This window comes from Microcaecilia unicolor, chromosome 9 (assembly GCF_901765095.1).
Source record: "Microcaecilia unicolor chromosome 9, aMicUni1.1, whole genome shotgun sequence".
Lineage (NCBI taxonomy): Eukaryota > Metazoa > Chordata > Amphibia > Gymnophiona > Siphonopidae > Microcaecilia > Microcaecilia unicolor.
The window spans coordinates 131,840,356-131,978,149 of record NC_044039.1 but is presented as its reverse complement, the minus strand read 5'-3'; the positions used below and the strand labels follow the sequence as shown (position 1 = coordinate 131,978,149).

General features: G+C 43.5%; 1 protein-coding gene across 1 annotated transcript; it reads right to left on the bottom strand.

Annotated features, from left to right (window-relative positions):
- Positions 1-16,608: 16,608 nt before the first annotated feature.
- Positions 16,609-92,543, bottom strand: LOC115477078 (deubiquitinase DESI2-like). Its single transcript, XM_030213694.1, has 5 exons — positions 92,451-92,543; positions 79,033-79,105; positions 65,782-65,875; positions 62,434-62,575; positions 16,609-16,985 (listed from the first exon to the last, which is right to left on the bottom strand). The coding sequence occupies exons 1-5, from the start codon at positions 92,541-92,543 to the stop codon at positions 16,743-16,745; spliced, it is 645 nt and encodes a 214-aa protein (XP_030069554.1). The 3' UTR covers positions 16,609-16,742.
- Positions 92,544-137,794: the final 45,251 nt, after the last annotated feature.

The following is a 137,794-nucleotide window of genomic DNA, read 5'->3' as shown; positions in this document are numbered from 1 at the left end:
GGGGAATGGGGTAGGGCGGAAGATCAGGCCCCCTTACCCCTCATACAGGAACTCAGAGCTGGCAGTGTCAGACACCCCGTTGTTTGCTCTCCCCACCCACCGCCTTCAACCCCGGCTTGCTGTGGAGCTGGCCAGAGCGTGGGCAGGGCCGGATTCACCCGGCGAAGGCAGTATGAACTGGGGTAACCCCAACACTGACTACATGATGCGCAGCAACTGTCAGAAACTTCTCCGCAAGGACATGGTATTCTTCTGTCCCTGGGAACTGGAGGGAATGGGGTGCAAGACAAGGATGTACTGGGGTTTCAGCTCCTCCTCCACAGGGGAGGGGGGGGGTTTACATACAGGCAAAGCAGGCTAACCATTCTCAGGGAAAAGGTGAAAGTTAAATCATACCCCCAACTCAGCTAAATACCATTTGACTTGTATTTGCCAAATAGCAGTGCATGTCTCTGCCTACCTGTGTTCTGCACTGGATAGCAGTTGACAGTTGTTTCTTGCTACAATAAAACTACAATAATGCTACAATAAAATCCATCCACTTGCTACAAGATATTTCTTGCTACACTAAAAGCTACTGCTTTCATAGACTTATAGCAGTTCGTGGCAGTTCAGTTCTGGGCATGTGCACAGCATCCACGCTTACCAACTTAATGTTCCACACACGAGCTGGTTGCTGAAAGTCCAGGCAGCTCATTTGCATGTGATTCCCTTTGAGAATCACTCGCTATTTTCAACTCAGTAACTTTTACCGAGGATCTTAAAGCAGTGGGGTTTTTGCGGGGACTTTTGGACATCTGGCCTTGTGCTAGACTTGTGAGTTCTTGTACCCAGTAGAGCGCTGCTGAACCCGGTACTCGGACCAGGTTCTGCTTGGTTGCTGGACAACCCCGGGTTTCACCTGCACTGACCGCCGTTCCCCAGAGGTTGAGCCCCTAGGTGCGGCCTGCAGGACTTACGGGACGGAGCTGGAAGCAGGGTGAGGAATGTATCGGCCAGGCAGACAGCAGGTCAAGAGAGTAATCCAGCTACAAGTGGAAGTCAGTAGGCAGGCGGCAGGCAAGAGAGTAATCCAGGTACAGGCAAGTCAGTAGCGCGGGACCACCCATTGACTTAGCGGTAAGGTCTCATGCGCTTCCCAGACAGTAGGCATGCAGCGCGCGCCCATTCCATTTACAGCTGGGTAAGCGCCATGCGGTAGAAAATAGAAAATATTTTCTACCGCGTGTTTTCAACACGCGCCAGATTCAGGCCAGGCGGTAATGCTGATTGGACTGTGTAGGACCTTATGTGACTTTGTAAAAGGGCCCTAAAACTCCTCCTAAGTGCTGGACTTATGCCACAATGAGAATCTTCCTTATCTAAATTTTAGAATTATTTGGAGCAGGTTTTGTCATGCTCCTCACCTCGGTGAGGGGCACTCCCACAACGCGGCATGCCGGCCATCTTGGTGAGACCGGCACGCCGAGCTCTGTTGAGATCTTCCGATGCAGAGCGTCGGCCATCTTGGCTGGACCGGCACTCCAGGAATTGCCCCTACCTGCTCCCGCTGCACGCAGGGTTCACGTCCGGGAAGCAAGTTTGCGGCGTGGCTAGCCCTCCTGGAACGCTGAGTTCTTCGCCCCTCCTCCTGCCCCATAGGATTGGAGCCTGGCAGCTAGGCTCCTCCTGCTCCGGCCGGCCAGCCAACGGGAGGCTCCCCTTGCCAGCTGATTCGGTTTCCCCTGATGGTGGGGGCTACTTTAGGAGCAGCTTCACTCCACTTCTTCACTTCGACTTCTACTTTGGTAGATTGTGCTTTGTGCGTGCTAGTGTTTTGCGGTTGACTCTCGTTCCTGACTACTGCCTGAACCCAGATTACTCTCTGCCTGCTGCCTGTCTCTGACTACTGCCTGGACCCGGATTACTCTCTGCCTGCTGCCAGTCTCTGACCACTGCCAGAACCCGGATTACTCTCTGCCTGCTGCTTGCGGCCTCCTCTGACCCCTGCCTGCATCCGGAAGTCCTGTCGGCCGCCCGCACCTGGGGGCTCAACCCTCGGGGAACAGCGGTCACCTCAGGTGAAGCCTCGGGGTTGTTTGGATGCCCAGCAGAGCGCAGGCACGAGTCCTCGTCTCTGTGCTCTGCCTGGCACAAGTAATCACAAACGCAACAGGTTTATAGGAATTGAAGCAGCTAAATGTGGGGCTGGTGCTGGGCACAGACAATCAAGCTGTATTTTATTGTGCTTTTTACTTTTGTTGTGTGTTTGGTCTTTTGTAAGTTTATCAAGATATTTTTCTCTTTTTCTGACTATTTGTAAACCAGTTTGCTGGATTTCTAAAGGTGATACAGAAAATCTTTTAATACACATAATCTGTAAGAGTACACTTGGAACCCCTTTTTCAGTGGGGTGAGGGTAAGATGTGTTTTTTTTAATTTTCATAAAATTAGACTCTTGTCTACTATGCAGTTGTTGAAGAAGTATCTCAGGGGCCTTTTTACTAAAGGGCACTAACCCCCAAATTCTATATATCGCACTTTAATTTCCGTGCGGAAATCGAAGCGTATTCTACAACAATGCACATAACTTAAATGGTTAACTAGATAATCAACGCTGTTAATTGGATAATAAGCAATTATCAGCACTAATTGTCATTAACTCGCTAACTCATTTTCGAAAATGATCACCGGCCATCTTCCGACACAAATCAGGAGATGGCCGGCGATCTCCTGAACCTGGCGAAATCGGTATAATCGAAAGCCGATTTTGTCCAGGTTCAACTGCTTTCCGTCACAGAGTCGGCGAAACATCAAGGGGGCGTGTCAGTAGGGTAGTGAAGGCAGGATGGGGCGTGCCCATGAGATGGCCGGCTTTGCCTGATAATGGAAAAAAAGCCAGGCTTGACAAGCATTTCGCCGGCTTTACTTGGTCCCTATTTTTTCACGACCAAACTTCAAAAAGGGGCCCCAACTGACCAAATGGCCACTGGAGGGAATCAGGGATCACTTCCCCTTACTCTGACAGTGGTCACCAACTCCCTCCCACCCAAAAAAAACCTTTTTTGCCAACCTCTATGCCAGCCTCAAATGTCATACCCAGCACCCTGACAGCAGTATGCAAGTCCCTGGAGCAGTTTTTAGTGGGTGCAGTGCACTTCAGACAGGTGGGCCCAGGCCCATCCCCCCCCCCCACCTGTTACACTTGTGGTGGTAAAAGGGAGCCCTCCAAAACCTACCCAAACCCCACTGTACCCACATGTAGGTGCCCTCCTTCACTCCTTAGGGCTATGGTAATGGTGTAGAGTTGTGGGGAATGGGTTTGGGGGGGGGTGATTGGGGGGGGCTAAACAACCAAGGGAAGGGAACTACGCACCTGGGAACTATTTTTATTTTTAATTTTTAGAAGTGCCCCCTAGGGTGCCCGGTTGGTGTCCTGGCATGTGAGAGGGGCCAGTGCACTACAAATGCTGGCTCCTCCCACGACCAAATGCCTTGGATTTTGCCAGTTTTCAGATTGCCGGCATTATTTTCCATTTTGGCCGAAAACCGATGCTGGCCATCTCAAACCCGGCGAACTCTGACATTTGGCCGGGCCCAACCGTATTAGCGAAGAAAAAGATGGCCGGCCATCTTTTTCGAAAATACGGTTGGCTCCGCCTGCTTACGGTGCCGGCCCCGAAGATGGCCGGCGCTGTTCGATTATGCCTCTCCACGTGTATTCTGTAACGTGATGTGTGTAAATTCCAAGTTGCATATTTGAAAAGGGGACGTGGTTATGGGCATGGAATGGGCGGGTTGTGGGTGTTTCAAAAATCTATGTGCATTATTATAGAATAAACCCTTTCTGTGCCTAATTTAGGTGTCGGGATTCAGGCCAAGTAAAACATGACCTAAATGGACGTGACCAAATTTGGTTAAGTGGAAAGGCACTAGGTGTATTCTATATACCGCGAGGAAATTTAAGTCGATTCTATAAAATTGAGTCGTAATTTAGAGAATTGTTTTACACGTGGATTTTTCAGGCACCATATATAGACTGTAGCCCTAAATCCTTAAGGTGGCGTTGGTGCGCAAGAACAGGCTACTATAAAACACACTAAGGGGCTCAATTTTGAAACAGAAAAAAGTCCAAAAAGCGGCAGATGGACAATTTTATTTTTGAAACCAATTTGTAAGATGTATTTCTATGCAGTTAATCTGCAGTGCGCCTAAATCACAAGGGGCTGTGTCTGAGAGGGATTTGGGCATTCCCAAAACTTGGATTTTTTTTTTTGCCATAATGGAACAAAGCAAAAACGTCCAGGGCTAAAAGACATTTTGGTCTAGACCTATTTCAATCATGAGTAAGTCACAAAAAGGTGCCCTAAGTGACCACTGGAGGGGTTAAGGCATAACTCCCCCTTACCCACTTCCACCCCCTAAAGATGTGAAGGAAACAGTACATACTAGCCTCTATGGCAGCCTCAGATGTTATGGCTGGTCCTATTACAGCAGCAGGCTGATCTCTGGAGTAGCCTAGTGGTCCATGCAGTGGACTGTGGAGAGGGGCCTATAACAGTTAGTTACACTTGTGGTGAAAAGCGTGATCCCTCCAAATCCCACTAAAAGCCTACTGTACCCACATTTAGGTAACACCTGCAGCCATAAGTGCTATTGTAATGGTGTACAGTTGGATTTCAGTATGTTTTTGGTGGGTTTTGGAGGGGTCACCATATAATATAAGGGGGTAATGATGAGATGTGTACCTGGGACCTTTTATGTGAATTCCACTGCAGTGCCCTCTAGGATGCCCCACTGCTCTGCTGGAATATCTGTGTGGCCAGTCTACTAAGAATCTTGCCCCCCCCCCCCCCCCCATATATCCCAATAGCTTGTTTTTATGCGTTTTTCCCTTGGATTTTTTTCCCTGAAAATGGTGCGGAAAGATAGGCGCACTCAGCATAAAAACATCTAGCAAATGGCCATTTTCGAAACAAAAAGATGGACATTTTTCTGGTGTGAAAATCGTTATGTTCACCAATTGATTTTTGGAAGAGTTCTGCAAAAGGTCCCAAATTGGATTTAGACGACATATTCAGTGGCATAGCAAGGGCGGGGCGGTGGGGGCGGTCCGCCCCGGGTGTCATCGGGTGCGGGGGTGCTCCACTCCCGCTGCTCCGCCTTTAAATTTTTTTTACAAGCGCCGGAGAGTGGCAGGCAGCGCGCCTCGCATCTGCCCTGCTAGTAAAGAAGATCTCGCTGACGTCGTCGCCCTTCCCACACTGAGTCCCGACCGCCCTCGCGGTAATAGGAAGTTGCCTCAGAGGGGGGCGGGACTCAATGTGGGAAGGGCGACGACGTCAACGAGATCTTCTTTATTAGCAGGGCAGACGCGAGGCGCGCTGCCTGCCACTCTCCGGCGCTTGGAAAAAAAATTTTAAAGGCAGGACAGGGTAGGAGCAGCAGGAGAACGATCTCAGCTGTCGGGGTCGGGGTCGGGGGGGACTCAGAGGGGAGAAGGGGATTGGGGAGGGGAGGGGGCGCTCAGAGGGGTGCTTAAAGGGGATTAGGGAGGGTGGGAGAGCATCAAGGAGGGGAGAAGGAGATTGGGGAGGAGTGGGGGCGCTCAGAGGGGTGCTTAAAGGGGATTAGGGAGGGTGGGGGAGCTCAGAGAGGGGAGAAGGGGATTGGGGAAGGGTGGTGGAGCTCAGAGGGGTGCTTAAAGGGGATTAGGGAGGATTAGGGAGCTCAGAGAAGGGGATTGGGGAAGGGTGGGGAGCTCAGAGGGGTGCTTAAAGGGGCTTAGGGAGGGTGGGAGAGTATTAAGGAGGGGAGAAGGAGATTGGGGAGGAGTGGGGGCGCTCAGAGGGGTGCTTAAAGGGGATTAGGGAGGGTGGGGGAGCTCAGAGAGGGGAGAAGGGGATTGGGGAAGGGTGGTGGAGCTCAGAGGGGTGCTTAAAGGGGATTAGGGAGGATTGGGGAGCTCAGAGAAGGGGATTGGGGAAGGGTGGGGAGCTCAGAGGGGTGCTTAAAGGGGCTTAGGGAGGGTGGGAGAGTATTAAGGAGGGGAGAAGGGGATTGGGGAGGGGTGGGGCACTCAGAGAGGTGCTTAAAGGGGATTAGGGAGGGTGGGGGAGCTCAGATGGGTGCTCAGAGAGGGGAGAAGGGGATTGGGGAGGGTGGGGGTGCTCAGAGGGGGGCGGAGAGTGCTCAGATGGGAGAAAGGGTCTGAAGCTGGAACTGGGGTCTGATTAGGGGGCAGGAGGGAAAATGGGTCCATGCCTGGAGCAGGTGGGAGAATGGGTCTGGGGCTGAAAGGGGGGGATGCAAGGCATGTGGTGGATGAAGGGAACTGGAACTGGGGGCTGAAAAGAGGGGGCCGAGAGAGAGGGGACAGATCCTGGATGGAAGGGGGGCACGTGAGGGAGGGCAGACCCTGGACGGATGGGAGAGGGAGGCCTGGACGGATGGGAGAGGGAGGGCAGAAGGATTGAAGGGGCAGAGAGAAAGAGGGCAGATGGTGGGTGGAAGGGGAGAGAGAAAGAGGGCAGTTTGGGGCAAATGGTGGATGGAAGGGGCAGAGATAGAGGGCAGATGTTCATGGAAGAGGGAGAGAGAGATGGCAGACTGGGGCAGATGATGCATGGAAGGGGCAGAAGTGGATGGAAGGGAGAGAGAGGGCAGACAGTGGATGGAAGGGGCAGAGAGAGAGGGCAGACACTGGATGGCAGAGAGAGAGCGAAGACAAATGCTGGATAGAAAGAAGACAGTGAAAAGATGAGGAAAGCAGAAACCAAAGACAACGAACTGTAAATATATATTTTTATTTTTTTGCTTTAGGATAAAGTAGTATTGTAGCTGTGTTAATAAATGTTTATAATAGAACATGTAAATAAGGTAATCTTTTTATTGGACTAATTTTAATACATTTTACTTTCGGAGAACAAAACCCCCTTCCTCAGGTCAGGATAGGACACTGTAACAGTACTATACTGAATTGACCTGAGGAAGGAGGTTTTGGTCTCTGAAAGCTAAATGTATTAGTCCAATAAAATGATATTATTTGTTTTATTTCTATTTGTTAATTTGTAACGTGCTGATTGGTATTTGTTAGTTTTTTCAAATTTACATCTGCTGTCTTTATATTTTGCATAGTACTAGAGGACATTTTCTGTTTCTGTGGTGTTGCATTGTATGCAGAGTCTGGCATCGGGGGTTCAGTTTAATTTTTGTCTAAATAGAAAGTTTATGATTACTTATTCTATAGTGGATTAGGGTGTATCTATTTGTGAAAAAGACATGGCTTTCGGTTGACATTGACTGTGCAGGATCTACGATCTGTACTAATCTGTCTGTTTTCGTTTTACAATAGGTGAATTGATGTTCTAGTGCTCACTGTAGTGTTTAAGATGCTTTCCTTTTCCTTGTGTGACTCGTACAAATTACTGCTTATGGTATGGTAGAATTGCTCTATAGGTCCTGAGTGTTTTGTATTCTCGGTATGCCTAGTACTGGATTTCGGGGGGGGGGGGGGGTGTTAAAAAATGGCCGGCCCCGGGTGTCAACTACCCTAGCTACGCCACTGGACATATTGAAAATGCCCTTCGAAATCATTTTGCAGTATTTTGCCTGTTACTGCGTGCTATTTATTTTTAAAAAATATTTTCTGGAGGGCACAGGTCATGGGCCAAGGGTGGGTGTTCCTGTGTTACCTAGCTAGCGTGTTTCAAATAGAGAGCCCTGATTACTAAGATGCGTTAGTGCTTTTAGCGCGCCTACACTTAGCGCATGCGCTAACCATGTAGGCGCCTAAAGGGATATTGTAGGCATGTACATGGTTAACGCACATTAAAAATGTTAAAGCACCTATGACGCTGCTCAGTAAACAGGGCCCAGAGAATGCTAACTGGATAATGTAGAATTTATTTTTATTTTTTTATTTTTTCAAGTGGTTGATATACTGTGGATCGCATAACAATGCAGCAAAGCAGTTTAGAAAATATAAAAGAGGACCAAATAAAGAAGGAAAACATAGGAGTCAGTAAGTGTGCCCACGTTAACTGTTTTTGCCCCCGGTAAAATAAAACTTTAAATTGGGAGCCCTCTAGGGACAGAGAAAGTACCTGCATATAATGTGTACAGCGCTGCATATGTCTAGTAGTGCTACGGAAATGATTAGTAGTAGTAGTGTGTTTTTTTCTAGCAAAAAAGGTACCGGTATTCAAATGCTAGGCCACCCTTCAGGAGTGGGGTGATCACTGAGGGATCCACCCCATAATAGCCAGGCCCCCTGCAACCAGTCATAGAATCTACGACAAGACAGAATTGGTGTGTAGAACCTGAGCTCTATCATTAAAACTTAGGGTCCATGGGTCAATTTTAGCAGACAGTGGAAAAGGTGTCGTACTCAGTATCCCCAAGTACCCCCTCAAACAAAGCCCTGAGTAGTAGTAACTGTATGCAGGTACTGCGTGCTAACATTAGTGCATGACTTGCATTAAAATACTTTTCAAAATCCACCACCTCCACCACCACCATAAGTGCTGCATTATATCCGGGCTTTGCGTGTGGGAAAGTTCCATGATAAAGCAGATTAAACTCAGATTTCACCGCACTTTAGTAAAAAGGCCCCTTAATATAATTCTTCAGATCTCAGTTGGCCTACCCCCATGGCCTACCCCAGGCCTACCCCCAGGACCCAAATTAACTTTCTACTTCCTGCGACACAGCAAAATATGGACTGTACTAGACTTGTATCACCACCCCTCTTTATTTCTTTGTTGCTTTATACTTATGTTTCTTATATGCTTACTATGTATTTGTATTACTGAACCGGAGCCTACTTCTACAGTATTGTGTAAGCCACAATGAGCCTGCAACTAAGTGGGAAAATGTGGGATATAAATGTGTTAAATAAATAAATAAATATTGGTATTTCTGAACTGTATTTTTTTTTTGCCAGCTATTATGCTGCAACTACAGCGGATTGTGGGGAGCTTTGATGAAGTTATGAACCCTGCTAGTCTTGACTTGACACAGATGACTTCAGATGTGATATCTACAAGAGATACTCATTTAGGGATACTTTTACTAAAGCTTAGTTTGCGCTAATGGAATTAGTGCATGCTAAATGCTAAAATGCCTATAGGTAGAAAATAGGCTTCTCTGTATTTAGTGCATGCCAAGCAATAGTGTCCATTAGTGTCCTTTTCAGTCATCAGATAAAGGGGCCATTTTACTAAGACGCTTAAGCGTCTACGCATGCCCAATGCAAACCAAAATGGAGTTACCACACAGCTACCGTGTGGTTCTTGTGGTAACTTCATTTTTGCTGCGCATCCAATATACGCGGCCGAAAAATAATTTTATTTTCTGCCGTGCATATCGGATGCATACCAAGTGGCATTTGGTGTGCCAAAGTCCTTACTGCCCGGTTACCACATGAGACTTTACCTCTAGGTCAATGGCTGGCGGTAAGGTCTCAGACCCAAAATGGATTTGCGGCAATTTTCATTTTGCTGCACGTCCATTTGCAGCAAAAATTTAAGAGGCATTTCTTATAGGTGCACTGAAAAATGGATTGGCGCTTGCCTACACTACCGCAAGCCATTTTTCAGCACGCCTTTATAAAAGGACCCCAAAGTTAGGATTTTGAAAACATACTTTCATAAGAGAGAGGAGGTTTGTGAGTATAAAGTGTTTTTATTCCCAGATGTTTCCAGGCCTACTCAGGCTCTTTTTATCCAGGCAATCCAAGATGTTAGCATTAGATCTTTTTTTTTTTTTTGATTTCCTTGTAAATGTTTGATTACTTTTAAGGGAATAAAGTATGGTTGATCCAGTGCATGTAGATCATTTTCTTTATAGAAAATCTGTGGAGGGATGATGTTTCTTTGGTTGGAGCAAGTCTTCTAGGATAATTTATTTATTTTATTTTATTTATTTGTTACATTTGTATCCCACATTTTCCCACATATTTGCAGGCTTAATGTGGCTTACATAATACCATAAAGGCATTTGCCTAGTCCAGTAGGGGACAAGTACAAAAGATGTTATAGTGGGATAGGAAAGATAAGATGCAGTCAAGTTGGGTTAGGGTAGAAGGGTTTGAAAATGTCCAGTACGATCTTTGATAGTGAGGTGTTGCAGGGTTGAGGCATTTAATGGTTTGTGGTAATTAATTAGCATCTTTCTGTGCTTGAGGGTATGTGAGAATGTTTCTTTTGTGTTTCTTTTTCCTATAATACTGTCATCTCCATGATGTGGACTTAGGTAAATTTAAAGGGAGTAAACTTTGGGGTTCTTTTATTAAGGTGTGCTGAAAAGTGGCCTGCACTAGTGTAGATGCGTGTTTTGGACAGTGCAGATAGATTTTTCAGCGCACCTGTAAAAAATGCCTTTTTGTGGGGGGGGGGGCTGAAAATGGACGTGCGGCAAAATGAAATTTGGCGCGTGTCCATTTTGGTTCTGAGACCTTACTGCCACCCATTCACTTAGCAGTAAGGTCTCTCGCGTTAACTGGGCGGTAATGGTCAACGCGTGTTCAAATGCCAGTTACCTCCCGCACGCTGGAAAATAACAATTATTTTCCGGCGCGTGTAAAAAATGAAATTACCGCCCGGGCCACACGGTAGCCGGGTGGTAATTCCAAATTGACGTGCGTTGGGTGCTTGTAGGCACCTATGCATTTTAGTAAACGGGCCCTTTGTTCTTTTTTTTTATACTTTGGCATATTGTAAATTTAAATAAAATAGAATACAAAATAAATCTGTGAAAATGGGTTTGGTGTATTAGGAGGAAGCAGATATCCTCAATGCTCTGATGTACAATCAATCACACCTCGAATTTGCCAGTATGTTCATAAGATTACATACAAAACATGTGACCTCTCTGATTCTGTCATTTGTTCGTAAACCACCAAGCGGAATACTGATTGTATCAAATAAATAAGACAAAAGATATCATATATTGAAACACTTTGTATGGCTCAAATTTTATTCATTGGACTCCCAAAACACTTATGCACACATTCCATTCTCTATTTTGCTTTGTCTTTTTCAAATAATAGCACCTTGTGCTGGGGATAGCAACAAGCAGTCATTTTCTTTCCTACCTTTAATGTAATCTTTTTAGATGTTCTTTGCAGGAAGTGCTGGAGAATGCTTTATATGTCCTTTGCCAGGAAAAGTACACATTTAGGAGGAGATTCTATATATGGCGCCTAAAAAAATTGACGCTGAAATCAATGCCGACTAAGGGTATTCTAAAATTGGTGCCTAGATTTAGGCACTGATTATAGAATATGCTTAGTTCATATTTCAGCGCCCAAATCTACACACACCAATGAAAATTTTTGTGTAAATCCCTGTGTGTAGATTTAGGCACACTAGGCCATATTCTATAACTAGGCACCTACATTTTGGAACGCCCATGAAACGCCCATTTCCCCACCCATAGCCACACCCTTTTTTGCCTGCGCATGCTAGAAGTTCAGCACACATCATTCCACAATACGCTTAGGGGTCCCATTACTAAGCTGCTTAAGCATCTATGCTCGCCCAATGCGTGCCAAAATGGAGTTACCACCCGACTCTTACGGTAATTTCATTTTTGGCATGTGTCCGAAAATTTTTTGGACGCGTGTAACAGACGCGTGCCAAGTGGCATTTGAGGCACGTGGGTCATTACTGCCCAGATTCTTTACCGCTAGGTCAATGGCTGGCGGTAAGGTCTCAGACCCAAAATAGACGTGTGGCAATTTTGATTTTTTTCCAAAAAAATTGGATTGGTGCGCCCAAAACGCGCGCCTACACTACTGCAAGCCATTTTTCAGCGTGCCTTTGTAAAAGGACCCCTTAGTGAGTTGTGCACCTAAATTCTAATCAGTGCTCATTATTGCCTGTTAAGTGCTGTTAGTTGTTAAGTTACAAGCATTGTTATAGAATCAATTTCGATGCAGATCTCTAGGTGCACTATATAGAATCCAGGAGATAGGGCCAGATTCTATATATGGTGCCTTGAAAATCCGTGCAGAAAACATTTCCACTTAAGCGTATTCTATAAGTGGTGCCTATATTTAGGTGCAGCAAGTAGAATATGCTTAGTTGATATCCTAGTGTCTGTTACAGCATGCATTTAGGGAATTGAGCACATAAATTCTAATTATCACCAATTAGTGCTCATTATTGCTTGTTAAGCGCTGTTAACGCTGATTGGCTTGTTAAGCCAATTAAGTTATGCGCGTTGTTACAGAATACGCTCGGATTTTGGCACGGAACACTAGGCACTCTATATAGAATCCGAGGGATAGGGCCAGATTCTGCATATGGCACCTGAAAAATCCGCATGGAAAAATAATTATACCTAAGCGTATTCTCTAAAGTACGCCTAAATTTTATAGAATAGACTTAAATTTCCACACGGTATATAGAATACACCGAGCGGTTTGCCATGCAACCAAATTTGGTGGCATCCATTTAGGCCATATTTTACTTGGTGTACATCCTAACATAGACATAGAAACATGACGGCAGATAAAGGCCATATGACCCATCCAGTTTGCCCAGCCTCTGTAACCCTTAATTCTTCCTGTTCCTAAGCAATCCTACATGCTTATCCCATGCCTTTTTAAATTCTGGAACAGTCCTCAACTCCACAACCTCCACCGGGAGGCCATTCCACGCCTCCACCACCCTTTTTGTGAAGTAATACTTCCTTAGGTTATTCCTAAGCCTATTCCCTCTTAACTTCGTCATATGGCCCCTCATTCCAGAGCATTCCTTCATTTGAAAAAGGCTCTCTTCCTGTACATAAATGCCCTTGAGATATTTAAACGTTTCTGTCATGTCTCCTCTCTCCCTCCTCTCTTCCAACGTATAAATGTTGAGGTTCATAAGCCTGTGCCTATAACTTTTGCATTCAAGACCACTTACTAATTTCGTAGCCGCCCTCTGGACCGACTCCATCCTGTTTATATCTTTCCGTAGGTGCGGTCTCCAGAACTGCACGCAGTACTCCAAATGAGGCCTCACCAGAGACTTATACAACGGCACTATCACCTCCTTTTTACTAGTACTACCACTACTATTTAGCATTTCTATAGCGCTACAAGGCTTACGCAGTGCTGCACAAACATAGAAGAAAGACAGTCCCTGCTCAAAGAGCTTACAATCTAATAGACAAAAAATAAAGTAATCAAATCAATTAATGTGTACAGGAAGGAGGAGAGGAGAGTAGGTGGAGGCGAGTGGTTACAAGTGGTTACGAGTCAAAAGCAATGTTAAAGAGGTGGGCTTTCAGTCTAGATTTAAAGGTGGCCAAGGATGGGGCAAGATGTAGGGGCTCAGGAAGTTTATTCCAGGCGTAGGGTGCAGTGAGACAGAAGGCGCAAAGTCTGGAGTTGGCAGTAGTGGAGAAGGGGACAGATAAGAAGGATTTATCCATGGAGCGGAGTGCACGGGAAGGGGTGTAAGGAAGGACGAGTGTGGAGAGATACTGGGGAGCAGCAGAGTGAGTACATTTATAGGTTAGTAGAAGAAGTTTGAACAGGATGCAAAAACGGATAGGGAGCCAGTGAAGCAACTTGAGGAGAGGGGTAGTATGAGTAAAGCGACCCTGGCGGAAGACGAGACGGGCAGCAGAGTTTTGAACCGATTGGAGAGGGGAGAGGTGACTAAGTGGGAGGCCAGCAAGAAGCAGATTGCAGTAGTCTAAACGAGAGGTGACAAGCGTGTGGACGAGGGTTTTGGTAGAGTGCTCGGAAAGAAAGGGGCGGATTTTACGGATGTTGTAAAGAAAGAAACGACAGGTCTTGGCGATCTGCTGGATATGAGCAGAGAAGGAGAGAGAAGAGTCAAAGATGACCCCAAGGTTTCGAGCTGAGGAGACAGGGAGAATGAGAGAGCCATCAACAGAAATAGAAAACGGGGGGAGTGGGGAGGTGGGTTTGGGGGGGGAAAATGAGAAGCTCGGTTTTGGTCATGTTTAATTTCAGGTGGCGTTGAGACATCCAGACAGCAATGTCAGACAAGCACGCTGAAACTTTGGTTTGGATGCAAGGTGAGATATCAGGGGTAGAAAGGTAGATTTGGGAGTCATCAGCATAGAGATGGTAGGAAAAGCCATGGGATGAGATTAATGAACCAAGGGAAGAAGTGTAAAGAGGAGGGGACCAAGAACAGAACCCTGAGGTACGCTGACAGACAGAGGGATAGAAGTAGAAGAGGATCCACCAGAGTGAACACTAAAGGTGCGGAGGGAGAGGTAGGAAGAGAACCAGGAAAGGACAGAGCCCTGGAATCCAAGTGAGGACAGGATATTGAGGAGTATGCTGTGATCGACAGTGTCAAAAGCAGCGGAAAGATCAAGAAGGATGAGGATGGAATAGAGACCTCTGGATTTAGCCAGTAATAGGTCATTGGAGACTTTAGTAAGCGCAGTTTCCTGCTGGTCATGCCTCTCTTTATGCACCCAAGCCTAAATTAGGTGCAGATTGGGGGTATTCTATAATAATTCACATAGATTTTAGAAATGCCCACACCTTGCCCATGGCCATGTCCTATTTCAATGCAACTTAGAATTTAGGCGCATCACATTATGGAATATACTTAGGGCCCTGTTTACTAAGCTGTACTGTAGGTGCGCTAGCGTTTTTAGCACGCACTACCATTAGAAGCACCCATATATTCCTATGGGATCTCTAGCGTTAGCGCATGCTAAAAATGCTAGCGTACCTTAGTAAACACCTTAGGGCCCTTAGAGGCATATTTTCAAAGCACTTTGGGAGGCTAAGTTCCATAGGTTTCTATGGAACTTTGGGAGGCTAAGTGCTTTGAAAATATGCCTCTTAGTGAGTTGTGTGCGTAAATCTCAATTAATGCCAATTAGTGCTGACAATTGCTTGGTAACATCCAATTAACATCGCTAATTAGCTAGTTAACCAAGTTATACACATTGTTATAGAATATGCTTTGATTTCTGTGCAGATTTTCAGGCACCATATATAGAATCTGAGGGGCACAAAGTAATGCTTGTATCAGCAGCATCTGTTGCAGCAGGAAGTTATCCATTTCCACATCCTATTTATCTTCTACCATTGAACTTACACAAACAAACTGAACTGAAAGGGGAAGTTTGATGTAAATTGAAAAAGCACACAGATAGACATGAGCAAGGACTTATGCATATACATTCTCCATTTCTCAAATACACATTTAATCCGTGTAACATACATACATACATTCTCTAACACACAGCAGTATATGCCCAACCATGCACAGATCCTCTGTTTTTCAAATATATACAGTGCCTATTTTTAATGCATTGTGAACTATTTTTAGGCAGCAGAAGGTGAAAAATGTACAAAGGTGTGAAAACAAGGCACTCTATACACACAACATCTCTGTCACAAACCTACACAAAAATGGGAAAATTCAAGTTCTCACTTTCACATAGTTTCAAACGTTTTCTCATCTCACACACAGCTGCTCAAAAATAACCACAACTCTTGCATCTGTCAAATACACACATACAAAACAGTATCACTTTCACAAAACACGGTCACCCCATGTTTCACAGACACATTTTGGAAATTAGCACTCAGTGTAAAGAACACCTTTTAGAAGTTGTGTGTACTCTATGGCGTAAACCTCTCCAATCCTGTTAAATTTATCCATCACTGATAGGAAGTGTCGAGAATGGAATGGCAGGCCCCAAGTTTTTCTCTCCTTCCAATCTCTTTTCTGCAGCCACCCGGATGCTCTTTCTAGCTTGCACCATCTTAAGGGATGTATTTTTTCCATCCTTTAACCTTGTCCCTAACGCTTTAAGTTGTTTTGTAATTTTATAGTTTTGTTTTAGTGTTCTGGTTTTTTTTTTTTTTTGAGCTGCCATGAATACTGAAAGTTGCATTCTGTCCATTCATTTCGCTGGATATAGACCCTCATCCCCCCTCCCCCACCCAGCTGCCCCTCAAAATGTGTACCATAAAATAATTTAAAAAAACCCAAAACAAAACAAATTAGGGTTATACGTAGGCTAAGATCTTCTCCAGTAATGAATCCCAATATTTACTATACCCTGATGTCCATCAAGTAACACCATCCAGTCCATTTAGAAAGTCAGTTATCACAAAGACCCCACAGAAGAACAAAATTTACTGGGAGGCATATTGCTGGTCTCAGGTTGGTAGCTGCAGAAAGTCATTTGCATTCCCCAACTCTTCCTCCTTTGTTCCAGGATACACAGTTAGTAAAGTTGGGCAGGGGAGACAGAGGTAGGAAAAAAAATCCTTAAAAAAATACAGTTCCATAAAAGCACGGAACCTTCCAATCTGCACCATGTCTCTTATCTATTTTACAATTGCTGATGACCTTTCCAAGAAAGTTAGTGGATCCTTCTGAGTGGAGTGTTTGAGAGAGAAGAATCCAGTTTAATTCCCTAAGCTCCTCCGCTGAAGGTTAGTATTTTACAAGGAGCTCGTGTTGTGGCAGCTTTTCAAGGATACACCCCTTTCACACAGGAATGGTTGGTTCCTTAGTGCAAAAGCAATAGGAATTCAAGAAAGAGGCAATGGAAAATTGAAAATGCAAGAAGAAAGAGAGGAAAATGTGAGTGAAAAGAGTACCTATAACTGATGAACACCCAGGTGGTGAGTAAGCGTACAGAAATGGAAGCAAAATAAAACCCTGTAAGTGAAAACTAAAGTTAAAATTAACCCAAAACAGAAGCCAGTGAAAGGAAATAAAAACTTGTGTAGTTGTGGACAGATCATTAGTTACAGTTTAGACTCTGGTATGTCTACAGGTTCGTGAACTTCCGGAAGCAGAGGCCGCAGCAGAGGTGGATGGTGATTCCTCATCTGTTGTATCTTCTTGTTCCTCTTTGTGAAGACCAAAGCTAATATGAGTTTGTAGTGCAGCTGGAGTCAGCCACTCCTTGGGTAGGCAGCTCTGGAGAAATGGGATGCAGGAGCTGAAGTAGGCTAGACGATTCACCCAGCGGGGTATCTCCTTTCCGCACAAGATCTATGGGTTGGAAAAGAGCAATTGCAATCAGAGGGACAGGTAGATCTATCCTACAAAAGCTTTGCTTTATGTCTCGGCATTCCTCTGATAGACAATGGGGCCAGATTTTAAGGATTAAGCAAAAAAAAAAAGAAAAAAGTGCTAATATTTGCAGGGGCAATAAATATTGCATAGGTGTCAGATTTAAGGTTTGCAAGTTTCACTAATGCATAATAAAGCTACTGAACAAATACTGCCACAGATCATACATATCACAATAATTCCCTAATGCATAAATTTGATGTTAAACAAATCGTCTCCCCACCTCCAAACACCTGTGGCGGTTTTTACTAAAGATTAGGTCGAGTTATTTGCAGCAGGTCCCATTTTATTCCTATGGGCCCTGCTGCAGATAACTTGAGCTAATCTTTAGTAAAAGACCCCCCTATGTGCAAATGGCACAGCAGAACATTTTCCAGTATTTTAAGACTGTTTTGGAGAATGAACCATTATTACATTGTACCGGAAAATACATTTAAAAGACAATACAAAATGAATTCTATTTTACAGTTAAGGACCAAATCATTAGGATTTCTCTTTTGTTGTCCTGATTTTTATTTCTCTTCTGCAGAGGTAGTAGCCCTTTAAAGCTTCTGCAAGTGTCTTCCACTTAGTCACTCTGATTTTTATGAATATTGTACTTCTGCACACCTATTATTCAAAAATAATATTAAACACTACAATACATTTTGTTTCTGGTAAGAGAAAAAAGTAGGTGATCAAAATAAGAGGGCAAACAGTTGAGAAGCAGATGAGTTTATATTTTGAAAACACTGGGCTTTCCTAATACTGTAAGAGGATTTGTAATAATCAAATGCTGGGGTGGGGGAGGGGAGTGTCTGAGGCCACTAGACTACCGGGGCATTTTGGTTATATGCTGGGGGTGTGAGGGTCGAATCTGGTTGGTTTGGTTCTGGGGAGGAGGGTCACTAGACTATCAGGATAAAGAGGAAAATGCAGACCTGGTAACTTTTTTTTTTTTAATGGCTCCCAATTACCTCTTATGCACTGACAGGAAGGGAGATATTTTGCAGTGAGCTGCACCAGTATTTTGCATGCTATTTGATTACTGCATGTTGACAGTAATTTTTTGTAGAAAGCTCTTATTAGAAGCTGCAAAGTCAGTGGCTCTAATGCACAGCTTTTTGCAACAGCCCCTCAGAGAGGAATGTTTTCTTAACACTGAGTACCCATTAAAGCTCTACTACTCATCGGTTTGACCTAATGGGTGCAAAATCCTGCAACCACTTTGGCATTCCTACCTAGCCACCAAGCTACAGCTGTAATAAATGTTTGTGAATACAGTTGATGAATGTTCATTGTCAGTGCATTTTCTCTAGCAAAAAAGGTGCTGGTACTCAAATGCCAGGCCACCCTTCAGGTGTGGGGTGATCACTGAGGGACCCACCCCACAATAACCAGGCCCCCTGCAACCAGTCACAGAATCTTTGACAAGGCAAAATTTGTGTGTAGATCCTGAGCTCTTTCATTAAAACTTGGGGACCATGGGTCAATTTTAGCAGACAATTGAAAAGGTGCAAGTTCTAACGCTCAGGGCGGGACTACTGCCAGCAGCCGCATTGGACCGACGGCAGTCCAAGAAGAGCGAGCGGTAAGGGTACATATGTTTGTGAGCAACATTGCTGAAGGCTTAGAAGGAAGAATTTGCCTTTATGCAGATGTCAACTCATTCTGTAGTGTCCACTTTGTTGGAAGTCGTTGTGTCAATGTAAGAAGTGATCTACAAAAATTAGAATGGTCTAATGTTTGGCAGTTAAAATTGAATGCAAAGAAGTACAGAGTGATGCACTTGGGGTGTAGAAATCCAAAAAAGCTATATGTAGTAGGGGGTGGGAGGCTGATAAGCACAAACTGGAAGAAGGACCTTGGAGTGACAGTGTCTGAGGATCTTAAGCCAGCAAAACAATGTGATAAGGCGGTCACCATAGCTAAAAGAATGCTAGGCTGCATAGAGAAAGGTATAACCAGCAGAATAAAGGAGGTGTTAATGTCCCTGTACAAGTTGTTGGTGAGGCTCTACTTCAACTATTGTGTTCTGTTTTGGAGGCTATGAGGGGCATAATCGAAAGGGGCGCCCAAGTTTTCCTGAGGATGTCCTCGCAGGACGTCCCAGCGAAGGGGCGGGGAAACCTGTATTATCGAAACAAGACGGGCGGCCATCTTTCATTTCAATAATACAGTCAGGGACGCCCAAATCTTGACATTTAGGTCAACCCTAGAGATGGTCGTCCTTAGACTTGGTCGTTTCTGATTTTCGGCGATAATGGAAACTAAGGACGCCCATGTCAGAAACGACCAAATGCAAGCCCTTTGGTCATGGGAGGAGCCAGCTTTCATAGTGCACTGGTCCCCCTGGCATGCCAGGACACCAACTGGGCACCCTAGGGGGCACTGCAGTGGACTTCAGAAAAAGCTCCCAGGTACAATACTTCCTTACCTTGTGTGATGAGCCCCCCAAAAATCCACAACTGTACACCAGTACCATAGCCCTTTCGGGTGAAGGGGGGCACCTAGATGTGGGTACAGTGGGTTTCTGGTGGGTTTTGGAGGGCTCACATTTACCACCACAAGTGTAACAGGTAGGGGGGGATGGGCCTGGGTCCGCCTGCCTGAAATGCACTGCACCCACTAAAACTGCTCCAGGGACCTGCATACTGCTGTGATGGACCTGAGTATGACATTAGAGGCTGGCACAAAATATTTTTAAAGTTCTTTTTTGAGGGTGGGAGGGGGTTAGTGACCCCAAGGGAGTAAGGGGAGGTGATCCCCAATTCCCTTCGGTGGTCATCTGGTCAGTTCGGGCACCTTTTTGTGCCTTGGTCGTAAGAAAAACTGGACCAGGTAAAGTCATCCAAATGCTCGTCAGGGACGCCCTTTTTTTCCATTATGGGTCAAGGATGCCCATGTGTTAGGCACGCCCAAGTCCCGCCTTCGCTATGCCTCTGACACGCCCCCGGGAACTTTGGTCATCCCCGCGACGGAAAGCAGTTGGGGATGCCCAAAATTGGCTTTTGATTATGCCGATTTGGGTGACCCTGTGAGAAGGACGCCCCTCTTCCGATTTGTGTTGAAAGATGGGCATCCTTCTCTTTCGAAAATAAGCCTGTTAGTCTCACTAAGGATATAAAAAATCTTGAGGCAGCTTACAGGAAAGCGACAAAAATGTTATGGGGTTTGCACCAAAAGACATATGAGAAGAGACTTACTACTGCCACTACTTATCATTTCTATAGAGCTACTAGACATACACTGCACTGTACACTAAATATGTAAGAGAGTGTCCCTGCTTGACAGAGCTTACAATCTAATCAAGACAGACAAACAGGACAAACAAGGGATTAAGGACTTACTTATGGTGGGAATGATAGAAAACATACATGGGCACTTGAAATCCTGAATTTATATACCTTAGAAGAAAGGAGGGGTGTTTAAATACTTGAATGGTATTAATATACAAACAGAGACGGGGAAATGGTAGAACTAGAGAACGTGAATTGAGGTTACAGGGTGGTAAAGTTAGTAATAGCATCAGGAAATACTGTTTCATAGAGAAGGTGGTAGATGCAGGAGTACCCTCCTAGTAGAGGTACTGGAAACAAAAAAAAACAGTGACAGAATTCAAAAATGCGTGAGATAAACATAGAGAATATCTAAATAGAATGAGGATGGAATCAAAACAAAACTACTTCATGACTGTTGATGTCTTACAATGGGCAGGAGTGAAGCATAAGTGGCAAATACAGTAGTTGGGATACAGATTTCTATGGTCTGGCCCCAAAATTGACCAAAGACAGATCAGGATGCATTGGAGTGGGCTTCGATGGAAACTGCAGTAGTTGGGAAGAGAGGCCAGTGCCAGGCAGACTTCTATGGTCTGTGTCCCAAAAATGACAAAGACAGATCAGGATCAAGTATGTATATATTACATTCATATCATTTACTATGAGTGCGGGTGCTGTATATCCCAATGCATGGGGTGGGGGGTGGGGGAAGTCATCTTAAAGCTGAAATTAGTAAGTAAGATGTTGTTAGTTTAGCAATATTGTTGGTGTAATCATGTATTGATAATTAATGTGACTGTTTTCCAGCCATAATAATAATAAAATCATGCTTTGGACTATTGGCATGCTGTTGGGATATTGTATTCTAAGATTGCGTATATATGGTTGGTATAATGGTGAATTGTTGACTGCCCTGTTTATGATACCAGTATTTAATAATGAAGGAGTGTAACCTTCCTGGAGTGGCAAGTGTGTCCCTTGCTGCCTTACTGGGCAGACTGGATGGACTATGCAGGTCTTTATCTACTGTCATTTACTATGTTACAATGCTACTATGTAACTATCTTAGATTATTGGCTTTAAATACCAGTACTCTGGTCTTCATGATACCCCTAATGAATATGCATAAGTCTTAGATTTAAAAAAAACACAGTATTCATTGGCACCATATCCTGTTAAAGTTTGAATATCTACCCTGCCAAAAGTCTCTCCTGCATAATCTTTAGGGCTTTTCTATCAAACTACCTGGGATAAGAGGGTGGGCACACTTAGCTCTGGTTACAGAACTTCTTGTTGGGGGGAGGTGCTTGTGAGCACAGTATAAGATGACGGCTTAAGTGAGGCGCTCCTTGAGCTATACTATAAATGTTTAATTTTCCCCACTTTTGACAACTTGTTAGCAGATTGAAGCAGATAATCTCATTTCTATGCGCTGGTAAATTGGACGTTGCTAGCGCAGTAAATCAGGGTGTTATACGACTCAAACGAGATCTATCATCCCCACACATAATGGTGGCCATCAATAAAGTTATGCGTGAATTTTTACAAATGAAGGACTTGCTGAAGGAGAACTGAAATGTACTTTCAGAGCTAAAATGAGAGCTTCGTGAACTAAAGGGTCAGCTCATGGAAGTGTCAGAGCACACAGACCGGAAACAAAAAGAGTGGAGGCTAATGCAGAACAACTTAGGCAGTCACTGCGCTAGAATGTAACCTGGGGGATTTAAATAATAGGAACAGAAGAAATAATCTGAAAGTGTTGGATATTTCAAAAAGCCTGGAAGGTATAAATATGGTAAAGTACATGGTAGATCTACTTCTAAAGGTACTGGGCTTATAGTTTGAGTTCCTGTTTGAATTAGATCTCTAGTACCAATCATTCCTGGTCCAGTACACCCCCAGTCCATTATCCTCTAGGTGTTGTGCTACCCACAGTTTGCAGCTGTTTTACAGGCTGCAAAGCTTAAGGCTCCACTAAAACAAGATGGACAAAGCATCACAATTTTTCCTAATTTGTGTAGAAGTTTGGTGCACTGCAGAAAACAGCTCTTAGCTATACACGAGTGGCTGAAGCAGGAGAATGCCCACGTTGGGCTCTTTTTCTTTGCCCATATGTGAATGACATTGAATAATGTCACTTGAAACTTTGAAGGCCATGTGCTGTTTCATGGTTTCATTGTTGAGATCACTGGAGTGGAACATTGGCCATTAGCTTGGTTGTAACAAGGATACTCCTAGTGCTTTGATCAAACCTTACTGGTCTTTCACAGTTTTTCTTTTTGGGGCTTCTGTATGAGTATGATACAATGAGCACCCTGCAGGGTCTATGAGACTGCCTTTGTAGGAAGACAGTGATGTGTTGGTGCAATTTTCAAGAGTTTGAACTGCTGATCATGTCTGAGGGCAAAACTACTGTTGGGTACCTGTTCCCATAAACGATAATGACAAAGATTTGATATAACAGATGCCCGCTGCAGTTGAATCATACCCTAGATATGACCTTGGAAGCAGATTTCTACTCAAACAATTGGCATATTTTCTCATCACCAAGTGCACTCTCTACAACTCCGTATCATCAAATTGGCTTGCTGCATCTCATATATCTATCACCACTGGGTTTACTGCCTTGGTCATATGGAGGATACAGGATGGGGTTCTCCCTCACCTGCAGTTCCAGGGTAGTCTCTTAAACAACCCTAGGTAACGCGATACCACTAAGGAATAGTCACCTTTGAGTGAACTCTGGCTTCACTCCTTTGTCCAGAAACTGGTTTCCTGTATTTTGGACTTCTGGGAGAAATGCATTACTTTCTGCTGTAATATGAATATCAGTGATGCCCTTTGTGCAAATGTTCCATGGTTAAGTATTTAGAGAGATGTATGTTTACTGCAATGAATTGGTCGGTACCTTAGAGTAGTATATATTAATAGGCAGCAAGTATGAATGAGGGATAGGTGGGTGTGAGTAGGTGGGGAAATAGGAACTCTACTAAATAGTATGATTGATGTCTGGGTGCTATGTTTTCTTATCCTCCCTAGGTATTCATGCTCAGCCTCCCACACAAGCATGAGTTTAATTACAGGCTTCTGTTGCGGTATATATGCTTGTTATAGATGTTAAATTTTCTCAGAGCTTGTGATAGAGTGTGTGTCCACTTTGTGCATACACTGAGGATCTTGATTTATTGTTCCTCTATGTACATTAGAAGCATGAGGTTGCTGGAGACTAAAGAACTGAAATCGAACAACAATTATTTATAGTTGACTCACAAATCAAGGTAATTTTCTTTAACGTATAAAGTTTCACCAGTCCTATAAAGAGAAAGAAGGTACTAACCTATGTAAATAAACTGAGTCCAGAAGTTATATTTTTTTCAAGAAACACATCAGTTGTACAGTGAATCTCTAAAGTTGAGAAGTTGAACGTTTGAGGTGAAAGATATCTCCCCAGCCTTGAATAGGAAAAGTAAGGTTGTTATTTTAGTTCATGAAACCTTCCCCACAGCTAGCATAACCTTGGCCTCAGACACAGAAGAACGGTGGTTTAAGAAGGATATGTCTTCCTCATTTATAAATCTGTCATTGATTATTATTTATGCATCTGCAGTTGACTATCTGCAGTTCTCTCAATCGTTGCCTAATGGTGGTGGAATAGGTAATGTCCGTGTAGTAGTTTGGGGGGATTTCACCCAAGTACTTGATTGTGCTATCAACAGAAACTCTAGATGTAAAGTCAAGCTCACTAAATCTGGGGCAATACTAACTATAATCAGTGCTATTAGAGTTGGTATTAGTAGACCTTTGATGGTCTCAGCATCCAACAAAAAGACTACACGTTTTTGTCCACACTCATCATTCATACTCCTGCTTCAATTAATTTCTAGTTTCTTGAAACCTGTCATTCAGTATCCTACATAATGAGATGCAAGGTATTATCATTTTGATGATCAGCTATCTCTCTTTCTCTCAGCAGTCCTCTGCAATCCAGATCCCCCAAAAAGTCATTCAGTACTTTCCAAGCCATGCTATAAGGTTCCTATTTAGAGGATTGATAATAATCTTCCAGGTGAGGCAACAACAAAAAAAGACAAAGCAAAGCTTTGGGAAGTGGAGGTAGAAATATACAAATGAACCTTTTCCACAGAAGGGGAAGTGGTAGAACTAGAGGACACATATTGAGGTTGCAGGGGTATCAACTTACTACTATTAATCATTTCTATAGTGCTACTAGATGTTATGCAGTGCTGTACATATCACATACAGGCAATTTCTCTATCTTTAGAGAGCTCAAAATCTAAGTTTTAGTACCTGGGGTAATGGAGGAATAAGTGACTTGCCCAAGGTCAGAAGGAGCTACAATGGGAATTGAACCTAGGTTGCCAGGATCTAAGCCCACTGCACTAACCATTAGGCCACTCCTCTACTCAGGAATAATGTCAGAAAATACTTTTTCACAGAGAGGGTGGGAGATACCTGGAATACCCTCCCACAGGAGGTGCTGGAGACAAAAACAGTAAAGGAATTAAAAAATGCATGGTATAAAAACAAAGGAATCCTGTATGGAAAGAGAATGGAATCATAACAAACTTAGTGGTGCTTAGATGTTAACTCCATTAATTGGGTAATAAGGCCAGAGCTGGGCAGATTATTACAGTCTGTGCCCCAGTCATGGCTGGACAGATCTGGATGGGCTGGAATGGGGTTTTGGTGGCAACTGCAGTAGTTGGGGAATAAGGCTAGTGAAAGGGCACATTTCTATAGGTCTGTGTTCCGATAATGACCGGACAGATCTGGATGGGATGGAGTGGGACTTCGAAGGCAACTCCAGTAGTTGGGGAAAAAGGCTAGTGCTGGGCAGACTTCTACAGTCTGTGCCCTGAATATGGCAAAGACAGATCAAGATCAAGTATGCATATTGTAATATCACATCATACCGTATGATATGAGTTTATCTTGTTGGACAGATAGGATGGACTGTACAGGGCTTTATCTGCTGTCATCTACTATGTTACTAGGTAAAACAGAGAAAATCAATCTGTTCAAGAAACTAGCTTATGAGGTATTCTTAAAGCTGCAACAATATAAACTTGCTTACAATGCTTTGCTGAGTAAGGAGACCAGTAATTCAACCTTTCTTCCAAAAGTAAATGGATGAATTGCAGACCACTTTAATCCTAAAGGAATGGGAAACCTTTTGGGACAAAACTATCAGGAGTTAATTATCCACTGCAATACTGTAATCATTGTTCCCAGTCATCAGCAGTGGATGAATCCAGAGACTTATGGGTTATGTCCATCTACCAGCAGGTGGAGATAGAGAACACTGAACGGAAGTGGGCCACATATAGGACGGTATGCTCCTTGGTTAATCAATATGTTCTCTATCTCCAGCAGGCAAATGATGGGCTCTTGCAAGTTCCTGGTCTCATCTTCAGCTATTGCTCCTGTTCCGGTTCTTCTGGTTCAGTTGAGCTTGGGGGCTTTTAGGCTGCTTGGTACCTGATCTAGGGGTACACCTAGTGGTGCCAGGTCCCTCCCCTCCACACACACTCCCTCACTTCTCCTTCCTCACAGGGCTAAACCTCCCCCCTCCCCCCCAAAAAAAAACAATCATGAGGAAAGTGCTCAGCATTACTGGAGGGAAAAACCAAGCAGAAATACAACTGCTACAGCAGCTCTTTTAGGAGGAGGGGGGGGGCTGCTTCTGCATTTCTTTCAGCATTAACTGCATAGCCTGGGCAGAGAAACTGGCAAGAGGGATGGGTTCTTTCTTTTACGTGTACCTCTTTAAATTATAATTGCCTGTCGGGTTTTACTTTATGGTTGCATTATTTTCAGTATTCCCATGGTGACGGAGGCTGTTAAGTGCTGCTCCTACTGTGGAAAGTGGAGAGCAGTGTAGGGACAGTGCACAAGTTGCTTTTGGACCCAAGACGCAACAGATTCTGCATGGGAAGCAGCGGGACCATCGAATTCCTGTGCGGAAGAGTCTGAACAGCTCTCTCCCTCCCCCTCTGCCTCTGTGCTGGCAACTGTGGCCACCGTGGACTCCCACAATGCTGCTGATCTGGGTGAGTGCACTTTAGCACATGGGCAGGCTCCTGTTCCTTCATTGTGATCCAGTCCCTCTTTTTTCTGGGGCTCCAGCTTCTTCACAGGAGCCGTTCTCCACAGAGTTTGTCTTACTTATGCAGCATCATCAAAAAGTAAAGGAAGTCAATCCCAAAAAATCCAAAATCCTATATCAGATGCCTAGAGAAAAAAAACTTTTGTAAATAAGAGACTTTTTACAAATAAAAGTTGGAAAAGGGGAAAAAGAGAGTTCAGTATAGGCTGACCATTCAGCTGAGCTAGATTTCAGTAAGACTAGTCGCAAAGACGGCTCACTTATAAAGCTCTCTACATCATGAGTACCCTTTATCAATGCCCCCCTTTTTTTAAATTTTAATTGCGTTTTGTTTATTTATAATTTAAATTTTTCTATTATATTTATTTGATAAAAAAAATAACAAAAAGCTATTCAATAGGTATCCGTATATTAAGGCGGACTCACTGAAGTCAGAAAAAACAGCACCTATAACTTCAAGGGATGATAACAACAATGCATAAGTTCACATGTGTATCCTGAGCACTGGAATATGGATCAGACAGAAGCACATTTATCTTACATGGAACTGATGAGACGCTATTTCATTGAATGCTCCCAACATCCAACAAGAATCCTTGTTTCAAAATCTTCCTCAGGGACACCTGTTTCTCAAGAGGAATTGGAGAAGTTTAAGTTGCCTAAGGTGGATGCCCTGGTAGCCATAGTGACTAAAAAGACTACCCTTCCAGTGAAAAGGGGCATAGCTCTGAGGGATGTCCAAGATTGGAAGCTGGAATCTTCTTTAAATCTGTCATTTGAAGTTTTGTCTCTCTCTCTGTCTCTCTCCAGGCAGCAATTTTCAGCTGTTATGTGTCTAGAGCCTGCCGTAGCTGGGTGCAGCAAGTGGCAGTTGCCTACTTTGTATCTGAGCCTCAGGCTCCTTTTGAGTTTCCTGCTATGGAGATGGGGTTGGCCTATCTGGCTGACTCTTTGTACGATCTTATTAGAGCTTCAGTCAAGCAAATGGCCTTGGTAGTTGCCACTAGACACTTGTAGGCAGCAGATGCTGCTTCTAAGCAGCTTCTTACGAAACTTCCTTTTGGGGGGAAGCTTCTTTTTGGGGAGGATTTGGAAAAATTCGTCAAGAATTTGGGGGATTCTAAGTTTCAATGTTTGCCTGAGAACAAGCCTTGAAGCTTCTTTTAGTCAAATCAGGCACACTCTTTCTTAAGGACTCAAAGTGGAACAAGCCGGTCGCTCGGGTTCCTTCCAAAGGCCCAGATACCAGTCCAAACAGCCCTTTCATTTGGATAAGCGAACGATGGCCCAGTTTACAAGATCCTCCCCTGCCTCTTGTCCTTCACAATGCCAGGGTTCCAGTTCACTTTTTCTCAGAGATCATGTGGGGGGGGGGGGGGCATCTCACTCGCTCTTACGAGGAGTGGACCAAGATTACTTCAGACCAATGGGTCTTGGATGTTATAAGAGAAATTAGAGTTCTCTCCCATCATATATTTTTTCTTGGATCATCATGTAAAGCCTTGTGCAAGTTAGTGCACTCCGCTCCACACTTCAATCTCTGCAGGAATTAGGAGCAGTTATTCAGGGCCACTATTCCATCTACTTTGTAGTTCCAAAGAAAAGAGGTTTTTATTGTCCAGTGCTTGATCTCAAGCATGTCAACAAATTTCTTCAGGTCAAGCATTTCTGCATGGAAACCCTCCGATCGGTGATGGAGGCTGTGAGGTCCGGAGAATTTCTGACCTCTCTAGATCTCCAGGAGGCATATTTTCATATTCTTATTTGGCCTCCACAACAGCACTTTCTCCATTTTGTGATTCTAGGGAAACATTTTCAGTTCTGAGTGATACCGTTTGGATTTTCTACTGCTCACTGAACCTTCTCTAAGGTCATGGTGATGGTAGGGGCATTTCTGAGGAAGAAAGTTATCACAGTCCATCCATTCAGGAGAGTCATCAGGCTACCTCCAAAGTGATCCTTCTTCTTCATTTCTGGGGTTGGGTAACCAATTTCTCTAAGAGCCATTTGATTCCCATACGGGCTCTGGAGTATTTTGACATTTGCTTTGACACATCACAGGTGAAAGTGTTTCTGACAAATCTCAGACAGAATAAGATTCAAAGTCAGATTTGTCTGTTGTTAGAGACTCCAAATCTGAAAACATGGGATTATGTTCAAGTTCAGGGCTCCATGGCGGCAACAATCGATGTAGTGCCATGGGCCAGGGCTCACATGCGTCCTCTTCAGTAGTCCTTGCTGACCCATTGGTCTCCCCTATCTCAGTACTATCAACTCCACTTTTCCTGGACTCAGCAGGCAAGAACCAGTATGTCGTGGTGACTGCATTCAGCCAATCTCAGTTGGGGGGACTGCCTGTCCTCCTCATCATGGGCGGTGGTAGTGACCAAGGCCAGTCTTGCAGGCTGGGGAGCCCACTGTCTCAGTCACAATGCCCAGAGCCTCTAAAACAAAATGGAGTCAGATTTGGCCTATCAATCGTCTGGATCTCTGGGCAGTCCGCAAGGCACTTCTGGCATTCAGTGCTTTCTGAGGGGCAAGCCAGTATGGATTCTTTCGGACTATGTCATGACCGTAGCTTACATCAACAAGCAGGGAGGCACTCACAGTGCTCATTTGGCAATGGAGTCTCGCCTCCTGCTGTCCTGGGTAGAAACACATTTGCTCCAGATTTCCGCAGCACTCATCACAGGATGTGTCAGGGGCCAATATTCAGACTGTGGAAGTTAGACGGGCTGCTTCCCACGGTTGTCACTAAGCCCAGATAATTTTAATTTGGTCCTATGCTCTCTTCAAAGGGTGCCATTTGAGCTACTTCGGAAAGCTAAATTCAAAGACCTTACCTTGAGATCAGTTTTTCTGGTGACTATACCATCTTCTCAGTGGATTTCTGAACTACAAGCGCTGTTTTATTGGGATCCTTTCTTTGTTTTACTGAGGCAGGTGTCACCATGTGGACCATTCCTTTTTTCCTTCCTAAAGTGGTCTCTTCCTTTCAACTGAACCAACCTTTGTTTCTTCCATCCTTCACGAAGGAGGAATATGGGAACACTTCCTTGGTGCATGCCAGGTGCTCATTCAGTACCTGCAAACTACTAATGAATTTTGATGCTCTGATCACCTGTTTCAGCTCTGGGTGGGTCAAAATTAGGGGGGCTGCGGCATCTAAGCCAACCATTAGATGTTGGATTAAAGAATCCATTTCTTGTGCTTATATTTTTTTGGGCAAGCAGCAGCTTCTCTTAGGGCATATGCAACCAGAGCTCTTGTGTTGTCCTGGGCAGATTCTTGGGTACTCCCTTGATGAAATCTTCAGGGCTGCGATATGGCCCTCTTTGCATACATTTTCAAGCATTATCGCCTGGATATTGCAATGTGGTCAGAATCATCCTTTGGGGCCTTGGTGCTCTCTGTGGGTGTCTCTGATTCCCGCCCTGTTTGAGGACTTCTTTACCACATCCCACAAGTCTCTGGATTCATCCACTGCTGATGACAAGGAAGGAAAAATTTTGCCTTACCTGATAATTTTCTTTCTTTTATTCACAGTGGATGAATCCAGAGTTTCACCCTGGTCTGTTTTCTCTGTTTGGAGTTCTTGTTACAGTTTCCTATGTTCATAGGGTTTCCAGTTGTTATCTCATTGATGTTTGATTCTGTGAGGGAAGAGAAGTGCTGAGCTACTAATTGTTCTTTCTGCTTTGTTTTGAGACATATTGATTAACCAAGGAGCATACTGACCTATATGTGGCACACTTCAATGTTCTCTATCTCCACCTTCTGGTATATGAACATAACTCATAAGTCTCTGGATTCATCCGCTGTAACTAAAGGAAAGAAAATTATCAAGTAAGGCATAATTTTTTCTTCCTTGTCTTCAGCAGCGGATGGTGCATAGAACTGTCTGGACTCCTTCCAGCTCTGTTAGTCAGATAAGACCTCAAATAGATGTCTGTCTTGCAATACAGAAAATAGCACTCTCTCACATCAACTATTCTACTGTGCTAATCTGTCTTTATTCTGGCAAAAAGCATGGGAATGTACGTGCATCATCCTGCAAATAAATGTTGCTTTCTCGTACAAGATAGCTGTTTCGAAGTCCTTGGCATTGTCAGACCATCTATCAAATGAAGAAAGCAAATTGCTAGAGCTTCTCACTGCAATATCAAGAAAAATGATCCCTATGAATTGGAAAGATATATTGAGACTCTGTGTAAATGAGGTGGAATCAAGTATGCCTTATGTGAGTCATAGTTAAGAAAACAGGGCACTAAATTCAATAAGCAGCAGATTCTCTTTCTGCTGTGTAACATCTAATATCAGCATAATCTCAATGTAATAGTGTACACACTTTTAATGCAAAAGGGAACTAAAACTCAAAAACATACAAAAACCATCACCACTGTGATTTATATATGAACTTTATATACACTTAAGCTTCCAGACTGTAGAAATCATGCCCAAATTCTAATAAGCTTTTTTTAAGGGGTGAAAAAAAGCCTCAGAACATAGACAACTACTTTTTTTCTACCCAGGTTATCAGTTATTCAATCACAGTCTCAAAAAGCATCCCATTTCTAACATATTTATAAATGATCTGGAGATGGGAGTAACTAGCGAGGTAATTAAATCTGCTGACAACACAAAGATATTCAAAGTTGTTAAATCGCAAGAGGATTGTGAAAAATTACAAGAGGACCTTACCAGACTGGGAGACTGGGCGTCTAAATGTGTTATGATTCTGTTAGAATTCTGTTAGTCAGACAGGGGAATGCTTGGAATCGCTCCTGATTGGTCCATCAGGGGCTGAGCTGATGTCAGTCTGATCTACTTAAGCTTACATTTCCCTACAACCCCTGCTTTAGCGTTATTCCTTTTCTGCTGAAGCCTTACCTGAGCTCTGTTTGAGCTATTAGCTCTGTGCTTTCGTGAGGTTTGATTACTCCTTACCTTGCTTGCAGTTTCTGTTCCTCTGTCTGTTTGCCGGCTGCTTCTAGTGTGTGTCTAATTACCTCTCTACACTGCACCTGGGATTCTCTCTGTTTGGCTGTGGTGCTGTGTGGTGAGTGCCTACCTCGTTCTGTTCCAGTTTGTTTGTTTTGGTTCCCCTTCCTTCGGAGTTACCCTTTGTTGCTGTGTTTGTATTCTGATTTGTTTGTCCTGCCCTTGTAGCAGGCTCCTGACCCTTTGTTTCTCCCTATGGGGGTTGTTTGTTTGCTCTTTCCCTGTACTCCGATTAACCCGTTGTTTGCAGTGTTCCCTGCCTCTAGCAGCTGTGTGTTTGAGCTTGGTTTCACCCTTTGTCTGCAGAGTTTCACTGTTTCTGGCAGTTGTCTGCTTGCTGCAGTTTTCCCTTGTGACTGTCAGTCCTTTCTTTGCTGTAATTATCCTCTGTATTGCTGAGCATTTTTCCTTTCTGTGCTGGGGTTGTGTTAGGCACCGCACTCTGTTTTGCTGACTTTTCCCTCTCCTGTCTGCTGAGGGTCTCTGCTTACAGTATCTTTATTTCGCAGTCCCTCATTTCCTTTGTGTGCCGTGGGGTACTGCCTGACGTGTTTCTGTGTGTGCTTCCTTTTCTCCTTGATTGCCTAGGGCACTGCCTTGTGTTTCTTGTAGCTACGTCTGTCAGTTCCTTTTCCTATGTGTCCTTAGCCAGCACCATAGGTGTGCTGGTGCTCTAGTTCTCGTGGAGACCTCCTCGTTTTCCCTCCCTACCTATGAGTCGGTTCCAGTTAGGCCGTGAGGCCCGAAAAGCTTGAATTCTGAGTAAATGGGTTCTCGATCAGCTGTGAGGCCCGCCTGAATGCCCTATCGTCCCTTTTCTGGAGGTGCAAGTTGGTTGTGTGTGCAGGACTTGGTAGCTGGGGTACTGTATAGCGTCTGCTCGGTCCACCCAGGCCTTGGCCTAACATCTATTGTAGGCCTCGGCCTGGGCTCAAGGGCTCACAACTAGACTAACAAAATGGCAGATGCTGTTTAATGTGAGCAAGTGTAAAAGTGATGCATGTGGGAAAGAGGAACCCAAATTATAGCTACGTAGTGCCAGGTTCCACGTTAGGCGTCACCAACCAAGAAAGGGATCTAGGCGGTGTCGTTGACAATACGTTGAAACCCTCCGCTCAGTGTGCTTCGGTGACTAAGAAAGCAAATAAAATGTTAGGTATTATTTGGAAAGGAATGGAAAACAAAAATGAGGATGTTATAATGCCTTTGAATCACTCCATGGTGCGACTGCACTTTGAATATTGTGTTCAATCCTGGTCATTGCATCTCAAAAAAGATATAGTGGAATTAGAAAAGATACAGAGAAGGGCGACAAAAATGATAAAGGGGATAGGACGACTTCCTTATGAGGAAAGGCTAAGTGGCTATATGGCTCTTCAGCTTGGAGAAAAGATGGCTGAGGGGAGATACGATAGAGGTTTATAAAATAATGAGTGGAGTGGAACAGATAGACGTAAATCGCTTGATTACTGTTTCCAAAAATACTAGGACTAGGGGGCATGCAATGAAGCTACAAAGTAGTAAATTTAAAATGAATTGGAGAAAATGTTTCTTCACTCAATGTGTGATTAAACTCTGGAATTCGTTGCCACAGAATATAATAAAAGCAGTTAGCTTAGTGGAGTTTAAAAAAGGTTTGGATGGCTTCCTAAAGGAAAAGTCCATAGACCATTATTAAAATGGAATTGGTGAAAATCCACTGCTTATTTCTAAGATAAGCAGCATAAAACGTATTGTAGGTGTTAGGAGCTTGCCAGGTATCTGTGACCTGGATTGGCCACTGTTGGAAATAGGATGCTGGGTTTGATGCACCTTCAGTCTGTCCCAGCATGGCAATACTTATGTACTTAATGTACTTTTTAGCTTAAATAATCCATATTGCTAAATCACACTTTAAATTGTATCCATATATTTTACATTTCTTCTATATGAACACTTATCTTTCTAATATTGGCAGAGAAACAGGAGTGAACCCTTTGCAGAGACAAACAGATGAACCAATAACAGCAAAGGAAGGAGGAACAACCAACAATGTCCAAAAAATACCTTTAAGAAAGACCCAACTTGGCCATGTTTCGGAGAACTGCTTGAATCAGACATTGATTAGCTTTAGGCTTCTTATAATCTACTTACTGTACACCGCCTTGAGTGAATTCCTTCAAAAAGGCGGTAAATAAATCCAAATAAATAAACAAATCCTAATAAATAAATAATTGTGCCTCCAAGTCAGTGAAGATTTATATATAGGAAGATTTTTAAGATAGCTATTTTTTATTCCTTTTTTTTTTGTAATCAGAGATGAAAGTGCATGTATGTATTGGGGGGGGGGGGGGTGAGATAGTGGATTTCATTTTGGTTTATAAACATGATTTTTGGCCTTGATAGAAGAAGTGGTTCACTCTGGGCCCCTTTTACTAAGCTGCGTAAACACCTACGTGCACCCAACATGCGACAATTCCGAGTTACCGTCCAGCTACCATGTGACCCTTGTGGTAATTTCATTTTTGGCGCACGTCTGCTATGCGTGTCTGAAAGATATTTTCTAGTGCGTGTCAAGTGGCATTTGATGTGTGTAGATTATTACCACCCAGTTACCGTGTGAGACTTTTTTACTAGGTCAATGGCTGGCGGTAAGGTCTCAGACCCAAAATGGACATGCGGCAATTTTCATTTTGCCGCAAGTCCATTTTTGGCTAAAATATAAAAAAGGCATTTTTTACCGGTGTGCTAAAAAATGATTCTGTGCACACCCAAAACATATATCTACACTATCGCAGACCATTTTTCAGCACACCTTAGTAAAAGGACCCCTATATTTTTTAATGGTATGGTATGCTTCATGTCTTTTTGTTTATATATATATTTTTTTTTCTTTTTTGTGACCATACTGTGTTGGTTAGTTTGCACCATACCCAGATTACAGTTGGTCTATGTGGGTTTACTATTTTATATTAACAGATATGCTGGGTTATTCAATGACCGTGAATAATCCGATACAATCAGAAAGAAGAACAGCGAGACATAACAACTTAAGCTAAGTGAATATTTTAAAAAAATTTTGAAATTTGTTTCACTTGAACTTTTGAAGCTAGCTTAAGTAGGCTGTGTAGCACAATACAGGAGGTTTTTTTTGCCTATGATGAAACAGTCACAGCTCCCTTAACACAGCTGTGTATGGAAAGGAGCTTCTTGAGGCCTTTTCCTCCTTTAGTAAAAGTCATTTTCCTCCTATACTGGGTTTGCTTACTATATATGGAGTTTTCCTAAATATATGATTTGGTATTCTCCTTTGAGGAAACTCACCCTCCAATCGAAGATTTAATTTTTCAGCTTTCACCAGAACCCTTTTGAAGCCAGTGAGTCTTATATTCTATAAGGACCCTGTTTAATAAGCCCCGCTGTAGGCGTGCAAACTTTTAAGCATGCACTAACGCTAGATATAATGAGTGTCTCTATCATTAGCGCGCACTAATTTTTAGTGCGCTTTAAAACGTTAGCGCACCTACAGCGTGGCTTAGTAAATAAGACCCTAAGGGGCCCTTTTATTAAGGCAAGTAAGCGCCTACGCGCGTCCAACACACATCATTTTGGAACTACTGCCCAGCTACCACGAGCCCCAGGCAGTAATCCCATTTTTTATGTGTGTCCAATATACGCAGCAGAAAAATATTTTTTTACTTTCTACCACATGGTGTTATCCGGGTTGTACTACTACTACTACTACTTATCATTTCTATAGCGCTAATTGGCAGTGTACGCGTGCTGACGATTACCACCCGGTTAATGTGTGAGACCTTACCGCTAAGTCAATGGGTGGCGGTAAGGTCTCAGGCCCAAAATAGACATGTGACAATTTTTATTTTGCCGCATGTCCATTTTCGCCCAAAAAAAGGCCCTTTTTTGCAGGTGCGCTGATAAATGAAACTGTGCCCCTCCATTACATGCTTCTACACCAGCGCAAGCCATTTTTCAGCACATCATAGTAAAAGGACCCCTAAGTTTATAACACTCACATTATATTTATTATATCGTTTGGTAAGTTTTTAATCGCTGTGTGTTGTACTTACAGGTATACAGTTTTATAATAGAAGGTTTTTTGTGCTATTTCTTTTGGCGCTTCAATCACCATATGTACTTCAGTATATATTTTGTTGTTTTATATTTCTAAGAAAGCATTTATTAGTTGTTGATATTTATATGGTTGCCCTTGTGGTCTTTCTTGGCAGTTACTCAAATGTGATAGAATGGATTAGGTGCAGTTCTCCCGCTAATATGGTTCTCAGCAGAGGCACCACTTTTTTGAATAGCAAAAAAAAAAATTTTTTTTAGGATTAAGAAATAATTATTTTGTTTGTTATTTTCTATTTCTTTTTAGTATTTACCACCAAATCTTATGAAGGACAATGGACATATGGGAACCCCATATAGAGTTTGTTGCTATATTCACTTTTAATATTATCTATGAGTTGGATTTTGGTTTAGATATAAACTGTGCACTGTTTGATTACATTTTCCTCCTAATTCTGTAAAAGTTGCCAAAAATTCTGTCTGCAAATTTGGGCACGTGCCCATTTGGCGCATGCAATTTAATTAAATAACAAGCTAATTAGTGACAATAATTGGCTAACAAGCAATTATTGGCACTAATTAAATTTGATTGAACTTTACGCACACCACTCCTAAATTTTACGTGCAGTTTGAAAAAGGGGGCATGGGGTCTTCCTAAAATGAACAGGTATTGTTATAGAATAATGGGGATACACATCGAATGCAGGCTTTTACATTTGCACCACGTTTCAGTTGGTGCAAATGGCCATGCCTAAAGTTAGGCACAATTCCCGGATGTAAGTGCTGTTCTAGAAACCACACCTAACTTTAAGCATGGCTTATAGATTAGCGATTTTGGTGATGTTTTTATTGGCGTCATATATAGAATGTAGCCCTATGTGGATAGATACTTAGGCAGTTTGTCAAGGTGGTCTGGGCTCCTTAACAGCACAGATACTCTAATTTGGTTTCTATAGATTATTTTTCTTATTAGATGTTTTATTATTTATTTTTTATAGGTATGATATAACCATTGACAGTATGATAATATTTTTACTATATGTCCATGTGGCTTATCCGACAGTTTTACTTTTTATTAAATGCAATCTTTCAAATTGTGTAAGTCTTGAATGCCATGTTGTAATTATACAAGCTCGTTAGGCTTATTAAGTTAGAAGTATGTTAGCTTAGCAGAGTTTAAAAAGAGTTTAAAAAGGGGTTAGACGGTTTCCTAAAGAACAAGTCCATAACCCACTACTAAATGGACTTGGGAAAAATTCACAATTCTAGGAATAACATGTATAGAATGTTTGTACGTTTGGGAAGCTCGCCAGGTGCCCTTGGCCTGGATTGGCCGCTGTCGTGGACAGGATGCTGGCCTCGATGGACCCTTGGTCTTTTCCCAGTGTGGCATTACTTATGTACTTATGTATGTGATTTTGGATCATTGATTTTATTGGATATTATTTTTTAGTTATCTACAGGAAGATGTCATCAATTTTATGTTTATCTTTGCTTGTTATTGAAGGATCTGATGTAACTGTGTTTAATTTTGCTTTTACGTTATTGATGTTGATTTGTCTATGTATGCAATGACTTTGTATGTTTTTTAAATTTTCTATATATTTTTATCTGTGTTTGCATACCCCTGATACAGGCAGTTCCCCAAAATGTGGCCAAGTCGGGTCTTTCTTCAAAAAAACCATTGTTGGTTGTTCCTCCTTTCTTAGACTGCCTTTGCTGTTGATGGTTCTTCTAATATTGGCAACCAAAGCATATACCTCATGATTCATCAAATCGGTTACAAGCTCTGAACAGTCATTCTGTAGTTATGTTGTTTAATTTTGTTGTAATGAAAGCATTCAATAAACATATTTTATATGGGAAAAAAGAATTTATCTGAGGGTAGGATCAGAGGACAATGCAAGTCTTCTCCTTGCCATGTTAATATTCATCTTTACCAGCTTGTCATATTTTTTTCCAAAAACTTTTGATTTTTAACATCTATTCTTAGTAATGCCATTACAATTAAACCTGCCTGACAGTATCTCTTTTCATCCTCTCTGGGGAGACGTATAAGGATGAAAGAAAATAACCGTTTTAAGAAGGGATCCTGTCACTCCTCACTAGCATTTCTCACAGTTTGTCGCTATCGACTGAATCAAAGAGTACAGAACATAGAGCAAATCATCTTTAAAAGCCTGATTGTGACTTCTAAATACAGTTCCAATTGAATAGGAAATCTTCAATGAACCCAGTGGCACTAGATAATACCTGTAAATACATACCCACAAAATTAACTGACAGAGCAGAAATATATATGGTATTTTTAGAGGACCATCATAGAATAAATAGCCATAGACAATTCATCTTAATAAAAGGCTTATAAAGATCTAATCCTAGGTCCAACCATCAAATATCTCTCAAGTGAGTGTTCATGTGCAAATTCATTATCTCCTGAGTGCAAAAAAAGAAAAGAAATGTACATATCTGAAGAAAAACCAATTAAAAATCAAAGCTCCAGCTGAATAGACAGAAAAGTATGTTAATTTACATATTTAAATATTAGCATAACTCACCAGGGGGGTCTTTTACTAAAGCTTAGTTTGAGTTATCTGCAGCAGGGCCCATTTTATTCCTATGGGCCCTGCTCAGATAGCTCGAGCTAAGCTTTAGTAAAAGACCCCCTAAGATAAGTAACAGGTTTGCATAAAAATCATATTAGGAATATTTCTGTTCTTAAAAAGTGCTTCCATACTGCATTAAACAAATTAATACATTTGTTTCATGTTTAGGAAAAGATCTGTTTCATTCAATGTGGAAACTCAAGCGTTTAAAACCATTCTTCCCAAGACATGTTTTCCGTAATTTAATTCAATCAATGGTATTAAGCCACGTTGATTACTGCAATGGAATCTATGCGGGATGTAAGGAACAACTCACAAGGAAACTCCAGCCGGCACAAAACACAGCAGCCAGATTGATATTTGGCAAGACACGATTCCAAAGCGCCACACCACTCCGTGAAAAATTGCACTGGCTTCCTATCAAAGAATGCATCTCTTTCAAAATTTGCACCTTAGTCCACAGGATTATCTATGGTGAAGTCCCAGGTTACATGATCGACCTAATCAATCTCCCAATCAGAAATAGTACCAGTTCATCACGGTCTTACCTGAATCTCCACTACCCAAATTGCAAAGGACTAAAAATACAAGACAACCCATGCGTCCAACTTCTCTTACATAAGCACATGCCTGTGGAACGCATTGCCACAAGTGGTGAAAACAACTTATGATCACCTAAAATTCAGGAAATTTTTAAAGACTCACCTATTCGTAAAAAAGGCATATCCGAATGACCCAACTTAAGTGACTCAACCCTGCAACACTTCACTATCAAAGATCGTATTGGACATTGACAAACCCTTTTACCTCAACCCAACTTGATTGAATCTTATCTTCCCTATCCCAATACAACATTTTGTACTAATCCCGTACCGGAATTGGCGAATGCCTTCACGGTATTATGTAAGCCACATTGAGCCTGCAAATATGTGGGAAAATGTGGGATAGAAATGTAACAAATAAATAAATCTCTGTTATTGTCCCATATTCTGTGTGGCTCTTTTCTCATTCTTGGGCGATCTCTGGGGCTAACTCTGGGGCCCTTCTACAAAGGCGCATAATGGCTTATGTACATCCATCCTTCGCATGCCAAATTGGCATTACCGCCTGGCTACCGTATGCCCCTGGAGGTAATTCCGAATTTGATGTGTGCCAAAAACAGGCAATATGGTAATCGGCAGTTGGCGCATGCTTGATGATTACTGGTAATGCATGGGCCCTTACCGCTGTCAATGGGTGGCGTTAAGGGCTCAGGCCATAAATAGACATACACTGGTTTTCATTTTGCTGCACATCCATTTCCCAGCCCCCGCCAAAACCCCCTTTTTTCCAGACGCAGTGCAGAAATGGTCCCGTGCGCATCCAATACACACACCCACACTACCACAGACCACTTTTTGGTGTTTTTTTCTAAAAGGTCCCCCCTGTTAGCTCGTGTTATTTGCCATAGGGCTCATTGCATTTATTTGGTAATCCACATTTTTGTACTTAGATTTGTGCATAGCATGATAGGATAGCAATGAACCTCACTCCTAAGTTATTGCATAAAATAAAAATAATTGGCTCCCTTTGTGTGCTTTTCTTTTAAAAGTAAAAAATGAAAGTTCTCCTCAAACAGCAGCTGTTTGCTGATCATGCCTTCTGTAATGTCCCCCCAGAAACCCGCATACTAGAAATTACATACTTGGCACATTTTGTCTGTCCTGGTTTTATAATATTCCGAAATGGTAGTCAAGGATAAATGACGTTCATACTGAAAGTAATGTGACCATTATGCAATAGAAGGTCACAGCCACCTAGCTGAAGGTACAAAGCTATAGCTCAAACCGTTAACAAGCTGTGACTTCCTGCTAGAGATTTGTGGGCACTCATGAGAATCCATGAATAATTCTGATTACATGGAGCCAGTCATGGAAAACTCGCAGTCACTTGGGGATTTGGTACAAACTTCCAACAAATTCTGCAGCTTAATGGTGTTCTTCATTTCCAGATCCCTAGAGTTCTTCTATGGTTTATTAAAGATTTTGTGGACCGCATTATTTGCAATACAAATCAAGGCGGTTTACAAGGTAAAATCAAGAAAAAACAGGGAGAAAGGAAATAGAAAAAGGCCCAAAACTTCTAGAGTCCAATTGCAGAATCCAAGGCCTAAGGGTAATGGTGACAAGATAATCAGTTAGAAGCTTTATCAAAAAAATAGGTTTTCAAATTGGCTTTGAAGACCTTCAATAAGTGTTTGGCATACAAATAAAGGAGTAAGTTGTTTTAAAGGAGGAAGGCCTGAAAAAAGAAAGTGCTGTTTCTGGTCCATTTCCATTTAGCTTGGGAGGGGCCCAGAAGTATGAGACAACAGTCATTTACAGAGGACACGAATAGGGGAATAGAGGATAACCATGGAAGTTAAGTGTGTGGGGGAACCTTGATGTAAGGCTTGAAGAGTTAAAACAAGAATATTAAATTGTACTTGGTATTTAACAGGCAGCCACTGAAGGTGAGGAAAAAGAAGAAATACATGACCAGACTTGTTGGCATGGCATAGAAAATGAACAGCAGTGTTCTGAAGGGACTGTAGGTACACCCACAAAAGGAGCCATTTACTAATAGTGCAATAAGATGAAAATGGAGAAATTATTTATAATGGGGAAATTTTATAACTGGGTGCCTCCATTTAGACACCTCAAGGGCACACAGTAGGAGCCTATTCTATAAAGGTACCTAGGTTCCGTTATAGAATACTAATGTAACCCTGGTCCCACATGTGACAGTCAGGGGGAACCAGCTAAGTTGTTTGGGATAGGTACTCGGACCAGGATTCACAAAAAAATCAACTCTGATTGGTTAAGGCACAGGCCAGTGTCGGGTAAATCCCAGTAGGCTGGAGGGTATCTCCACTCTGCTCTCAGGATCAGTGCTGTAACCAAATGAAGCAGTCACATCCAATGAATTTCAGAACTATTTAATAGTCCAATGAACAAGCAAACAGTTTCTTCATCAAAAATAATATGTATAATTTGTACATGGAAAGGAAAAAAAAAATTAAACAGTTACATCTAGATATACTCCATTCAATATCCATCCCATCCCAGACCAGTGGACCCGCTTAATGTTGGGCGAAGTCCTGCTGGAAGCGGAGCTCCTCCATGCCCACTCCCCTCTAACCGGGGGTGTCTTTTCCTGCCAGGCACTCCTTCCTGCTCTCACAGTTCCCCATTCTGGGGAAACAGATATGAATCTCCTCTGCTCCTCAGCAGAGGTTACACTTAGCCAGCAGTGGCCAGGATCTACTTTCATTGATCTGGGATGCCACCTCAGTGCTCAGGGAGCATGGACCCTGCTCCAATAGTGTGTAGCACTTTTATTTGCCCTGCCCCCTCAGGGTAGACTTCCCCATCTCCACCCATTTTGGGCAGCTCTCCCAGCTGTCCATCACCCTAGTGACCCCCCCCCCCCCCCCAGGAAATTCTTCCACCCCTGCACTGCAGCAGAGACATCCTCTCCAGGGGTTACACTAGTGTAACCTGGTATCAATACACCTAACATTTAGGCATTCCCATTTGCACCAGCCATGAGCTTTAGTCCCACCTACAGGAATACCTATGTCATCTTTGAGCACAGACTGTGAGTAGGCCTGAAATTGTATGGTCTAGGTTTAGACAACGTTGGGTGAAAACCATATTCTAGAAGGAAAGATCATACAAGGTCAAGTAAATGGCAATTCTGTAACCTAGGCACTCACATTCACGTTATCCCACAGATTTATATATGGAGCTCAAAATTGCACATGAAAATTTGGGCTCACACCCAATTTGTACACACAATTTAATTGAGTAATGAGCCAATTGGTGCAAATAATTGGACGCTAAAAATTATTGACGTTAAATGGGCAACAACTTGGATGTACATCATGCTAAGCACTATTCTATAAAGGTGCACATGCAAATTTTTTAGCATGCAGCTGAAAAAGGGGTGTGGCCATGGGAGGGGCAAGGACAGGTCTGGGCATTCACTACTGAAGCACATAGTATTATAGAATGTGAGGGATCTGCACCTAAGTTACGTGCGAGGATTTTCACCAGGTTTCAGTTGGTGTAAATTCTCGTGCCCATTACCGAATCTAGTCCTAACTGTGTAAATGTTTAGAAGAATGGCATATACGAGCATATATGCAAGCCAATACCGGCTGAACAAACATAGCACGTATTTCCACTGGGGATATAGACGGGGTACAACATGGGTGGGAAATAGGAAGGGCTCCCACTTACACATTGTTTACAAAATACTGTAAGTTACGCAGGTACCTGCCACACTTAGGCCAGGAATGCCTCCATTAAGTTTACCTGCATCTCAGGTCAACAATTGTAATAGAAGCTTATTTTTGCTTCTAAAAATGCTATTTTAGTCATGCAAATGTCTTTTAAAATGAGATGAAACAGAACAAATAAAATGAGAAATCTGTTCCCTGCCTAACTCTCCTTCTTAACCCAGTTGAAGATGTGCGTTTGACTTGTTTTAACAATAGCAAAAATGAACATACATGAGATAGATGTGATTACACTGGAGACCCAATGACAGTAATTTTATATCAGGTCCCCTAGTTGAGAGGGCAAGAAGGCACCTATTTGTAGCCTATTGTCGCGGCCCTGATGCCACTCTGGTGTAGGTGAGCTCTCGAGTTCTCCCGAGCTCCACTAGGCCCAGAAGATAACCGAGCACCCCGACTCTTCACCCGCGGCGACCGCCGTTCACCGAGGGTTGAGCCCTCAGCTGCGGGCAGCCAGCAGGACTGCTGGAACCACGGGGTGACGGCTGGCCTGGCTGGATGTGGATACAGAGTCCTTGGTAACGTGGCTTAGACGGGCGGCTAGCTGACAACTGGAACGTGTGCTGAAGTGGCAAGTACTAGCGAGACGGCTAGTTGTTCTGAAGGGCAGACTCCGTCTAGGAAATGGCTAGCAGGACGGCTAGCTGGCATGAGAAACAAACACAGTCTTGGAAATGGCTAGCAGGACGGCTAGCTAGCATGGGAAACAAACACAGTCTTGGAAATGGCTAGCAGGACGGCTAGCTGTCACGAGAAACAAACACAGGCTTGGAATTCGCTAGCAGGACGGCTAGCAGTCACGAGGAACAAACACAGACTTGGAATTCGCTAGCAGGACGGCTAGCAGTCACGAGGAACAACCACAGGCTTGGAATTCACTAGCAGGCCGGCTAGCAGTCACGAGAAACAAACACAGGCTTGGAGTTCGCTAGCTGGATGGCTAGCAGTCACGGGGAACAAACACAGACTTGGAATTCGCTAGCTGGACGGCTAGCAGTCACGAGGAACAAACACAGGCTTGGAGTTCGCTAGCTGGACGGCTAGCAGTCACGGGGAACAAACACAGACTTGGAATTCGCTAGCTGGACGGCTAGCAGTCACAAGGAACAAACACAGGCTTGGAAAGCTTCGCAGGATGGCTTCAAACAAGAAAACGGAAGCATTGGTTCCCTTCCATGCTTCCGTTTAAATCCGCCGCTCGTCCTGGCTGGGGCACAGCTGTGGCCAATCCTTGGTGCCCCAGCCTGCAGCGGGACCTGGATTGGTCCCTCCGTCCAATGGGCGGAGTTCCTAGGGGGAAGCGCCAATCCGGCGCGTGTGGGCGGAGCCTCCTCGCTGGTCCTGCTGCAGCGAGGAGGACGCCGCCGCCGGCGCCGCCATCTTGGCCGGCGGATCCTCTTCTCCGAGGCCGGCGCTGGTTCTCCTGGGTCGCCGGCCTCGGAGCAACCCGTAGTCGCCGCGATCCCCGTGGCCGCCCCCCCCGCCGACCCGCGCCCCCCGGGCGCCCCAGCCTCCCGCTCCGGCCCGCGGAGTGCCAGGTAAGGGCCCGGAACGGGACAGTATCCTCCCCGGAAGACCCCTTCCTCCGGGGCCCGGGTTTGGACGGATATTGGGTGTGGAAGGCTTTGACCAGTTCTGGAGCATGAACATTAGCCACGGGCTCCCAGGAATTATCCTCGGGGCCAAACGATTTCCAGGATAGCAAATAATACAGTCTTCCCCGCCGCCACTTGGAGTCGAGAATCTCTCCTACCTCGTACTCCGGGTCTGGAGCCACCTGGAGATCCTTCTCCTGGGCTGGAGGCGGGTGCCACCTGGATTCCCGAAACCTCTTCAGTAGTGAGATATGGAAGGCGTTATGCACTCGTAGGGTGGCGGGTAGCCGCAATCGATATGTTACTGGCCCAATTCGTTCTTGGATTGCATAGGGTCCCGCGTATCGCTGTCCCAGTCTTCGGGAAGATCCTCGGAGTCTCAGGTGTTTCGTGCTTAACCAGACCCTTTGTCCTGGTTGGAGCACGGGGGCGGGCCGCCGGTGGCGGTCAGCAAAAAGCTTGTCCTTGGTCGTGGTCTTCTGTAATTGTTCCCTGGCCATCCTCCAGACCTTTTGTAGGTCGGCTACTACTTGATCCCCAGCCGGGGTCATGGCGGTAGTCGGGAACGGCCCTGGAAGCCGTGGATGTCGTCCATATACCAGGAAGAACGGGGACTGTCCTGAGGATGAATGGTCACTTTGGTTATAGGCGAACTCGGCCCATGGAAGTAGAGAAACCCAGTTATCTTGTCGTTGGTTGACAAAGGCCCTTAAGAAGTTTTTCAGGGTTTGGTTTAACCTCTCAACCATACCATTGGTTTGAGGATGGTACGCGGATGAAAAATGATTCTCCATCCCCAAGGCCTTGCATAAACCTCTCCAGAAGCGAGAGGTGAATTGGGGCCCTCGGTCACTGATAACCCGAGTGGGCAGTCCATGTAGTCGAAAAATGTGGTGAATGAACGCTTGAGCTAGCGAGGCTGCTGTCGGAATACCTGTGAAGGGAACAAAGTGAGCCATTTTAGAGAAGCGGTCTATCACCACCCAGACCACAGTATGTCCCTGGGAACGAGGTAAGTCCGTGATAAAGTCCATGGATATCTCTGACCAAGGACTGGTCGGTATGGGCAACGGTTGTAGGTCTCCCACGGGGGGTCCTCCTACTGGCTTGGTTCGGGCACATACTGGGCACGAGGTAACAAACTGGAGGATATCTCGTCTCATCTGTGGCCATCGATATTGTCTCGAGATGAACCGGAGTGTCTTTTGGTACCCGAAGTGCCCGGCCCACCTAGACGAGTGCCCCCAGTGCAGAACCCTCTTCCGGTCTGCGGCCGCCACGAATCTCTGGACTTGGGCAACCTCCCCTGTGGCCGCCCTGAGACACGCGGGGTCTAACATAGGATGAGTCTCCTTAGTCTCCTCTGGTACTTCAAAGGCCCGGGAGAGCGCATCTGCCGGGGTGTTCTGGGAGGCCGCCCGGAACACTAGCTGAAAATGAAACCTAGAAAAGAATAATGACCACCGGGCCTGTCGGGGATTCAGCCGCTGGGCCTCTTGGAGGTATAGGAGATTCTTATGATCCGTGATGACCGTGAACCGGTGTTCCGCTCCTTCCAGTAAGTGTCTCCACTCTTGCAGTGCGAGTTTCAAGGCCAAGAGTTCTCTATCCCCAACCGTATAATTCCGCTCGGCTGGAGAGAATTTACGTGAAAAGAAGGAGCACGGTTGACGCCGGCCCTCGGGGTTGATCTGTGAAATGACTGCCCCGGCTCCTAGAGCGGATGCGTCCACCTCTACCGTGAAGGGCTTCTCAGGGTCGGGGGTCAGCAGAATGGACGCGGACTCAAAGGCCTCTTTGACCTGCTGGAACGCCGCTTGCGCCTCTAGCGGCCAATCCCTGACCCTAGCGTCCTTATGGGTGAGCTCCGTCAACGGGGTGGTCAACCGGGAATACTGGGGAATAAATTGGCGATAATAATTTGCGAAGCCCAGGAATCGTTGTAATGCCTTCAGACCCCTCGGTTGCGGCCACTCTCGAATGGCTTGGAGTTTGTCTGGTTCCATCTGTAACCCCCCTGGAAGCAGGATATGCCCCAAAAATGGTAAAGACCGCTGATGGAAGGCGCACTTACTCAGCTTCGCAAATAGATGGGCTTGACGTAGGCGGTACAGCACCGCGCGTACATGGCCCGGATGCTCCCTGGGGTCCTTGGAGTAAATGAGGATGTCGTCCAGATATACAATCACCGTGGAATTGAGTAAGTCTTCTAGCACACTATTGATAAGCCGTTGAAACACCGCAGGGGCATTACAGAGACCGAATGGCATTACCCGATATTCAAAATGCCCCTCATGGGTATTGAAGGCCGTCTTCCATTCATCCCCTGACCGGATTCGTACTAGATTGTAGGCGCCCCGCAAATCCAACTTCGTGAAGATCTGCGCTCCTTGCAGTCTGTCCAAGAGCTCGGGAATGAGTGGTAACGGGAACCGGTCCTTCACGGTGATGGCATTTAATCCCCGATAGTCAATACAAGGTCTCAAAGTTCCATCCTTCTTGGTAACAAAAAAAAACCCCGCCCCGGCTGGGGATGTAGATGGCTGAATGAACCCCTTCCGTAGATTCTCATGGATATAATCTCGCATAGCCTTGACTTCTCCTCGGGACAGTTTGTACGGGCGGCCCCGTGGAGGTACCGTATCAGTCTTCAGGTTAATAGCACAGTCAAACGACCTATGCGGCGGTAATACCTCCGCCTCCTTGGAACTAAACACATCAGCAAAGTCTCTATAATCCATAGGCAGGGAGCCCAGTTCACTGGGTCCCTCCCCGGGCAACGTATTTAAAGCCGGACAGCTGCCAGCCCGACCCTTACAACAGGTCTCTTGACAGGAGTTGCCCCAAGCTTGAATCTTTCCTCCGGTCCAGTCGATAACCGGGTTATGGTATCGTAGCCATGGCAATCCCAGAACCACCGGGTGGATGGTCCGGGATAGTACTAAGAATTCGGCCTCCTCCCGATGGCCCTCCCCCACTTGCAGGCCCAACAAAGGCGTGATCTCAGTGACCGGCTGGGGAAGGGTAGTTCCCTGGATGGAGGTTATCCGCAGCGTTGGTTTCCGGGGGAGCGTGGGCCAGCCCAGTTGCTGCAGCAGTTCGAGCCCAATAAAGTTGCCCCCAGACCCCGAGTCCACCAGGGCTCGGGTCTGAACCGTGGCCTCCTGCCACCGTAAGGTCACTGATAAGATGAGCAAGGTTTCCTGTAGGGGAGCGGAGTGCCCCAAGAACCCTCCCCTCAGGGTGCCTTGGGGAGCGCATTTCCCGGCCGGAGGGAACACGTCCGGAGGAAATGCCCAGCCTGCCCACAATAGAAGCACAGTCCCTTAGACTGTCGTTGCTGTCTCTCGGCGGGGGTCAACCGTTGCCGACCCATTACCATGGGCTCCTCCCCGGGCTCCGTAGAGTCCCGGTTCGCCTGGCAAGACGACGGCCCTTTGCTCGTCTTGGAGGCCCCTCGTATCCACTTCTGCCGCTCCACCCGGTCTCTGGCTCGCTCCTGGAATCGAGTGTCCACCCGGATACAGAGTGAGATGAAGGCATCCAATGGTCCGGGAATCTCTCGTCCCGCTAATTCATCCTTGATTCGTTCGTGTAATCCCTCCCTAAAAATGGCCATCAGGGACTCCGGATCCCACCGCAGCTCCGCGGCTAAGGTACGAAACCGGATGGCATAGTCGGCCACTGTACCCTCTCCCTGATGAATCCGGAGCAGCTCCGAGGCCACCGAGGAGGGTCTTCCCGGAATGTCAAACACCATCCGGAACCGGCGCTGAAATTCGCTATAATCCCCCAAAATGGGATCATGTTGTTCGTCCAGAGGGACCACCCAGTCCCGTGCCTTTCCCGCACAAAGGCCCATAACGTAGCCTACCTTACTTTGATCTGAAGCAAAGGCCTCCGGTTGCATCCGGAAGGCCAGATTACACTGATGGAGGAACCCTCGACAACCCTCCGGGTTCCCATCGTATCGTGCTGGCTCAGGGAACCGAGGTCCCACACGGAACCCTCCCATACGGGGAGCTGCTGCGGCCTCTTGGACCGCAGCGGCCTGGTTCTGTACCTGAAGCGTGGAAAGTTGAGAACATACATTCTGGAGGGCCCCAGACAGGGCATTAAGCTGTTCCTGTTGCTGCTGGAGAACCTTGGCCAGGTCCCGTAGATCAGGTTGCGTCGGTGAGCTCATGGCTTCCGTTTTCTGTCGTGGCCCTGATGCCACTCTGGTGTAGGTGAGCTCTCGAGTTCTCCCGAGCTCCACTAGGCCCAGAAGATAACCGAGCACCCCGACTCTTCACCCGCGGCGACCGCCGTTCACCGAGGGTTGAGCCCTCAGCTGCGGGCGGCCAGCAGGACTGCTGGAACCACGGGGTGACGGCTGGCCTGGCTGGATGTGGATACAGAGTCCTTGGTAACGTGGCTTAGACGGGCGGCTAGCTGACAACTGGAACGTGTGCTGAAGTGGCAAGTACTAGCGAGACGGCTAGTTGTTCTGAAGGGCAGACTCCGTCTAGGAAATGGCTAGCAGGACGGCTAGCTGGCATGAGAAACAAACACAGTCTTGGAAATGGCTAGCAGGACGGCTAGCTAGCATGGGAAACAAACACAGTCTTGGAAATGGCTAGCAGGGCAGCTAGCTGGCATGGGAAACAAACACAGTCTTGGAAATGGCTAGCAGGACGGCTAGCCGTCACGAGAAACAAACACAGGCTTGGAATTCGCTAGCTGGACGGCTAGCAGTCACGGGGAACAAACACAGACTTGGAATTCGCTAGCAGGACGGCTAGCAGTCACGAGGAACAAACACAGACTTGGAATTCGCTAGCAGGACGGCTAGCAGTCACGAGGAACAAACACAGACTTGGAATTCGCTAGCAGGACGGCTAGCAGTCACGAGGAACAAACACAGACTTGGAATTCGCTAGCAGGACGGCTAGCAGTCACGAGGAACAACCACAGGCTTGGAATTCACTAGCAGGCCGGCTAGCAGTCACGAGAAACAAACACAGGCTTGGAGTTCGCTAGCTGGACGGCTAGCAGTCACGGGGAACAAACACAGACTTGGAATTCGCTAGCAGGACGGCTAGCAGTCACGAGGAACAAACACAGACTTGGAATTCGCTAGCAGGACGGCTAGCAGTCACGAGGAACAAACACAGACTTGGAATTCGCTAGCAGGACGGCTAGCAGTCACGAGGAACAAACACAGACTTGGAATTCGCTAGCAGGACGGCTAGCAGTCACGAGGAACAACCACAGGCTTGGAATTCACTAGCAGGCCGGCTAGCAGTCACGAGAAACAAACACAGGCTTGGAGTTCGCTAGCTGGACGGCTAGCAGTCACGGGGAACAAACACAGACTTGGAATTCGCTAGCTGGACGGCTAGCAGTCACGAGGAACAAACACAGGCTTGGAGTTCGCTAGCTGGACGGCTAGCAGTCACGGGGAACAAACACAGACTTGGAATTCGCTAGCTGGACGGCTAGCAGTCACAAGGAACAAACACAGGCTTGGAAAGCTTCGCAGGATGGCTTCAAACAAGAAAACGGAAGCATTGGTTCCCTTCCATGCTTCCGTTTAAATCCGCCGCTCGTCCTGGCTGGGGCACAGCTGTGGCCAATCCTTGGTGCCCCAGCCTGCAGCGGGACCTGGATTGGTCCCTCCGTCCAATGGGCGGAGTTCCTAGGGGGAAGCGCCAATCCGGCGCGTGTGGGCGGAGCCTCCTCGCTGGTCCTGCTGCAGCGAGGAGGACGCCGCCGCCGGCGCCGCCATCTTGGCCGGCGGATCCTCTTCTCCGAGGCCGGCGCTGGTTCTCCTGGGTCGCCGGCCTCGGAGCAACCCGTAGTCGCCGCGATCCCCGTGGCCGCCCCCCCCCCGCCGACCCGCGCCCCCCCGGGCGCCCCAGCCTCCCGCTCCGGCCCGCGGAGTGCCAGGTAAGGGCCCGGAACGGGACACCTATTTTATAAAGATGCAGAGGTGCCTGAGCCTCTTTACAAGATGCTAACACAAATCCTGCAGAAAATGTGAATAAAATGGTGTCACGTACATTTACAGCAGCGTGACAGTGGGTGGAAATGCAGATGCAAACAATACAGAGGATTGCACGTACCTTATAAAGTACACACATAAATTGGGACTCTGCTCATACTCTGGCCCTGATTCTATAAATGGCGCAGAAAATTCAGCACCAATAAAACTTGGCACTCAGTGCTATTCTATAAACCGCACGTTCGAATAGTATTGAGCGCCACAAATGCTCAATTTTGGGCAATGAATTCAGCACTCAACTTTGAGCACAAGAACTTATGCCAGCTGAAACCTGGTGTAAATCCTGGCATGCAAATTGGGTGTGGTTCCCCACTATTCTGTAACACTGCGCACATCTTTTATGAGCATTCCTAACCCACCCATACCCCTCCCACGGACATGCCCCCTTTTGAGTTGTGTGCAATCCAATTTAGGTGCAAACTGATGCAAAACAGAACGTAGCTGGATGGGACGACTTCCCTATGAGGAAACGCTAAAGCGGCTAAGGCTCTTCAGCTTGGAGAAAAGGTGGTTGAGGGGAGATATGATAGAGGTCTATAAAATAATGAGTGGAGTTGAACGGGTAGATGTGAAGCGTCTGTTCACGCTTTCCAAAAATACTAGGACTAGGGGGCATGCGATGAAGCTACAATATGGTAAATTTAAAATGAATCGGAGAAAATGTTTCTTCACTCAGCGTGTAATTAAACTCTGGAATTTGTTGCTGGAGAATGTGGTAAAGGTGGTTAGCTTAGCGGAGTTTAAAAAAGGTTTGGACAGCTTCCTAAAGGAAAAGTCCATAGACTATTAATAAATTGGACTTGGGGAAAATCCACTATTTCTGGGATAAGCAGTGTGGAATGTTTTGTACTTTGGGGGGATCTTGCCAGGTATTTGTGACCTGGATTGGCCACTGTTGGAAACAGGATGCTGGGCTCGATGGTCCTTTGGTCTTTCCCAGTATGGCAATACTTACGTACAAATCATAATTTAGTGCCAATTAAGTGCTTGTTAACTCCAATAATTAAGTCATTGGTGCATATTAGCCCATTACAGATCTGTGCCCAATTTGGCTGACCTTTATAGAATCCAGGGGTCTGTCCAAACTCCATTCTTAAAAATACCTATACTAAAGCCGCAAATAAGTATGTGCATTCTTGTCATTGCTTGTACCTCTATATACAGGGTTTTTATTGTAACAGGCATTTTACATGTGTATACTGTTATATGCACAAAAATCTGTTTTAAAATTACCCCCAGTGTGTGCACATCTATTTCATTTATATTCTTGGAGATCCTAAAAACCAGAATGAACCAGTATCTCTCTAAGAGTCACCAGTGTCATACTACATACTGTGGAGGGGCATAATCGAACGTCACCAGCCAAATAGATCGCCGGCGATCTACGTTGGCAGCAGCGCTACAGCTGGCCGGAACCGTATTATCGAAAAAGATGGCCGGCCATCTTTTTCTTCGATAATATGGTTTAGCCTGGCCAAATGCCTTGGAGTTTGCCGGGTTTGAGATGGCTGGGTTTGTTTTTCAGCGATAATGGAAAAAAATGCCGGCCATCTTCAACCCGGCAAAATCCAAGGCATTTGGTCGTGGGAGGAGCCAGCATTTGTAGCGCACTGGTCCCCCTGACATGCCAGGACACCAGCTGGGCATCTTAGGGGTCAGTGCGGTGGACTTCAGAAAAACCTCCCACATGCATAGCTCCCTTACTTTGGGTGCTGAACCCCCAACCCCCCCAAAACCCACTACCCATAAATGTGCAACACTACCAAAGCTCTTAGGGGTGAAGGGGGCAACTACATGTGGGTACAGTGGGTTTTGGAGGGCTTCCATTACCAGCACAAGTGTTACAGGTAGGGGGGGATGGGCCTGGGTCCGCCTGCCTTAAGTGCACTGCGGTACCCACTAAAAGTGCTCCAGGGACCTGCATACACACAGGCCTCTAGGACTTGTTGCTGCTGTATAACCTTGGCACACCAGTTGACACCTGAAGACTAATCTCTTTGAAAAAGTCCTTTATTGGAATAAGCACGTTTACTCACAGATAACTGCAGATCAGAGGTTGTGCCCCACTGGCAAACAGTCTCCCTGGTACTGAGATTAGCAGCAGGTCAGAGCTGGCAGAATGGTGTACAATGCCCTCTTTCAGCCACATTCAAGGTAATAACATTCTCTAACGTGGCTAACACATGAAAGGGATCTAAAACTGGCTTACAAAAATGGCCACTACCTCATGGACTACCGGAAACAAAACAGGGCACACTCTGACCCAGTTAACAGGAGGGAAAAGCACCATGGGAGTAGAGCCTACTACCCTACAATGCATTACTGATGTGACTCTGCGGGGCAACTAACTGAAAAGGTGTCACACTCACCTGAGAGCCACATCGCAACCAGGGAAAGGCTGTCGGACGATACAACACATTCTGCTGTCATGGAGGTGGGTACGGCATTTGAGGCTGGCATACAGGCTGGCAAAAAAGGTTTTTAGTTTTATTTTTTTAGTATGGGAGGGGGTTGGTGACCACTGGGGGAGTATGGGGAGGTCATCTCCCATTCCCTCCAGTAGTCATCTGGTCATTTGGGGCACCTTTTTGAGGCTTGGTCGTGAAAATAAAAGGACCAAGTAAACCCGGCGATATACTGCTTATCGACGTTTTTTTCCATTATCGCCGAAAGTCAGCCATCTGGTAGCCATGCCCATGTCCCGCCTTCGCTTCGCCGCCGTCATGCCCCTTTGAACTTTGGCCGGCAACGCAATGGGAAAGCGGCGATGTTGCCAAAAAAGTGGCTTTTGATTATACCGATTTGGCCGCTTTTCCGAGATCACCGGCCATCTCCCGATTTATGTCAGAAAATGGCCGGCGATCACTTTCGAAAATGAGCTGGATAATGAATTAATTGAAATAGGAGTGTTCTCTTTCCTTCAAGTACAATGCCTTCATTTATTCTATTGCAATTAAAAATAGAAAGTATTGAAAAAACAAATACTTGATTACAAAACAAATTTAGGCTAACTGATTTCTAATATTCTGGAAAAAGAAAATCTACTTATGTACTGTATATAATTCAACTTGTACAATGCAGACTGAATATGAAGTGTAATTAAAGCAGAAAGATTGGAGTATTCAGGGAAAATAGAAGCCTGGGTTTTATGTATGTGTTCTTAATTTTCTTGTTCTTTTTTATTTTTTATTTATTGCATTTGTATCCCACATTATCCCACCTCTTTGCAGGCTCAATGTGGCTTACAATACATCATGGATAGTGGAAATGAGAAGAGGATAGACATTTGGTGTTACAGAAGGATTTTGGGTTACATGGTAATGGAATACATGATAGTGATATAACAAAAGGCATTCTTAACATTTCTGGATACATGTGGGAGTTTCACATGTTTTGATCTTTGTGGTATATCTTGTCGAAGAGATTTTTCAAAGAAACTAGCTCCTTTGGGAGAAGTTCTCTTGGAGCATTGGGCTATACAGGGCCGGTCAAACCCAGTAAGCAAGGTAAGCACTGCAGGAGGGCGCATGCCTTCAAGGGCGTCACTTTGCAAGCAATCAACCTCTGCTGAGTATCTAATCTCTGCTGCTCATCTCAGTCTGGCTCCAAAGCTGTCAGCTCTCTGTCCCGTCCCCTCCCCCCTCCCAAGCAGAGAAATACCCTCCTTGTGTTTGTCAGAGAACATCACTGCTCCAAGTGAATCTGGCTCTGAAATAACTTGTGGGAGCTCAGCTAACCTCTGTCCTGTTAGTCTGTCCAACTCAGATTGTAGAAAATGTTAGTTTATGCTGATTAAGTCTGTCCTAGCTAGATCCTAAGCTGTGCTCGATGGGAAGGCTATTGTGCTGCATGCAGAGTCTAACTTCTTAGGATTTCCAGTGGCGTACCAAGAGGGGGGGGGGGCGGTGGGGGCGGTCCGCCCGGGGTACACGCCGCTGGGGGGTGCCGCGGCGCGCGCCTGCTCCTCCGAGTTCGCTAAACTTCGTTCGTTCGCTGCAGTTCCCTCTGCCCTGGAACAGGTTACTTGTGTCTGAATAGGGGGATCTGTTTGTTAGATTCTGAAATTTTGTTAACACATTGTTTTTCAGAGTTGGCAAGACTGTTTGTTCTCCTAATTCCTGGTCTGTGTGCTAAGTTATTTTTCTTCTATACTGGTGTAATATTTTCAATGATGCCATGGCTGGTAAAAGGGGTGTGTCTACTGTGGGGGTGGAGCCATAGTGATCCCGCCTCTGGATGGGTAGGGGCGCCGATTAATAGACTGCAGGAGGGCGCTAGAAACACTAGGGCCGGCCCTGGGGCTACAAGTTAGCAGCCTGATAGTAACATAGTAAACAATGGCAGATAAAGACCTTTACGGTCCATCCAGTCTGCCCAACAAGATAAACTCATTTTACATGGTGCTCAAACCCATAAAATTATCTATGGGCTTGCCCCGGACTATATGCTCAGCTTGATTGATCTTCCACTAAGGAATTCTGTGCCTGCTGCACGGTCATATCTTCAACTACATTTTCCTAACTGCAAGGGCGTCAAATACAAGATGATTTTTTCCTCTTCTTTCCGCTATTGTTTTCCAAAACTCTGGAATGCTCTGCCGAAGCACCTCAAAATGCAAATGGACCACACCCTCTTCAAGAAATTGCTGAAAACTTACCTCTTTGTTAAAACATACTCTCCCAGTTACTCTGCTGATTAATACTCCCCAATACATTCCCCATCTTGCTTAGTTTTCCACTGTTAGTTAATGCTCCCCTTGTATATCCTTTGTTCACTTTATCCGTATCTTCACAATTTGTAATTTTTCCTAATTTTCTGTAAGCCACATTGTGCCTGCATGTGTGGGAAAATGTGGGATACAAATGAACCATAAATAAAAAAAAAAATAAAAACTCTAACCTTTGCATGTCTCACAGTCACAGATTACTTCATAAAGGGGCAATTTTACTAAACAGAAGTAAGCACTAATGCGTGCTTACTTCACGCTCAAAGGTACTGCCACAGGGCACACTCCCGTGCTAAAAAATATAAAATACTTTCTAGCACGGGGCGTGCGTTTGGGGGCAGAGAGTAGGTGTGCCCTGCGCTAATTGGTTAACGCAGGCAAATCTCTGTGTGCTGCCAATTAGCACAGGGTTACACATGAACCCATACCACCTATAAAATAGGTAGCAGTAAGGGCTCACACGGTAATGTCCATGCGCTAATTGGGAAATTAGCACATGGCCATTAATTGAAAAAAAGGAATTGTGGACATTTTACAGCCACACTAAAAGTGGCCTTGGTGTGCAGGAAAGCCATGCACTAAAAATAACGCAGGCCACTTTTTAGCACAGCTCTGTAAAACTGCTCCAAAGAATCCATAGCTCATGTAATGATTCTGATCAGAGATGCACATGAGCATGAGAGCATGAAGAAAGTGGTCTGTATTTTTCAGACCTGATAGCTCTAATTATTTGATTGGTTACAGTTTGTTTGTAGATCCTGCTCCGTTTAAGCCTGGGCTCTTTGCTGGCACCGAGGTATTATAACATCACAGCTGCACACACTGGCGGTAAGGCAATTCTATCAATTTTCTTTACATCTTGATTGCTAGCAACTTGTAGGGGAGAAGAATGCTAGGACAGCGTTAATTTCAATCACTACAAATCGCAGGCTGCAAACACCATTTCCACCAAGATATAGTGGAATTAGAAAAGGTACAGAAAAGGGCGATGAAAATGATAAAGGGGATGGGATGACTTCCCTATCAGGAAAGGCTGAGGCAAATAGGGCTCTTCAGCTTGGAGAAAAAATGGCTGAGGGGAGATATGATAGAGGTCTATAAAATAATGAGTGGATTGGAAAGGGTAGACATGAATTACTTGTTTATTCTTTCCAAGAATACTAGGATTAGGGGGCATGCGATGAAGCTACACAGTAGTAAATTTAAAACGAATCAGAGAAAATGTTTCTTCACTCAACGTGTAATTAAACTCTGGAATTCATTGCCAGAGAATGTGATAAAAGTGACTAGCTTAGCGGGGTTTAAAAAGGTTTGGATGGCTTCCTAAAGGAAAAGTCCATAGGCCATTATTAAAATGACTTGGGGAAAATCCAGTGCTTATTTCTGGGATAATTAGAATAAAATGTATTGAACTTTTTTGGGATCTAGCCAGGTATTTGTGACCTGGATTGGCCACTGTGGGAAACAGGATGCTGGGCTTGATGGACCTTTGGTCTGTCTCAGTGCGGCAATACTTATGTACTTATGTAGGAGAGGGAGCATTATATGCTTTGAACTGCAAAGCTGAAGAAAACTCACATGAAATGACTTCATGTAGTGCATAGACCTGCTAAGTAAGCAAGCCATGGCTAAACACAAGAGAAGATGAGCTGGTGGGAAGGTACCAAAAGACAGGATTACACATTTCACAGAGATCCTGGTTATGTTCAAGCTTCTGGAAGTCGGCAGAGGGTTCGGAATAACCAGCCACTCCCAGCTGTACACTTTCCATGCTTTGTTGACATACTTTGATTTTGTATTTCAAATCTCGATGTTAGGTGGGTGATGCCAAAGGAAATGAAGTGCAGTGGTCTTGTAATATAAAGTGCTGGATTTGCCAGCAGCGTTGCTTTGTGTTTTTATGTGTATCAGTGGCTCTGATAACAAAGATGGAAGATGAATTGGAAGAACATGCCCTTTTAGAATCAGTGGAGCAAAAAATTTCATCCAAATAAATATAACCATTTAAAAAGCATGGTCCCAATATTTGAAGCAATTTAAGCAGGCAGAAAAATTGTGTTCAGCAGGCCGGCTATCAATATTCATTGTAAATAGTGCTTCTGAATATCGGCATTAATCAGCCATCTTGAAACCAGGTAGGAGAGGGATCTTATGGGGACAGTCAGGGAGGAGCCACCTGTGAGGTGGGTGTCAGCAATATTCAGTGCTAGTTCCTGCAAAGCTGAGCGGGCAGATAGGACTGCACAAAAAGCAGTCCTAAGTATGCTTGCATAGCTATGGGTGCTGGCACTGAATATCTGCTGGGTGTGGAGGAGTGGCCTAATGGTTAGTACAGCAGGCTTTGATGCTGACAACCTAGGTTCGATTCCTACTGCAGTTCCTTGTGACCTTGGGCAAGTCACTTAAGGCTCCTTTTACATTGCTGTACAGGAAATACCACTGCGCTACCACAGCAGCCTGGTGGTACCTCCGATCCCTCCAGCGCTACAAAATGCATTTATTTTTGTAGCGCCGAAGTGTACCTGGCGATAGCTGTACTGCCCGGTTACCGCCGGGTTAATCTGGGAGCCCTTATCACCACCTCAATGGGTGGCAGTAAGGGCTCCCTCCCCTAAAATGGCCACGCGGCAAGTGCATTTTCTTACTGCCCAGGCATTTCCTGTAGGAAGATGAGACTTGTCTTTTACCATCTGCAGTAAAAGAGGGTCTCAGTGTGCATGTAAAACGTGTGCTAATACCAGCACTGGCCCCCTTTTGCTGCAGCTTGGTAAAAGGGGCCCTAAACCCTCCATTGCCCCAGGTACAAAAACTTAGATTGTGAGCCCTCTAGGGACAGAGAAAGTACCTGCATATAACGTGTATAGTGCTGCGTACATCTAGTAGCGCTATAGAAATGATTAGTAGTAGTAGTAGTAAGATTGGAGCTGATCTCCCCTCCTTCTGTTCCTCCCTCTGAAAAGGTCTGATCCCCCTTTCCTGCTCACTGACATGGGATAAGCCTCCAGTGGTAGTACCATGAGAGTACCTCTAGAGGTCATGGTGGCTATTTTCAGTCACGAGTGTGAGAGGCAGGAGTGAGGAGTGTTTGCTCCTGCCCCAGGTGACCACTTGATCACCAATACTGATAAGGTAGACCAGGGGAGGGGGGGCCTGCTGGAACTTGGAGGCAAGAGGGGGAGATTGGACCTTGTCAGGGGGACAAGAAGGGGGAATTTGGACACTACTTATGCATGCCATGTTTGAATATCAACTAGGACATGTATAATAAAGACTGCACAATCTTGACTGGTCATGCCCTGATATTGAGTGCCAGTGCCCAGACACAGCCTGGTATTGAATATCGGGGTCTAATTCTGACCGCTGCTAGCTGACAATAGACTAGCATGACATTGGGATGGTTTTCTTTTACCACCTCAGTCTGAATGGCATTCAGACTGTGCTTCTGTATGGGCTGAATCACTAAAATCCCACTGCTGCTCCTTGTGATCTTGGGCAAGTCACTTGCCTCAGGTACAAACTTAGATTGTGAGCCCTCCTGGGACAGAGAAATATCCAGAGTACCTGAATGTAACTCACCTTGAGCTACTACTGAAAAAGGTGTGAGCAAAATCTAAATAAAAATAAAAGTTGCTAATAGATAATTTGCACAGTAAACTGCTCTAGCGTGCACAATAAAGAGCATCCTATTCATTAGTTCTACTCGCAATTTAAATATGTAAATTCTGGCATTTACTCATACATCTGGGATGCACATGGAAAATCCCATTAGCCAGGGTTTACGCATGTAAAGGTGCAGGATGTGCAGATGGCAAGATGGTTTGGGCAGAATCAAAACCTACCTGTACATTTTCCATTTCCGAAAGAGACTGCAAGTGGATGTTGTGTAACATATCAACATCCGGATTAACAGCTGCTACCAGGCACATGAAGGTTTTCTAAAAGTGCTCGTTCTGGGCAGTCGTTTACAGGAGGGATTAAGGGAAGTCTCGCCCTTAATCCCCTGTTGTTTATTTTTCTCTCAAAATTGGCAATACAGAAAGATTGCAGCCTCTGTAACTGAATTAGGAGCATGTACACATGTAGGTTTCTAAAATGACAGATATACACTTGTAAGTTCTGAAATCCCTCTTACACATGTATTGGTGCCTAACACATTTAAATTACCGAGTTTTCTCTGTTGATGTTTTCCATGTTGAAAATTGTAAAATGGATGTTCCTACAACAGCATACATAGCATTCCTGCATGGCTTTCTTGAAATGATTATATAACCTTGGGATGCATTGCTAGGAACAAAAACACACACTTATTTATACAATATCACAATTCCTCATGTACAGCCACAAAATAACCTTTTAGGGTGGATAGTGTCCAAATCAAATCTTGAAGACCAAACTTTTCATGTCTTTCTTTTGTTAACTGTTATGATTTACCTAGGTTTTTAGCAGCCTAGTGGTTTTTCTTTTTAATCTTGTATTGTTAATTTAAACTGAATTATTTTAATGTATTACGTTCTTTTTTAAAATATTTTATTGTATCTAGTTTTGTCTTGTTTATATTATGTTACATTGTAAACCGCTTTGGTGCCTTATGGTGTAAATGCGGTATATCAAATGATTAAATCAAATGTATTTTAGAAAGGCTCTACATAGGCAGATCCTTTTCTAAAACAGTACCGGAATTGTACACATCCTGACCCGGACATATCAATTCCAATTTCTACATTGTATCTAAAATGCACCTTTGTGGCCTTAAGATGTGCACTAAGGTCCTTCCTTACATTTCAGCAAGCGAACATTTGGGGGTTTGAAATACTAAAAGACACTACTACTGTATATTAATGGGCATAATTTACTGCAGGTCCTATTTTATGCAGTCAGATCTGTTTCCTAACAATGTGTAACACACTGTAGTAAATCTAGTCCTAAATGTTTAGATGCATTCTATGGAATACATGAGATGCAAATGAATGCATTTTGAATTCATGCAAATTATCACCCAGTTCACTAAACTACTGTACTAATTAGCTACCACAAACTGTAACCCACCATTTCCACCCCCCATTTTGCTGACAGGAGACGGTTTGGGGTCCTTTTACTAAGGTGCACTGCAGACGCAGGTTTTGGGTGTGCGCAGAATCATTTTTCAGTGCACCTGTAAAAAAAATGCATTCTAAAATTTTTTGCCGAAAATGGATGTGCGGCAAAATGAAAATTGTCATGCGTCCATTTTGGGTCTGAGACCTTACCGCCAGCCATTGACCTAACGGTAAAGTCCCACATGGTAACTGGGTGGTAATGACCTATATGCGCCAAATGCCACTTGGCGCGCGTCCAATACGTGCGGCAGAAAATAAAAATTATTTTTTGGCTCCGTGTATCAGACATGAAGCAAAAAATGAAATTACCGCAAGATCCATGTGGTAGCCATATGGTAACTCCATTTTGGCGCACGTTGGGCACGCGTTAGACGCTTACGCAGCTTAGTAAAAGGATCCCTTTGTAGCAGATGAGGGAGCATTTTGGCTGCTGCAATATGCAAGATGAGATGAGCAGGTAAGATACAAGAAAAGGGAAAGAGGAAGACAGTAGAGAAGAGAAATGCAGGAGCTATGACTCTTGGACTTTTAGGTCCAGGACACCCTGTGGCCAGCAGCAATGCTGCCATCTCCATCTCAGATACTAGCCCTGGCTGCAGACCTGCCATTGGTCCATTCTAACTCGTCAGGTCTTCAGTGGGTGAAAGAAAGAGCCAAGGGCTGAACCTCAGGTGAAAACAGAGGAGGTTGATATGAGTTTGGAGGACACATCAAATTGTCAAATCAAAATAAATAAATAAATAAAGCAAATGAGAGAAATATATAAGAAAGTTAGTTATGATAATTTCCAAGAGCTACTCTATGTATATGAGATGATGAGAGCAGCTATACCTATACTACCCAATCAAGTGAGTAAAAAGTAGGTTGATGCACTGAAAATAATTCATTTCATTTTTTTATTTAAAGTTATTTGTTATTGTTTCATTAAACCGAATTAAACAAACAAAATCAAAAGAGAAACAAAAATACAGAAAACCATGTTGGATCTGCCCTCTCTCTTCCTCCATTGCCAATGATTTTAAAAAACCTCCTGTGGCCTCTGTACCATCCCAGAAACACAAAGAATCTCCTCATAGCACCAAGACATTGCAAAGTGGGTTTTACTCAACTCATCTTGAAAGAAGGAGGAAAAAGGATCTCAGCAACCTTATACAAACCTTGCATGTCAAACTTGGATAGTCTGTATTACAAAGGTTAAGGTCTCAATCACAGATCCTTACAAAATCCCCTTGCATTTAAATTTTTTTTTTGCAATTTTTAACCTTAAACCACTGCTTTAACAAAAAAACATTTCTAATATTTATTCCATAAAAAATCTTAATGAAAAAACTTTAAATGCAGATCCATGTAGCCGACAATACTTAAATCTGAAAGAAAAATACTTAGCTTTCAGGAAGAACCCGATCCAATGGGACCCGTTTCACCTACACCATTTTCAATATAGCAACCTGCCGTGAAGCTATATTCAGAGCATGTTTACGACATGTGCTGATATGCAATCCCGAAGTTAATGACCCTGATGAAGTGAGTATATGCTGGTGAAATGGGTCTTATGAGAAGATTGTGGTTTTGGTATTTTACTTTTGATCTCCCTTTCCTTTCTGGAATATTAGGGGTCCTTTTACTAAGGCGCACTGAAAAATGGCTTGCGGTAGTGTAGGCATGGGTTTTGGGCGCACGCCGATCCATTTTTTAGCGCGCCAGTAAAAAAGGCCTCTTTTTTTGCCAAAAATGAACGTGCGGCAAAATAAAAATTGCCACATGCCCATTTTGGGTCTGAGACCTTACTACCAGCCATTGATGTAGCGGTAAGGACTCACGTAGTAACCGGGCGGTAATGACCTATGTGTGCCAAATGCCACTTGGCACGCGTCTGTTACGCACTCCCAAAAATAAAAAATATTTTTCAGACATGCGTATCAGACGCGCGTCCAAAATGAAATTACCGCAAGAGCCATGCGGCAGTTGGGTGGCAACTCCATTTTGGCGCACATTTGGCAAGCTTAGACGCATACGCGGCTTAGTAAAAGGGCCCCTTAACATATTGTTATTCATCATACCACCACCCCCCCCCCCCCCAGTACCTAGGTCCTCTCTTACATCATCTAAAATTGCAGAACCTTCATGGCACAACAGCATTTTGTCATAATAGCTGCCTTACATCCAAATAGTATTGGCTGATGCCATTTTATTGCATGTCAAAAATTCAAAATGGCTCTAGCCTTGGGTTAGTTGGGGGGTCATATAAAAACAACTGTTCCAGTGGAGCAGGAGCAACTGGGACTCACTCCCGCCACTTGAAGACCCTGCAACTAAAGACAGGTAAGAGGTGGAGTGGGAGACCCTGAGGGCTGGTGCTTCTCCAAAGGGGGAATTACTTTGGCAAGGGAGGCACCAGGTCTGGCTGTGCCTGTTTTTCCTGTTTTTTAATCATCTTTCTTTTGTTTAATTTTTAAAATGTTGAAATTTACTGTTTTGTTTAAAATGAAAACATTCCTAATAAAAATGACAGTGATCCAACCTCTGCCAAAGCCGCTGAGAAATGGTTGCAATTCTTGTGCATGAGATGGTATGCATTGCCTTTGTACTCCTTCCCCAGTTCTTCCATGATCTTATCCACATCATCTTCAGTGAAATCAGTGGTTCCCAGGGCAATGGCTTCTCTGTTTTTAACAAAAAATGAAAATAAAATAATAATAATAATAAACGCACAAGAGATAATGGTCTAAATCCATTCAGTGCAACTGACATGATCCTAAGCAGAAACAGAAAACTGTATAGATCATTAGTTAATGCTTGGAAAATAGGTTAGTCTGATTTTAATTGTAGTGGGAGCAAAAATTCCATAACTAGGTGGGGAAATGTGGGATACAAATGTAACAAATAAATAAATAACAGCATTGATTATAGAGGTGTCAGTCTCAAGTGATGACTTGTTGAATCGCATGGAGAGAGAGAAGATCTTCCAAGTACCAAGAAATGCAATCCAAGACCAAGAAAATGTAGCAAAAAGATACAGAAATATTTCTCATCATTTTGGATGCTACCAGTTTGATCAAAAAGAACTTCCAAATGCACCTGGATAAGTTGCCTATACATGTTATATCTTATGAACTCCAGAAAGAAGCTCTCTTTGACACAATGCAAGTACTGTGGCAAGTGTTAGCAGTAAATTTGAGAGACTGAGATCATACTTTGCATACCCTGGTTTAAGAAAGAGGTTCATTATTATCATGGTATGCAAAAAAAATAACAGAAATGACTCGACCCAGCAGCCATGTTTCGGCACCCAAGCACCTGCTTCAGGAGTCTTATGATGTATGGCTGATTATGAAAAGAGATATCCTTATCAAATTACTATACACAAAAGATATCAATCTAACCCAAAGTTAGACATGAAATCTCATGCACAGTATTGAATATACAATCTATCCATGTTAATTTCTTCCTCCGACTTAAACACACTTCCCCCAATATTCAGACAGTGACAGTCAGTGTTTTTTTTTTTAAATGATTACTGACACTAGCGTCATTAGCCCCCAATATTCAGGTCTAGGCCATGTCAGGGCACTCGCACTGAATATTGGGGGCTAAATGGGGCAGGCTGGGCACCAGAGCTTATGCAGGCCCCGGCTCAATATCAGGCTTAAACCTGCATAAAAACTAGCTCCCTGAACCTCCTCCCATCCCCTCAACAAAGACCACTTCTACCCTACCCGCCTTCCCAGTCCACTGCCAGGAAGCAATACCCTTCATCTCCTGAATATCACCCCCATTCCCAACCCCCTAGACATTCATATAGTTCATATAGGCCCACCTCAGGCTGACCTCTATCCCTGGTGGTCCAGTGGGGGTCATTGGGGGCGGGAGCATAGCCCCTTCACTCCTGCCCCTTGTGGCTGCCTGCTAAAATGACTGCTGTGGCCTCTCATGGCAGCCATTTAGGGCTGTGCTCCTGCCCCAATGACCCCCACAGGACCACCAGGTATAGAGGTAGGCCTGGGGGAGGGGGGGCTACCTGGATGGCTGGGTAGGCCTACCTGGATGGTTGGGGCAGGGGAGTGTTCTAGGGTGAGGAGGTTGCTTCCTGGCCATAGGTTTGTGGTGGTGGGGAGGTTCAGTTTTTAAAAAAAAATGTTATGCAAGTGTCGACCTGATATTTGGTGCTGGCACCCACATCAGTCAGCGGCCTAATTTAGGACAGCTTTTGAGCTGTTCTAAATTAGGCCGCTGAGCGATGCGGGTGCCTGTATATCCTTGTGTGCAAAACGTTTCTTGCATTATCCTTGTAAATTTCTTTAAAGTTTCAAAATGAAAGGTATATCTTTGTAGACCCTACACAACAAGTTTTTTGACTGCCAGGGCTCTTAAAAACACAAAATTTACCTATGTACTTGACCAGTCATTTTTCATTTGTATTGTTCTTTGACTGTTGATTTCTGAGTTGGTTTGCTCCTACCAAAATTGTGGGCTACTAGAAATAATGCACCATTTGATTAATTTTGTCCTAGGCTTTAAGAAAAAATAATTTTCTGACCCATCATTAATACTTGTTTCTGTTCAAGAAACGTATTCTTTATTTTTGATACATAATATTACAATTATAAAATTTAAAAAAAAACCAAACAATTGGGTCAATATTCAAAGGGATTTATGTGTTTGTTCTTTATTCTTTGTGTACATTTGCTATACTGCTTCAACGGATGTATAGAGCTAACCAGTGTAGACTAAAAATTACAAATAAATAAATAAATAAATCCATTTACCATCCATTACTAAACATATAAGTCCCCTATCCACTGGTATTCAGCAGCAGGTAGTGCCTCTGGAAATCTCTCTTACCCTCAGCACTAAGGGGGCATTTCTGTCACTGGCCATCCCATTTAGGTGCCCTTAGACTGCATGGTAGATGCCTATTCTATAATGGAATCTAGGCACCTAGGTTTCATTATAGAATTCAAGTATAGCCCAGCTATAAAACTGGCATAAGTGTAGGCACAGAAAGGCATTCTGCCCATGCTCTGCCCTTGTGTACGCCCCTTGCATATAAGTACTATATTAATTAAATGGGTATTTCCAGAATAGTGCTTTAGATGCTCTGCTATCACTTACATGGGTATATGCATATACACACATTGGGGGGGATTCTACATATGGTGCCTAAACAATCCGTGTGGAAAATATTTTCGCCTAAGTGTATTCTATAAGCAGTGCCTAGATTTATGCGCGGTATATAGAATAAGCTTAGTTGATATCCCAGCGCCTAAAACTACCTGCATCCGTTTACACCAATGAAAACGTGGCGTAAATACCAGCGCATAGATTTAGGCGCACTGGGCCATATTCTATAACTATGCGTGTAAATTTTGGAACGACCAGAAAATACCCATTTCCCTGCCCATAACCACACCCCTTTTTTTGCTGCACGCGTTAGAAGTTTGATGCACTGTGTTACAGAATTTGCTTAGTGAGTTGTACACATAAATTCCATTTTTGCCAATGAGTTCTCATTCTTGCTTGTTAAGTGCTGTTGTCAACGCTGATCGGCTTGTTAAGCCAATTAAGTTACACGTGTTATTACAGAATATGCTTGGAGTTCGACGCGGATCTCTAGGCATGCTATATAGAATCTGAGGACTAGTGCTATTATTCTAAACATTTATGCGCATATCACGTATACAAACATAGGCACCTAGGTTATAGAATTGCTCTTTATATGAATAATTTCAGGGTCATTCTATCTTAGCAGCAAATTAAAGAATGTTCACAGAAGTCATTTGGGTAGGTATACAGGGAAACAAGTTTATTGAATTGCTTCACTGATGCTATTTGATTTGAGATAGATAAGGAGGTAGTAGACAGCACTTACTTGAACTTAAATGTTTCTCCAAGTTCAACAGCACTTCCAGGTGTGATCTCAAAAATTCCACTAAAAGGGTAAGGGTGTCCTCCATAGGCATACTCTGAAAATAAAACGGCTATAATTAAAGAGCATGCCCAGCCAGAAATCAAACTCAGTTTTCTTTTCTTACTCAAACTGGATATGCAGACAGAGAGCAGTCAGCCTGATGTCAAAATTCTCCACTGTCTTATCTTTTTTCTAGGCTCAAAAATCAGAAAAATGAAGGGAAGGATCCACATCTTCATGTGTGCTGGATACTGGATATAGCCACAGCACCTGGTTCCTGCAGCTGGTTTTTCAAGATTCTGCTGCAAGAGTTTTCACATTTTGAGACAATTATGTGGTATATTTTCATAAATAAGCATATTTTTACATATTAAGTTGGGTTTGTTTAGCTTTTTTTAACCTTTCTGAAAAGTGGTTTTTCCAGTATTTTTTGGGAGCCCTGTTACTTTATTTGGTTTGTTTTTAAGGTGGGGAGAGACAGATCTTAAGTGACTGGTGCTGAGAAGGGAGAAGGGGAATAGAGAAGGGGGAAAGGAGGAGAGATCTCAAGCAAGAGAGACAGAAGGAGGATAGAAAGAATCAGGACAGTGGGGAGGAGAAAGCGGGGCTCCAGGACTAGATGCAGGGGGCATAGATTCCTTAGGAACACAAAGAGTCTCTAAAAGATACTTCTTAAACATGTCTTGCGCTGATACTCCTGGTATCTTAGGGAAATTAATTAAACAAAGATTCCTCCTGAGTACCTGGTTTTCCAAACTCTCACATTTAAGCTCCAAATTTGCTTGACCTTTAACTAAGTTAATTGAAAGGCTGTCAGCTCACTGAACTGAGGTTGGCTTCCACTCAGCCAGATGCCATTGCAGGTCCTGTGTCATACTGTTCAGATGCTACCAAAGTTGGTTACTTCCGTTCCTATGGAAGCCCCAGAGAACTCTCACCTTCTGACTTCTCACTCACCCTGGAGTGGTCCATTCTCTGCAAGGCTAAATTCAATGGGGGAACTCTAACTTCAGGGGAGAGTGAAACACTACTGCCCAAGGGAGAGGAGGGCTGAGCTACTTTCTGCCTCACACCAAGTGGGCTACCCCCAGTAAGATGGAATGTACACAGCAAACTCATCAATTCTACATTGAATTGATGTCAGACTTGTGAGTTCTTGTACCAAGTAGAGTGCTGCTGAGCCTGGTACTCGGACCAGGTTCTGCTAAGCTGCTGGACAACCCCGGGTTTCACTGCACTGACCGCCGTTCCACAGAGGTTGAGCCCCTAGGTGCGGGAGGCCTGCAGGACTTACGAGACGGAGCTGGAAGCGGGGTGAGGAATGTATTGGCCAGGCAGGCAGCAGGTCAAGAGAGTAATCAAGCGGAAGTCAGTAGGCAGGCGACAGGCGAAGAGTGATCCAGATACAGGTGAAATCAGTAGGCAGGCGACAGGCAAGAGAGTAATCCAGGTACAGGCAATGTCAATAGGCAAACAACAGGCAAGAGAGTAATCCAGGCACAGGTAAAGTCAGTAGGCAGGCAGCAGGTCAAGAGGGTAATCCAGGTACAGGCAAAGTCAATAGGCAAACAACAGGCAAGAGAGTAATCCAGGTACAGGCAAAGTCAATAGGCAAACAACAGGCAAGAGAGTAATCCAGGCACAGGTAAAGTCAGTAGGCAGGCAGCAGGTCAAGAGAGTAATCCAGGTATAGGCAGTCAGCAACGAGGGACAAGTAGATAAGAAACAAGTAACACCTACCAAAGTAGAAGCCGAAGCATGGAGTCCAGGAAGAGCTCAGCTGATAAAGTGCTGGCGTCTGACATCAGCAGGAGCCAGCAGGGAGAAGGAGCACAGCCATAGGACAAGAGCAGGGGAAGGAGGAACCGGAAGACCAATAGGAGAGAAGCAAGGGAAGCTAGGCAGAGGGAGAGCAGACAGCAGGTGGGTGGAAGCAAATCAATCAAGGAGCCTGGAAGCCAAGCAGAGAGAGAGCAGACACAGTGCATGGAAGCAAAGCAATTAAGGAGCCTGGAAGCCAAGCAGAGAGAGAGCAGGCACAGTGCATGGAAGCAAAGCAATTAAGGAGCCTGCAACCACTGCTCTCTGAACAAACCCAGAGAAGAACTACACACACACACGGCTCAGGGCAGTGCCAGTCAAGTGTGCGTGTCAACGGGACCCCGTGTAGCCCGAGGATGCCGCTTGCATTGAGGTAGGGGACATGACAATCGGGACAGGACTACTGGAGCAACCCCAGAAATCACGGGTGCTACTTTCTTCAGTCTCTGATTAGGCATTATCTCCAGAGGTAAGGAGAGTTCCACACACATGTCTGCTCTCTAGGGAGCCGTTTTGTCTCTCCTAGCATAGCATAATTTTATAAGAAGCCTTTTAAATACATACTACAGGATTTATGTAGCAATTTCCAAAGCCTAGGTACAATTGCTCAACTGAAAAGTACCCTTCTCTGTCCAGCTAAAAGTAGTCACAGACTTTCTTAGCATGCAGAATTTTATCTAGCATGAATGCAAGCATTTATGTGAGCATTATTTTAGACCCTCTCAGGTGCCTGCACATATAGAAAGTGTGATATATTCAGATACTATCAGTGCACATACTTTGCAGCTGCCTAGTAAGAAAATGGGAAAATGCACATTGTTTTCCTTTAAAAACTACCCCCCAAATTCTATAAATGGCGCCTTAACTTGTGCGCGCTAATTTGGCTGCATGGCCAAACTGCACACACAATTGATTAACAAGCCAATTTGCATCAATAATTGGTACTTAACCAATTAGTGGCACTAATTGGCTTTAATTAGAATGTATGCTCACAACTTTCTAGGCATATTCTACAATGCAGTGCATGTAAATTCTAATGTGCATAGTTAAAAAGGGGGCATGGCCATGAGTGTGGAATGGGTGGGTTATGGGCATTTCAAAAAACTATGTGCACTATTATGGAATACACCCAATCTGCATCTAACTTAGGTGCAGGTACTAAGGCCTGGTTTTAGGTGGCCTAAATGGGTGCGCCTACATTTTAGTCACAAGAACAGTGTGTGCGCATATTCTATAAACTAGGCCTAGTTTATAGAATCATGCTAACCGCATGGTTTTTCAGGACTGATTTTTAAGGCACGAATTATAGAATTTGGCCCAAAGTGTCCATGTACATTTTGAGTTGCTCCTATGTGTTTTGTTTCAGTAGATGAGTTGGAAAAGCTTGACATCTTGGAAATAGATGGCGATATGTGCCTGTTGAAAAGTGAACTAGCTAAGAAGACTTTGATATTACATGAGATTCCTGTTCATAGTAGCGTTAGGGAAAGACTGAATTGTGTTATATGCCATGAAAATATAAGGTTCTTCAATAGTCTGGATGACCAAATAACCTTCTAGCAGGAAGCAATTTATACACATGCTAATGACTCTAAAAAGAAGCCCTGATGAAGTTTTATGCCGCCTTCATAATAAATTCAAAAAGTGTCATGTAAGGAGCTGTCCAGACTGTGGTGCTGAAGATTAGGGAAACCCATGAACCCAGAGGTTTATTGGTCATTCTTGATTTTTTATTTAATTATTTAGCAAGATTTATTAAGAAGGTTTATGAAAAAATTCACCTAAGGCATGTTTTTTTCCATATTTTTATTAAAGGTTTTCAAAGTACAACAGCAGCAAACAGTACACAACTGAAGCGAATACACAAAAACGAACTAAAACACAAAACAAAAAAACACCATGGTATCTGTGGGAAAATATAAGAACATTCCATGACAATACCTAGAGGCAGAAGTCAGGTAGTGCTAAGGGAAGCCTGACAAAACAAGTCTAATCGAGCCCAAGTCTTCAAGACAGACTTCACTCCATGATATTTATGGGCAAGAATTAGCTCATATTTCCTGATGACACAAACGTAGCTCCACCATTCATTATAATTCAGATTTGCAATATTTTTCCAATGGGAAACAATTAAATGCATAGCGACAGCTAGCAGTATATTAAACAGTTTCTTATCTGACTCTAGAAGAGAGATAGAAGGAGAAGAGGCACGCAAAATCACAATTCATAGGAGATTGCTGCAGTCTCAGGCAAGTGAAAAATAACACACAACTTCGCCCAAATAAGTCGCCAGTATGCTCTGACGTTTTTGCAGAAAAAAACCATATGTGCAAGGGATCCATCCTGCTCCTGACAAGACCAACATTGGAAGGTAGTACTCTTAGTACTCTTTTTAAAATTTGCATTTGCGTATAATCAGCGGAAAAAACTTAACAAAAGAATTATACACGAGATAAAAGCCACAAAACTAAACATAAATATAAATATAAAAAGAACATTAAAGGAAACAAACACAAACTCAAAATCATCCCAAAAGATTACTCAGTGCGTTCTTTTAATTAGACCACTTAACAGAAAGAGATGACAATAGGAAATTTCCTTGGAGCACAGAAACAAAAACAAGGAAGAAAAAAAAAAAATCAACTAATGCAAGATAAGTCTTGTTTTCTGGTGGTGTGGTATAGAAGAAATGAAATGAAATATATATTCTCAGAGGTGTAGCCATCTTAGGTGTCCTTTTACCAAACAGCGATAAAAGGAGCCCTTCAATGGCGTTGACACGCGGGTTTGCTGTGCACCAAGGCCCCTTTCTATCGCCACTGGTAAAAGGCTTAAAAAAAAAAAGTAAATGGTCATGCGGCAAGTTAAACACTTGCTACTCAGTCATTTCCTGGGGGAGCCCTTACCGCCTCCTATTAAGGGGGAGGTAAGGGCCCTCGCGGTAGCCCAGCAGTAACCAGGCAATGCACGGTGCTGCCCAATTACTGCTGGGCACACCCCCAGAACTAGAAAATACAAAAATATTTTCTAGTACCTGGAATGGGGCACAGTGAGGGTCAGAACTACTGCTGGGCTCCCCTGGGAGCCCAGTGGTAGAGCTGAATTGCTGCGTGGCAAGCCCGCAGTAGGCTTGCTGCACTTTAGTAAAAGGACCCCTTAGTCTGCTGTAGAAAAATAACAGAGACTGGTGGTGCCTTATAGACTAAAATCATTCTAAAATGTATCCCTTTGCCTGTGCTACCACCGGAGGTATATACAACTGTATCAACTGAAATGAAAAGTTAAAGAGAAAAAGGTTGTCAGAAAGACACAACCTAAATAGTACAACACTTTTTCTTTACACGTTGTAAAGTCCAGTCAATGGTTCAAAAAAAATTGGACTTTAACAATCTGCCAAAAAAGTCGTCAACTTTTCATTTCAGTTTGATACAGTTGTATATACCTCCGGTGGTATTATAGGCAAAGGTTTAGATTTTTGGATGACTTCATGATACTTTGCTTTACCTACATAATTGGTTGATCCTATAACAACCCATTTATTGGTGACATGGAGTCTTGTCCTTAAAGGCTCTATCTCAATAAAGGATGCAAGTTAATTGCAGTTAACTATACAATTAATGCATTAATCATTAATTGCGATTTTAAAAATTAGCCGTGATTTAAGAATTTAATCACATTGGAGCATTTCATGTCTCCACAAAATGTCTCTTATGCTCTCTTTCACTCCTGATCCCTGTTCTCAGCATGATCCAACATCTTTCCCTCCAATCAGGATTCAATATCATCCCCAGCATGTCAGCCTATCTTAAAAAATGGTCTTCTGTTGGTCCCCAGTAGCAGCAGTGGTGCACATATGCCGCTGCAGTCTGCTCCAGAGCTTTCCCTTTGGCCTGTTCTGCCTCCTTTGATATCACTTCCAGATACTCTCTAAAGTGATATTAGTGGTTTAATTAAATTAAGTCTGTTTTTAAAACATGAGGGGGTGTCTCAGCGTTTACTACCAGCTGATTTTTACCATGAGCTAAAAATGCTAACATAGCATAACTCCCAATGCTACCCCCTGTGCTGCCCCAGACTTTCCCACATTTTCGGGGGCCAGTCAGAGCTGATATTCAGCAGTACTGCCCGGTTTAGAGCCACTGAATATTGGGGGTTAAGTGGCCCCAGGCAATTTAAGCAGGCAGGAGCTTCTCCTGCCCGCATTAAACTCTTTGAATATTAGCTGGCATATGGTCCTGAAAAAACAACAAAACAAGAAAGACCAATAGAGGAGCTCTACTAGTTTCTTCTTTGTTTTAGAGTTGGCCAGGAAACCGTACAAATCCAGACTCCCTACTCATACATCCACAGTAGATTTAACTAACCCCATTCCCTCTTCCCTTTCTCAACTCATGAAAACGACATACCCTAGATCTTATTCTATCTCCTACTGACTCCATTCTGAACTTTTCATCTCTACACTCTCTAAGCCTTCCTTGGACGGATCACTATCTAATTCAATTTTCTATTGCTGCTCCAATGAGCTTATCTAAAATCACTATCACCAATCACTGGTCTAGACAACTCTCAAAAACAGACCTTCATTCACTCTCTCCCTCCCATTATGAAACTGAAGCTCTGGATCTTGACAGTCAGGTACATTCTTTTCACACAGTTCTGTCAGAAGCATTTGAACAAGTCGCTCCATTAAAGAGTGTCTTCCCTTCGAGATTTAAACAACCCTGGTACCATGTGAGCCTTTGATTCGCCAAACAACAACTAAGAAAAAAGGAACGTAGCTGGAGAAAATCAAAATCAGTGACAGATCTTTTATCCTACAGAGTGACACTGAGAGACTAGAACTACCAACTTCGGAAGTCTCAGTATTTTGAAGAACGTATACAGAAAGCTCTAAATTTAATCAGAGAAGTATTCTCTATTTTAAGCAATCTGACTGTTTCCCCAACTGCTAGCAAAGGTCCTACCCTAATGCCTAGAGCCGATTCGCTTTCTCAGTTCTTTTCCACCAATATTCAAAATCTTATTGATACATTACTTCCAGCAACTTCGGTCCCACCAACGGAGCAACCTCTGTCCACTATGAGCTGCTCCTCCACATGGTCCGCCTTTCAGCCCCAGACTCTTCTCTCATTCTCAATAGTGATCTCCCAAACAAAATCCACATATAGCACTCTGGATCCTTTCCCATCCCCATGGCTACAGATTCCTGATCTTGCCCTGTTACCTTGAATCTTAACTTTAGTCAACTTGAGCCTTTCTTCTGGTGGTGTGCCTCAGCTGTGGAAAAAGTCACTGGTGAAACTCATTCTTTAAAAAACCTTAACTTGACCCTGAAGTCTCCGCAAATTATTGTCCAGTCTCCAATCTATGCTTTCTTTCAAAAGTCCTAGAGTGTACAGTTTTTTCTCAATTAGTACAGTTTCTGAAAAATCAATGGCTCTGCATCCAAAACAATTGATTAGGTTCCACCACTTTCCTCACTGCTGTGCTAGATAAGGTCTACTCCCAGCTAGATAAACATAGAGTAGTTCTTGCTATTTCCTTGAACCTCTATGCAGCATTTGATCTGGTTGATTACTCGTTTCTGATACAATCTCTCGCTACCTTGGATATTTCAGGCACTGTTCTTTCCTGGTTCTCTTCTTTCCTGGAAAACAGATTTTTCACTGTTGTCACCATTTCTTCAACAGCCCCAAGTCACCCCCTGCACTGTGGTGTTCCACAGGGATCAGTTGTTTCTCCTCTCCTCTTATTTTTAAATCCACTAGTCTCCCTTATGCAATCCACTGGAATATCCTTTTACACGGATGACATTCTTCTCCTGTATCCCACTAACCCATAAATCCTACTTCCCAACTTTCAGTCCATTAAATGACGGCTGGCTGGCTGATCATAGACTAGTCTTTAACAAGGAAAAGACAGTTAGCTGCTGGTTAATAGGAGGCCTGTCCATTCCCACAGCTCCTTTGAGCCTCTTTGGGACACCTATACAACCAGTGGCCTCCTTTAGATACCTGGGGGTTATACTGGATTCCCATCTTACATTCATGCCCCAAATTTTGAATCTCTGTAAAACAGGATTTTTCATACTTCGACATCTCAGCTCGATTCGACGCTATTTCACCACCAATAATTTTCATTCTCTCATTCTTACACTATTGACCTCATGGTTGGATGTCATGTCTTTCAAAACTGGAACTAGGTTTGTGAGCCCTTGGGCCACTGCCGAGGAGCGGCAGCGGCAGGCAAAACCACCCCACACCAGAGGCAAGGCAGAACTCTGACAAACAGTGAGACTTCACCTGCACATGGCCACCTTTCACCAAGAGTTGAGCCCCTGGCTGCAAGTGGCTGGCAGGACTTACTGGGCAAGGCAGGACTAGATACTCACTAGGCTGAACCAGGACTGAGAGTCAGAGGGGAAAGGAACATACAGGGACAGCAGGGCAAGGAAGGGAAAGCTAAAGGGCGCAAGACTGAAAGCTGCAAGCAGCCACTAAGAAAGGGAACAAAACACTGACAAACAAGAGTGGAGGAGTGGCCTAGTGGTTAGGGTGGTGGACTTTGGTCCTGGGGAACTGAGGAACTGAGTTCAATTCCCGGCACAGGCAGCTCCTTGTGACTCTGGGCAAGTCACTTAACCCTCCATTGCCCCATGTAAGCCGCATTGATAGGGTTACCATATGGCTCCAGAAAAAGGAGGACGGATTGAGCCAGCCGGGTTTTACTTCCATTGCTTTCAATGGAAAGCAATTGCTTTCAATGGAAGTAATTGAACCAGCTGGGTTTTACTTCCATTGCTTTCAATGGAAAGCAATGGAAGTAAAACCCGGCTGGCTCAATCCGTCCTCCTTTTTCTGGAGCCATATGGTAACCTTACGCATTGAGCCTGCCATGAGTGGGAAAGCGCGGGGTACAAATGTAACAAAAAAGTAAAGACACAGAACTGGAAGACAAACAGACAAAGACCAAACACAAAACTAACCCAGAGACAGGACTAGCAAACAAACAACAACAACCTACTCTAACTACCCACTGGCTAACTAAAACAGACAAGAGTCAAGGCAAGGAACTAGGCTGAGCAGAAGTGCAAACAGCACCCCAACAAGCCTCAGGGCCTTAGGCGATGCAAAGGCAAAGGCAGAGAATATCCAACTGACTAATAAGCCGAGCAACAGCTGAGGCTCACTGCAGCAATCACCAGGCAACTACTGGTGCTGTGTAGGTTCAACCAAAGCAAACAAGTCTGGCAGCCCGGAAGATCCGGACTGGACTGGGCTGAAATCTGGAATGGGTGACAAACCAGCCAGTTCAATGCAGCCACCAGGTCTGGCCACCAGGTGGCGAGATGACTGAGAGCCTGAAACATGGGCAGAATCATAATATTGGATTACTGTAATATTGTATACTTGGGCTCCACTCATTCTAATTTTAAAATGTTGCAGTCCCTGCAAAATATGGCCATCAGCCTACTATTCCATGCCCAGCGTAGGGATCATGTTTCTCCATTACTGTGAAAGGTTCCTGTTCAACAAAGGATAATTTTCAAATCGCTAATCATCACTTTCAAAGTCCATAGGGTAGGGTTCCCACTCTACCTGAACTCTCTCACTATTCCTTACTGTCCTGCCCACCTGCTGCATTCCCTTAAAGACCACCACCTCGTCCTACCAGGGCCTAAGTCTGCCCAATTAGAATCTACCAGAAATTGTGCCTTCTTTTTCACTGCCCCTCATTTCTGGAACTCACTCCACCTTCATATCCATGCAGAATCTTTCTTTAAAGCTTTTAAACCTGTGCTAAAAGTTTGGCTTTTCACACAGGCCTATGAATCGATTTAGTGTGTTCCCTCTGAGAACTGGACCCTATACTTGCAACTACTTAGATTCTGGTGAGACAGTGTTGCTTGCGCCTTATTTTCCTCTTGTTCTAAGCTTCTGTAGCCATCTTTCTTCTATGCTGGTTTCCCTGTCCTATTTATATTGTAATTCTTTTCCTTTTAACAACTTTGTTTTAATTATTCATAATTGTAACCCGCTAAGACCTGCTAGTTAGCATTAGAGGTATAGCAAATCTTATTAAACTATAATAAATCTTACATAGCTTGCATTAACAGGGATATTCAATAGCTTCCTGAGATATTTCTTAAATAATTCTATAGAGGAGATAAGAGAAAAGTCAGAGATTTAAGAGCTGGAAAAAGTTTCCAGGTTCTCTAACCTGTAGTGGATAATCTTCTTATCCTGTACACACTTCGTTGAACACATGAAGCCTGTGCCAATTCTGTCTCCAGTTTTTGAAAGCAGTTAGCCTGGAGAGACATGCCAGTTTCCTGGCACTGCTCTTCACAATGGATGTCCACAGTTATTAAGACTAGCGAGGCAACCGTATGGGCCAGAGATGCCAGACATTCCAGATACTCTCTAAAGTGATATTAGGGGGTTTAATTAAATTAGGTCTGTTTTTAAGATCTGAGGTGGTGTCTCAGCGTTTACTGCCAACTGATTTTTACCACGTGCTAAAAACGTTAGCGCTGTTTTGTAAAAGGCCCCCCTAAAAGAACTCAATTCACCTCCAATGATTTTAGCAGGAGGTATTCTTGATGTCTGCAGGTTGTTCTTGCTTCACTATCCCACTAGGTAGAACCTCGTTCCCTTCTGGGAAAACTGCAAGTGCCACCTGCACTAAAGCAGGCTTCTTGCTTCTATGAAGGTTGAAATGCATCTCACGCTCCAGCCTCCAGACAGTTCCATTAGTGGCAGCAGCAGACCCAACAAACAATAAAAGAGAGAATGCTGGCAGATATTTAATCATCTTAGTCTTGAGAAAATACCCTTGGGAAGGTCCAGGGGGCTTCCGTCAGATTGAGCCCTTGTCAGAATAAACTTTTTGAAGAAATTACCAAAAGGAAAAATTAGACCACCAAGCACCGTCAAATGTGTCTACACCTCCAATACCATCTTTGTCTTTTATACTGACCTAGAGCACGCATTTATGTAATAAAAGTATATTTTATTTATTAGGATTTATTTCCCACCTTTTTGAAGAAATTCACCCAAGATGGTATACAGTAAGTAACAATTACAACAGTATTCAAATAACGACACACATTATGACATAGTACGGTATTTACAATGTCAACAAAATACACAAACATCTTAATAAACTGCATAGAATATACGAGGACATGGAGCAAATGGACAGATAAGAAAAAGTAGTAGGAGTTTAGATAGAAGATAAGGGAGTCAGGAGAGGCGCATGAAAATGATCTCAGATATAGAGTACATATGGTAAGCAAGTCCAGCTACAATATGTGTAGCTGGTGTTAGTCTTTGTGTGTGTGACTATCTAGTCAATTGTATCTTCCATTAAAGGCTTTGGAGAAGAGCCATGTTTTCACCTGCTTCCTGAAGTATAAGATCTTCTGTTACAGCAGCTATTCTTCATAGATAAGCATAGCTCTGAAGGTAGATGGTAGCCTATTAGAGAGTATGCAAGCAGACTGCCACTGCATAGGAGAGGGAAACCTGACCGTAGTAAACAACCTTCTCCATGTGCCTTGCAAAGTGCCAACTCAAAAGGGAGACTCTCCGTTTGTCTTTGAACAGTTGGATACCACTCCCTAACCTGAGAAAATAGATGAAGATGAGGAGTATCACTGCCCCCACACAGAAGAGACAGAGTCTGAGGCTGCCATAGCTAGCGTGAAAGGAACAGGAAAGGCAGATGGCTGTAGAACTAAAGCAGAGGCAACATGGGGGGACAGTGAAAGTGCTGCTCTTCTTGTCCCTTCAACTGTCTCACCTATTTCCCTCTTGTGCAGGTTTCCTGATTAAATATGAAGCCTGCATAGAGAAGACAGCTATAGAGGCAGGCAGTGCATTACTTTAATTATTCCCGTACTATCTCCTGCTTCCAGTTTAGCTCTAATTTAGTTGGCCTCTTGAGCATTCCATTATTCCCATGTTTGTGGCAGTTGTTGTTCTGCTGCTGCTTTCCAACTGTCACTGAAGAGAAAGAAAGACTAGAGGAATGGAGGGCTGAGAGATGAAGATCAGCAAGTGGAGCAGGAAGCTGGTATGGAACATGCCAGAAGAAAGAAATGGAAGGCTGAGAAATGAGGGGGAAGAGTCAAGGAGAGGGAAATGGGGAGCGAGAGAAGAGAAGAGGGAAGGCTGAGAGAGAATGAAGAACAAATAGACAGTTCAAATGGGTTAGTGGGTGAAGAGACAGGGAAGCGATGGGAAATGGAAGCATAAAAGATATGAGAATTGAGAGAAATATCTAAGAGAGCAACAAAGAGAAAGATGGATGAATTGCCTTGAACATGTCTCCCCAGTTTCCGCATGTATAAAGTATAAACTTCTGGCCTTGGCTCGCAAAGGACATCTTCCTTCTGCCCCAGATTATATTGCTAATCTACTGGTCCCATGTACCCCAGCACAACTTCTGTGTTCCTCACTAACTGCTGTTTTACAGCTTCCCCTCCCTCCCACTTACAGTTAGATGCCACACAAGAAACACCTTTCAGACATGCTGGCCCCAAATTATGGAACACACTTCCAGTAGCACTCAGATTGCAATCTTTCTATATAGCATTTTAAAAAACAGATTAAAGGCTGGCTCTTTCACCGAACCTTTCCTACTCATACACCATCTGGTCAACAGTAACCCTCCTCTTCTCTCTGCCCATCCTATGCTTTTCCTCCTCCCCTGACGCCTCCTATTCTGTTCCCTGCTAAGAATGCCCTATAGCCAATATTGTAAACCACCTTGCTGCATCTGGTGCGTGACTGGCGGTAAATAAAGAAATGAAGAAAAAAAGGAGGCAAGCATACAGAAAAGATGGAAAGAACAGGAAGTTTAGTTAGAAGATGAAATAAAAGTAGAGAACAGTCCAAATGGAAAAATGTTTGCTGGAGGCAGAGAAAAACAAGTACATTTGCTATAACCTTTGACATTTTGTGAACCTGGGGATACAAGAAATCTCAAACCCTTGAAAAGAAGACAGTAATTTTGAAAAGGTGAGAATCTGTACTTATAGTGTAGCAGTATTTGCTAGTGTAGGGAGTCTTTAAAGTTTGGCAAGCAAGATGTTATTAAGTTGGTGAAAGTGAGCTCTGTCTTTGAAAATCAAGCCCCGAGTGTTTTCCTTATCAAAAGATATTGCATATCATTTTCTTCCACATTTGACAGCAATATTTTCTGCCTTTCCATAGTTGGAATTGTACTTTTGTCACATGAATTCCATTCAGGAGTAAGAACAAAGAATTAATTTATCTCCTGATTGTGGTGAATTTTTGATAGCAATTCATTAAAGTGCTATCTTCAATTTGATTAGCAGGATTTTGATATTACGATATTAATAGATGGAGAGCACAAGTCACTTACCTCGGCCATAGATCTCAATGCCAGAATGGAATACTCCAATCCCCAAGGTAGAGGTATACTCATTAATCCAATACTGTGTAAGGGAACCAGAAACAGGACATTACTAGAGCAGAGATATACAGATCTATACTTACAATGTATTCAAATGCCGAGTTATTTCCTGTCTAATGGAAGTCTATAAATAAATGCACAGAACTTCACTGAAACATTTCTAGCTGGAATTTTCAGGATTCAGGCCAAATACTCTTGCCCCTGTTAGATTGTCACTGAAATGCTTTGATGTCTCACTTATATATACTGTCATCTACCAAGATTTGCTTATTTCCGATCTGACAAAGAAGGGCAACCTTTGAAAGCTAAATCAAGAAATGTACTAAGTTATGTCCAATAAAAAAGGTATCATCTTATTTTCTTTTTCATGTTTTATTTCTATTGATTACCTTTAAATTGGACTAACACGGCTACCACACCTCTCTTGCCCCCATGATATTCAAAACTATTTAACTGACCAGGAATGGCTCCTGGCTGGTTAAATAGCATTAAAGCGCCTTACTGTGGAAATTTTGCAGGAGATAACTGGTTATCTCCCACTGAATATCTCGGTTAGCAGCTAGCCACTAACCAGCTCTAGGTGTGGATACTCAGCACCTAACCAGCAGCATAAATTACAGGCCTATCTTTGATTGCTAAAAAGTTAACTGGTTAGTGCTGAATATCGACAGAGCCAGTTAACTTTTTAGCAGTTAAAATAAATCCGGATATTCAATGCCAGTCACTGGATAATGCCCGGAATTGAATATCTGGGTTTTTTAAAACCAGCAGCGGACAGCAAACGCACTGCTCACCACTGGCTGAATAGCGGGACCTTGTGGAATGCTCTCCCTGGGAAAATGTTTTTATGCAGCAATGTAGTACATTTTTAAAAAAACTGTTAAAAAGACTTAGCTATTTGTGGATGCATTCACTCTCTTATAATACACGTTCTTCCTTCATTGGTGAGGATAGGTTTTCAAGCTCTTACTTTATTACTTGTATTTTCCTCTCAAATCCTACCGCAATATTAACACACGAGATCTGTTCTCCAACTACTTACTAGGAGCCCTTTTACGAAGGCATGGTAGGGCTACCACATGCTTAACGCACGGCAAAACAGAACTGCTGCCAGGCGTGTCCAGGCGCTCTGCAGTAGTTCAGCTTTTCCCATGCACCATTTTCCACGGTAGAAAATTATTTTGTATTTTCTACCGTGGAGGGCATTCCTGGCGGTAATCAGCCACATTGTCACATGTTGCCCAATTACGACCTGGTTAGCGCCTTCTAAACAGATGGTGGTAAGAGTTCAGACAGTAAATGGCCACACGCTAATTTTAATATTAGTGCACAGCCATTTAATGCTCTATTTTTAAAAAGGACCTTTTTGCTGCCACAGTAGAAAGTGGCCTAGTGGATGCCAATTTCATGCACCAAAACTTGCGTGGGCTACTTTTTACCATGGCTTAGTAAAAGGATCCCTTAGTTTCCAAAGTTTATGTACAATAGCATCAGGGGCGTAGCCAGACTTCGGCGGGAGGGGGGTCCGGAGCCCGAGGTGAGGGGGCATATTTTAGCCCCCCCCCCGGCGCCGCCACCCCCCCCCCCCCCCCGCCATTGCCGACCCCCCCCCCCACCGTCACCACCACCACCAACTTTAATCCCCCCCTCGCCGACGAACCTCTCGACCCCCCCCTCCCGCTGCCAACTCTCCATCGCCGTCGCCTACCTTTGCTGGCGGGGGACCCCAACCCAACCCCCGCCAGCCGAGGTCCTCTTCTTCCTTCGTTTTGTTTTCTGAGTCTGACGTCCTGCACGTTGTACGTGCAGGACGTCAGACTCAGACTCAGAAACAGAACGAAGGAAGAAGAGGACCTCGGCTGGCGGGGGTTGGGTTGGGGTCCCCCGCCAGCAAAGGTAGCAGACAGCGACGGCGGGTTGTTGGCAGGAGGGGGGCCCAGGCCCCTGTGGCCCCAAGTAGCTACGCCCCTGATCTGCATTTTTCAAAAGTTCTTTTTTAGCATGAAATGTAGTAGTATTATATTGCTGGAGCGTCAAATTATAATTCTCTAACATTACTCCACTCACATCACATTTTGCATACTGAACTCTTATACAATTTCAAATCAGTATTAAATCACGGAACTGTAGGAGTCCTCTTCCTACAGTATTGTTTTAGTGGAGCAACCTCATCTAAGACTTCAAGCAAAGCCATAATCCATCTGTTAGTTGATTCCTCAGCATCCAGCAATTCTACCCCTACCAGCTTTGGGCAGAGTGCCTTCTTCAAAGTTGCTGGTCAAACTCAACTCGCCTTTCATAAGTCTCAAGTTTATTAAAAACTTTCTATCCCGCCCAACAGCATAATCATCTGAGTGGTTTACAATCTAAAAGATAGGAAGGAGTTAAAAGGATTTAAAAAATCATGTGGAGGGGCATTTTCGAATGCGGCGACCATCTCTAAGGGCGCCCAACTCTAAGGACAGTGCCGCAAAGGGGCGGGACAATGCGTATTATCGAAACAAGATGGATGTCCATCTTTCGTTTCGATAATACAGTCGGGGACATCCAAATCTTGACATTTAGGTCGATCTTAGAGATGGTCGTCCTCAGTGCTGAGCCCCCCAAACCCCCCCAGAGGTCTGGCTGCCCGAAGTACACTGCACCCACTACAATTGCTCCAGGGACCTGTATACTGCTGCAATGGACCTGAGTATGGCATTTGAGGCTGGCATAGAGGCTGGCAAAACAGTATTTTTAAACTTGTTTTTTATGGTGGGAGAGGGTTAGTGACCACTGGGGGAGTAAGGGGAGGTCATCCCCGATTCCCTCTGGTGGTCATCTGGTCAGTTGGGGCACCTTTTTGAGGCTTGGTCGTGAAAAAAAATGGACCAAGTAAAGTCGGCCAAGTGCTCTTCGGGGATGGCCTTCTTTTTTCTATTATCGGCCGAGGACGACCATCTCCTAATCAAGTCCCAGTCCCTCCTTCGCTACCCTGCCAACATGCCCCATGAACTTTTGTCATCCCCTAAATGAAATGGCCCTTAAAAAACTGAAAAAGGTCACAAAAAGGAGTAAGGAACATTGGTTTAATGAAACCTTATAAAAACTGAAACAATCCTGTAGGAAACGAGAGAATATGGCAGAAAACCAGAATAAAACAGCTAGAGAGGACTGGAGAAGAATGGTAAATGTATACAAATTTCAAAATAAAATAGCCAAACAACAGTACTTTTCTGAAAAAAAAAAATAGGGAAAGGTAGACCAGATAGCGATATATATCAGATAATGGAACACCTAATGAGTCCAGAAGAATTAATAGAAACAACAATCACGCTGCCCACTGCAAACTGTTTAGCGCAACACTTTGAGGTCAAAATTAAAAATGTAAGAAATATAGTAAAAGGGAAGGCAATAAATCTCCATGATTATGAAGAGGAGTTATTTCTATTGATAACATGATTATGAAGAAATTATTTCCAATGGAGAGGTTGTAAGACAGAAGAAAAGAGAATGTGCAGCAGATAGAAACTGGTCAAACTTTTCACCTATTGAGACAAATGTTTTCAAGAATGTAATGCTAAAATACACAATTGTGACAAAACAAAGATTTTAGTAATCACAGCATCTACCATGGATGTGTCAAACATACAACTACGCTTCAATGGAATACCACTGAAAATACTAGGGATAACAATTGACAGATACCTAACCTTTGATAAACAATGTCAGCGAATGGTTAAAAAAAAACCTTGAGTGTACTCAAAAAACTCAAGAGAATAAGTCATTGCTTCAGCCAAGACAATTTTAGACTATTGGTACAATCTCTCATTCTTGCACACACCAATTATTGCAACGTATTATATGTAGGCTGTGCAACATCAATTAGGAAAAAGATACAGACAGTACAGTATGTTGCAGCTAGACTGATCTTTTCTAAATCAAAATACTAAAGAGTAACTCCTTTGTACATTATATTACAATGGCTACCATTTGAAGCGAAAGGGATTTTTAAACTCTGTACCACGATACACTCATTTCTACATGGCAAAATGCCAGAATATCTAAACTGTTGAATAATACTACCCAAAAAGAGACTGAGAAGAATGAAAGGAAATCTCCTGGACCTAGTATTTCCATCAACAAAAGGTGTCAGATTTAAAACAGTACACGCAACAACCTTATCCTATCGGCAAAATGGTGGAACGATATACCAGTGTCAATAAGATCAATATCACGGTACAGAATCTTCCTTAAACAGTTGAAGACTCATCTATTCAGAAAATACATGTTAAGGAATGAGGGATAATGTGTATAGCATCCCAATACCCCCCAACTACAACCGTTATGACCCTAAAATGTAACAATGTTTTTCTTCTTGAAATGTGTTGAGTCTAAAACGTAACAATGACCTTGATCTCTTAATGTAAGTCGCACTGAACTCAGTCTGGGAATGCTTGTGACTAATAAGAAATAAAGCAGCCTTTTCACAAACCAGTGGACTTACCGCTCGCTCTTTCGGGACTACCGCCGGCCCAATGCAGCTGCTGGCAGTAGTCCCAACTCAAGCACGTGCCATTTCCAGGGGAACCCCCCCCCCCCCCCCAGAAATGGCTAGCGCAACGGTAACCCGGCAGTAATTGAACATCACCGCACACTGCCCCGTTACCGCTGGGTTAGCACCAGAGCTCTTATGGTGGCGGTATGGGCTCCCTGCCTCACGACTAAGTGATGAGAGTTATCTCACTGCGTGGCCATTTTTTTGTGTGTGTTTTACTGGCTGCGGGAAGAAAAGGCCCCCGCTGCCAGCGAAGGGACCTTTTTCACACAGCTTAGTAAAAGGACCCCAAAGTAAAGGAAAAAGAGATGAACAGTATGGGATAGGGAACTACCCATCAGGTAGTTGCAACCAAAACCTGCAAATTTTAGGAATAAGCATTCCTAAAAATGAAACGTTTTAAGCTCTGCTTTAAAAAGAAGTAAAGAAGTAACTTGTCTGAGATGCGAAGGCAGGGCATTACAAACCTTGGGCCCCTGGATTGAGAACATAGTGTGCCGGCTGTGTTCATGGATTATTTCTCGAGGCAAGAGAACATTAAGGAAATTGAGTTGGGCAGATCTCAGATTCCTAGTTTGGGGGGAAAGGTGGAGGTAACGCAGAAGACAGGAGGGTTCTGATGAAGTGAGAGTCTTAAAAACCAGTAATAAGATCTTATAAGTAATTCTGTGAGGAACAGAAAGCCAATGAGATGCTTTTAGGTAAGATGTAATATGATCATAGTTTTTTAAATTACAGTATATAGAGGAGTGTGGTAGCCATGTTAGTCACCTCTTAAGGTTATCAATAGAAATCAAACAAAATAAAACATGGAAAAGAAAATAAGATGATACCTTTTTTATTGGACATAACTTAATACATTTCTTGATTAGCTTTCGAAGGTTGCCCTTCTTCATCAGATCGGAAATAAGCAAATGTGCTAGCTGACAGTGTAAATAAGTGAAAACATTCAAGCATTACTATGACAGTCTGACAGGGTGGGAGGATGGGGGTGGGTAGGAGGTATGCATGGGGACATCAAAGCATATCATTGATATTCTAACAAGATAGGTGTGGATAGGTGAGGGGAGGGTGATCAACAGAGAAATACAGCTTTATGGTTTATAATGGGCTAGGAACCCCAGATCCTTGTTAAGTCCTTTCTGTTGGGTGTTAAAATATTCAATCATTCTGATTTAAAAGGTCTTACGTTCTTGTATGGTTTTAAAGTTACCTTTCAGGATTCTCACTGTGAAATCACTGGCACAGTGTCCTGGTCCTGTAAAATGCTGACCAACAGGGGTGGAAGCCCTACTGGCACCAGTATTGTTCATGTGATGTCTATGTAAATTGAATCTTGTCTTAAGCATCTGGCCTGTTTTTCCAATATAGCATCCTTCGTTACATTTTTTACACTGAATGATATATACCACATTGGAAGATGAGCAAGTGAAAGATTCCTTTATGTTGAATATCTTTCCTTTGTGGATGACTGTGGGGTCCTGTGAAATGTTTTGGCATAGTTTGCAACTGGATAAATTACAGGGAAGTGTGCCCTTCTGTTCCTTTTCAGTCTGTGATGGAAGTTTACTTCTGATTAGCTTGTGTTTTAAGTTGGGTGGCTGTCGGAAGGCCAGTACTGGTGGGGATGGGAATATCTCTTTCAGTAATTCATCCTCTTGGAGTATAGGTTGTAGATCTCTTATGATTTTCCTCAGTTTTTCCAGCTCTGGATTGTATGTCACTACAAGGGGGATTCTGTCTGTGGCTTTTTTCTCCTTGTACCGTAGCAGATTCTCCCTGGGTGTTTTGAGGGAGGAGGCAATATTCTTGGAGATTATTTTGGGGTTGTAGCCTTTCTGTTTGAAGGATGCAGTCAGGCTTTTAAGGTGTCTGTCTCTGTCCCCTGGGTAAGAGCAGATACGGTGGTATCTTGTGGCTTGGCTGTAAATGATGGATCTTTTTATATGTGAAGGATGGAAGCTGGAGTTGTGGAGGTAGCTGCATCTGTCTGTGGGTTTCTTGTATATAGATGTTTGTATACAGCCATCACTGATTGAGACCGTGCTGTCCAAAAAATTTACTTTTTCTGGGGAGTAGTCAATTTTGAATCTGATTGTAGGATGGTATGTATTGAAGGAAGAATAAAATTGTTTCAGAGTTTCTTCACCCTCCGTCCAAATCATAAAAATGTCATCGATGTACTGGTAGTATTTTAGAGGTTTGGTCTGTTGTGTATTCAGAAATATCTCTTCCAGCTCAGCCATAAAAAGGTTGGCATATTGGGGTGCTGTCCTGGTGCCCATCGCAGTGCCCATTATTTGTAGATAGATATCATTGTTAAAGCGGATGTAGTTGTGAGTTAAAATGAATTTTATTAATTTTGTAATAGTTTCTGGTGAGTATTGATGGTCCAGGGAGAATCTGCTACAGTACAAGGAGAAAAGAGCCACAGACAGAATCCCCCTTGTAGTGACATACAATCCAGAGCTGGAAAAACTGAGGAAAATCATAAGAGAGTTATCATCTTATTTTCTTTTCCATGTTTTATTTTGTTTGATTTCTATTGATAACCTTAAATTATATATAATCCGAATAGCGGTGTTCTGAATAGCAGTAAATGATGACGGTCCTTAAGATGAATCCCTAGATAGACAAAGTTGCAATAGTCTATTTGAGAATTTACCAAAGATTGTATCAGGATATTGAGGGCCAAGGGGGGTGCAATAAAGGTTGAATGGATCTGATAAGACGTAACTTATAAAAGGATTGTTGTACTACTTTGCTAGTCTGATCTTGAAAAGTAAAATTTGAATCAATACTAAATAATGCTACTAGAGAATTCTATATTAAAAGCAATGATATAGTGATCTGACCAAAGAAACAATTTCACTTTATTCACACATGTTCCTAAATTTTCATTTCTTCTATCAATAAAAATCAAACCCAAAATTTGACCATTTTATGTGTAACCTCTTGTATCATTTGTTGCCATCCTAATAACCACAAAACAGTTTTAAAAATCTGACACCGAGTCATCAACTCCTCTTTCTTCAACATGTAAATTAAAATCTCCTAATATAATTGTTTGAACTGGATCTAAATTACTGTCCGTAATCAATTCTATGTAAAATACCTGGAGGACAATAAAACAAAATTAAATTCAAATTCAAAGAATGCTAAATTTATATCTGGTATCATATCCTTTTTCCCTAATCCAATACAATTCTTAAAAAATAACTATTACCCAACCTCACATCCTATTTAACTGAGGCTGAGAAATAACGTAGTATCCAAGTGGACACAATTGGTTTAGATAGCCACATCTTCAGGAGCCAGCCACGATTTAGTAATACAAAAAAAGAGGTATGTGTACTAAGGTGCGTTAGCATTTCTAACTCACCTCTAAAGTTAAGGCGCGTTAAATGCTAATGCGTCTATACATTTACGTGCATTAAAAATGCTAACACACCTATACCGCACCTTAGTAAACACTGACGAAAGTCATAATCACCTTCCTTAATTAGATCAAATAAAACTGAAACCTTATTTCTAACTGATCTTGCATTCAACAAATAAATCCTTAAAATTAGAAGAGTGCTTAAAAGTTTTAAGAATCTAACAAAACTTTCTTTAATACTTTTGGCCATCTAGCTCTAAATTTTAGTCCAGAAAGTTCACCATAATGACTTGATCTATGCCATCTTTTTACAATTTCCTGCCAACCTCCACCTAACCTTCCTTCAAAATTAGTCCAGAAATGTGTATAAACTGCCCCCACCTTGCCCAAAGTCCACACGAAGGAGCGTTCCTTCATCAGCGTGACAAGGAGGTGTTCATCCCTCCAGCGCTAGTCCCAGCCTTAAATGACTCCCACGCACCCTGATGGCATCACCAGGGAAGGCAGAGTCAGCAGTGATCCAAGTCCAGGAAATAACTTGCGCAGCCTTTACAAGCAGGAAGAGCGGGTCTCAGGCAATGCACAGCTGGTTACAAGTGCAGATGTTACATCTCAAAATCACCAAAACTATCACCAGTCTTCCTCCAGCGTTAGTCCTGGGCTTAAATGACTCCTGTGCACCCTAATGATGTTACCAGAGGAGGCAGAGTGAGCAGTGAGATCAAAGTCCCAGGAAATAACTAGCGCAGCTGTTACAATCAGGAGGAGAAGGCCTCCGGCAACATACAGGCGCACAAATGCAGGTATTCTATAGTACTATGCCTAATTTCTAGGAATGACCCTGACCCACACATGCCCCTCCCATAAACATTTCCCTTTGGAGTTAAGCATTATGAAATCTAGGCGCTCATGTTATAGACTAGGGTACAGGGCTTGTGAGCACCAATAAATGATCACTAACTCCTAATTAGCTAATTAGTTTATGTGCAGATGTGGGATTCATACCTAAAATTGTATACCCAAATTTGGGTGACCCAAACAGAATCTGGCAGCGTGTGTGCATGCACAATGCACACTATTGTTGGCAAATGATAAAACATGAACTTTTGTGGGTTTTTTCTGCTCATTTTCATTTGATAACAACATGCAATGACATGGTATATGTTGTTTTGACACATTTCATATCGTTGCAAATAAATGCCTATCCCTATGTTTATGGCATAAAGAGGGTTGTCTCTGCTACAGACTTCAAACAACAAGGCTGTTAGCTGTTGGCAGTTTTATTTGGCACAATTAATAGTTTAAGAAAACTTAATATGCCACCTTTTGTATCCATCAAAGTGGTTTACAGTAAAATAAATTAAGGGGCCCTTTTCCTAAGCCGCGTAAGTGTCTACGCACACCTGCCAAAATGGAGTTACCACCCGACTACTGCGTGGCTCTTGTGGTAATTTCATTTTTGGAACACATCCGATACGCACGGCTGAAAAATAATTTTTGTTTTCGGACATGCATATCAGACGCACGCCAAGTGGCATTTGACGTGTGTAGGTCATTACCACCCAGTTACTGCGTGAGACTTTACCGCTAGGTCAATGACTGGCGGTAAGGTTGCAGACCCAAAATGGATGCGCGGCAATTTTGATTTTGACGCATGTCCATTTTCAGCAAAAATTTTAAACAGGCCTTTTTAACAGGCGCACTGAAAAATGGATCAGCGAACGCCCAAAACCCGCATCTACACTACTGCAAGCCATTTTTCGGTGCACCTTAGTAAAATGACCCTTGAGAAAGGAACACCAATAATAATAGAAAATGCACGTTCATTCAAGAGACACCCCAGCACCCGATAAAACATGCTTAAATCTTTGCAGATTCCCCAGGCACCCACCTCAAAACTATCCAAATGCCATCTGAAAAAAATGCGCTTTCAAACGCGTTTTAAAACATCGGAGGATGTTTTCCTCCTGCAACTCCCTTGGAAACTGGTTCCTTAAGGCAGGACCAGGCTGTTTATAATACCCTTATCTTGTCTTGCATTCAGTGCACACTGGGTTAGGGTATGATGTACTGCACTCAAATGGGGAAGGAATTCCTCTATAGAGAATTTCTATTTAATGCTAGTGGTGATGATACCGACATCATATTTTCTCAGTTTGCAGTGGGCTACTGTAAGCTAACAGATGTCCTTTTTTTATAAGGTCAGGTAGTTCCTGTACTGCAAACATATCATCACAAGATGGATACCAGTGAAAAATACAGCTCAGAATGGATATACAGAAGTATAAGCATGCTAACATAAGTATCTGTTAAGTGCTCATTGGTAAAACACCTTTAAAGACTATCAATCAGTGCTTACCCCAGGATTTAAGCTCATTTCCATGAGCTAAAGTATCTTTGTTTTTTAATAGCTGGAGGACTGCAGGCATTATTGGTGTTGCTTGACTTTCTTGTGAGAACTGTGAGGACCCCCTTTGTTGTTTGCTTAGAGATTTTCCTGTACCAGAAATGGCTTTCAACAATGACGATGAACAATGATCCTTGGTGATCTGTAACCTGTCATTAAAATCTTATGTAGTACCTGAAGATTGGAGGGTAGCCAATGTAACGCCGATTTTTATAAAGGGTTCCAGAGGTGATCTGGGAAATTACAGACCGGTAAGCCTGACCAGTGCCAGGCAAAATAACGGAATCTATTATAAAGAATAAAATTACGGAACACATAGACAAACATCATTTAATGAGAAAGATTCAACATGGATTTAGCCAAGGGAAGTCTACTACTACTACTTATCATTTCTATAGAGCTACTAGATGTACGCAGCGCTGTACACTTGAACATGAAGAGACAGTACCTGCTCAACAGAGCTTACAATCTAACTAGGACAGAAAAACAGGACAAATAAGAGATAAGGGAATTACTAAGGTGGGCATGATAAAATAAAGGTACTGAACAAGTGAGTAAGGGTTAGGAATTAAAAGCAGCATCAAAAAGGTGGGCTTTTAGCCTAGATTTGAAGATGGCCAGAGATGGAGCTTGACGTACCAGCTCAGGAAGTTTATTCCAGGCATTGGGTGCAGCAAGATAAAAGGAACGGAGTCTGGAGTTAGCAGTGGAGGAGAAGGGTGCCGATAAGAGAGATTTACCCAGTGAACTGAGTTCCCAGGGAGGAGTGTAGGGAGAGATGATAGTGGAGAGGTACTGAGGAGCTGCAGAGTGAATGCACTTGTAAGTCAATAAGAGGAGTTTGCCATACCAATTTGCTTCATTTCTTTGAAGATGTGAATAAACATGTGGATAAAGGTGAGCCGGTTGATGTGGTGTATCTAGATTTTCAGAAAGTTTTGGACAAGTTCCTCATGAGAGACTCCTGAGAAAATTACAAAGTTATGGGACTGTGAAAAGCCACAGGAAGACCTTAGGAAATTAGAAGACTGGGCATCCAAATGGCAGATGAAATTTAATGTCAAAAAATGCAAAGTGATGCACATTGGGAAGAATAATCCAAATTATAATTACCTGATGCTAGGATCCACCTTTGGAGTCAGCACTGAACAAAAAGATCTAGGGGTCATTGTAGACAATACGCATAAATCTTCTGCCCAGTGTGTGATGGCAGCCAAAAAATCAAACAGGATGTTAGGAATTATTAGGACAGGGATGAAAAACAAGACCAAGAATATTATAATGCCTCTGATTCACTTCATGGTGCAACCTCACCTTGAGTACTGTGTTCAACTCTAGTCACAGTATCTCAGAAAAGATATAACAGAATTAGAAAAGATTCAAAGAAGAGCAACCAAAATGATAAAGGGGGATGGAACTCTTCTCATATGAGTAAAGGCTAAAGAGATTAGGGCTCTTCAGCTTGGGAAAGAGATGGCTGAGGGGCGATATGATTGAGGTCAACAAAATCCTAAGTGATGTAGAACAGGTAAAAATAAATCGATTTTTTTACTCTTTCAAAAAGTACAAAGAATAGTTAAGCTCTGGAACTCATTGCCAGAGGATGTGGTAACAGTGGTTAGTGTATCTGGGATTTAAAAAGGTTTGGACAAGTTCCTAGAGGAAAAGTCAATAGTTTGCAATCGAGATAAACATGGGGGAAGCCACTGCTTGCCCTGGGATCAGTAGCATAGAATCTTGCTTCTATTTGGCTTTCTGCCAGGTACTTGTGACCTGGATTGGCCACTATTGGAAGCAGGATGCTGGGCTAGATGGACCATTGGTCTGACCCAGTATGGATATTCTTATGTTCTTATGAAAGAATGAATTGAAATAAGCCAAAACATGGTTCCCAAGATGTTCCATTAGAGGGACATAGCTCATATATTTTCTCTCAGATAAAATAAAGGAACGAAAGAACAAAAAATGGAGGGTCCTGCTTTGGGTATGAGCACATATGTTCTATGTGAGGGCTCTCAGATGTAAATAAATGCCAAGTGAGGGGGTGAATAAATTATAATGGACAGAGTAGGGACAATGGATAGGAGAAGAATAGTGTGTGCAAGTGTCTTTCTCGTCAGCATACCCCAGCATCTATTTTCTTGTTGACCTGAAAAGCCACAAAGATCTGTCAAATAAGCCCTGTTATAAAATTATAAATGGCAGATCCTGAATATCTGCTGTAATATTCTAAGCGCAGACCAAAATGATAGAATGAATCAACCCTTGTATGTTTACAGTTTAAGTGGAATTCTTGAAATATCAGTAATGCCATATCACTTTCTATGCTTTCCCCAAGAAATGTGCTGCTAGCCATTACACAGTATATGCTCCAGTCTTTCAGGGAAAAAAAAAATGACTGTCATTATAATGCAGATACCGTGATCTCATCAGAACACAACAGCTGCTGATTTTCTTGTCTTAAATAGGAGATGGCCAGTGGGTGAGACAGGGATTGGCTAAGCACTCAATCAGGTTGCACTCCATCTTTGATTAGCTGTTTTTGGCAAGCGCCACAAGCTGCTGAGAACTGCAAAGAAAGCATCATACAACAATCGGGGGGGGGGGGGGGGAGACTGCTGGCCACAGCGAAGTGTTAAAAAGACACATAGGGACTATGCATTAAAACACATGCTAATATGTTGTTGTTTTTTTAGCGGACACTTAACATGCACCAGGGATTTTCATGTGCTGCCAAAATGAAGCCTTGTGGTAGTGTGAGATAGCAGCCAGGCATGAACCCTTCACAGATTCAGGTTATTGTCACAGATCTGGTATGCAAAGATAAGCAGGATTTAAATGTAACTGCATTTCACACACAAAAAGGAATACTACTCTCTTCGGTGTCCTGGAGCCCAGCTTCGTTAACTCACTCTTGCACTCACAGTGACAGCTCCTAGCAAGCTCATTCAACACTTCACTTGTACTCTAAGTTTCCCACCTTGATCAGTCTTCCAGTGCTCTAGTCACAAGCTGAGTAAATGCTTTACAAGTAAACCTCCTACCCTGACCGGTCTTCCAACACTGTAATCATAAGTTAGGTCTCTCCCCTGGGGACCCTTTCTTCCTGCCCAGGCTTGGAATCTCTTCTGGAGCATCCAGTCCCTCAGTTCTGAGCCTCTGTGTTCCACTCTGAGGTTTTAACTGTTCTTGCTCTCTGCTTGAGCCCCACCCTCCTGGCCAGGCAGACTAGCAAACCTATATTTAAGGTGGCCTGATAAGAAAGCACTCTTAAGGGGAACTGGGGTTTCCCTACACACTTCCTAACAAGCTTCTTTAGCAGGCATGCAAAGAAAGCATGCATACTAACACAAGAAGTTTGCAAGCATTAACCTCTTTCAGAAGAGAGGTTGGCATGTAGGCAGATGATATCGAATTGTTTTCCCCATGAAGGTCATGACATTAGAAGTGCTGCAGCTAATTAGCAGATAGCAGTGAGGGTCTGGTCAGGGCTGCAACTGACCTGGGTTTTCAGGATTTCTTCATTGAATATGCATGAGATCTATTTACATGCACTTCCTCCATTGTATGCAAATAGATTTTATGCATATTCTGTGTGGAAATCCTGAAAACCCGACTGGGCGAGAGCTGAGGTTGGACACCCCTGGTCTAGATGGAGGACAATAAAAGAGGTGAGTTCCAAAACTAAGTACATTTTTTTCAAAAATGAAGTGATACTAAAAACAGACTGTTATATATATAGTTATAGAGGACAAGATTCTATATATATCATGCCTAAAAACATCAGTGCCAAAACGAAATACGCCTAAGAGTATTCTATAAAGCGCCCCTCCGTGCAACTAAATTTAGTCGTGGGCAGCTATACCAAGTAAAACTGGGTGTAAATCTTGATGCCTAAATAATGCGCAGACCAGGAGTATTCTATAACAACTTGCATAGATTTTAGAAATGCCCATGACCTGCCCATTCTACACTCTGTGGGTGCTGTGGGTGCTTGAGCACCCCCAATATTGAGAAAATTCCTTGTATGTGTCCAGGGAGGGGTCATTTCCATTGGGCTTAGCACCCCCCAATAATTTTGAAAAGTTGGCTCCCATGGCCACACCCCTTTTCAACTGTGCAACTTATAATTTATGTGCAGCATATTATAGAATATGCTTACAAACTCTCATGACAGGTATCCAATAGTTCTCAAGTAGATAAATTTCTAAAGATCCAATAATCACAGTCAATTATATTATTTAGTGCATCATCTTCACAATATATTGGTGACCTCAGCGGTGCTCATTGCTAATACATAGACATAGCAATGTAACCAGCACCCACCTCTTCATCGGCTCACCCGATTAACTCTTTTAACTTATTTACTATTCACTAATTAATGCTGGGTTTTTTAGCATATAAATAATCATCTTTATATGTCAAACTAGGGGCGTAGCCAGACTTCGGCGGGAGGGGGGTAAAGAGCCTGAGGTGAGGGGGCACAATTTAGCCCCACCCCTGTGCCGCCAATCCCCCGCCATTGCTGAACCCCCCCGCCACCAACGTTGACCCCCCCAACATTGCCGAATTCCCCCGCCACCAACTTTGACCCCCCCCTGCCTACGACCCACCCGACTCCCCTCCCACTGCCAACCAGTCGTCGCCTACCTTTGCTGGCGGGGCACCCCAACCCCCGCCAGTCGAGCCGAGGTCCTCTTCTTCCCAATCCCGCGCAAGGCTTCTTTCTAGTCTGATGTCCTGCACGTTGTACATGCTGGACATCAGACTCACAGAAACAGAGCAAAGCCTTGCAGATCAGCCAGGGGGGTCCCCCACCTGCAAAGGTAGGTGACGGCGGGTTGGCGGTGGGAGGGGGGATCGGGCGGGGTGGCAGGAGGGGGGTCCAGGGGCAAATCTACCAGGGCCCCGGCCCCTGTGGCCCCATACTGGCTACACCACTGTGTCAAACCCAGGGGTTTTAATGTCCGACATGCATGTGTCGCCCGAAGACGAGCTGTCTCAAGGACACTCCCCTATAAGAGTAAAGAAACAATGTTTTACCTACAACCACCGCCTGAGAATCCTATCCTTTACTAATTCTCATGCAGTGATAACTTAAAGTTAAGTTCACAATATTCCCTTACCCCAAGCCTTCATTAGCGCCAGCTCTGCTTTTACTATTCAGGACAAACCCCCTTGCAAAAATGCCACCGCAATCTTTGCAAGGGGGTTTGTCCCAAATAGTAAAAGCAGAGCTGATGCTAATGGAGGCTTGGGATAAAGGAACATTGTGAATTTAAGCCCCGGCCTACATGACATCACATGTGGAGGAGTAGCCTAGTGGTTAGGATGGTGGACTCTGGTCCTGGGGAACTGAGGAACTGAGTTCGATTCCCACTTCAGGCACAGGCAGCTCCTTGTGACTCTGGGCAACTCACTTAACCCTCCATTGCCCCATGTAAGCTGCATTGAGCCTGCCATGAGTGGGAAAGCGCGGGGTACAAATGTAACAATAAATAAATGACAGATCTCATAGATTTACCAACCAAGAACACAAATAGGTCAGCACGCATATACCTAAATCTCCACTACCCAAGCTGCAAAGGACTAAAATATAAATCAACATATGCATCCAGCTTCTCCTACATAAGCACGCAACTACGGAATGCACTACCAAACGTCATGAAAACAATGCAAGACCTAACAAACTTCCGGAAATCATTAAAAACCAATTTGTTCGAAAAGGCATACCATAACGATCCAACCTAAACTACCTGAACCCTAAAACACAACGAAACTTATACCAGATCTGGACAAAACTTAACTCTCCCTCCTTGACTATCTAATTCACTCCGTCATGAATGTAAGTTTAATGCAATACCAGTCTGTATTTCTCAAACCGAAATTGGCGATCACCAACACGGTACTATGTAAGCCACATTGAGCCTGCAAATAGGTGGGAAAATGTGGGATACAAATGCAACAAATAAATAAATAAATAACATAAACTTATCACTGAATGAGAATTAGTAAAGGATAGGATTCTCAGGCAGTGGTTGTAGGTAAAACATTGTTTCTTTACTCTTATAGGGGAGTGTCCTTGAGACAGCTCGTCTTCGGGCGAAACATGCATGTCGGACATTAAAACCCCTGGGTTTGACATATAAAGATGATTATTTATAAGCTAAAAAACCAGCATTAATTATTGAATAGTAAATAAGTTAAAAGAGTTAATCGGGTGCTGGTTACATTATGTATTATGTATTAGCAATGAGCACCGCTGAGGTCACCAATATATAGTGAAGATAATAATATAAGTGACTGTGATTATTGGATCTTTAGAAATTTATCTACTTGAGAACTATTGGAAACCTGTCATAAGAGTTTGTAAACAGAATTGGGATCCATTAAATTAACTTATGATAAAATTAGCCACTGGTCTTGTATACAATATGCTTAGACAGTTCTGCGCATAAATTCTAATTAATGCCAATTAGTGTCAATAATTGCTTGTGAAGTGGCCATTATCAGCTCTGATTGGCTTGTTAACTAATTAAGCTGTGCATACAAATACAGAATACGATTGTACTTGTGTGAGCAACTTAAGTCGCGCTATATAGAATCCAGGGGAGAATGTATGAAATGTGCACAAAAAGTCTTTTACTGATAAGGTATATGATATTCAGGGAAAAAAATCTTATCTTGGCTAGAATTTTTGAAAATCAAATTTTGCATTTATCCAGAATATGGATAAATGCAAGATTTAACAGGTTTTGGAACCTACCTCTTCAATAATCTTTATTTGAATTTAAAAAAAAATCAGAGGTCCCTTCCCTGGATATCCCTGAGATGCTACAGTGGGATAATTTATATTTGCCCCTTCAGCGTAAGTGTCGTAATCATGGAGGTTTGCTTGATTATAGGTTGATCATGAAACCCCATGTAAGGAAGGTCATTCAGATGGCATTTATAAGTTAAAAGTAGTTAAATAGTTAAGATCATACCTTCCAGAAGAAGATCTGCCACTGCAGGTAGCTGACACATAAACATATGTGCTGGCAGATCCTTTTCTACATGTTGACAGCATTTGAGACATTCCAACCTGGACATCTCAGTTCCAATATCTATATCTAAAATCTCAAAAAAGGAGGAAAAAAACAAAATTCTTCCACAAAACGTCAAAAGACCAATAAAACAAAAGTGGAAAACACCAAAAGCCAAATGATCAAGACTGTAAATAAATACGAATAGTCCAATAATGATATTAATGTCCATCAATTGTATTCATCCGTATTCAGTAAAACCTCAGTCCGGTTACAAATATAAGACCCAACATGGGCCATGTTTCGGCACGCAAGCCTTCATCTGGGGTCCTTCTAATTGTAGCACTTATAAGTAAAAGGAGGTTTAAAACCAAAAATTGAGGACAAACTGTATCACCTTTTTCCAATACTGAGATCAAGCATTGTGCGTATCCAGCACTACTTGAATATAAAAATCTATCTTTAATTGTATTCACAATCCAAGCTTATTACCCTTATCCTAAGCTTTTCTTACAACATATTAACACATAAGGGTCCTTTTACTAAGGTGCGCTAACAGATTTAGCTTGTGCTAAATATGATAAGATGCCCATAGGAATATAATGGGTGTCTTATCATTTAGCGCACACTAACCATTAACGAGCACTAAATCCATTAGCGTACCTTAGTAAAAGGACTCCTTAATATTGCTTCTTAGGAAGGCAGGTATATTGGGGAAGAAAGTGATTTTGGGGGTTTGGGTAGGGGAAGATGCGCCATCTTTTTGGACATGGAGAAATCAATTACATGCACTGATGCTTTTAGAGCAACAATACGCTAAACAAACCCCCAGGAGACTAAAACTGTTTCAAGCAGTATGGGACATATATATATTGAATCCCTTCCGCATAGGGCCAGGAGTCTGCTTTTAAACCCCTCTTAAGGAATGGAGAGGCAGGATCAGGATGCTCCGTTGCAAACAGAGATAATAAACACATAAGAAAACGTAGCTGTGGAGAAGCCGGGCCGGGTGGGGCCCCTTTGCCCTCCCCCCCCCCCCCCCCTTCTTCCTTTTTTTCTGTTTATATGGGGATAACAGTAGAAGGGGGGAGGGTGGGGGAATTTAAAAGTGTGATTCATAAAACATTGATGATGTCTCGCATTTAGTATACTTCTAATGGGCACTATGGCTTTTAAGTGAACTGTTTGTATTGTTAAATGTGCTACATGAGACAAAATTGTTCAACCATAAAAGGACTCCTTATTGTGCCTGCATGCTAACAGTTAGTGTGTGCTGATTCACATGCTAACTGCTTCATGAACTTTAGTAAAAGGGCTCCTTAATCTCAGTTCCCAAGCCAGTGTCCCAGCTATATTTTTTACTGTTTTTTAAATGTGTTTCCCTCTTCCCTCTCTCTCTGCCCCCCTCCCTGAGCAATCACATTTCACTGTAGGTTACTATTGATATTTAAATTGCCTTATGTCAGTGTTTAAAAATTCCCAACCAGTGCAGTGAAACCTTTTTTGATCCCAGCATGAGGCAAGTGCAGGTGAGATTTACTCTGTATTTTTCATAGTGTTTTAAACATTTCTAATGCAACTGGATTGGGAAAAGATTTGAGATTTGCACAAATGGACAGCAGGTAGGATTGAGGGCTTTACATTTGACGCTGTGTCTCACACGTTTTTAAACTCATACTAATTCAACCCCTTTTTATGTCTAGCACAATCCAGGAAATTGTGAAATGGCAGCAAGGCCGTGGGCGAGGCAGCTGAGCAGGCAGATGTGAATAAGATCCAACCTGGCAAAAGATCAGTAGGCAATGCATTATAACAAGCTCCAAACTGTTATTAATTCTTTTATATATTCATTGTGAAAGTGGTCCTAGCTTTAATGAGTTTATTTGGTGGTACTGCAGATTTAATATGTGTCCTTATTAGAATTCCATTTCAGTACTAAGGTCCTCTAACTCGTTGTTAGAGTTTAGAGGGAATATTTAAAAGTTTCTGGACAGGCAAAGCTAAATCCTTATTTCTGTGAATGTTATAGGTAATAATACTACAGATCTCCTTATACTGGCCCTGTGGTACTCGGAACTATGGTCTGGATGGATCACCCTTTCTGCTAAGGGTGAGCAGAGGAAAAAGTTTAGGAGTCCTTTTATTAAGGTGCCTGTTGTAGGTGCCTGTAAAAAAGGCCTATATTTGGCCAAAAATGGACGTGCGGAAAAAAAAAAATTGGTGCGTATCCATTTTGGGCCTGAGACCTTACTGCCACCCATTGACTTAGCAGTAAGGTCTCATGCGTTAACCGGGCAGTAATCGTCAGAACATGTGCACTGCCGATTACCGCCTGGTTACCGCCACTTGGTACATAATAAAAAATATTTTCTGCTGCGCGTATTGGACACACAGAAAAATTGGAATTACCGCCCGGGGCACGCAGTAGCCGGGCAGTAGTTCCAAATTGATGCACGTTGGACATGTGTAGGCGCCTACACGCCTTAGTAAAAAGCCTCCTTAATTTTTATTTTATTTCAAAATTTTACTTTTTAAAACTCACTTTTCTTTTCATTTGAGATATATTTCATTTTACTTTTCATAAACAAAATAAACATAAAGCGAAAAAAGAAAGAAAATGGAGGACCTGTACCCCCCTCCCCCAACTCCGCACCCCCACAAAACCCCCTCCTGGATCTTCCCCTTTATCTGTCCCAGGGCCAGCATTAGGGAGCAGGACAATAGTCCTGGGTCACATAATATGAGGGGTCTCAAGCCTGTCCAAAACTGAAGGTTTAAAATCAAATTTGGTAAAAAAAAAAAAAAAATTTGTGTGATAGCTGCTCACCATGTACGTTCTCAGGATCAACTAATTGCTTGATATCCACTAGTCTTCAGATTTATTAAAGGACTTTTCAATGCAAGACCAGTGGTTCACCCACCAGTTCCAGTCTAGGATCATAACATTATCCTTTCACAGCTTATGCAACCACCTTTTGAATCTCTATCTGAACTACTGTTTCAGTTCCTTTCATGGAAAGTACTTTTCTTAATTGTCATCACTTTGGCAAAAGGATAGGAGAACTCCAAGTTCTTGTATGATATCCACATACTTTTTTCCCTAATCATGTAGTACTTCATACCCACCCAAAAATTCCTCCCAAGGATAATCTTAGTTTTCATATTAACCAATCCATTGTCCTCCCTACATTTTTTCCAAAACTGCATTCTAGTCCTGAACAAATATTGCTTCATACACTTTTTTTTTCTTACATTTGTACCCTGTGCTTTCCCACTCATAGCAGGCTCAATGTGGCTTACATATTATATACAGGTACTTATTTGTACCTGGGGCAATGGAGGGTTAAGTGACTTGCCCAGAGTCACAAGGAGCTGCCTGTGCCTACAGTGGGAATTGAACCCAGTTCCCCAGGACCAAAGTCCACCACTCTAACCACTAGGCCACTCCTCCACTCAGGGTGCTACTAATCTATTATCAGTACAGGAACAAGATTTTCGTAAAGTAACCCAACTTTTTGTGTCCTTTCAGTCCTCTACATTGGGATCTGTTGCTTCGAAATTGTCTATGCCCAAATGGATATTGAACTGTATTTCTTTTTGTTATTATCAGGCATCACTGCCCATTCCAGACTGAATTGGAGCTTTCTCTTTACATACTCAAGCAAATATCAGGTTTACTCCCTTGTTGAGATCTGTAAAGCAGCACATGGATTTCTGTACGTACCTTCACAAAGCATTATTGTCTGGAAAATTCCCCCAGATTGAACAGTGGTCAAACTGTTCTTCAGAACCTTTATGTTTTATTCTCCATTTCCAAATATTTCACTTATATGGCAGCTTGACCCCTAGCAGTACAATATAATACAAGATAAAGACTTGTATTCCATTTTTGCCCGTCTATTTGGTTCAATGTGGAGTACAAATAAAAAGCAAATTAAACCATGATTTGCGATTTCTGTTTTGTTTACATATTTCCAAAAAAGATGCGTTTTTAATTTTCTTCAAAATTGCAAATATGTTGTTTCCAGTTTAATCATTTGTGGTAAGGAATTCCACAAGGAAAGATGAGGAAAACAATTGTTTATATTTTACTCCTGTGACAAAAGGAAAATAAAGAGCCAGGTGATTTCTAGTATGTGTTAATAGTACTGTGTGAGATAAGCACTAGGGGTTATCGGCATCATTTTGAACCCATCTTCACCAAGGGACAGGAGAGAGTGGAGATTACTTCTGCCACCACTGCACTAGACACCAGGGATTGCATCAGGTAGGCCCAGGGAGCATCCAGCAGGAGGGTGCCATTGGGTGATTAAGCGTCTTCAGGGGGTCTGGAATTGGGGGAGGGACCACTGAGATAGTGTCTTGATTTAGGGGGCCACTGGGGGGGTCTGGAATTGGGGGTGAACATCAGATGAAATGTCTTGAATGGGAGCACCATCAGCAGAAGTGTCTGACCTTGAGGGAGGCCATTGGAGGGATGGTGGCTTCTTATTTGTAGACGTTTAAGTTGGTCAGTTCTATTATCTGCCAGCCCCATTGTGGCCTGATACTCCTAGGATGGTAAAATATTGCCAGCTTTTTGTTGGTGGTGTTTTTCCAGGAATAGTATGACTTGCAGTGTTTCTCACATTGGATTTACTTAGTAATAAGCTGGTTTGAATGCATTTGCCTGTTTTGCATCTCATTACTATGTAACCCATGGCAACTAAAATGAATGTGCATTATGATAAATATAATGCACATTAGTGACTTTTAAGGGCCAAATAACACATATTTGAGTTGTTACACATCTTAAACATTATCCTCCTAAATGCAGCTGAAAGTATTCACATTGTGAAAGGACAGATATACATATCTAGCAGTAGTGAGGCGAGACAATCCATATAAAACATGATTTGCCTACTTACTATTCAAGTTCACATTTGTAACATTTCAGATTTACAACACTAATTTGCACAATAATTATATGAATGACAACTTATTTTATTTAATATAATGGAAGTGATTTTAGAATGGTTAGGTACCACAGATGTGTTTAAATAACTGATTTACATGAGTAAATTGTCATACACTAACAAATTGCAGTTTTAGAAAAGTTACAATTTATATGCATATCCCAGTGGCATGCACAAATCTGAAGGATGCATGTCCTGAACATGGCTTGGGCAGACCATCAAGGTGTATGAATTATCCATATTTTAATGGCAAACAATTATATCCAGGAAACTTTACTTGCTGACATTTACACTTTCTTCAAGTCACGCAAAACTAAGGGCAAACTTCTCTTGGGAGGGGGGTATTGTGCTTACCCCTCAGATCCTAAAAAACACCTCACAATGACAATCCTATATAATAAAACTCACCCTCAACGTTCTGAGGACACTGGCATCAGTGTCACTTCCTTCGGGCACTTCCTTCAGGTTCGAAGGGTTCATGGTGGTGAAGCCACCAAAATCACTGTCTCTGGGCCCCACCCTCACATCAAACATGATGACGTTGAGGGCGGAGCAATGGCGTCAGTGGCTTCACGACTCAGGAGACGAAGGTGACGTGCGTTGACGAGGTGCGAAGCAATGGCGGTCAGTGGCTTCACAACGCCGAAGGGGTGGGTAGGGAGGGGGGTTCGGGAGGAAAACCTTGCTAGCGCCCGTTTCATTTGCTCCAGAAACGGGCATGTTTTACTAGTATTTGAATATTGGATCATGGCTCCTTAATGTGCTTCCCTTGTGAATGCAATTCTAGAACATCCACCATTTGCACAGAAGCACCCGCTTCTGATAAAGGGGGTCGGAGCGGAGGACTGTTGAGGGAGAAGACGTCGGGCGGGTTAAAATATTGGGGGTCCTCGAGCACCCACAGCACCCATGGAGTCGGTGCCTATGGATGAGGGTTTTGTAAATTGAATCATTGACTTTTCAGTAGCGATGATTGTAGTGATGCCTGGGAAGATGGGAGGGGATGTCCCATCCAAATTGATACTGTAGATTATTCAAACAATAAGACAATTTGTGATCTTTTGAACAGGTTACTATAATCCCTGGTGCACTGAATACCCTGGTTTTTGTGCACATGTTACAGAGTCCCTTAGTTATTTGAGGGAAAATGCATACTTTCCTGAAGATAAGGAAGCCTTAATGGGACATTATTTCTTGTATGGTCACTCAGCCTATCAGTGTTTGCCTCATGGATGGGGGGGGGGGGGGGAACCTGTACAATAGTTGAAGTATACCCACATTTGACCACACATAATAGTTGTTCAAACATTATACCTCGACCCTATGTTTCTCAGATCACTAGTAAGGCTAGAATGTTACAGAAGTAAGATTTAGAAGAATCTAAAATCATAGTGAATGATCAGTGTCAAGCTGTGTTAGGGAAATGTGCCAGATGCTAAAAAGACAGGAATCAACTCATGCAGGCACCACATCAGACATCACAAGTCAGTCCTACATAGGAACATAAGTGTTGCCATACTAGGACAGACCAAAGGTCCATCAAGCCCAACATCCGGTTTCCAACAGTGGCCAATCCAGGTTACAAGTACCTGGCAAGATCCCAAAACAGTACATTTTATGCTGCTTATCGTGAGTGATTACTCTGTGAATCTCATGGAGATAGATATCCTTAGGTAAAATAAAATGCTGTCAGAGACCAAGAAAATGTGGCAGAAAGATACAGAAATACTTCCCATTGTTTTGGAGGCTACAGGCTTGATCAAAAAGAATTTCCAAACACACCTGGATAAGTGGCCTATACATGTTACATTTTACAAACTCCAGCTCTCTTTGGAACAAAGCAAATGTTACGGCGAGTGTTAGCAGCAAATTTGAGAGACTGAGATCTCCACATACCCTGGCTTAGGAGTGAGGTTCATTTCTGTCATTGTACACACAAAACTAACCCAAGATGATACCTTGTGGATGAGCTTTTTTCTGAACTAGAGCACTGTATCAATTGTAATTTAAAACAATCCAGGAAAGTAAGAACTTTGAAGTTAAAATGATAAAATACTTAGACATCAACAAGAAATCTGGATTTCCTACCTATCATATTATGAACCGTAAAATTATAGTGCTCTGTCACTTTCGCACTCTCCCCCTCCCCCATCTTTCTTTTTGAGACTGTCATTAGAATGCTTATATGTTTCACTTATATACAGGTACAGTTTCAATTATCTGACAAGCTGTTGTCGGATAAGTGAAAAGTCAGATACTACGGAAAACGATGGTAACCCCTTAAAAAATGCAAAGAAAACATACATTATGAATAAAGAACAAGCATAGGGTATCTGTATTTAAAATACAATATTGTTTATTAACACTAACCAGCAGTGTGTGAAGCCGGAAATAGCAATCTCTTTGTATCGCTGGTGCAGGTTTTTTTCAATGCTACCGTTGCCATCTGCTTGTTGACATTGTATTGTTTACCAGTAAAGTCCACAGTATAGCCCCTGAGGCAGCCCTTTCGGGCAAAACACGGCCAGTGTCAGGCGATACAAAGAGATTGCTATTTGCACGAATAAAAGTTAATGTATATCTATTATTGATCTGCTCTTATTACTTTCATCAATGGTAGCCACTAAAGAACCATCAGTGACAGAGTCCCAGCTGGAAGAATTCTTTATTTAAAAAAAAAAACGATTAGGAAGCAAAGCAATAAGTTCTTGATCATTTGTAAAAGAGTAGAGCTGCGTGATCAAACAAAGAATGAGCCCTGCTTTGCAGAAGAACCGCAGATGTCTTCGAAAATTCATATCAGTGTAGCAGCGTATCCTTTATTCTTTCCCACCATCCTTTTTCATCATCCCCTGAGATCATATTATGGAAATAGAAGTAGCATCATGGCAATAATCATAGTTAATAAAAAAAATTGATTTCTAGAACATAAGAAATCCTACATTCACCCTAAGTGCTTCTGCTGGGAAAATGTATATCAGGTTTGACTAAAATAGCACAGTAGTTATTTCCATAATGTTCAACAAGGAGGATCAAGCCTTCAAATGGTTACTGCTATACATGAAGTTAGAGGGCATTCGATGAAGCTACAAAGTAATAAATTTAAAACGAATCGGAGAAAGTTTTTCTTCACTCAAAGTGTAATTAAACTCTGGAATTCGTTGCCAGAGAATGTGGTAAAGGCGGTTAGCTTAGCAAGATTTAAAAAAGGTTTGGACGGCTTCCTAAAGGAAAAGTCCATAGGCCACTACTAAAATGGACTTGGGGAAACTCCACTGCTTATTTCTGGGATAAGCAGCATAAAATAGTTTGTACTTTTTTGGGATCCTGCCAGGTACTTATGACCTAGATTGGCCACCGTTGGAAACAGGATGCTGGGCTTGATGGACCTTTGGTCTGTCCCAGTATGGCAATACTTATGTACCTATACTGCATATTACATCGTATATAGTACATGCAGAAAACATGTATACACCAGCTACACCTCACTACTACTCGAAAATTAGTTGGATTTACACCAGATAAAACACAATTTTACATAGCTATGAGATAGAATGAATTGTATGTGTTTAAATCATGTTATTATTATTATTAATTTTTGTCCTGGAAGAAGTTTTGTCCTACTCACTTCCAGTTCAACTGGCACCAGCATCTATTGCACAACAGAACCATGAAATTTCATTCACATCCACCCAAGGGTTTCCCTCATTGTTATAACCCCCTCCACTCTCGGCCACCACCACAGTGGCATTTCTAAGCAAGAGACCATAGAGATGCCAAGTTACCCAGTTCCAGGCTAGAGATTTTGACACAGTCCTGGATTCCTGACAACTCCATTGTGCATTATGAGACTTGCAGCACTGATTTCAGTGGGCAGAATTAGGCCCTACAAATCACACACTGCTTTGTGATGTAAGTTCAAAACCAGAGCTGGCCAAAACGTTCCAGCCTGGAACTGGGTAACTTAGCATCTCTGCAACCAGAGTCTGATCAGCATCAGTAGCAATGCATTTCCTTGTTATTTTTATCACGTCCTCAAAAAGTGCATCTAGCCAGAACCTTTGCAGGCATTCAGCACTTTAACTCTTCACAGGTCCACATTTTTCTATTTTATAATTATTTAAATGAATATTACTTCTTGCAAACAGTTTTAATTCTCACTCTTCATGTTTCAAATATATATTTTAAAAAGTTTTTAAAAAACACATATCTTAAACCAGCCGTCAGGCAACCTCCAGACATGACCATGTTTTGAATACTGCGTCAAAGGGATGGTTCCTGTACTGGCAGAACTTTTGACTGAACGAATGTGGATTCCACCAATATGGGAACCATCCCCTGACACAGTATTCAAAACATGATCATGTCAGGAGGTTGCCTGACAGCTGGTTTAAGATAGGTTTTTTTGACATTTTTACATATATTTTTGAAGCATGAAGAGTGAGAATTAAAAGTGTTTGCAAGAAGTAATATTCATTTAAATAATTATAAAATAGAAAAATGTGGACCTGTGAAGAGTTATAGTGCTGAATGACTGCAAAGATTCTGGCTAGATGCACTTTCTGAGGACCTGATCAAAATGACAGGAAAGGCATTGCTTAGGGGTCTTGATTGGTTGTATGATTAGGAAAATTTAGAACAGGAAAATGTCTACCCTAGTAAAAAACAGAAAAAAGCATTCACATGTTAGTAAAACACGACTCAGACACCCCTAGGAAAAAAAACTCAAATAACCCCTTTTATGCAGGTTTTAAACCAGACACTAATCTGAATCGTGCAATGTATTATCAGCTTCATTACAATATGCATGAGCCTCATTACCTCTTTTCTGAGATGCAGAGGTGATATCACAGCATCTCCACTGGGCAGAGGAAACAAAATGAACATGTTCCCCTGCATTGTCACCAGAGGTAAACTCAGAGGCGTAGCCAGGTTTTGACATCAGGGGGAGCAAACTTTTGTAAATTAGGCACTAGTCAGTGTCGGACAGGCGGCAGTGCCGGTATTGTCACTTAGGTGCAGTAACTGTGGCCGGCAGTGATTAACACAGGCTGCTTCTGCTGCATCCCAACTACAAGGAACCTGGAAGTTACATCAGCAGAAGGGAGGTAGCAGAGGTCCCAGGACCAGCCAAAGAAGGCAGCCTGTCTTCTTAACTACAAGTAAAATTATTCAAATTGTGGCCATCATCTCAGGAACACTCGTTCCACTAGTAGAAACTTTGTTTAAATCAGATGGGGTTTTGTTTATGTGTTGACTCTACAGGATGTGGAGCCCATTAGTCCTTGAGCATTTTTATTTTTGGTGACAAGGGTCACCAAAGGCAGCCCTTGCCCTGGAGCCTACTTTCAAATACAGCCAGTTTATAAAACAACACAAATAACACACTAAAGACACTAAAACCTATACAGAAAACGTACCACAACATATTCACCTATGAAAAGCTAATACTATAAATATTACACTGGGCCCTAGAGCACCAATATACCTGCACTACAAATATTACACGGAGCCCTAGAACACCAACACATTTACTACTGGTAAAACAGAACAAGTGAGACTGCTAAACAGTTTTACGCAGAAACTAGTTGCCCACAGAATACCACACCTTGGTCACACACCAAATACAAAACAAGGGATCATGTCAGAAATATAAAGATAAAAATTGAATTGGGAACCTCAAGAATTCAAACTAGGCATGTTGCATAACATGGGAGAAATGAAAACACAAATGTATTTTTCCTTGTACTAAAAAAAAAAATTGCAAAAGACATCTGTGATGCACATTTCCCAAAGCTAACATATTCCACCAAATAAATTCAAAATAGAACTGTTTTTCTGTCTGTCTTCTGCTGTCTTTCTAGTGGGTGCGGTCCATTTGTCCTATCTCTATTTTCTTCTTATCTTCTTCTATTCCCTCACTATGATACATTTCCTCTTTCTCTTTTCTGTCTCTCCCCTTAGATTTTATCTTCTCACTCTTCAGTCCTCCACCTATATTTCACTCACCAGTACCTATCAACTTTCCATCTTCTCCTCTCACCCCTCAACCCTTCTCTCTCCTCCACCCCTATGATCTAGCAATTCCCTGTCCCCTCTCTCCCCCTTTCCTCCTTATTGTGCCAGGAGACGTGGCCACACAAATTCCCAATGCCATGTGCCTTCCAGGTTGTATAGACAGCAAACTTCACACCAGAAGTGAAAGCCTGCTAAGTGTACACAATCCAGGAAGGGTTTGTGTAGCTGCATCTCTCCCCTTCTTACTCTCTCTCGCTCCTCCTCCTCCTCCGGTCTGCCATCTTCTGCTTCTCTTCCCGCTTTCCATCTTTATAACACCAGGCTTCCCAAAGCAGATTACACTAGTTAACAAAACAGGATATCCTCACTGAAATTTGGCCATCTGTATAATATTGAGCAGTGTAGAAAAATGAGCACAAAATATAGAGTTTATTAGTGCTGTTTCTACCAGCTACAATAATTTATAAAGCTATTTTAGTGATATTCAATTGTCATTTCATGATATTTATATCTACATATGGGACGCTTTCAAATAAATTAAAAAGCTGTCAAATAAGTTAAAATAAAAAATATTTTGTCCTCCACCTTTTAAGGCACTACCTATCCAACTGGAACAGCTTAAATGTTTTAGGATGGACCATGCATAGGCAGTCCCTTACTTCTAATAATCAGTTTTTGATATTGTTTTGGGTCAAAAGGCTAGATAACCTCACCCAGTCTCCTATTTTGTCTAACCTGCTTGCCTTCAACTCCCCTCCCTGTGTCCAGTACCCTCTGTTTCCCCTCTCTCTCTCCGCTGCCACCATCAATCTCCCTCCCTGAGTCCAGCACCCTCTGTTTCCCCTTTCTCTCTCCACTGCCATCAATCCCCCTCCCCAAGTCCAGCACCCTCTGTTACCCCCCCCCTCTCTCTCTCTCTCTGCTGTCACCATCAATCCCCCTCCCCAAGTCCAGCACCCTCTGTTTTCCCTCTCTCTCCCCGGTGCCGCTGATGCCGCCACCTGAACCGTCAAGCCTGCTGTTTAGCTGTTCCCTACAGCGATAACACGCTGCTTGCCTGAGCCGCTGTTGGATCTGCGCCTCAACGCAAGTACTTCCTGTTTACGTGAGGGTGGGTCATGCAAGCAGAGGGAAGGATCCAACACTGACTCGCTCAAACAAGGCAGCGTGTTATTGCTGCAGAGGCTGCTAAAGAGTAGGCTTGACAGTCCGGAAGGGGAGGTGGGGGTTGGACGAGGGAGAACAGAAAGTGGTCTTGCACTTGGTAGAATGGTGGGGTGAGAAGGGACGGAAAAGGAGGGGAGTAAGTTACTGCAATTTTTTTTTTTTTAAATCCTTGCTGCAGTGTGCCGACCATGCCGGTAACTGCATAGGCACCATTTTTTTAAAAATCCATTTGGGGGAGCGACCGCTCCCCCTGCGCCCCCATAGCTACACCACTGGGTAAACTGTGACATCAGGACAAAGGGTGAAATGCATGTGGGTTGTTGCGTAGTTTTAGAGAAGTCTTTACGATGGTGCAATTGCTCTGAATCTCATGCCTGGAAGGACTTTGCATTTTAGAACATTGTATACCATCAGTGAGAAAAGGTGATGCAGGCAAAGGTAACAGTGCTGTGCTCTCCCAAATATTTATGGTCCACAAGTGGAAGAAGTTGCATATTGCTCTTTCCCCACCCCGCTCACGCCCCCTGTACTTTCCAGTTGAGACTTGAAATGCCAGTTGAAGTGATGACAGTCCCCAGTGAGCTAATGCTGACTGCGATTGGTGAACCAGGAAGGCCTGGAACTGCTGACAGTGACTGCCAATCAAGCTGATAGGCCTCTAGCCCAACTGGACCTATTGTGTATCAAAAAAGTCCAATAACCTTAAAATGCTGAAGTTTTTCTTTGAGACTCTGTTTTACTTCACAGCTGTCTCAGAGAAAATCAAAATATTGCACTCTCTGATCTCACATTGCAGGCAAGAAAACAGCCAAAATCCATCTTATGTTAATAGTCAATTTCAGGGAAACATCTCAGAGGCTTTAAACCACCTAAACAGTGGCTTCCTAAGACTACCATATGACTCCCTATACATTGCTACCTTTATGGTCATGCATGAAACATTTTTGCTGCTCTGTTACATGGTTTTCTTCACAATGGCAGCTGCAGAACATTTACACTTGATCGTCAGAACAAGGCTGCCCTATGCGACTAGAATCGGAACCCAGGTGAGGTACCCCTGAGACTCATATTTGATCTTAATAATGGGTCATAGAAACAGAATATGATGGCATTTGGACAGCTGGGGGTAAATGTACTACAGCTGCACCTATGCTTTGACACCAAAATGGTGCCTTCTGTAAAGTATAGGCCTACTTTTCTTTATAGACCAATGTAGAGGGACAAATGCATTCAAATATTTTAGGTGTGCGCACTCATACCCATCATTGCGCTGGCATAAATGTTTGCATCTTGATTGTCAAACAATGAGTATAAATTATAATGCATGCAAGGGTGCACCCAGCCCACGTTCTGCCCATGTGTATACCCATGTTCAAACTAAGCATCATCACATTTTAGACACCAATTTATAGAATAGCATGTAAGCAGAATATAGACACTTATGCATGTATGTGCAAACATATGCACATATATGGTGGTATTCTGGTCATTTACAAGCATTCTTGGCACTTAAATACAGGCGCAGTGTTCTAGAATTGCTCTCTACATCTGCTCTCTCTGTGCATGGTTCTACTGATAACCTAGGATGACAGGTTGAAGTTCTACAGGATGTACAAATGTAACAAATTTGTCCAGGAGCTACCTATTTTAGGGGTCCTTTTACTAAGTGCCCTTTCCTGCATGCTAAGGCCATTTTTACCATAGCCATAAAATGGCCAATTTTCTATTTTTTGTGCTAATGGCCATGTGCTAATGTTTAATAGAATATAATGGCTCTCTAATGGTCTACTGTCTCAATAGAAACCAACTCAACATATAGTAGACACTACGGTTACTTAGAAAATTATTATATAGGGGGAAAAGTCTCATTTGTCACTGGGTCTTAGTACCCTAGTCTTCAATGCCGGGTAAGTAGGTAAAACCCATTAGTGACTGTTGTAATCACTGACAAAAAAACCCCTCTCCTTCCTATACCTATGTTTGTGTCTTTTTTATCTTTTTAAATTTATCTTTTTTTAAGTATTCAAAAATTTTCTCAGTTCATTAGTGACACTGAAGAATCCCATGCAGAGCGACTGGCAATTGGCACAAAGCTCACAAAATGCAGTATCACTTTATCTTAAAGCTCGTCGGACCCCGACAGGCACCTGTTTCGTTGCCGTTTTTTCAAGGGATCTGAGCCAATAGATACGTGGAGAGGCATTTTCAAAAGGTCATCCAAGTCTGAAATTAGACATCCTCACGAAGACGTCCAAAATCAGGTAGGTATAATCGAAAAATAGTATGGACGTCCTTAGACATTCCAAAATCACAGTGTGAAATATCCAAATCAGGGACGTCCAAAGTGTAGTAAAAAAGGACGTGTTTCTCGCAGAACTGTAGAAGGACGTCCATCTTACAGAACCACCGTCCTTCAGCAGTTCTCCAAGAAACACGTCCTTTTTACTGTATTTTGCACTATGAATGTTATTTGTGTTTCACAATTACATTCACTGTACTTGCGGAACATCCAGGTACTAGAAATATAAGCAACATTCATATTTTATTATATATATGAAGAAGTTCGCACACTTGATAATGACCCATATAAGGAAGGCTCCGCACGTATGAACACGTACTCATCCATATAAGGCCCTGCACGCGTGACGACGGTCCATGCATGTCATGGACATCCATGCATGATGGTCGTCCAAGTGCGGACCCATCATATTTGGGCCAGGACATCCACGTGTGGACCCATCCATACATGGGACGGTTGTCCATATATGGAACTGTGCATGTAAGGACGTCCATCACGCATGGACGTCCATATAAGGCGATGCACGTTTTCCAACAAACCAGTGAGATGGCGCTCCGACAAGAACCAAACTTCAGTATCACTGAAAGCCTGCTTCTGGACCGTCGCTGCTTATTTATGTACCACCACCACCTGCCCCCAAGGACAGTGTCTATTAGAGCCTGGTCTCTAATAAGGGACAGGTTGGAAAGTGTGACAAGGCAAGCCCCAGAGATTCCCCAGTGAAGCAGTTGAGCCCAGAACTACGGGTCCCAGAAGTCCTTGCAAGAATGAGTGAGGAGAGTAGTCCTAAAAAGATGGAATGGATTTCCAGTCCCAGCAGGGGGAGCAATGGCTCGAGGCAGGGTGATCCTATTACTCCCTTCCCCACTAGAGGGCAAGGGAAGGATGAAGCTCAGTTTCCCTGGCTTCGCCATCGTATATAATTCAAAGGTTGCCCTGCCCAGCACTTGAAGGCAGTGGAGGACGACGCCTCAGGACTCAATGTAAGTATTATAAACAGGGCACCTGTAGTCCTTTGTAAATGTATTTATTTAATAAGCAAATTTCATGCACAATATCAGTTTCCATGTGGCTAATAGACAAATAGTAAGTCATAACACCTCTGTCCCAGATCAAGGCCTGAGGTTGCAGCTACCCTCCCATGAGTGTGGCTGTAACTTCCAACTAACCTCCTCTGAGATGAATGAGATGACAATGGGTGATATTGCAACAGCTACGGCAGGGAAGGGTGCTTCACTTCTGTATCCCCCCTTTCTGGGGTGGATACTGTTTCATGGTATTCTTACCTGATGTCCTGCTCTTAGTGGATGTCATAGCATGATTTGAAAGTAATGTAAAGAAATAGTGCTTCTACCCTCTCCCCCCCCCCCCAGGACCGCCGAGAGGGGGGGACAGGGGGGACAAAATTCCCGGGGCCCGGGCCTTCAAGGGGGGCCCGGCACCGCAGTCCCACCCGCCATCGCCACCGGGCCCCTTCCACCCGAACCCCCACCGGCAGAAGTGCTGTCTTCTGACTCCAGCGTATGCGGCCCACACAGACGCGCTCCTCTCAGCTGATCTTCGCTGTACTCTGCAGGGCTTCTGTGCGGCGGGTGGGACTGTGGCGCCGGGCCCCCCTCAAGGGGGCGGCAACGACAACCTGGGAGGGGCGGCCTTGTCCCGGGCCCGGCCCCGTCTCTCAGTGGCCCTGTCCCCCCCCCCAAAAAAAAATGGTCATCCAACCATAGTCACAACTGAAAATGCTAACATGCTGCTGCGGAATGAGTGTGCCCTGCCAACACATCTTGTGTACTCCTTTTTCAGACCAGCTTCCAGGGTTCCCTGTCATGTCATCTCATGCATCTCACACCCCATGTGTATAGCCCAGGGCTCACCACTGACCCCATCTTTCCCCATTCCTTATGCCAGCCAGCCAGCTCCTGCACTATTCAACCCATGTTGAATGTGCTGATCTCAAGGAAAATCCTTTTACGTACACAGGGCAGCAGCAGCACCAGGAGGAGGAGGAGGAGGCAGTATTGGCCACACCGGTGGTGGAGGAGGCGGCGGCAGTGGAAGGGCCACAGTGTGTGGTGGTGGTGGACCAAGGAGAATGGGAGGTTCCCCCTGAAGACCCCTTCCAGGACATGCCTCTCCTTGAGGAGGATGAGGAGGATGTTATACAGCCCCCAACACCACCAGCCCTCTCCACACCATCACCACCACCACCCACAGCAGCCAAGCAGTAGAATGCTGTTGTACTGCACCTCCTGCATCAACTGGTTGATACCCAAAACCAGTTGCTGCAGGAGGTGGCAGTGATGCGGCAGGCTAACGAGCAGCAATTCAGGGCACAGAGGCAGCTCCTGGTTCTGCTTGTTAACCTGCTGCAGGGAGGAGGACAAGGCCTCCCTTGAGAAACTTTCAAAAAAATATTTATTTGTACATAGTTCTATTTTTTTTTGTTAAATACACATTTGATATTTTTGATATAACAGGGCGTGTGTCTCTACTTTGTGCACTACATATTATCAAATGCTGGGGTTGATGTGAGAGGAGGCAGCAATCTGGGTTACATGACAGGTGAACTGTGACAGAGAAACTTTGGTACATATGTGTAATATGTGCCATACAGAAGGCCACCTGTTCCTTCCAAACTGCATGGCTGAATGGTAAGGGGGGGCAGGCTGGGTGGGCATTTCTGCTGAGGAGCAGAATGCCCATCCAGCCTCTCCCCCCTTACCATAGAGCCCCACAGCACAGAGTTGTGTAAATAATAGGTATGTTGTCTAGCACTAGTGATCTGCCAAGAACAAACTTGCAGATAACCATAGGTAGTGCCTAGACTACGTTTGCTCTCTGATCAGCAGACACCCTTACCCACAACCAAACCACATTGGTGAGGGCCAGGAAGGAGCTACAAACAGCTGGGTCATCTTTTTCACATTGAATGAATCAGCAATGGTATATAGTGCTGAGGAGAAAAGGCAAAACAACAGTAAAAGCATTAGATGGATGTTTACTTCATCACAATTGCAATATAATACATCAGGTACAGAAGGGCACAGGCTAGGGGAATTATATAGGCACCAGGCTGTAGCCACCTGCAGGTTATTTAGAATAGGAACTGTAACCAGAACGCCTCTCCCTGACTTAAGGGCTGAAGGCCATGGTAGGCACACACTTGTGGCCACCTTGAAAATGGTTTGCAGGATAGAATTTAGAAATGTTGTTGTTCCATAACTATGGAGGATTGTAGGACTGTGTTCAATAAAGTGGAAAAGACATTCAGTGCATATATGCTTCATCCCCCCTCCCCACCCTCAGCAACCTTGAGAATGGGTGGGCACTTCATAAAAGGGGACTGGGGTTCACCACTTAAAGAAGGATGGAACCTACTAGGGAGCAGTACAGGCCCACCGGGAAGCGGTACAGCAGCTCTAATGGCTGGAGCAGAGCATCGAAGACCTACACCATGACCTGCAAGCACACAGTACAGCCCTGATGCAGCAACAAGTGGTGTCTCCTTCCACCACTGCACAGCAACCACCGGCAAACCTGGTGAAAATAGAAGTAAGATTTGAATGCAGAGAACATACAGAGAATGGAGAGCCCTTGACCATGAGGGGTGCACACATCCATTCTCAGGGCCTCTTCCCCCCCACCCCCCCGCCCCCAGGCAGCCACAACTGAGTGTGTCCAATAGAGAACAAGACATCTGTACAATGAATTGGGTAGAAACGATCATGGTTCTCAGAGTCCAGTGTATTAGAGTCCACTGCTGTCCCTTGCAATCCTGTTGACCAGCTGCAGTGCAAGATGCAAGAAGTGTTTGTTTAGCACCTACATAGCAGAAGGAGAAGAGGTGGTTGAGAGGTATGAGCTTACCTTGAACTTGTGATGACAGAAATTGCCAAAAAGAACACCAATCTGTTTGCTCCAAGAGGCCAGAGGCTGGCTGCTTCAACTAAGGAGAGAGAATGGGGGTCAGTGAGGGACCGCATCAAACACAGCAAGCAGTTCTTGGAGGGTAGAGGATGGAGAGTTGGTCAGATGCAGAAAATGCAGAGTATATGCTAAGCTGCCAGCTAACACCCAGTCAGAAACTTTTTGAAAGGAAAGGTACACAGCCCACACACCAATTACCTTTTAAGAATTGCCCAAAAGGTGTCCCCCCCCCCCCAAAAAAAAAAAATAAACTGAAAAAAAACAAACAGGTCTACAAAAGCATACAGTGGCAAAAACAAGGTTTACTATAACTGAAGGTAAAACACTTAGAAACAGCAACCTATAATCTAAAGTTAAACCTCTAAAGTGCAAGCACAGAGAAAGCCATTTTAAAGAGGCGTCAATAAAGGGAATGCTAAGTTCCAAACCGGAAGAGCAGCTGGGGACGTTTTTCATTTTCACCCATAATCAAAATTAGGGCGTCCAAAACACAGAGCAGCTGGGGAAATCCATAGTTCCCACCCATAATCAAAATGAGGACGCCCAAATCGGAAGAGCAGCTGGGGACGTTTAGGGATTTTGCCCATAATCGAAATTAGGACGTCCATCTTGGGGACACCTATCCCGCTCTTTCATAGACGTCCTTGGAACGTCCTTCTCAGTATTTTCAAACTTTTGCATCCCATTGTCAGAATGGCACCAAAACAGTCACCCATAAGTACATAAGTAATGCCACACTGGGAAAAGACCAAGGGTCCATCGAGCCCAGCATCCTGTCCACGACAGCGGCCAATCCAGGCCAAGGGCACCTGGCAAGCTTCCCAAACATACAAACATTCTATACATGTTATTCCTGGAATTGTGGCGTCTCCTTCCACCACTGCACAGCAACCACTGGCAAACCTGGTGAAAATAGAGGTAAGATTTGAATGCAGAGAACATACAGAGAATGGAGAGCCCTTGACCATGAGGGATGCACACATCCCGCAAAGGTAATTTCACTGTGTCCTCTGCACTCCTTCCACAGTTCTATGTCTACCCACCTGCCTATGTGGCTCTCTTGCACATCAGTCTCTAAAATGCACAGTACTCCTCGTCTCCAGCTCTGTACCATCTACAATCAGACCTGTGATTGCCTGCTAATGCCATTATTCACCATCTGTTTCCTGGGTCTTCAAATGTGGGGCTATGTATATGAATACTGCAAAACAAAACTGGGTTATTTTGACCAACACACTTCCGCCCCTTTTGCTATGCAGGTGATGACACCAGTCAGACACAGAAGCTGGTCTTGGTGGGCACCAGCCCCAGCATACTGAAGGGCAGATACAGCAGCAAACCAGGGACACAGACAAAGGTAACAGGGCACTGAACAACTCTCAACTTTCTCTCCCAACAACCACCTCGCCACTCTTCAACTCCACAAAATCGCTAATGGGTCTAAAGACGACTTCCCCCTCACCCTGGTCGCTTTTATTTCACCCATGTTCCCGCCCATGCGAGACCATTTCGCTATCTGTTAAATGTTGGAGGCGCCCAGTTTGTAACGCTGCCCATAACACGCCTCTAACACACCCCCTGTGGGGACGTCCAGAGATGGGCATCCTCGCGCTGAGGACGTCTTTACGGCCCTGTTTTCATTATTGGATTTGGACGACCTTTTTTCAAAGGCACGCCCATGTGCCTTTTGTGTCGCTTTTGGATGCCCTTCTCTTTTGAAAATGAGCCCAATAGTGCTATTATGCCCTATGCTTCTGCCGCCGGACATTGAAAACTAAGGTACTAAGACCCAGTGACAAATGAGGCTTTTTCCCTCATATAATAATTTTCTAAGAGGGTCTTCTACTAAGGCGTGCTCACGTTTTTGGCGCGTGCTAAAATTGTGGGCGTGCTAAACATTAAAGATGCCAATGTATTCCTATGGGCGTCTCTAATGTTTAGCACACCCCACAATTTTAGCATGCGCTAAAAACGTGAGCACACCTTAATCAAAGACACCCCAAATGAACATAGTGGAGGAGTGGCCTAGGGGTTAGAGCACCAGTCTTGACCTCCAGAGGTGGCCAGTTCAAATCCCACTGCTGTGCCTCGTGATCTTGGGCAAGTCACTTAACCCTCCATTGCCTCAGGTATAAACTTATATTGTGAGCCCTCATGGGACAGAGAAATATCCAGTGTACCTGAAAGTAACTCACCTTGAGCTACTACTGAAAAAGGTGTGAGCAAAATCCAAATAGAAGAGACGGCTGAGGGGAGACATGATAGAGGTATATAAAATACCAAGTGGAGTGGAACAGGTGGATGTGAAGCGTCTGTTCACACTTTCCAAAAATACTAGGACTAGGGGGCATTCAATGAAACTACAGTGTAGTAAATTTAAAACAAATTGGAGAACATTTTTCTTCACCCAACGCATAATTAAACTCTGGAATTTGTTGCTGGAGAACGTGGTGAAGGCAGTTAGCTTAGCAGAGTTTAAAAAGGGGTTGGACGGTTTCCTAAAGGACAAGTCCATAAACCACTACTAAATGGACTTGGGAAAAATCCACAATCCAGGAATAACATGTATAGAATGTTTGTATGTTTGGGAAGCTTGCCAGGTGCCCTTGGCCTGGATTGGCCGCTGTCGTGGACAGGATGCTGGGCTCGATGGACCCTTGGTCTTTTCCCAGTGTGGCATTACTTATGTACTTATGTAAATAAAATACTACATGTTGAGCTGGCATGTGATAATGTTGCCATTAGCATGTGTTCAAAAATTTACTAGACACTACTTCAGCAATTTGTATCAACAACATCCAAAGCTGAAGGGTGATGTGCCAGCACTAATTGATACTTGCTGCCGAGCCGAGACTATTGAGGTCTTTTTCCTCCATTAATTAAATTTACAAAAAATTGTTGAATTTATGATTCACGGTGAATTTGTAGTTGAATCAATCTTATCTTTCAGCTTTGGATGTTGTTGCCATTAGCATGTGGCTATTATTAAAAATGATCACATGAGCACTTACTGCCACACATTTTGTAGGCGGAAAGGGCTCACGCAGTATTCTAGCACTAATCGGTTAGTATGCGGTAATGTAGTTGCGCAGTTTAGCACAGGAATTTCCACTCTCCACCCACTGACACACACCCTCAAAAAAATATTTCTTACACACGTGCAGATTTGGCAGTTACCACAGGACACCTGATAACAAAACAGATGTAAGTACTCACAGTTAGTACAGGACTTTATTTAAATTATTTCCTGGCTTGGAACTGTGGTTTTAGCAGAGGAATGCAAACTACAAGCTCTGACCATCCCCAGCATCCTTCACTGGTTCACATTCACAAAACTTAACGTGAGTTTTCAGTTTTGGTTTCGGCTTTGGCTGAAACCAGGTGATGAATTTCAGCTGCAGTTTCGTTTTTGGCCAAAAGCTATCAGACAGTTTCGGTGGCAGTTTTAGTTTTGGCTGAAACTAAAAACAGAAGTTTTGGTCAGCCTCTAGCAGAAATTAAGAGAAGAGAAAGCAACTCTGGAACTCGCTGCCAAAGGATGTGGTAACAGCAGTTAGTGTAGCTGGGTTTTAAAAAGCTTTAGACAAGTTCCTGGAGGAAAAGTCTATAGTCTGCTATTGAGACAGATTTGAGGAAGCAACTGCTTTTAACGCCTAACTCATATCCACTTTTTCAGTACAAATGTCTATTTTATCATTCCCACCTTAGTAATTCCCTTATTTGTCCTGTTTGTCCTGATTAGATTGTAAGCTCTATTGAACAGGGACCAAGAATATTATAATGCCTCTGTATCGCTCGATGGTGTGACCTCACCTTGAGTATTGTGTTCAGTTCTGGTCACCATATCTCAAAAAAGATATAGCAGAATTAGAAAAGATTCAAAAAAGAGCGAACAGAATGATAAAGGGGATGGAAATCCTCCCATATGAGGAAAAGCTAAACAGGTTAGGGCTCTTCAGCTTGGAAAATTGATGGCTGAGGGGGGATATGATTGAGGTCTACAAAATCCTGAGTGGTGTAGAATGAGTAGAAGTGAATTGATTTTTCACTCTTTCAAAAAATACAAAGACCAGAGGACACTCAATGAAATTATATGGAAATATTTTTTCACTCAAAGAATAGTTAAGCTCTGGATCTCACTGCCAGAGGATGTGGTAACAGAGATTAGCGCATCTGGGTTTAAAAAAGGTTTGGACAAGTTCCTAGAGGATAAGTCCATAGTCTGTTATTGAGATGGACACGGGGGAAGCCACTACTTGCCCCGGGATTGTACATAAGTACATAAGCACTGCCATACTGGGAAAGACCAAAGGTCCATTGAGCCCTGCATCCTGTTTCCAATAGTGGCCAATCCAGGTCACAAATACCTGGCAAGATCCCAAAAATGTACAAAACATTTTATACTGCTTATCCCAGAAATAGTGGATTTTCCCCAAGTCCATTTAATAACGGTCTATGGACTTTTTCTTTAGGAAGCCGTCCAAACCTTTTTTAAACTCCGCTAAGCTAACCGCCTTTACCACATTCTCTGGCAACGAATTCCAGAGTTTAATTACACGTAGCATGGAATAATGCTACTAATTGATTTTCTGCTAGGTACTTCTGACCTGGCTTGGCCACTGTTGGAAGCAGGATACTGGGCTAGATGGACCATTGGTGTGATCCAGTATTGCTATTCTTATGTTCTTATGACTGTGTGGAAAAGAGGGCAAGAATAGCCCTGGCTTTTATATTCTTAACCTCAGAGTGAATAGAAGCTGCTGAAAGTATTCTGGAGGAGTTGTATTTCAATGGTGAGGATAAAGAGAGGTCCTGATATCAAGGATGTATACTGCCAGTCTTTACCGACGCTGACCTGAAGGAAAACCACTTGCAACAGCAGGTTGTTTCTATTTAAAAGCTAGCTACAAAGCATGTGCTTTAAAAATTCACATCAACTTTGCAATTAGGTGACATATTGCAAAAGCGTATGAGCTGTTGCCTTCTAAAAATAATTAATAGTTCGTTCACATGGCAGACAATACCCAGTGTTATAACACCACCAAACTTCTTTTGTCTGGAATTTAAAAAAAACAAGGTAGAGAAGCAGATGCTCTTAGTGCAACACAAAGAAGGTACATGTCTAGTCATGTATTTCACACTCTGGATCTACATAGTAAATGACGGCAGATGAAGACCTGAATTGTCCATCCAGTCTACCCAACTGTCATACTCAATATCAATTCATGATTAAGTCAACAAGAATATGATATTATATACTTTATCACAAGTCTTTCGTTGGCGTTTCTGGGACATAGACAGTAGGAGTCCGCCCAGATCTGTCCTTGTTATGTTCCACCTACTGGAGTTGCCGTCAAAGCTCACTCCAACCTATCCAAATCCATCTTGTCATTTGCGGGACTCAGACTGTAAAAGTCTGCCCACCTCTGTCCTCGGTTCCAGCTACTGAAGTTGCCATTGAAGCCCTTTCCAACCTATCCTAAACTGGATTACCATATACATACACAGATCTGTTGCTCTTCCTGTCCAAACCCCTCACCACAAGAAGGTACTGATTGAAATTTAGTAGATGTGTTGGCACTTCTGTAAGAGACTCTGCAACCATATTTCAGCCAAATCTATCCATAGATTCCATAGCACAGGCACTGTGAATCAATGAAACACGCCAAAAACATTTCATATATCAAATATAAATTACCATGTTATATGTAGTTCCTTTAATCTTTAGGAGTCCTGTTTGGTACTATCACTATGTGCCCTCAAGCCCCTGCAATTTGGGAAAATCTTTCTTATGTTGAAATCCCCTTCTGTGTTAGCTTCAGGGTCTTTATGGAAGTTTCCAATCTCTCACCTCATTCCTTGACTTGGTCTGCTTTTCTGGCCTCTAGAAATATTAGGCTGTACGACCAGTAGGGTACATTTGTTTATTAGATTATTAATATACTGCATTTCTGTGGTACTTTCTCTGTCCCTAATGGGCTAAATCTTTTACCTGAGGTGATGGACGGTTATCTGACTTGCCCAGGGTTACAAGGAGCTGCAATGGGAATTGAACTGAAATGGAGATTCGGTCAGCCTCTATAGGCTTGGATGAGCAAGTTACTACTACTACTACTTGACATTTCTAAAGCGCTACTAGGGTTACGCAGCGCTGTACAATTTAACATAGAAGGACAGTCCCTGCTCAAAGGAGCTTACAATCTAAAGGACAAATGTACAGTTCTGCTACAGTATGTGCTGGGTACATTAAGATTATATACATTTAATAAATAAGAAAATAAAATAAATGTATATTCAACACCACTGTATATAGAGTCAGTGATCCAAGCTATGCGAAAGAATGATTGTGATCTTGTGTGATTGTAGTTAGGGCTGTCTTATTAATTTATGGAGTTCCTGTCTCTATTTATGTTTGGTTTTCATTTTGTAAACTGCTCAGGTCCAGTAACAGTGAGTGGTATATCAAATTTTAAAATAAACAAAAACATATTTGACATTGACTGCCAGCCGCTACCCAGATAGTGGTGATTTTCAGCCACTGTCCAGATAACCCATGCATTTTGATACCAGTTGAATATCACCATCAATCTGATAATTTTGAGTCCCACCCTTGCACCACCCCAGACCTGAGTTCATGTTATACAGATAAAATAGAGCTGGTCAATCACGTGGAGGGGCATTTTCGATATGATGTCTAAGTCTGACTTTGGACTTTTTGCAAAAAACGTCCAAAATCTGAATAGGAAAGAAGGTCATTTTCAAAAAAGAAAAACGTCTATCTTTTGTTTTCAAAAATACAAGGTTTTATGATTTGGACATTTTGTTTTTTGGTCCATTTTCAAACAAAAAACGTCCAAGCACAAAACGCACAAAATCAAGCCATTGGGATATAGGAGGAGCCAGCATTTTTAGTAGACTAGTCCCCCTAACATCCCAGGAAAGCAATAGGGCACCCTAGGGGGCACTGCAGTGGACTTCATAAAATGCACCCAGGTACACATCTCACCACTGCTCCTTTATCTTGTCTGCTGAGCCCCCCAAAACCCACTACCCCCAACTGTACACCACTACCATAGACCTTACGGGTGAAGGGGGCACCTATATGTGGGTTTCTGGTGAGTTTTGGAGGGCTCACAGTTTCCTCCACAAGTGTAACAGGTAGGGAGAGGTATGGGCCTGGGTCCACCTGTCTGCAGTGCACTGCACCCACCACTAGACTATTCCAGGGACCTGCATGCTGTTCTAATGGACCTGAGTATAACATCTGAGGTTGGCATAGAGGCTGGCAAGTAATGTTTTTAATCACATTTTTTGGGGGTGGGAGGGAATTAGTGACCACTGGGGGAGTAAGAAGAAGTCACCCCTGATTCCCTCCAGTGATCATCTCGTCATTTAGGGCACCTTTTGTAGCTTATTCGTTATAAAAATAGGTCTAGCTCAAAACGTTTTAGTGCTAATCTTGGACGGTTTTGTTTTGTTCTATTATGGTTGAAAAATGTCTAAGTGTTAGGAATGCCCAAATCCCACCCTTAACACACCCCCTTGTGATTTGAACACACTTCTGACGGACTTCATAGAAAAATGTCTAAAAATTGGTTTTGAAAATACCAATTTGAACGTTTTTCCTTTTTGAAAATGAGCCCAATATTCAGTTCCATACTATCCATAAGCATTTTGAAAATCTACCACTAGAAGATTTATAGAGATATGGGCTGCCAGTATCCATATAAGTCATTTGAAAATTGACCCCAGTATAATTATCTGCAGAACAGATAGCTCAGAATGTGGATGTTTTATCTTCTGGGATTTCACAGCTAAAGCTCTGTGAAGACTGGGAGATGGGAATTCTGAAATCATTCCGGAAACTCAAGACATTAAAAAGCTTTGATGCCTAGACCACAACCTTTCTTCTCTTCCTAATTTGAAATATTGCTCCAAGGCAAGGAAAGTAATTCCTTATTCCTTCAGAAAGGCCAAAGGTAAGATTTTGCAGGACCAAGGTACACATATGGGTTTAATAATGGCTATCTTTTAAAAGAATTACTGGCTGATTTGACGTAAAGCAGAGTCCAATTTGCTCCTGGGTTTGTGTGAATAGACATGAAATGCTGACTGAAATTATAGGAAAGGCAGGACTGCAAGGTGGTGGTGGTGGGGGGTTAATTCTATAAGGTGGCAAGTTCACACATAAATGCTGGCATTCTGGTCACTTATGTGCATATGTGAACACATATGCCCTAGATCAGTGATGGCGAACCTATGGCATGCGTGCCACAGAGGGCACGCAGAGCCCTCTCTGTTGGCACGCGCGCCCAGTCGCCAGGGCTGCCGAGAGGGGGGACAGTCGCAGGCAGCCTCGCAATTCCCTCTGCTCCATGCGTGCGGCGCGTGCCGCGTGGGTTGGTGGTGTGGCCAATGGCGCCTGCCTATGCTGTGCTATGGGGGTCGGGGCTAGTGCCTGCTGCTCCTCCTCTGGCCGGGTCGCGTCGTGGGTCAGGAAGGAAGTGGAGTAGAGTCAGTTCGCCAGGAGGCTCTGAATCAGGAGGCTCTGAATCAATCGTCAGATCTGGGAACGTCGATTGTTCCAGATCCCCAAGCAACAGTAGCGGGTTCATCTCTACCTGCGGGAGAGCCGAGTACCGCGGAAAGTGAGCAGGAGGTGGTTTCTTCAGCTCAGGAGCAGGTATCTTTCTCTACAATGTCCTTCTTTTCTTTTGCTAAGCCATCTGAAGTGACCAAAACAGCCCTTACATAGCAATAACACTTGCTTGACTTGAAAATTATATATATACAGTTCTCAGTTGCCCACTTGCACATTACTCCACAGTAACTCGGAGGGAGGGAGAGGGGAGGGGGGACCCTGGAACTGGGAGGGAGGGGGGATCCTGTGGAACTCGGAGGGAGGGGGACCCTGGAACTCGGAGGGAGGGATGAGGGGGAGGTGGAGAGGGGACGAAGGGGAGGGGGAATGGCACTTTGCGATAAATAATTAGATTTTGGGTTGCTGTTTGGGCACTCGATCTCTGAAAGGTTCGCCATCACTGCCCTAGATGAAATTCTATATGCACCTATTTTTGTGCTGAATAGGCCTTAAATGCAAGTGTTCTTGGTGTCTTAAAATAGGAGAGCAACAATCAAGCAAGAGAGTATACTCCGTACAAAACAAAACCACAGCGTAGTTGACGAAAAAGGCTGGAAATTTTATTACAGTATTTGTGTTAGGAGGGAGAATCGTTAGACACTTTTTTTTTTGCTATTGAATCTTACACATTGCTCAACTATGCAGAGGTTTGTTTCCATTAAAGGTTATTGACTGGTTTTATCTCAATCTTATTTGTATTCAAAACCTATTTTCTGTGCTATTTCATCCTGACGCAGGCCCTGTCGCTAAAACATGGTCCATGTCGAGCCACAGTGAAGTACTGTAATAAAATCTCCAGCCACTCCGCTGTGGTTTCGTTTTGCCTAAAAATAGGAGTCATCTTGCAGAGTTACGCTCCAACAGGACAATCTTAGAAATCAGGTGCCCACATTTACCTGCACGTTATCCTCCGGAATCTATAAAGGGTGCCCAAATTTGGGTGCAATTCTGAGATGCACGCTCAACGAAATTGGGTAACGAGCCAACGAGTGGGGTGGTTGCATGCAGGATGTATTCTCATTGCTGGCGCTAGTGTAAGTACATGTGTCACCGCAGCTGTTGCCTCATCCAGCGTGTGCTGCCCCTGCCAGACTAGCATGGAGTGTGAACCATTGGCACTTTCAACAAAGGATAAGTGGCATCACTATCAAGGTAAAAAGCTGTCCTAAATTTATCCACTTAAGCTTATGTGGACCCTGGCTGAAGATCAGGCAGTCCTGGACCTGCATAAGCTTTTTTTTTTTAATTGAAGCCCCTCCAGCCCCCAACTGCCACATCCTCTCCCTCTCCTCATCCCAACCCATGGCCACAAGCTACTCCCCCCGCAAATGCCACCTGTCCACACCCCAACCCTCAACCCCTCTGTAGTTCATGTAAGCCCCCTCAGGCCTACCTTAATCCCTGGTGTAGTTGTTGGGGGCAGAACCAAAACCCCCTCGCTCCTGTCCCTTGCAGCTACATGAACTACGGAGGGGTTGGGGGGTTGTGGTGGGGATGGGTGGCATTTGCGGTCGGGGGGAGTAGCCTGTGGCTGCCGGTTGGGAGGGGGAAAGGGAGGGGATATAGCATGTTGGATGCTGGGGGGATTCAATTAAAAAAAAAATTTATGCAGATCCCAGCTTGATATTCAGCCGAGGCCTGCATAACTCTTATGTGGGCCCAGGCTGAATATGGTCTGGGCTCACATAAGCTCTGCTGCCCAGCTCGCCCACGTGTAGCACTCAGTATTCAGTGACAGTGCCTGGACATGGCTTGGCACTGAATATCCGGGGCTAATTTAGGCAGCGACGGTCAGCATTTTAAAAAATCTTTGACCGTTGCTGACTGAATATTGGGGGGCACTATTCTAAATATTTACATTTGTAATTGGCACGTCAATGCTAGAACCTATGTTATAGAATTTCTCCTTAAGAGATCACTAGACCAATCTGTCTTCTATATTTTTTATTGCACATTCCTAAAATAAACCAGTGGTTATTAAACCTTTTCCTTAGAACCTGCTCAAGTACTCTCTCTTCTCCCCTTCCCCCCCCCCCCCCCCCCGAATATGTGTGTTAAATATGCATGAGAAATTTGTATATAATGGAGATAGTGCACTGTAAGGATATCCCGTGCATATTCATTGTGCATATTCTAAAATGTGGAAAGGATCAGTGGATGCTAAGCAATGAGCTGAGAACTAGGGCCCTAAACATCTCTACAGGAACAGTATATGCTACCAAACTGAACATGTACAGGTGTACTACAGAACGGGAAAGAACTTCTACTCCTTCAGCTGAATTTGTTACAGGAAATGATGCATACTGTCAGTTCAAAGCATCTCATTAAAAACAAATATATTTTATTTTTATAGTGCATGCTTCCTTTATCTGGTAAAAACAATACTTTATATGAATAATGTCTCGCTTTTAAAAAATTTTTATTCTAGCAGTTTGCATTCAGGCATATCATACAGCATAGCTTCCTTTCCTCAGCTATATGCTAACAGGCAAAAATGGCATGGTTCAAAATGGAGATGGTGAACTGGCCACAGTGTTGGTGGGGAGATTGTGACAAACGAGGTTTCGCTGTCTCAGTCTATGGTAGAGCACACAGCAGTATATATCAGATCAGAGCAAGCTTCGACAGTGATCACATGTAAAGTGGTTGTAACATGCTAGCAGTAGCATGGATGAATTCACAACCAGGAGCAGTCCCCCTCTTGTATGGAGGGAGGCCAGTGACAGAGTAATAGAAAGTTGGGGGTGCCTACCTCATACTTGGACAGGGAGGCTGAAGGCTTTAAGATAGAGTCAATGGTTGAAATTGGAAATGTGTTTACAACAATCCCTCCTCAAGGAAGTGATGGTAGCACTGCGGCATTTCTATGGTAAATGCCACAGGTGGTGCAGGAACAAGCTTTGTGAGTAAGGTGAAAACAGTTGGAGCTCTGTGACTCTAAAGGCTATACACCCTGCCTAAATGCTGTGCATAGAAGTTGATTCATGTATTTAATTGCTTGGTATTGTAATGTGTTTCCATGCATATAATTGCATGATACTGTAATTGTCTATGCATATGTAAGTATCAGAATGCTGCGGCCATAATAAATTCCACTCTGTCTCAGATAATTTGTCAAGTGTTGCTATATCGAGTGTTTGTTGGAATGAAAGGAGAGTGCCAAGATGCCGCCTGCCCTGTTTATGGAGCAGGCCAGAGGTGGTGTGAAAAACTAGACAAGGAATAGCAAAACACAACCATTCTCCACATAATTTTTGGTCCAAATATCAAATATAACTTCAAATGGATAAGAAATCCATTTCAAGTTGTACGTCAGTTTTCAGTGATGGCGCTAGGACGTTTTTCACTGCTGAAAATCTGTGTGCTGATCCATATCTGTTTGATTTTATGTAGTGGCCCCGCTGTTCAAAACTGGCCCTATGTTTTCCCGTGCATACCTGTTTGAAGAATGATGAAAATGCAGCATTTTAACTGAAGGCGTCTACTGTGATTTCTTCCATTAGTAGTTTCCCAAAAGCGCCTCTCTGTAGCAATACCAAAGACCTTTCTGTCAGACAGAGCCCACGCACCTGCTCCTGTCTTGTTCCCCCCCCCCCCCCCCCCCCACAAAGCATCCTGGTCCTTGACCACATATGACAGCTCAAGCATTTTGCCGCTGCCCTGGTTCCTTCTCATTTGCAAAGCAATTCACTAGCAGAAAATCTGTTAGCCCTACTGCAAATTGAATTTGATCTGAAAGAGAGGTCCTGTCTTCACCCAATATAAAATCTGTGCTAACAGCTTTGCTTCAGACTGCTTTGTCACGGAAACAAGGACGGTTCATCGAGAAAAAGATATTCAAAACTGAATGCATATACAGGAGTGTTTTCATATAAGTAACATCTTTTACTGCTCAATCATGAGAACTTATATTACCTAAAATATGAAAAGACAAACTACAATGTAGGGCTTTTCTACTAAACTACAGTACAACATTTATCTCTCGCCAACTCTCATATTTTAGATTGAAGGTGAGTTACAGACATTTTGGTTTGATATGACAGCTGAAGTGGAGGGCGGCCACTCAAAACTCAAAGTCCTGGATTTCAAGCATGCTGACTTTAATAAAATTACTACTACTACTACTACTACTATTTAGCATTTCTATAGCGCTACAAGGCATACGCAGCGCTGCACAAACATAGAAGAAAGACAGTCCCTGCTCAAAGAGCTTACGATCTAATAGACAAAAAATAAAGTAAGCAAATCAAATCAATTAATGTGTACAGGAAGGAGGAGAGGAGGGTAGGTGGAGGCGAGTGGTTACAAGTGGTTACAAGTCAAAAGCAATGTTAAAGAGGTGGGCTTTCAGTCTAGATTTAAAGGTGGCCAAGGAGAGGGCAAGACGTAGGGGCTCAGGAAGTTTATTCCAGGCGTAGGGTGCAGCGAGACAGAAGGTGCGAAGTCTGGAGTTGGCAGTAGTGAAGGGAACAGATAAGAAGGATTTATCCATGGAGCGGAGTGCACGGGAAGGGGTGTAGGGAAGGACAAGTGTGGAGAGATACTGGGGAGCAGCAGAGTGAGTACATTTATAGGTTAGTAGAAGAAGTTTGAACAGGATGCGAAAACGGATAGGGAGCCAGTGAAGCGACTTGAGGAGAGGGGTAGTATAAGTAAAGCGACCATGGCGGAAGACGAGACGGGCAGCAGTTTTGAACCGATTGGAGAGGGGAGAGGTGACTAAGTGGGAGGCCAGCAAGAAGCAGATTGCAGTAGTCTAAACGAGAGGTGACAAGGGTGTGGATGAGGGTTTTGTTAGAGTGCTTGGAAAGGAATACCTGAGGAAGGAGCTGATGGGCTGGGAGGACGTACAAGAAGTGGAAGGACAGTGGTCCAGGCTGAAAGAAGCTATAAATATGGCCACAAACCTTTATGTAAGGAGAGTAAATAAAAGCAAGAGAAAAAGGAAACCGATATGTTTCTCCAAGCAAGTGGCTGAGAAAATAAAGGCTAAAGAGTTGGCGTTCCTAAAATACAGAAAAACTCAAGAGGAGGAACACAGAGAGGAATACCGGATGAAACTGAAAGAAGCTAAGAGAGAGATATATTTGGCGAAAGCGCAAGCGGAAGAACAAATGGCTAGAAATGTAAGTAGGGGTGACAAAAATTTCTTCAGGTATATTAGTGAAAGGAGAAAGACTAAAAAGGGAATTATGAGACTGAAAGATGCTGCGAACCGCTATGTAGACAATGATGAAGAAAAAGCAAAGTTGCTAAATAGATACTTTTGCTCTGTTTTCACAGAAGAAAATCCTGGAGAAGGACCACGATTGACTGGCAAAAGTACATATGAGATTGGAGTGGAAATAGCACCGTTCACGGAAGAGAGTGTGTATGAACAACTTGAAAATCTAAAGGTGGACAAAACCATGGGACCGGAGGGGATCCACCCCAGGATATTGAGGGAGCTCAGAGAGGTTCTGGCGGGTCCTCTTAAAGATTTGTTTAATACATCCTTGGAGACGGGAGAGGTTCTGTGGGATTGGAGAACAGCGGATGTGGTCCCTCTTCACAAAAGTGGTGATAGGGAAGAAGCTGGAAACTACAGGCCGGTAAGCCTCACTTCTGTTATTGGAAAAGTAATGGAAGCGATGCTGAAGGAAAGGATAGTGAATTTCCTGGAAGCCAATAAGTTGCAAGATCCGAGACAACATGGTTTTACCAAAGGGAAATCGTGCCAAACGAATCTCATTGAATTCTTTGACTGGGTGACCGGAGAATTGAATCATGGACGTGCTATAGACGTAATCTACTTAGATTTCAGCAGAGCTTTTGACACGGTTCCCCATAGGAGGCTCTTGAATAAACTTGACAGGCTGAAGATAGGACCCAATGTGGTGAACTGGATTAGGAACTGGTTGACAGACAGATGCCGGAGGGTGGTGGTTAATGGAATTCGCTCGGATGAGGGAAAGGTGAGTAGTGGAGTGCCTCAGGGATTGGTAATGGGGCCGATTCTGTTCAATATATTTGTGAGTGACATTGCCGAAGGGTTAGAAGGTAAAGTTTGCCTTTTTGCGGATACTAAGATTTGTAACAGAGTGGACACCCAGGAGGGAGATGAAAACATGAAAAAGGATCTGCAGAAGCTAGAAGAATGGTCTAAGGTTGGGCAATTAAAATTCAATGCGAAAAAATGCAAAGTGATGCACTTAGGGAGTAGAAATCCATGGGAGACATATGTGTTAGGCGGTGAGAGTCTGATATGTACAGACGGGGAGAGGGATCTTGGAGTGATAGTATCTGAGGATCTGAAGGTGACAAAACAGTGTGACAAGGCGGTGGCTGTAGCTAGAAGGTTGCTAGGCTATATAGAGAGAGGTATGACCAGCAGAAGAAAGGAGGTGTTGATGCCTCTGTATAAGTCGTTGGTGAGGCCCTACCTGGAGTATTGTGTTTAGTTTTGGAGGCCGTATCTTGCTAAGAATGTAAAAAGAATTGAAGCGGTGCAAAGAAAAGCTACAAAAATGGTATGGGAGTTGCGTTACAAGACATATGAGGAGAAACTTGCTGACCTGAACATGTATACCCTGGAGGAAAGGAGAAACAGGGGTGATATGATACAGATGTTCAAATATTTGAAAGGTATTAATCCGCAAACGAACCTTTTCCGTAGATGAAAAGGTGGTAGAACTAGAGGACATGAAATGAGATTGAAGGGGGGCAGACTCAAAAAAAATGTCAGGAAGTATTTTTTCACGGAGAGTGGTGGATACTTGGAATTCCTTCCCGCGGGAGGTGGTGGAGATGAAAACGGTAACAGAATTCAAAAATGCGTGGGATAAACATAAAGGAATCCTGTTCAGAAGGAATGGATCCTCAGAAGCTTAGCGGAGATTGAGTGGCAGACCGGTGGTGGGAGGCGGGGCTAGTGGTTGGGAGGTGGGGCTAGTGCTGGGCAGACTTCTACGGTCTGTGCCTTGAAAATGGCAGATACAAATCAAGGTCAGGTATACACATAAAGTAGCACATATGAGTTTATCTTGTGGGCACACTGGATGGACCGTACACCTACTATGTAACTATGTAAAGAAGCTGACAACAAAACATCAGGAAAGTTACAAATAACCCGAAATAAAACATATTAAAAATTTGACCTAAAAATTTTAAGTTAAAACAAGTTTTCAAGGCTTTACGAAATAAAAAATAATTCATCAGCCATAATTCAAAGAGAAGATCATTCCAATAGCGAACCTCCATGAACAATTTGCAGTTAGCATGGCTTAAAGTGGGATTTTACCACACAGTAGCTGCAAATTTAACACAGCACCTAGAGGGGGCATTCTTTATAATTTTGGTCGCTCTTCTTTGAACCTTTTTTGAGACACGGCGACCAGAACTGAATGCAATATTCAAGGTATTTTCAGTCTTATTTATCATACCTTTCCTAATAATTCCTAGCATCCTGTTTGCTTTTTTGGCCGCCACTGCACACTTGGCAGAAGATTTCAGCGTATTGTCCACAATGACACATAGATCTTTTTCTTGGGTGCTGACTCATAAGATGGACCCTAGCATCAGGTAACTATGATTCAGATTATTCTTTTCAATATGCATCACTTTGCATTTGTCCGCATTAAATTTCATCTGTCATTTGGATGCCCAGTCTTCCAAATTCCTAAGGTCTTCCTGCAATTTTTCACAGTCCACACATGTTTTAAGAGCCTTGAATAGTTTTGTGTCATCTGCAAATTTAATCATCTCACTCGTTGCATAGGAGGCAAAATTCTATTGTGGATTGGAAACTGGTTAAAAGATAGAAAACAAAGAATAAGGTTAAAATGGACAATTCCCTCTATGGAGGAGGATGAACAGTGGAATACCACAGGACTCTGTGCTTGGACTGGTGCTTTTTAACACATTTATAAATGGTCTGGAAATGGAAATGCTGAGTGAGGTCATCAAATTTGCAGAAGACAAAAATTATTCAAAGTTGTTACATTGCATGCAGACTGTGAGAAATTGAAGGAGAATCATAGAAGACTGATTATCTGGGCATCCAAATGGCATATGAAATTTAATATGGACAACTATAAAGTAATGCACATTGGGAAAAATAATCAAAATTATAGTTACACGATATTAAGTTCCACTTTAAGAGTCACCACCCAGGAAAAAAATCTAGCTTTCATTGTGGACACTACATTGAAATATACTCAGTGGGCAGCGGTGACTAGAGAATGACATGGGGACAAATTTCTGTCTCCATCTCCAACCCATCCCTGTGGGTTCTGTCTCCATCCCCGCAGGCCCTGTCTCCATCCCTACCCCGTCCCCGTAGGTTCTGTGCCCGTCCCTGTGGGCTCCGTCCTCATATGCAGAAGCCTTGAACACTTATGATTTTATATTTAAATCTTTTTATTAAAGTATAAAAAGGAACAATACGCTGTGCAACTGTTGTGTACAAATTATAAATAGAAAACAATAATAACAATGAGCAGCTATAATAACCCTCCTTCCCACCACCACCCTCTAACCTTCCAACCTCAACAATAGGTGATTTGTACACCAAGGAGTCCTACTTCACACTGTTAAAATGTCCAGGGGTATAAAATACAACCCGTTCTATATGCCCTAGAGGGGAAAAATATGCCCTATGAAGTACTGTTATGGTTTTTTAATCTGTGGATAAATAAGAAGTCATCAACAATCTCAGGATTCAATCTAGCTCTCCTGTCTTCCACAGTCTTTCCTGGAATAGAAGTTGTCTTCTTAGAAGATGTGCTGGTAGCAGGATATACAGGATTCCCCATGCAAATTTTGCTAGTTGTGGCCAGTATGTTTATTTGTTTTTCCAAAACATCAAAATATTTTTGTAGGCATCACTCAAACATAAATAACAGTCCAGTTCATTAACAGGCTTCAAAGTAGAAAATGACACGGGGACAAAGTTTGTCCCCATCCCTGCCCTGTCCCCGTGGGATTTGTCCCCGTCCTCACGCTTTCCCCTTGGGATCTGTCCCCACGAGCTCTGTCCCCGTCCCCATCCCTACAGTTACTGTGTTTCCCCGTCCCCGTGTCATTCTCTAGTGGTGGCCAAAAAAGCAGACAAGAATTATTAGGAAAGAAATAAGGGCCCTTCTACTAAGTCGCGTAGGCACCTACGAGCGTCAATTTGGAATTACTGCCTGGCTACCGCATGGCCCGGTGGTAATTTTAAATTTTTATGCATGCCCACTACATGCGCCAATAATTTTTATTTTCTGGTGCGTGGTGGTAAAAGGCATTCTATGCGCGTAGAGCATTACCGCCAAGTTAGTGCATGAAACCTTACCGCTAAGTCAATGAGTGGTGGTAAGGTTTCAGACCCAAAATGGACGCAACAATTTTCACTTTGCCGCACGTCCATTTTTGTCCAAAATTTTTAAAAGGCATTTTTTAAAGGTGCGCTGAAAAATGGATCTGCGTGCGTCCAAACCATGCGCTCACACTAGCGCAGGTAATTTTTCAGCACACCTTAGTAAAAGAACCCTGCAGAGAATACAGCAAAGAATATCACAATTCCTCTGTATTGCTTCATGGTATGACTGCGCTTTGTCTACTGTGTGCAATTCAGGTCACCACATCTCAGAAAAAAATATAGTGGAATTAGAAAAGGTACAGAAGTGCAACTAAAATGATTAAGGGGGTGGATTTCTTCTTATAATGTGTGAGGAAAGACTAAAGAGATTAGGGCTTTTCAGATTAGAGAAGAGCTAGCTGAGAACTGATATGATAGAGGTCTACAAAATCCTGAGTGGAGTAGAATAGGTACATGCCTACTGATTGCTTACTCTTTCAAAAAATACAAAGACTAGGGGTCATGAAGGTACGTGGAGATGTATTTTCAAAACACTTAAGACTTACAAAGTTACAGTAATATAGTTATAGGAAATAGGAGATTTTTTTTTCATTTAGTACATAGTTAAGCTGGGTTTAAAAATGATTTGGACAACTACCTGGAGGTAAAGTCCATAAACCAAAGGTAGGTCTGGGAAAAGCCACTGTTTACCCCCCTAAGGTTAAGTAGCATGGAATCTAGCTACTATATGGGATTCTGCCAGGTGACCTGGATTGGCCACTGTTAGAAACAGGTACTGGGGCTAGATGAACCATTGGTCTTTTGTTCTTATGGGGAGTTAACTATATAGCATGACACCAAGGCTTTCCTGCAGGAATTCTGTGACAAATGTTTGAACATTCTGCATTCTTTATTTATATATATTTTTGTGTAGAATTCTCCCATTGTAAAGGCCTGGGTCCTCCTTGCTCCAGATCTGACACCCTACAACGTTCTTCCTGCTCAGGCTAAACCTTTTCCCTGTAACCTTCATGTGCCTCTCTGAAATGCACTCCCTGCACCTCCCTCACCCCCCACAGCTCTCTCACAACTCCAATGGCCCTCTTCCCAGAACAGCTGTCTTTCAAATCTCCCTTCTTTTTTTCAACAACCCCTGCTTAACCATCCCATAGCTCTCTCTTAACTCCCCATGCATTCATTCAATTCCCCATAGCTGTTTCTCCTGAATCCTGCTGTGGCATTCCCCCAGTTGTTTCTCCCCACCCCCTTCAAATACTCCAGAGTTTGGCCTCTCCTTCCAGTGGCACACACCCATATATCCCATGTTTGGCCTCATTGCTCCCTCCCCCCCCCCCCCCCCACTTAGGTACATGTCCTTCTTCCTTTCTACACCTCCCAGGCAAGCCTCGCGAAGGCACATGCCTCTCCTACTCTCCCTCCTCCCACATGGCACAGCAACCTTTCCTCCCTACCTCCAAGTCATAATCCTCCAGCTCTCTACTCCCCCCACAACCCCATCCCGCAAATTCCCCAAGCATAGCTTCTCTCTCCACACACACACACAGGGGATCCCCAACTTGGGACAAACTGTTTCTAATATTTGCCTTACCATGGAGCCTAATTTGTTAAGCTGGTGAGGAGGAAAGAAAATACATGTCAAGCTACATCCTCCTCCTCCTCCTCCTCTTCTGCTGCTCAACAGTGTTTAAACTGTACAGGACACTACAAGGCCCTGAGGTACAAATATTGGCTCTTAATGGTATGGAAGGAGGATACAACCTGACATGCAGCTGTTTTTCTCTTCACCAGCACTTAGTTATGCTCCAGAGGTAAGTATTTGTCTTTCAGTAGGGGTCCCTCTGGTTAGGGTTGTAATTGTCGCTCCATGCAAGTTATTCTCCTCTATGTTTTTTTGAAATGTGAAAGTCATTTGTGTTTTACTTTGAGTGGAAATCCTCTACATGCTGGTAAGAATGAGCACTTACGGCCCCTTTTACAAAGCAGTGGTACACGTACCACATCTTTGCCACACCCCAATCTGGCACTACCGCTGGGCTACCGCGGGAGCCCGGCAGTACTGCCTGCCTGTTACGCGTGCCATTTCTGGTGCTAAAAAAAATAGTTTTATTTTTTTAGCACTGGGAACTAGGTCGGCTACCACCGGATTAGTGCAGGAGCCCTTACCGCCTCCTAAATTGAAGGCGGTAAGGGCCCCCCCCCCCCCCTAGAAATGGCAGCACAGCAAATGTTACATTTACCGTACCACCGTTTCCATTTTTTTTAAAGTCCTTTTACCCGCTGCAGTAAAAGGGGACCTTGGCGCACGTCCCAGAAAAACCAAAGAAAGACCATGATCAAGTTTATAATACCACGTTCATTGTTGATTTTAATGTTGAATTGATAATGAATGCGACTGTTTGACAGACTGGATGGACCATTCAGGTGTTTATCTGCTGTCACTTACTATGCTACTATGTTATGGCAAATCCACACACCAATGCTACAGCAGGGCCCCTTTTACCACAGCTTTGTAAAAGTGCCCCGTACTTAATTATTTATTTATTTATTTATTAGGATTTATTTACCACCTTTTCAAAGAAGTGCACACAATGCTGTTTATATTTTACAAAATATGTGCATAAATGCCAAACCTGTCCCCATGCCATCTATTCTTTACCTCTGGGAACACCGTTATATATATTTATTTATATAAAATGTAAAAGTCAGCACTATCCCCCTAATTCTGTAAAAGTCACCAAAACTTGTGCATGCCAATAATTGGCTTTTTCACAAGTAATTATTGGTGTTAATTAGAATCAATTAAGACGTACGTGTGTACATTTAGGTGCACGATCCAAGCCTATATTATACATGCATGCAATTGTAGAATAAGGGGGTTCCGTGTGTAACTTTATGCAGAGGCATTTGCACCACGTTTTCATTGATGCACATGGATGGGCCTATATTTACATGCAACCCCAGGGACCTAAGCACTATTCTATAAAACGTGCCTAACCTTAGGCTTGGCTTATAGAATAGCGCTTAAGCGTTTTTTTCAGCACCAATTTTATAGGCATGAGTTATAGAATTCACCCCCGTCTCCCTAATTCTATAAATTTGCATGCTCAAGTTTCTGACTAGCATGCAAGTTATAGAATAAGGTCAGTTGTGCATATAACTCAAATCAATAATGGCTGTTAATTGGAGTTAGTAGTCAATTATTGGCTATAATTGGCCTTAATTGATGCTAATTGACACCAACCAGCTCATTTTTGAAAGTGATTGTTGGCCATCTTCCCGGCCAAATCGGTATAATCGAAGGCCGATTTTGGCCGGGTTCAACTGCTTTCCGTTGCGGAGCCGGCGAAACATCAAGGGGGTGTGTCGGTAGGGTAGTGAAGGTGGGACGGGGGCGGGACGGGGGCGTGCTCACGAGATGGCCAGCTTCGTCCAATAATGAAAGAAAAAAGCCAGGCTTGACGAGCATTTCGCCGGCTTTAGATGGTCCCTTTTTTCTCACGATCAGGCTTCAAAAAGGAGCCCCAACTGACCAAATGACCATCGGAGGGAATCGGGGATGACCTCCCCTTACTCTCCCAGTGGTCACCCCCCCCCCACCCAAAAAAAAAAACAACTTTTTTGCCAGCCTCTATGCCAGCCTCAAATGTCATACCCAGCTCTCTGACAGCAGTATGCAGGTCCCTGGAGCAGTTTTTAGTGGGTGCAGTGCACTTCAGACAGGTGGACTCAGGCCCATCCCTCCCTACCTGTTACACTTGTGGTGGTAAATGGGAGCCCTCCAAAACCCACCCAAAACCCACTGTACCCACATGTAGGTGCCCCCCTTCACCCCTTAGGGCTATGGTAATGGTGTAGAGTTGTGGGGAGTGGGTTTTGGGGGGGATTTGGGGGGCTAAACAACCAAGGGAAGGGAGCTATACATCTGGGAGCTATTTTTTTTGCCCCCTAGGGTGCCCAGTTGGTGTCCTGGCATGTGAGGGGGACCAGTGCACTACAAATGCTGGCTCCTCCCATGACCACATGCCTTGGATTTGGCTGGGTTTAAGATCGCCGGCATTATTTTCTATTATGGCCGAAAACCAATGCCAGCCAGCTCAAACTCGGCGAGCTCTGACATTTGGCCGAGCCCAACCTTATTAGCGAAGAAAAAGATGGCCGGCCATCTTTTTCGAAAATACGGTTGGTTCCACCCACTTACGGCGCCAGCCCCGGGGACGGCCGCCCATAGAGATGGCCGGCACCATTCGATTATGCCCCTCCAAATTAGCCATTATGAGCCAGATTCTATATATGGCGCCAAAAAAATCAGTGCTGATAAAAAACATGCTTAGCAGTATTTTATAAACCTCACCTAAAGTTAGGCGCAGTTTGTAGAACATGTGTAGCACCTGTTCTGCAACTAAAATTTAGGCACAGCCCTTTACACCAACTAAAATCTGGTGTAAATGCCCACGTCTTATTTAGACATGAAGCTGGAAAAATCCTGTAACAGTGTACGTAATTTTCAGAATGCACACAACCTGCCCATGCCCTTCCTATGGCCACGCTCCCTTTTGTGATCCGTGCATTAGAATTTACGTGGACCACTTTACAGAATATTCTTAAAAAGTTGCACACTTAAATTCTAATTAGTACCAATTAGTGACAATAATTGCTTGTTATTGGCCAATTTTCAGCACTGATTAGCTTGTTAAACAACTAAGTTGAGCGCAAATCGGCTACACGTGCTGATTTGCGTGCGCAACTTCAGTTATTGTTTATAGAATCTGGGGGTGTGTGCATAACTGACAGTTGCATGTTCAAATTCCACAGCCTGTAACTTCAAGGGGACGTGGACCTGGGAGGGGCATGGGCAGGTCAAACTGTTATGTGCACGAGTTATAAAATACTAGTATTTATCCATCTAACTGCTAGCAAAAGTGCTTGCACCTAAAGTTAAGTGCATTAATGCAGACTTACACTAGTATTCTCTAATGGTAGTTGTGTAACTTATCCCACAGTTTACTTTGAACACAT

Bases quoted from the DNA above. Each gene is read 5' to 3' on its own strand.
- LOC115477078 (XM_030213694.1), bottom strand. From the start codon at position 92,543: ATGCTCCAGAAGAGATTCCAAGCCTGGGCAGGAAGAAAGGGTCCCCAG. The intron at 79,106-92,450 runs GTAGGAGGTTTA...TCCCTTACACAG, and splicing joins GTGTTGGAAGACCGGTCAGG to TATTGGATTAATGAGTATAC. The intron at 62,576-65,781 runs GTAAGTGCTGTC...TGTTAAAAACAG, and splicing joins GGAGAAACATTTAAGTTCAA to AGAAGCCATTGCCCTGGGAA.